This window comes from Sebastes umbrosus, chromosome 17 (genome assembly GCF_015220745.1).
Source record: "Sebastes umbrosus isolate fSebUmb1 chromosome 17, fSebUmb1.pri, whole genome shotgun sequence".
Classification (NCBI taxonomy): Eukaryota; Metazoa; Chordata; class Actinopteri; order Perciformes; family Sebastidae; genus Sebastes; species Sebastes umbrosus.
This window is the reverse complement of record NC_051285.1, coordinates 9,260,578-9,394,347: the sequence shown is the minus strand read 5'-3', so window position 1 is coordinate 9,394,347 and position 133,770 is coordinate 9,260,578. Positions and strand designations below refer to the sequence as shown.

Below are 133,770 nucleotides of genomic sequence, written 5' to 3'. Positions count from 1 at the left end.
ACTGGCTGGCTAAATGGTCCATTGATATAATGGTGTGCTGAGTAGCTATAGATGCATCTCCTGAAAGGCTGGAGGACTGACTGACTGACTTATAGACAGCTATTAAAATGTAGTGCCTGTCTTCCTGACTGGATCACTGTCTTCCTGGATACCAAGTCTTGAAGCAAGTGTGCTCCGTCAGGCAGCCAGCCAAACATAAGTGCTTCAGAGAGAAGAGAAGCAGATGGTCAGACCGGATAAATTTGGGAGCTGTGTAAATGCAGATCATTATATAAAACAGATATTAATCCTACTAACTGAAAGTCAATGGAGAATAATAGTCAGCTCAGGTGTATCCTTTTTTACCAGTCTTATTGATTATCCTGCCATAGCCAACTCATTCTCTATTCCATCTGGCCCAGTTCACACCTCACTGTAATTGGTCATTAGTGTTTCGAAGCCCGTGTCAATGAGACAATGTTAAATAATAGGAGGTCATTATATCTAATAGACAATATTTCCACAAAACATAATCACTGAACCGTTCATTAGATTTAAGTCTGAATTGAGATGAAAAAAGGCGCCGTGATTATGATGGATTGCAATTAGGTGTCGCTTCATTCCTTGAGAACAATACACCTCACATGCCAGGGTGGGAAGCAATTCAATTATGTCAGTTTAGGAAGTACAATTACTCCGGGAAGATAAGGGGACATATTTCGAAATCCAACGTGTTTAGAAGAAGGAGAAAAAAAGCCTTCAGTGGGAGTTTGTTAATTAGTTCATTATTCGACAAAATAGGATTTAATTAAACATGTCATGATATGTACTCTGGGTTTGATTCCCCATTACACGCGGCTCGACGCAGAGCCAGCAGATTATTGCAGGAAACTTTTCCAAAACTCGCTGACCTTTTGAAGGAAGAGGAGCTCTCAGATGGCAAAACTAGAAAGGGAGGGGGGTTGTTAAGCTGTTTGCTCAGTATTCATTAAATTTTTTTTTTCTGTGGACAGACTGACGTACAGAAAAGCTTGCCGCGAGGAAGATTTAAAAAAGCTGCAGATGACAAAGAAAGAAAGAAATAGAAGAAAGGAAGACCTCTTTTGCTCGAGATCTGAATATTCCAAATGCCTCGCTGCACTTTCAGCACCACTTCCAACATCCAACTTATTATCATTGCGCTGAAGTACTACACGCAATGACATTTCAAAGTCACTTCTAACATACTGGTACACCGGGGCTCACTCTTTCAGCTCTTCATTGCTTGTTATTACCCAAAAAAAAAGTGCATTGTCTAAACTCATTTCTGGCCACACCACAGTGCTTCTATAAATACATGATAGCTCCCACGTGAGATGGACCCACTGTACTTCATGAGCCTCACCATGCGGTATCTATGGTAACCACTTACAGTAGGAGAAGCTCAGCATGTGTGGTGGAAAGTGTGGGTGTGTGTGTGTGTGAGTATTTCTAGACTATTAAGAACTCAATGTGTTCACGAGAATAGAAAGGTGAGGGATTTCTGCTCATTGCTTCTGAAAGTGACTTGAATGATGTGTAGGGTAAAGTTAGAAGAAACTTAGTGTATGAGTTGAGGTTCAGTCAGTATGTAGTGGTTTAGGGTTGACTTGAATTTAGGGATGTTTTAGGGTTGGTAGTCGTAGAAATTTTGGCGATAGAGCTTAGAAAATAAACGTTAGTGATGACGAGTCACACAAACCTCTTCCACTCCTTGAAGGCACCGGCACCCTCCACCAACTTTAGTTTTTTTTTAGTCTGGAAAACCTACGGAATCTATTGGTACCAACCATGTCATGCTAGCACGTCTAGAAGAATAATGCTATGAAGTTATGCTACATTTGTGGTATATTGACAATAAGGGGGTTTCTGAGCATTTACCAGAACATAAGTGGTCGCCACCCAAACACCTAGAAGTGCAATTCTTGCGTAAATATCCAAATGTCAAAAGTTTTTGATACAAAATCACAGCATGGCTTTTTCTATGGTGTTCCTCAAGGTATTGGTGTTTTAATGTGGTATTTTGGAGGAATTATTGATTATTTTATAACAATTCTCGAGTAGTATAAAAATGGTTAAATTTAGCGCTAAATCTGTGTAACAAATGGTATCAACCTAATACCTGCAAAAATGTATGAGACATAATAAAGCATGGTAATGGACATCATATACTTATATAATAATGTTCTTAGCCCTTATACACTTTTAATTTTTGTATTTATTTTAATTAATTAATCAATTATTCCAGTATGTAGGATTTATGACTAGAACAATTTGACACACAGTGCTGAGCTGATCTTATCTTCAGGTTCCCAGCTTTCAGTGTGACATATACTGTTTGCCCGCTATATACCCAAAAAAGACCCCCTGTACCCCCCTAAAAAGACCAAAATGGGTCTATAAAAGAGAGGGGGAGTGGAAAAGGTTAAAGGTATAAGTCATGTATTGTGCACGGTATTGTATGCATGGGTTAGCGGTTGGCTAAAACAGGCAGTATGTGTTTGTAAGTGCTTCTATGTCAGTAACCTCATTCCTTAAGTAGTACATTAAACTCAGTGGTTGGAGAACTTTGGGACTCAGCCTGGTACAGCCTTCTTCTCTCCCCCATAGCCACACATCTACAACAGCGTACACAAAGAGGAGTTCTTTAACATCTCTGCTCCTCAGACATGATGTGCTGCACCACCTCCAGTGGATTCAATACTGGGAAGATTTTTTTTTTCCACTGCAGTTTCCATGGAGACCAAACCATATCATAGTAAGATAAAGTAAATGTTGATTTTAAGAAAACAGTTGTCCTGACTACCTCGGTTGACCTTTCGCCTGACTGCAGCCAAGAACTTCACGATGAACTACGCTGGACAGCTGCCAACAGCCTGCGGTAAAGAGAGAGCGGTATAAAGGCAGTAAAAAAAAAGAAAGTCAATTCAATAAACTTTATTGCCTCAAGGTTTGTAATTGTTATTGAAATGTAAATGTTGTGCTTATCATAATTGATATTTTCTCCGAATGGCACAGACCTGTCAACACAACACTTGGGGCACATATTTCTGTAAATATATATATATATATATATATACTTAGACATCACACACACACTATATATGAACACACAGAAGCATACGTTACACCTATATATTTCACACATACCAGGAGAAGATGAAATACAAATATGTTATCATTTCTATGGTAACCGATCTATTTCTGCAACTGCAAGACAATTTGTTAAGAAAACTTTATTTTCTTACTGCCTCAGCTGACCTGTCAACTATACAAAAAAAAAAAAACGAGAAAAAGAAAAGGAAGAAAACTTCAGCAGCATAAAACTCAGCCAACAGCCCCCAGTGAAATACACAAAGAAGTTGAGATGAACAATGACAATGTACTTAAGGATTAGGACTTTCATTTTTACAGCTCATATTATATAAATAAATAAAAATTGGGTTTAAACTAAGGTTGTAGATAGAAGTGTTACGCTGTTAGTTGTGCAAACATTTAATATATGTTTGTACTCGTTGTGAAAGCATTGGTGTGTATGTGTAAAATTGTGTGTATGTGTTAGGAACTAGAACGTTTTTGTGTATAACCATTACATTTCTATTTCAGTTGGGGATGGAAAGCTTATTTATGCTTTTTCTCATTTTCTAAAACACAGTTCTTAAAGTGCAATCATCACATGAATTCATACTTTGCAGCACACTCTCACAAACAACTCATTCTTGTGTCAAAATAAAGAAATTCATAACTGCCACCAAAATGACACCTCCCTTCATCATTGCTTAAGTCAAGACAGTCACATGTCTAGGAAATTGTGTCAATATGAAAACCTCTGCAACTGTATTTCATTTCTCATTATAGTTAATGATAATTACTAAATAAATTCCCCTTGGAATGGTCACAATGACCACTGGACAAACATCCTGACTCTAAAGTCTAAAACTCAACCTCAAAGCTAATGAGAGTAACAAAAGGTGCACTCATACACACATAAACATACGCACCAAACCATAAACTACCACGACGTGCAGGAGACAAGCCATGCATCCTTTGAGTTGAACATTTTGTTCTTGTTTCATTATGAAAAACACAAATTCTTTCAGCTGATGCTAAATTTATGCCGTGCATATTATATTCATCCTTCAGCAGATGTAAAAATAGAGAGTTAGTATTCAGTCTCTATGGTTACCACTTGTAGTTATGAAAAAAAAAAAAATCAATGTCAAGTTAAAGTCAGCGAGCCTGCAGAGGTGGTGCTTGGCCAACTCTCTGTCTTCAAACTGAATTGATCTGATTTAGCTCGACCTGGTCGGAACAGCTGGTTGTCTGTCAAGGTTGCAGTTTATTCACCTGAATACATGCAGGGATTGGTTGACTTTATGTACACAAATCTTAATGAAAACTTTTTTTATTCCATAATTATAATCACTTGACAATGCACCACTGGACTGTTTGTTATGTTTCTACCGAAAGAGAGATAAAATAACCAGGGCTGTCAAAGTTAACACGATAATAACGCATTAACGCAAAATTGTTTTAACGCCACTAATTTCTTTAACGCATTAATAATGTGACTTGTGATTTTTAGGTTGTAGTGGAGATTTAAAGCTAGTATAGTACTAGAATATAGAATATACTGACATTATATGAAACTAAAAAACCTAAAGAATCCATGGTTCCAACCATGTCATACTAGCTTGTCGCCAAGGAGGTTAAATAACGTTCCAAACTTACGCTAAATTTGGTGAGGAAAAACTGGCATGGCCATTTTCAAAGGGGTATCTTGACCTCTGACCTCAAGATATGTGAATGACAATGGGTTCTATGGGTACCCACGAGTCTCCCCTTTACAGACATGCCCACTTTATGATAATCACATGCAGTTTTAGGGCAAGTCATAGTCAAGTCAGCACACTGACACACTGACAGCTGTTGTTGCCTGTTGAGTTTGCTATGTTATTATTTTGAACATATTTTTTTATGCTTAATGCAGTACCTTTGAGGGTTTCTGGACAATATTTGTCATTGTTTTGTATTGTTACTAGATTTCCAATAATAAAAATATACATACATTTGCATAAAGAAGCATATTTTCCCACTTCCATGTTGATAAGAGTATTAAATACTTGACAAATCTCCCTTTAAGGTACACTTTAGACAGATACAAAATGTGTGATTCATTTGCAATTAATCGCAATTAACTATGGACAATCATGCGATTGGTTGACAGCCCTCTTTGAAAAGAGTTTTTAACTCTAAATGTCCAGTAAATAGTTTGAGAATAGGTCTGAGTTTTGTACTATCTACATAATATCTATTCTCCTTTATCTACATAGCTGATATGCCATGATGAATCTAAAGTGCCACTTTGAATGGCATCAAGTGTCGGCCTCACTGTGTCACAGTAGCTCTTGATCTTTGTAATCTGCAGGTGGCGCGGTGAAACGGCGACACCAATGGCCGACTGCTGCGTTATCATCCTGTGTCATCGTCTAAATCATCACTTCTGACGCCAAGACACCAAACGAGGGGCTTCTGGCAGACGCCCTCAAATAATCCTGCTATCGTTCCTTCCTTCCACTCCACCACTCCCTCCATCTTTCCACCCGCTCCAACTGTGGCTAAAGCTGACACTCACCCTGGACTCCTGTCAGCAGTTCTGGCAGTGATAACCAACGTCTGTCAGGGGCAGAGTGGAAAACCGAGAGAGAGATGAAGGGAGAGGGAGAGAGAGTGTGAAGGTAGGCAAGGAATCAGCCAACTATCTGCTGTTTTTGGTGGTAGATAGGTGGGGGAAGGACACCGCAACCTTGAGGAGGTAGCAGGTGGCGCCTCTTCTGGCGGAGAGAAGGTAATGAGGCATAAAGGTTGGCTGATGGACCTGGTTTGTCCTGCTTATCTACACTTCAGAGGTCGAAACCACCACCGTGACATCTTGCCAGGGACAGGTGGAGATCCTGGCCAACAGCGGCCCTCTGGTGGTGCCAGGGCCTGCGTGTAAACCCTGCAGTGCAGGACACATCATGGGGCATTTTGAGGCTATATGTTTACGCGCTATGTTGCCTCCAGTTAAGGTGAATAGTGATGGATGGAGTGCAACCACTGCAGGTAGGATGGCGGCCTATGGATCCCCGAGGTGTGGTGACAAGTTCATGATCATAATTGCAAGTGAAAGTGTAAGATACTCACAGAAAAAAGGGCCTCTTTTTGGTGTCCTGATTATTCAGTGGAAGATTTATGGATGTCATTTGAACGAGCTGGGAATCGTGAATATAACTGTCAATAAAACCTGATCTGAACGCAACAAAAAATAGATCCAATGGGGCAACAATCAGACAGGTTGTAAACAAGCTGACAGGATAGTCAAACCTGATTGAGAGACACTCACTGTTTTCCTGTGCGATGACACACTCGCCTTACATCATTGTTGTCTTCCTTCCAAATAAAGTGGTTTAAATGTCAGTTTGTTTACAGCCTCTCTGACTGTCTGACCACCGTAGTTTGTTGCCCCATTAAACCCATTTTTAGCGATGTCTCCACATTCTGAGATCTCAGTATATCAATTACTTTAAGTGAGTGTAATGTTATGGTGAAAAAAAGGTTGCCTTTCTTCCTTTTCACTAGGCCCCTAAATGAACAGTGTTTTTGTGTCTGCTTTATTATTACTTTCAGTCCAATGTTTCACTATATCTGACACACTATCAGTTACAGTGCATAAATGACACAAGCTTGTTTAGTTTTGTTTGTATGGGTTCACAGGATTTTTGTTGCTGTTCTGCCTGAGATGTCGGAGTAGAGCAGCTGCTCGGCAGCTCAATCACGGGAAGTATAAACAGGTTTGCCTCATTATGTCCTCTTAGCAGGGAGGGGCTGGGCTCTGGTAAGATGGAGGAAGATAGGTAAGAGTGTTCTGCAGTAAATTAAATTAATTTTGTTAATAAATTTCACTTTTTTATTGCACTACTCCTGCTTATCAACTTGGGTCTTCAACATCCCTTTTTAAAGTTTTACCCCTTTATATGGGGTGGCGGCACTCCAGTTATCATAAACAATAGAACTTATTAAAGCCTCTGTACACTCCCACAGGTTCAGTTAATCTGGTTGATTAAACCTCTTTATCAGGACTGTGTAGGTGTATACATCAGACCGGCAATACATCATCCAGAGTAGGCTCTCGTGACCACGAAAACAATCCCTTGTTCCTCATAGAAGGTAACAGAGTAAAGAAAGAAGTTGAAACATGTCTCCAAACAATTAATCCAAAAACGTTAATCTCCAATTTGTTCCTCTGCCATGTCCTAAAAATATATAATTGAGGAGCTTTATGGCTCCAAGATATAGACCAGACCAGCATCACGTCATCGAACGAGGCTGCGTTCCCTTTTGGGGAGAAAGAAACTCACTGTCACAGGAGAGAAAATGCTGAAAAGCTGTTGTATAGCAGGTTAACTGAGGCTTTCACACTGAGATTTGAGGCACATATGATACGTGAATATTCACCGTCAGTGTGGTAAATGGCTAAATGATGCTGGTGACAGTGACTAGTATGGCAGATGGCAGTAATACAGTCATACATTAACAGTATAGCAGCATCAGACTTTGGTCTCCAACTAAATCTCAGCCTATAGATCAAAAAGTTGGCTATTAACACATCGGTTATTTACAGACAATACTTAGCCTAGCGTGACTCAATTAAATATGTATAGATGTCTGGTTAAGTAATATCCGGCCACTGTGTTGGACGGAGGAAGACTGAAGGGACATGGCGAATGTGTTTAAAACAAATGTTTGTATAACAAGAGATGAATGCATATGAAAATTACAATGCAAACACTCATCAAATTGCATTGAAGTCTATGGGATCTTCATTTTGTTTCCCAAAAGGGGGTTGAGGTCATCACTTTTTGCGAAGTACCCACATGCCAGTCTGATATATAGACTAATTGCGTGACATCTTTCTCCTGTTAGCTGTGTTGAACCTGTTAGGGCGGGACAAATTACACTTTTATCATTCGTATTGGTAGATGAAGATTTGTGGTGTAAATAACAAAATTAATGAGGCTGAATTCCCATTTACCTGCTTTGAATCAGGGTCCTTGTATCGTGCATGCTGGCTCACTGCCACCCTCACTGGAACACAGAGCCATCGGTAGTGTTATTAGTAACACCTGTGCTTTTCCTACTACTATGACAAGTCAAAACGTGTGCTGTGAGAACGGCCTGAATCAGCCAGAATACCTGAAAACACCTGTGTGGGTGTACAGAGGCTTTAATACCAAACCTGTATTAAACTAGTTGTCCTTTAAGTACCATTTTCAGGTATTCTAGTTGAGCACTGTACTTGCATATGCTCCTTTATGCTTTTATTTAATTTCATAGGCTAATATCCTTTAGGGGGAGATAGCAGGTCAACAATAGATGTCACATAGAAGTGGTAAACATCATCTTCTTCATCTCTTGTTCAAGTTATAAATCAGAAATAAGCATGAATTATTGAATTAATTAATTAAAATTAATTTTTAAAGTGTATAAGGGCTTAGAACATTATGATGGAAGTATATGATGGCCATTCCCATGCTCTATTGTGTCTCATAAGTTGCTGCTGCTGAAACAAAGGATGTGTATTATTTCCTCCACCACTGGATGACTGTAAGCCTGTGGTTCCTGTCCACGAAAAAGTAAATTAATAAATAAAATCAATCATTTCCCAGACAGCTATAATTACACCACACTTTGCTGGTCGTCAGTTTTTTACTTTTGTGTCTCAGAGACCTAAATCCTCACCTTGTCAATAATTAGAAGGCCATCATTTAAATGTGCCTTCCACAGGCCTCTAATAGAGCTCTCCTGCCGAGTTAAGGAGCTCTAATCAGCAGTGTCAATGCTGTAATTGCAGCACACCTAAAAGAGAAATACAGGGAGATGTTTTAATTAGAGAGAAAGGCAGAGTGCAATGTTCATCTCTGGCTGGCACATTGTGTTTGATTATACTATAAATATTATGCAAGTTAACCGTTGATGTTGTTTGGTCATTTAATCCATGCACCTTTTTGAGTTCTTTAAACTACAGTATATGTATGTATATATTATATTGTATCTCCACACTGTTGATGGTCATTTCAAAGACACAGCCATGAGAGTAAGTGTGTGAAATGATGCTTCTGTATTTTGGCCATGTGCTTTGGCACACTACCGCTCCGTCTCTGTGGGGCTGGATGGATATCAGACAGTCGATCCAAGGGAGGCGTTACCTGCTGAGACCGGACCAGGTGCAAACTCCACAGTAAGACCACAAGCTGTAGAGGTTTATTAAGCACTGCATAGTAATCCACCCTTTTCCCTTACCACCTTCCCTCTGGATACGCCTGAAATGTGTAAATAAATAAAAGCTGATTGCTTTGGGTTTATTAGTTTGCCAATATTTGGCGAGGTTTTACAGTAGCTTTAGCGAGATTTAATTGAGGAAACACTGATGAGACATGTGGTGGGTGGAGATAGAATTATAGACACACCACTTAACATGGATAAAACGTCACATCATAATAAATATGAACCTGTTCTTGTAATTAAATATTTTTTTTAGAAATATATAAGATGAACAATGTTGCAAAAATCCCCAAATATTTGAGCACCAAAAGAATAAAAGAGTGAATCTCTGCTTGATAGGAATCCTTATTGAAGCATTTGTTTTTACTTTGAAGGTTTTATAGTATGTGTGTCTGTTTACTTCCATTACTCACAATGTGGAGACTCTGGAAAGTCTGGTCTGCCAAAAGTAAACCACGACAAAGTGTGTGCATGTGTGTGTAAAGAACTAAAGGTTTTGACTGTTGTGCCAAACTAAACACAACATTTTGGGCCAATATTTGAGTTTTTTCATCATGTTGGTTATTTATTGCAAAAAAGTCAATGTCATGGCAGACAGTGCACTGAGATGTGTTATCTGTGTACTCAGGCACATATTCCTCACTCTCTTTCATACAAACACACTCACACACACACACAGAGAGAGATAGAGCGAGAGAGAGATCACAAGCTTCTTCTCCACACATGCACATTTTCCATCATCTTGTCAAGATGCCAGCAAACAAACCCATTTACTGACATGAAACAACACAAATGTCCCTTTTTTCAGACATCGTGGTCGTCCTTTTTTGATTCATCAGAGCACGACAACCTGAATATCGCACTGGCGGGAATGCACGGTGTTTCACCGAGGGGCTCAGAAAAGCAGTCATTATATTCCCTCTTAGTGCAAAGATGCAGAACGACATAGAGGGAGAGAGAAAAGAGGAGAGCTAGAGCCCTTTTGGGAATGTTAAACAATACAGTAAATCAGGCATTAAGAACAGCGTAGCAGGTCAAAATATTTCCTTGCTTTCCTCAGTGCCAGTTTTAAATGGATGTGAACATCCGCCCACTGACATTGAAGGGTTATAATACAACTTTTTTATACTCACAATATTGTGGTTGGCGAAGCGCTCTATGGTTCCACCATCTGTTCGACCTCTAATGAATATTAGTGAGGTATGCGATGCATGCTAAAGAGGTCATGATATGGAAAGCCTTGATGGATGGTGATCATGTCCTTCATGTGCCACACAACCAAAATGGTACATTATTTGAATTGACTTCTGTGCATGGATGAAAAGGAACAACTTGGTAGTTTGATTCTGACAGCAGCCCATTTGTAGTTCATTATATAACTGATATAAGACATGGCGCTAGGCCCATTAGTAAAATATGTGCCAAATGTCATGAGTGCTGTCCATGGTGCTGATCTTACTGCATGCCCCGGAGCAGACAAAGGCACTTCTTCAGGAACACTAGAGTTCTCGCTGTTCCCGCCAGCGGGTAACCAGGTAGCACCACAGACAGCCACCACATTAACTGTGGTTAAAGGGGAACTATGCCCATTTTTTAAAATTCATACATGTTATTCCTTATTATGGTTTAAGACAGTCGAAAAAGTATTAGCAAACATGAACAACTCTCTCCCAAATCCCAAAAAAAACAGAGTGCTAAAACTCAAACTTGTGATGTCACAGGGTATAAAGTGTGGATTTTAACTTGTCTATGACATTCATTCAAATTAAACCCATTCCCACTTTTCCAACTATTCCTACTGCTTCACCTTCCTCTTTCTAATTAAAGCCAGCAATGCAGTGTATAGCATCAGCTTTTCAGCAAACCATGAAATATTCCACATCTTTCCTCCATTATTGGTATTATTCAACTTTTAAAACCAGGGTAGCTTCAGCCTGTCAACATTTGGCATTCACACTGCAATTTCTTCAGAAATTGCATTCTCTATAGTTGGTAAGTGTTGTTTAGACATGTGCTCTGAACAAAATGCTATACAAAGTTCCAATACTTTATAACAAGACGTTTATTTACCAATAACATTTCTTTATTCTTTATTTATCCATCCATGGGATGCAAATTAAATAACAATAAATTGAGACATAAACAGTCCACAATGTCCTTTGATACACACAAAACACAGCCCACGATGTCCTTAGAGCACAGTCAAAAACTGGTTGCTTCTTCTAATCACCAGCACCTGCGGTCAGTGGCATGTGGCCTACAGTATATTAGCTACCTGAGGCCAGCCTCTGCCTTCAACATACACCCCCCTGGTGCATGGAGGCACATTACACCTTACAAAACAAAATACCACAAATGAAATACACGACTCCTACAGCTCTCTCTAGACTGTCTGTCTGTTCTGGGCTACTCTAGAAACATGGCGGAGCAATATTGTGGACTCTGTGAAGAGGACCCGCTCCCTATGTAGATATAAAGGGCTCATTCTAAGCTAATACACTAAGATTATACACCAATGAAAACATAGATATCAATACTATATTCCACATCTGTTAATGGTTCCCCCCAAAATGTTACACACTGTTCCTTTAAGCTCTCAAATAATTCAGTCCTAATTATTAATAACAAACACTGCTGGGCTGTGCGAGGTTTAAGGCTAATTGTCAGCTACAAAAGAAGTCTGACATTAAGCACTTTGATATGTGAGCTTTGTAGTTGCCAAATCATCTGTGAAGGAGCATCAATTTGGAAGTGCAAAATGACTTCATGTCAAGGAAAGCATAGTGGATGACAACATACTCTACATACCAGAGACGTTGCCAAGAGAGTAAATGCTTGCATGCATGCGTCCTTGAGTTAAGCATTGCTATATGGCTATTGGAAGAAACGTATTATGATCCATTTTGAATCCCTAAACAATGCACTGCCACATATTTCCATTTTTCTACCTCTCAGATAGATATAGGTAATATGATGCAAGATTCTGTAATTATATTTAGCATACATTTTAATTGGATTTTCTTTTACATGTGTGGGAGCTTATCAAGTGAATTTAAACCCACAGAAATGCAGCTGACAAAATAATCTTTGTCTCTCAGCAATTGCATATCAACCCCCTGTAGATATATTACCAATATGTGCAAGGAGGCTAGAAATAAAATATTGATTAACCCATACAACTGTGTATTATTTGGCATTTAAATGCTTCACATTTTTCTTCACAGCACCCCCTTCAGGTCAAATAGGGTGCAGAATTTGATTATTTATGTGAACAAATCAATAACATGATTAGAATCATATTAAGGACAGTCATCATAATCTACTTGTGCTTTTTACAGTAGAGCATCTTCCATGGTAGCATCACTCCTGCTCCCCTCCTCTCTAGTGCAGCAGAGTCGTTGTATATAGGACTCTCACGCATGGGGCTCACTTGCTCAAGCATCCGCCTCTGATCCCACCATATCCATGACGATTCGTGTCCGAGTTTCCACAGTGGAGCACACCACTGCTTTACCAGTGCTTGGGAGCCACGAGCGTGCATGGCTGCGAGAGATGTGTCTGAGAGCATGCAGGCTTCAGTGAACGCTGCTGCTGCTCTGCTCGGCTTCATGCAGCCCGGAGGCAGTGCGTTTGACACCGCGCCGCTCACAGTATTAAGCCACGCTTTCTCATTTTACTCGTCAGAGGCCTATGAACGCTCGGAGATCGATGCGCAAAGCAACTGTTGGTGCATGGATGCATTTATAAGCAACGGAAAACCCCCCTTTTTGTTTGCATGGAGAGAAACTGACAATGAGAGAGTGGAGCACTTTCAGCACCATGGACAGAGTCAGAGAGAGAGGGGTGACTGGATTCAAACGTTTCAGCACCATGGACAGAGCCACCAACTGATAGTGATAGTGAGGGGGTTTCTCTCTCTTCTTAAAGGAAGGAGTGAATCTATTCTGTTCCCTCCTAGCTTTCCTAGTGAGACCCGCCTGACATAAAACAACTACAAGAACAGTTTTATCTCCCTTGTTCAGTATCTGCCTCATTTTTTTATCTGTTCAAAATGTACCTTAAAAAGGGAGATTTATCAAGTATTTAATACTCTTATCAACGTGGGAGTGGGAAAATGTCTTTATGGAAATGTATGTTATTAGAAAATAATTAACAACACAAAACAATGACAAATATTGTCCAGAAACCCTCCTGCATTTAATAATAATAATAATATATTAGATTTATATAGCGCTTTATAGTATTCTCAAAGACGCTTTAACATAGTCGGGGGGAAAACGGTGTGAGACAGACAGACAGGAGACGAACGACAAAAAGCGACATACACAGGCACAATCACATACATACACATGGACTGATGGGTAGGGGGAAGGAGGGCTACGGGTAAGCAGATGAGAAAAGATGTGTTTTGAGGCGGGACTGGAATGTGGTGAGGGAATCGGAGTCTCTGATGAGATTGGGGAGTGAGTTCCAGAGCTTGGGAGCTGCCCTGGAGAATGCTCTGTCCCCAAAGCTGCGGAGTTTGGACGTGGGGGTGGAGAGTAAACCAGCCGAGGTGGATCTGAGGGACCGTTGAGGTTGGTAGGGGGAGAGGAGTTCAGAGAGATAGGGGGGTGCAAGTTGATGGAGGGCTTTGTAGGTGAGGGTCAGGATTTTGTAGGCGATCCGGTGGGAGACGGAGAGCCAGTGAAGGTCTTTCAGGACTGGGGTGATATGATGCCATGATTTGGTGTGGGTGAGGAGTCGGGCAGCTGCATTCTGGACCAGTTGTAATTTATTTATGGAGGTGTTGCTGATGCCATAGAGGAGTGAGTTGCAATAGTCAAGGCGGGAGGAGATGAAGGCGTGGATGAGTTTCTCTGCTGTAGGGGTTAGTATTTAGTATAAGCTCAAATCATAACATGACAAACTGCAGCCCAACAGGCAACAACAGCTGTCAGTGTGTCAGTGTGCTGACTTGACTATTACTTGCCCCCAAACTGCATGTGATTATCATAAAGTGGGCATGTCTGTAAAGGGGAGAGACTCGTGGGCACCCAGAGAACCCATTTTCATTCAGATATCTAGAGGTCAGAGGTCAAGGGACCCCTTTGAAAAAATGGCCATGACAGTTTTATCCTCGCCAAACTTTAACGAAAGTTTGGAGCGTTATTTATAACCACCTTCACAACAAGCTAGTATGACACGGTTGATACCAATGGATTCTTTACTTTTCTAGTTTCATAAGATGTCAGTATCTTCACTATTACTTTAAAACTGAGTCTACTACAACCTCCCTAAGGATCAATTGCGTTAAAACGAATTTGCGTAAACGCGTTATTATCGCGTAAACTTTGGACAGCCCTAATAATATGACATATAGACTAATTATAGACGATCTTTATTGGTCTCATTACTGTCTCACATGTGCGTTACACTTCACGAAGTGAAAGTTTGGGTTGGTGGTCAGCTTGAAAACGTATTGATCCATAAAGCGAAGTTGGATACTCTCTCTAGTGCTGCTGTGCGTCACGCTTGAGAAGTGTAATGGAAATTCTGTCAGTATTCCAAGATGAGTCCAAATGAACGTTGAAATAAGGATCTCAAACAGATGAAATGTCTTTGTTGTATTTTATTCTTGCAAGAAGAGGCACTGGTTATACAGAGTCACACAAAGTCTGCAGAAGAGTGCACTGCAGGAGATTATTACAATGTGATTATATAGAAATGTACAACAGGGACTGTGAGAAAAAGGAGTTGTTTTACTCAGGCAGTGTCCCAGTAAAAGTCAACACTCAGTACTTTCCCACTACATGAGACGAAGAGCACACAGACAGTAACTTCCCACTGTTGCATAAAGAGACATCATTACATACAATGTAATTTTCCATTACAGAAGTTCCATACATTTACACTAAGAGCTGTCCAGACTTGATGTGGGAGCCCCCAGGAGCAGCTCTGCCGGAGCACCGAGGTTAAGTGCCTTGGTCAGGGGCATCTATAGAGACTGATGGAGAGGGACAACCACACCCACATTTTTCACCACCCTGGATTCGGACCAACAACTTCCCACGCTTCTAAAACACCACACTGTAAACAATTGCTGTTAATTTTCAACAGTATTAACCTGTTATTTCTAAAAACAGTGCTTTACTGTTAATACAAAAGAAAACCTGTTAAATTACGCTCATAGGACGTTTTTTAACTGAACTATAATGCATTCTTAAAAAAACATCACTTTACTGCTGATCAACTGTCTAAAGTATCATCAGTAACAGTTTCATGCAGTATTTTTTTTAATTCTGGGACCGGATCTGTTCATGTGAGGCTTGTACATTGTACATGATTGGAACATCAGTGAATTAGCTTTACTGTTCTTCACTCACATGTTGTTCTGGTTTGCATTCTGTGCTTGTAGCCAGCTATAGACAGACATTTTGGGAAAAGTGTCAACAAGTCTACTATAAGTGCCTTTAATTGTATTCAGTGTGACTATTCCTATGTCTGTAACCTGCTAAGTCTAGTCATCTAGGCAAACAATAATGTTTATTAAAATGTATGTAAAAAATAATACAACCTAAATAGTGCATTAAAACAAATCAGTAAGATAAAAGAAAGGTGAAAAACAGCTATATAATGTATCTTTAAACAGTAAATTAACTGTAAAATACTGTGAAATTAATAAAGTTCAAACTGTATTTTTCATTAACAGTACAAAGCTGTAAATTTCAGCGACAGTTTAATAATGTTAATTTGACAGTAACATAAAGGCAACCCTACTCCCAGTTCTTTACTGTTATTTTACTGGGACATTCTCCACAGTGTACACATCTGGGTGTAAAGAAAGAAAGCAGGGAGACCCCCAGTTTGCCTCCCCTCCTTGAGTAACTTGTATAGTCTTAGTTCTCCTTTAAATTTTCCTCCGTGGCTTGCTGGGTACTACATCTGCCACTATACCATCAGCAGGCAGCTCGGCGCTGCTTTTTCTTCATGTTGTGGTCGGGAATACGCATGCGCCAGGCATTGGAATTACTGCACTGGCAAGAATAAGTTGGACCTCGTCTGGCTTTCACTAATAGAAAAAAAAAATACACACACACAACACAAGAAGCATGGCAGTGTTCAGAATAAGGAGGATGAGATGTTTTTGCGTCTGGTTGTTTCCTCTCGTAGTGACCGCGGTGTGCGCCCAAAGGTAAGGATGCTCCACTCGCTTTTTTTTCTTCTTCTAAGTGTGATACAGACGGAAAATACTTGGACACTTTATGGTCCAAAGAATGTCTCGTATTTAAAATCTGCTGTGCATCTTTTTTCTTTGTTTTTTTCTCTCCCATATAGTGTCCGTGCCAATGACCCTAGCAATATGTCTCTGGTTAAAGAAACGGTGGATAGACTGTTGAAAGGTTATGATATACGATTGAGGCCAGATTTCGGAGGTAAATGAACTCATTATTATCACCAAAAACTCTGTTTGAGTTTGCGCCTTTGTCAGCCTTATAATAATAATAATAGTACAGTGTTTTAATGCCCGATTTAACTCAATGGATCTTTGCAATTTCCGAAAGTAAAAAAAAAAAGGCATGTCTTATCTTCTTCTTTCTGCCACACAATCTATGAGATACAGTCGAGCTAAAATGTGTCAAAACACCCCCCAGAGAAGCGACATGATGGTGGGGGGAAACACATGAGTGATGTGGATGATAAAATACACCCAGCAGCTCATTTTTATGTGAATGAAAAAATCACTACAGTGGAATTTGGAATTTGGAATTTGAAACAAATAGATGGCCATTCTTGTTTTTATCCATGATCCTATATCCAGGTGTTTTACGCGCAGGAAACATGTTTAGGTGCTGATTCAATGTCAACAACTTTTAGGGGGGATTACCATCACTTTCAGCGCAGCCCATCCAGCAGCGCGTCTAATGCCACCCGAAATGAACACTGTAAAACTATTATCCGGCTGACAACAGCTATGTTTCCATTAGAATATGTCAGTAGATCACACAGGCTGCACCTGATGTACAGATGTTGCTCACTGTTGTTTTTGATCTGCCCTTATAGGTCCTCCGGTTGGAGTGGGAATGAATATAGACATAGCCAGCATAGACATGGTATCAGAAGTCAATATGGTAAGTAGGCCATTATCACCTCTACTCTGACAATGTGTGAGCAATCCTGGACTAATGATCCCCCTGCTAAGCATGAAGCCACCAGGGGAATACCCTCACCAATCCCAAACCACCGGGGAAACCCCCCTCTTTACGCAGCTCTGATGTGTGAATGTGTCTTTTTTTTTTTTTACCCTCCGATCACTTGCATCGACTTGTTGGTGTGAGAGCTCAAAGGCAATGGTTTGATGAATGCAACCTCTCCTTTGGGGATCTGAAATTGATTGATTGTCGCTTTGTTTTCTGTCTCATATAAACTGATTGCTGCTTAATTTGCTGAGCAGGCACAAAGCCAAACCATTAACTTCCCCAAATCAACAATTTGGGGGAAATAAAAGTTCAATCCAATCACCACTTTCTTATAGGGGATGTTATAGTATCAGCTATAAAGGCTTTATAATATTTTCACACTGATATGTATGTTGCTTCATGACTGTCTGTTATGGCTGGTTTTATAATGGTTAACTAGAAATAGTGGCAGTGGAAAGAACTTGAGAGCTGTGGATGTGAGAGGTGGGAGATTAAGTTTTGCTTCATACAAGTGCACCTCCTAGTGATGAGATGTGAGAACTGCACCTCAGTTTAAAAAAAGAAACTCAAGGCTGCATTTTATCATCATGGAAGGTCATTCTTTGACACTTATACAGTTGACAAAGGTGAGCAAAATTGATATTTATGGTATTATGCATGAGATTTTGATGGGTAAAATGTTGTAAATTGTCTCTTTCTGGGGGTTGACCTCTACTGTTTTTAATACTTCCTTATATTTTGCACATTTGCGTCCTGCTGCTGCAGTTGTTTTGGTGTTACTAGCTTGTGCTGTGAGTCATGTTGTGATCTCGGGGAATGGTTACACGCTGCTGGAATATTTTTGGCAGCAGCACCCAAAGGCTGTTGCTCGTGTTGTTATCTTTGTGCTCCCGTGGACTATGTTGATGGGAAGAGATGAGAGAACAGATGATGCCATGTCTATTTGCATGCGTTTACCCAGAAGACCTGCACAACCATGCATGCACACACGCACACAAGCGCACACATACACAATGTAGGTCTATAGAGCCCTCCACAGCGGCCTTGAATCTTTAATTAAAGGCATGTTTTCCCTGTGTAACCGATGCAAGAGCTTGTGTGCTTGTGAAAGAGTGCCTACAAGTACAGTATGTGTATTGTAAGTGTGGACATGGGATGCATTTCCAGGAATAAAATACTAAAGTATTATGTAAGATGCTATTTGTATCTACATCCTAATCGTCTAAGAGAGACATTTCATCCAATATATATATTGTTTTTCTCACACACTTTAATCTATCAAAAAGTAAGTACAACTACAAGACAAATATACCTTTCTGTAGGCCTATAAGGCAAGTATACTTTGACTGTTTTGTATACTTGTCAGTATGAGCCAAGTATACTTATTTAAGTTTAAAAGAAGTATACTAATAGCACACTTGAATAAACTTCTTTCTGGTAAGGCCAGGAAGAAAGGTAGTGATCTTGTTATGTCAAATGACTATACACTTGTGTGTAGGCAACAAGTACATGTTGATATTTGTTCTGTTTAGACAGCGAGGAAAGGGGGCACAAGCAAGATTTGTAGCTATGGTGTTGCAAGTATACAATATACAGTAGTATATGTCCTCCAACTGAGCCAACAGGACACTCCAAAGTTTGTTGTGCTTTGTTTACTATTTGCCCTCCTATTATCTCCTCTGGGCTACAACTTTCAGAAAAAAAAGAGTGTAGCAAGAGAGAGTAGATCCCAGCTTCATTACTCCTACCCAGAAGTGCGTCAGGGCCGGGGCTTATATCCACCCACACCCACACACATGGCCAAACAAAAAGAAATCCCACTCTCCATCCGAACACACAAAGCCAACGCCGCGCAGCTTCTTTGATCATCCCGTTCCTTTTGTCAGCTTTGGCCCACTAAACACCCTCTAATGTGAAAGGGGAGTCATTACCACCTGACCCATTGGAGCCTCATGAAAAGAAGAGGCCACATGTGTGTGTAATGGTTTCGGCATCTTTGATCTGCTCCCCGTCCTATAAATGTAACCACTTTTGAGGATAGCAGCTGGTGTAGAAGCACTTTCCTTTCTTCCATTTCCTCTCCCCCATCTGGCTCTCTGTCTGCCACTTATTTTGGTGCGGGTATAGAGCCACCCTGTGTACTTTCTTTAGAGAGCAGATGAGAAACAGGGTTGAGGATAATGGAGAGATGTCACTGAGGGATGTATCCAACGGTGTCCTATTAGCCATTATGGCAGTGCGGGACACCCATGCTTTGGTGTGTATTAACAATATATCCTTCTATCACCTACCACTGCTCTCTGTTGAAGGCCTCGCATTAGAGGCAGAGACATGGACGGGTGATAACATAGTGTATGTATTAGATTTTTCCAGAGGGGCCATTAAAAGAAGGAACTGCTAAGAGGTTCGTCTTAAACCATCTGTTTTAGCACTTTGGTACCAATGTCACAGAGCAGAGGCCCATTTAGGAACAACACAGGCCTTTAGCTCACTTTAGATGAGTCACCAAACTAAGTATGCAACCCTTCAAGCGTGAGTGGCCCAGAGGACATGGAGTCCTCTCCAGGATTTGTCACGTAAGCAGTTCTGAGGTCCAAATGTACAACCTGGAGGGCGTTACCCCAAACCCCCTGTTCTTAGTTAAAGACAAGCCTCTAGAAACAGGTAGCAACCAATGTCTGTTTAGATGTTCTAAAGTTAAAACAGTGGACAACTCCAGGGTCTGAAAAGTGAAGCCAATGCCAAAGTGCCTTAAACTGGCATTCATTCTAATAGCCAGCAGGGGGTGAATCCTCTGGTTGCGAAAATAAGTCAGATTGTATAGAAGTCTATGAGAAAATGAGCCTACTTCTCACTTGATTTATTACCTCAGTAAACATTGTAAACATGAGTTTATGGTCTCAACTGCTAGTTTCAAGTCTTCTTCAATACAGCATGATGTTCATTTAGTAAATTATGGTCCCATTTAGAGTGAAATAGACCATAAAGCAGGGGATGCTTTAGGGCGTGGCTACCTGGTGATTGACAGGTTGATACCACGGCGTTGTCCGGTCTGGATGTTGTCCAATATTTTCGTTCTATAACTTTAACCCTTTCGCAGTGTTCATGAAAGTTAATTATAACCTTTTTGGTGGCCTAAAAATGTCTTACTTAGTGTAAGTACTTACCGTAAGCTCCACCCTCTTGTGTCACTTGCCGTTGCAAAAAAACAAGATGGCAATGGCCAAAAACCAAGATGGTGAAAACAGCACTTCACAAACCAATGGCTGATTTCACGTCAACTACATGCACTTCTTGTACAAAATCTTGGTGAAAACTGTGCACCATTAGCTGGCTTGCTACTGAGTCATATATGTAGAAAACTACATTGCATGTCACTTAGGCCCGGAGCCAGACGTGGAATGAGGAGGTTGTGGCTCCGTGTTCATTACATATCCATGAAAGGTCACTTGTTCCTGGGTGTCAGGGCCAAAGTCCCAAGCCTTCGAGGGGGAGAAATAGGATAGGATATGATTGTGTAAGACCTAGGAGTCAAATTTTTCCCCTCTGTATGTATGTGACAGAGAGAGAGAGAGAGAGAGAGAGACAGAGAGAGAGAGAGAGAGACATAGACATAGGAGATAACTCTGACATTAACAAGTTGCCATGTGGAGAGCCAGAAGCGTTGCTGGTGTTGGAGAGAAGGTCATGTACCAAGTGCTGCTGAGGGTTCATTCTGCGTGACTCAGAGGTGGACATACAGAGAGGGACACACACACACACGCTGAATACCAATGTCATGTTAGACATTCAACCCAAGGCAAGTAGCTTGACGAGCCTTAATTCATGCACCGGTCATAGGGAGAATAGGTAAAGTAGGCATATAGATGGATTGGTTGATTTCTTTCTTTGTCCTTCCTCATAGCAATTCTCTTTTGTGCCCTTTCTTCCACTGCCACTTACGTTTCAATATTTGCTTTTGGTTGAGCTCCTGAGCACTTGAATGCTAAGCCAACAGTTTTCACAGGGGGAAGAAATACTCATGTCTGAGGATGAACTAAAGTTCTCATCCTCCTCCAAAAGGCAGAAATACCATTATTGATGCACACAAAGGTCAAGAGGAGCTTATTGATTGTCAGAGAAGGACTGTGAAATTCAGAGCTCCCCCCATTTTTGGTACCCAGTTATTTCCACCTCTGCAGCAGAGGATGTCTCTGATGGGATGTCTGCTATAAATGCATCAAGATCGCACGGAAAACCTATACCATATATCATACAAATGGTTAATGGATGTTGGCTGAAAGGCAAGATATCATTGCTCGCTATTTGATAATAAAAAGGAAAGGAAGATTGTGGAAGCACTTATGTGGTATTGCGTAATATCTCATCCGTACCTGAGAGCTTTAAAATGATATTAAGTCTGCGTCTTGTGTCTAGATCTATTTCACAGCGGCCTTCAATATGCTATTGCTGATGTGGGCAGAATTATAAATTGATGAGCAGCCAAAATAGTGAGTCAATATGATTGAAATATATTTTCATGGTACAGATTTAAACATTTAACGCCCTGTTTATAACAGCAATGTTGAGGAAAACCTCACCTTAATCAGCTCATTGTAATGTTAATGATACTAACCAATAGATGGATGATATAATTAATCTTTGAGAGGGACACTATTGTCTCTTTTGTCAGTGCACACACACACTTTTGTCTAGCCGGGTTTCACCAAAATTATGCACAAGGGTTGATCACTGCAGTCTTTGTCAGTACTCAAATTATCTCTAAACTCCTGCTCCATGATGGTTGCATAGTAACTAATGAGAGTGCCGAGGCAATGTGTGAAGATTCACAGACTGAAACGCATTCTAATTGTGGGGAGGAATAAAAACACTCCAACTTTTTTTGTCCTATTGTAAAATGAACTGTCAAACTATTCAAATTATCTCCACAACCAGTGGTGGAAGAAGCACTCAGATCCTTTACTTCAGTAAAAGTAACAATTCCACACTGTAAAAATACTCTGTTACAAGTAAAAGTCTTGAATTCAAAATTCTACTTGAACAACATGTGAGGCGAGAAATAGGCATTACAGTAACAGAATATTGATTCATATTTGATCAGCGCTGCCTAGTTTGACCGTTTGATTGGAGTTCGTGAGTGATTGACAGCTGCTCAGAGACGGCAGGCTCTAGCTCGGCTCTGATTGGTTGTTTTTCTCCGGTCTGTGAAATCTTGTAAATGCCATTAGAAGCACCGGAGGACACCGGAAGACACAGAGGCACATGATTTTTTTTTTCCAGATTACTTGTCTCATGCGGTACTGTCAGGATATATATAGTGACCGTTTTATAAAAGTAACTTTTTAATCATATTTGCTCCAATTCTACCCACTGCTGCTTTAAATACAAGTACCTAAAAATTGTACTTAAGTAGAATACTTGAGTACATGTACGTAGTTTCTTTCCACCACTGCTCAACACTATATTTAAAACACATAAGTTTATGAGCTAGTAGGGACTGACCTTATAGTCCTCAGGTGTAATCCTGGGCGATAAAGCATTTAGTAGATAAATAAAGTTTAGGATGTTATTGTGGATGGTTGGTTTGGGTATAATGAAGCACAAATAGAAGTTGAAAACAAAAAAATTAGCACAAGAATAGAGTTTACTTTGGTAGAGAAACGGTTAATCATACCAATCAAATTCTTGAGCTGGCTGTAAACGGTAATTACAGTACTCATAACGTCACATTAAAAGTTTTAGTTAGTGAAGTCCTTTGGAGTGACTCTTGCAGCCTTTCTCATCCTCAGTCTATATTAAGCCTGCTACCATATAGGGCAGACATGGACATACTTGTACACTTAGGGATGTCTCTCGTGAGCATGCACACTCGCTCTCTGTCTCTCATGTACGTACACGCGTTCCCAAATCCTAATCCCCTCGCTATTCTCCAGGCATGCTTCCTCATAAACTGGTGTGTTAACGTAGCCTCCAGGAAAAGGAGCTGTTCGAAATTACGTAACAGACAGAGCAGAGGCAAACTCAACCAGGGTTCAGCGAGGATTTGACTCGGTGTTGTAATAGAGAGAGCTGGAGCGAACATAATGTATGAAGAAAGCCAGGCTCTAATGATAACAGTATTGATTTATTTTCACTGCTTAGGATAAGATGATACATCGGCCTGACTTAAAAGACTCATCTCCGAGCTCCTGTTCCAAGGCAATCTCATTAAAAATGGGCTTGGATAGGATTTGAAAAATACCAGTTGACTTGTGGTGCAGTGCACTAGAAGAAGGGACCCTGTGCGTATGCAATAACTGCATAATAATTTAGACATTAAGAACACAATCATCATTTAAAAATGCCTATTATATTAATGCTGCTGCCACTGGAATGTAAAACAGTAGGAATTAATCAAGAGTTACACAATGCACTGGATGCATGAATAACTTTCACCATGTGTTAAACATAAAGAAGTATATAATATATATATTTTTTCTTTTTTCGACCACTTGTGGGCAGCAGAACAACCTAAAAAACACAACTTATTATCGTGTATCTATGTTAAAATGGCAAATGTGTTAGCAAACAGTTGCCTAATTAACATTCAACAGACACAAAGCAACATTAGCATTCATTTGGAGCCTTTTTTCTGGCCACCCAATTAATGTAAATCCAATATTTACTCTTCTCTTAGCCCTGTTGTGTCCTGAGGGAAATATCTGCCTGTTTAGCTGCTAAATGCTCCACTATGGTCACCAGTGAGTCACTAAATGTGTCTGTTTGCAGTTTGGTGCTGGGCAGATTGGTATCCAGTGGGTTTATGAGAGCTTTTTTTTGTTGAAAGTATCTGCCTGCTGGTGCTGGAAACAGGGCAGTTGGTAGCGGTGAGACTGATTAAAAACAGTAAAGGGGGCCATAAAAAAATAAAAAAAATGAGCTGAAAGATGCTAAAAGTCTCTGTTTACCTAAAGGACAGTGTGGAGTTCGGTGATAATTCTTTGTGTTTATCATTGTGAGCAACACTTCTCACATCACATGTAGTCATTTGACTTATTATTGAGATAAAAAAAAAGATCAGATTAAGGTAGTAACCTGACTTTTTTCTTTATTGTAAATTAAAAGGTAACCTACATTGTGTAGGACTTGGCGGCATCTAGTGGTGTAATTGCAGAATGCAAACAACTGAGTGTCCCTCCACTCACTCCTCCCTTTCCAGGACTGCGGTAATGTGAGCCGTCGGATCCAAAATCATGCTTGGTTAGAGGCCATCGATACCATAATAACATTACCTTAGGAGCAACGGAAGTCAGACAGCGGCTTGCGGTACCACGGTTTTACACTCTGCAGCTCACGTTACCGCAGTTTCACAAACGTGTCGGAGAACTACGGTAGCGCAAAAATGTGAAAGCTCTCGCTAGAGCCAGTGGGTCATGTCTCATAGGTAACCCTCAAGTCAAGGAGGGTGAAAAGAGATGTCACGCGTCATATTATTGGCACATATTATATATATTACAATATTATTATTAATATTATTATACGACACATGCACAGTCTGCACTCGCCAAAATTGAGCCAATAGCCCGACCGTAGCTCCAGTTACACTGCGCATGGGTCATACCCCGAAGCTCAAGACCCGTTTCTATAGGCCTCGCCCCAAGTCGGGAAACCCTTGCGAGGTGATTAAGGTCAAGCATTGACCTTGAATGGTTAAATTTAGGTCGCTCACATAGGTCATTGGGCAGCGAGTCTTGCAAGACTTTTTGCATGTTTTCACAATTTGGAGGTTACTTTCTAGACACGACCAAGCCAGTGTTTGGCTGTGCTACTGTAGAAACATGGCAGAGCAACATGGCAGACTACGTGAAGAGGACCCACTCCCTATGTAGATATGAAGGGGCTCACTCTAAGCTAACAAAAACACAACGACTTTTAGTTTCAGGTGATTATACACTAATGAAAACATAGTTATGAATATTTTATTTCATTCCTGCTAATTGCTACACACTGGTCCTTTAATCCAATGCTGCCCAATGCAGAGATATGAACAATGCAGTATCTCTAACTCCAGCTGCCCTGGAGGTCAGCAGAACAAATATCCGGTCCACAGATGGTGTATTATGTTCACTCATACCATTATCGTTTGTTGATTATTGTTGACTGTCTATTTGAGTCCTTTTTGTATCAGGCATTGATGTGCGGCGCCCCTTAGGTGGCAAAATATTTTCAGCCCACTTACTGTGTAAATTTTCACTTTCATTTTTACAACCCGCTCATTAATCCACGTCTTTTCCACCTGGCTTGCTCTTTCCCCAAATGAAGAGATTGGCAACCAGCTGCTACACCTATCAACAGATTCAGTAAATAAAAAGAGACGAACATGAATCATGCACAGAAGCTGTATACATAACATATGAATGCAGAGACTACAGCAAGCCTGTGCTGAGGAAAGTCACAAGGGATGTTGGAGGGAGCGATGGAGGAATGGCTTTATTGTGTGAGTGGAGTGCTGAAACAAGCCATGCCCCAACTTGCATTATTCATGCTGGTAGGTTTAGGTACATGTGCCTCCCTACAGAGTTTTAGTAATCCATTTAGATTACGCTGTGTGCCACTTGAATGCAGTAAAAGGACAGGCATTAAGTGGGTTGTTTGTATACTGAAAAGAGGATTTTTATGTCACCAGTGACAATACATAACATATGGGCAGTTGTTTAGTCAGTTTAGGCAGTTGTTTAGTCATTAGCAGAACCATTAACTCAATGTGAATGATGATGAAGGTGGTGGCTGGGTTTCTGTGATGATGATGATGGTGATCATGATGATAAAATAAGGAAGGAAAGAATAAATTATATGGAGGATGAGGAACAAGCAAAAGAAAACTAGTATAAATATATAAAAAGCAGCAACAAAGTGGCATTTTATAGCCCCCCCGTCATATGAGAAGAACTGTACATTAGATCAGTTTGAGCACCTGTCTCCGCCACGGGAATGCTGATAAGTTCAGGTAACATTTATTGCTGTTAGCGTGGGCACAGCCAGAACACTTGGCATTTTGTTGTGTGTACTTCAAATCAATTTATCCCAGTGACTTGGATGTGAGTTCAACATTTTAAAACGTGAATGTACAAGAATGAGGTACAATAATATAATGATGTTTGAGCTCATTTTGTAAATTGTTATTATCAAAGCAACGAGTGAACTGGCTGAAAGCCGCCTGTTGGTGATGTTGTCTATAATATCCCGGAGCCATAACATGGGATCATTTATCAATTTTAGCTTATTCCTCTGAGTTTATTAAAACATGTCAATTAGCTAATCTGGGTGACATGTTTCTTCATTACAATGAACATGAATACTGCAGTTTCAGTAGATCCCACATACACTGTCTTGCTATCGCAAATAATCTCAATAGGGCAACACATTTGTATTAATCCACAACTGAAAATAGTCCCCAACAAATGCGCTATTTACTCCGGTTTAAGTAGCATTTGCTAAAAACTACAGTTCCTGGCTGTATTAGGAAATTACTTTGTATTTTTTTTTTAAAACTAAACAATATATCTGGACTCCTTTTCAAAGATTTATTTCTTCAGCACAGGAATGAATGAGCTTGGGTTGATTTTCAAAGACAAAGTATAAGGAGATCAGAAAATATCGAAAACAGAACAACGTTGTTGAGTTTGGTCTTTTCCTAGAAAACAAGAAAAACATAGCCTCAGCCTAACCTTATCCTTTAAGGTAAACAGCAATAAACATTGGCATATTTCTCTGAAATAATGATGATCAGCCTAGATTTATCATTATTTACTTGGCCAATAGACAGGCTTACAGTTGTAAACAAAGTCAATCAGATATGGCTAACAAATTCAAAATACTGATGGTGATAGGCAGTCAATCAAAAGGCAGGCAGATGGCCATATATAAACAGGTGGAATGAGCAGGTGACTGAGTTAAGTGTTGAGCAGGACCGGGATAATGGTGCATCTGAAAGAGGTTAGAAGAATTGAGAAAACAGGGAATAGCGAGGAGGATCTAGAGGCAGAGGAGGGAGGAGAGGTAGACGAAGCAGCTGTCGCCATGACAAGATTACCTCAGGTTTTTGTGCAGTCAAAATCTCATAAGCTGTGTGTACAGAGATGTCTGGGAAAATGGTGACTGAAGCGTTAGGCAGCCGTTATTTCTGTTCTCACTGCCGATATATCTTTAAATCTCATCAGTGGTCGGTGCAACAGGTTTCTGCAGATGCCCAAACTATGCTTTTAATTTGGAGAATACTCTTTCCTCTATTTTCCAGCATAGCATGCAGCCTTGCCAGACTGTCTTGTATTTTTACTTCCCTAGATTGTTTGCTTTGTTTCTACAACTCTCTATCTGCATATATTTATTTATGATCCTCTTTTTTCTTTTATTTCGTGCCACCAGCTGGGCTATTATGGATCCAGCGACTTTCGTTATGAGTGAAATGTCCCCACAGCTTTTGGCTAGATTACTAGGAAATATGATATAGATGTTCATGTTCCCCACAGGATGAATTGTAATAACTTTATAGGTCCTCTCACTTTTTATCTAGCACCATCATCAGGTTACGATCTCTGGTTTACGATCAAATCCCTGCAAAACTAATGACATTCCCATCAGTGTCAGCTGAACGTTGTCTTTAGTAATTAGCAAGAGTTAGCATGCTAACACACTCAAAGCACCACTTTGCCTAAATATAGCCTCGCAGAGCCAACAGCGTGGCTTAATTTAGCACCCATGTGGGTTCTTTCCTGTGAAAGGAATTGTATAGACACAATGTAGAATGACAATGTGGGAAAAAACAATTATATAACTGACAATTCAGCTTTGATTGGGGTGTATGATCTCTCAAAAGGCTTTTTGAAGTTCTCTTTTGCAAAACAAGCTTTTAACTTTTAAAGATGACTCAATTAAGCCACACTAAGAGCCCTGCAGCAAGACTTTGTTGTATGTTAAGTAATTCCTCATGATTAAAAGCATCTGAACATACTACTGCTATTTTAAATTTTGTTATACAACTCAAATTTGAATATCTTTTGAGAATAATATGCAACATCTAACATCTGAAATACCAGCCCAGTCGCACATCAATTTGTGAACTAGTCATGAAATTCAGTGTATTGATTTGTGTATATAGACACAAATGGCAAATGATTTTTGCGATGGTCAGCACAAAATCAATTTGTATGTAATCCAGATAATTGTGAACTGGGAAGTATAGGCGTGTAGGGAGGAAGTCGGGGTGGATAGATGCGTCAAACAACACCGGACTTACACCCAAAAGACCATTGTTTGTTTCCCATCGTCCATACTAAAATTACGGCACTTCCAGAGTTATTTTAAACCAAACTGCGATCTTTTCCAAAACCTAACTATCTAGTTTTTGTCAGGTAACTTCCTTATTAAGTTTTGCCACTTCTGGTGTTATTTTAACCAAAACCATCATCTTTTCTGAAAGCTTATCAAGTAGTTTTGTTGCCTAATCCTAACCAAGTAGATCTTTTCATACACCTAACTGAGTAGTTTTGTTGCCTAAGTCTAACCAAGTCAATATTTTCCTAAACCTAATTAAGTAGTTGTGTTGACTAAGCCTACCCAAGTCGATCTTTTCCTAAACCTATTTAAGTGGTTTTATTTTGAAAAGATTGGTGCATCACGTGTTGCTGGACATTCGTTGGTGAAAGTCGTGCTGAGCGTTACAAAAACAAAAAGTGAAATTTGTGTCTATGTATACACGAATCAAATAGATTACATTTCTTAACTGTTTCACTAACTGCCATGAGACTGTGTTGGAAATATACCAATCTCAGTACACTCACACTGTCATAAAGTAACAGAGATGCACTGCTTAAGTCATTATTAATGTTACAGACACTGCTTATTGTACAATTAATAACACAGCTCGAAATGTCAGAGGAAGGAAGGCGTGTAATCAATTCCCCCAGGTTAAACAAGCTCACTAGTTAGGCATCTGATTCACTGTTGCCTGTGACAGTGAATGATGGGGTGGATGTTTAGCCATCAGCTGCAGCTGCAGGTCTAACTGCTAAACAGCAGCATCTTGTTTTCTTGTCGGTGGGCAGAGCGTGGGGAATTGACAGCATATTGCCATTGCACCATTTGCAGGGCAATAATTTCCACACCTGTCCTGTGTCAAGCGGATACATTCACTCATCCCTCTGTTTCTCTCTCACTGTCTGGTCTCTCTCTCACCTATGTGTTCTCTTTGCCTGTTTGGTAATGACACAATGCTGGGGCCCTGCTGCAGGGGGATTAGACAGAGTTACAAATCGAAGTGGGTTAATCGGCAGGGCCTACCATTTCAGGAGGCATCTCTCAGTTTACTATCCCCACCGCTCTATTTGTTTGTGTTCTATTGCTCAAACTCACTAGTTCAAAGTTTGGGTTTAATTGCCAGTCACACTTGCTGAACTTGTACATGATGAACATCAGTGTGAACCAGCCAATTACCATGTCTAGATAACTCATAACTTCATATGGATGAATTTTCGTATATGCTGCATTAGGCTGGTCTCATACACCATTCGTAGATATACCTACGGAAAGTAATGCACTGTAATTTGTGTATATATCTCACAAAATCAATTTGTGTGTAAATAACTTAATCGTAGGGAGGAGGTCGGGGTGGATGGGTGGGTCAAAAAATAACAGCCTTTCGCCCAGGAGACCGGTGTTTGTGTCCTGTGTGAAACCAATAGTCAACATTGATTTGTCACGTAAGTTACATACTCAAGTAACGACACTTTCAGAGTTATTTTAAGCCAAACCACAATATTTTCCTTAACCTACCTAAGTATTTTGTTGCTTAATCCCAACCAAGTTGTTTCTTGTGAAAACGGAAGTTTATTTTGAAAATTGACACATGTTGCTGGACATTTTTCGTAAGATATCATATGAACCGTTGTATGAGAATATGTTGCCTGCACATATATATATATATATATATATATATATATATATATATACACACACATGTATATACTGTACATAGACTTACAACATCTTCACAAACATATCAAGAATGACAAAACAATCTACTGTAAGCCAACATTTTTCAAAATCTAAGATTAAAATCCAATTTTATTCACACATGAAAGGCCTAGCATAACAAAATGAAATAGGGGCAAAGTATAAGGAGTGCCACAGTAAATTGATGCAAAGATGTGTCCGTGCCAGCTGAAAATGTTTCAACTTCAGTGAAAAAATATGCATGTATCCCAGGGCTTTATGAATCTGCTTCATAAATGTACAGAGACAAGAGGAGCTGAACAAAAACACAACCCAAGAGTATTTTTCAATCATATAGCTGATATGGCTCTGGGCCAGGTGCTCATTTATGTATTAATATTGGTATATTATCTCTGTGACTCACAGTTTGCTGGGCACAGATATCACCAAGGATGGGAACTAGGAAGTGTCTTTGTGTCATTGGAGAAACAAAACAAAGGATGCATATATTGATTGTAGTCGATCCTATAGTTCACAAAGTGCACTTATGAATGTACTAATTAGTTTAATAGAAAGGACATGTTGTACAGAGATCAGTGAGGGTCAGGGACAGAGGAATGAAGATGAAGAGTAAAAGAAGTGAATAAGGGGTCAACATTGTTTCTTTTCAACCTTAGCAATAATTGAGACACTATTGAGGAGTTTAATTACAATAATCTGTTTTACATAAACTCCAAAGCTAATCTTGTTTAAATGTGCTTGGGAGTTTATGAAAAACCCCTCCTGCCTCGAATGTGTAAGCAACTGCTCTGTGTTGTGTTGAGAGGATAACACTCATCATCGCGTGGGACCTATTTTTAGATTGTTAATCAAGGTAACATGTTCAGACTGACACACTCAGTATGATATCCCATAAAGTGTGAGTAGAGTGAGATTGCTTCATTTCGGCTCATCCACCCGCAGTGACCTAACAGAGGTCGAAATCATGGGCGTGTGCTTTAAGTGTGCGAGCGTGCGTGCAGGATGAAGGCTGGTCCACAGAGGTAGAGGAGGTGCTCCTTTATTTTTGAGAGGCAAGAAGGAGATCAAAATATAAAAAAACAGTAATTGGTTGAAATAAACCATCACAAAATAAGTTGCCTAATTTGCATCAATGATTTTTAAGTAATTGTGTTACTCAAAGGAATTTTGTCAGTCCAAATTTGGTTTAGCGTTTGTTGTCAAATAATGAAATAATGTCTCAACTCCAGGATCTAACATAGGGTGTAATGTAGTGTATCTGCATGTGTTTATATTGTTTACAAAAATAATTCTATTCCAATTCTGTATTGGGATTTACACCACAAAGAGAAAAAAAATGAGAACAATGATTTCATGAAATTTCATGAATATCAAAGGAACTTTTTTGCAACTCTGGCTTGTGTTTTGGGGCACTATGGAGCCCGCTTGGCACGCCCAAGTTTAATCACTGCAGAACTTTGCAATTTTCGCCAGTTCTGAAGCGTGTGCCAATTTCTGTGAGTTTTGTGCATCTCAAGCCCCTCAAAAAATGTGACTCCCAGCAGAATAATAATAATAACCTTTCCGAAAACAACAAGTTTTCTCGCACTTTGTGCCAGGGACACCATTGGGCCCCTGGCACTTTCGTGCTCGTGCTCAATATTCTTTCATTGTGATGGAAGGAGGCCCAGATGAAATTAAAGTTGGAATGAACCCATTATTATTATACATGAGAAAGCTATTGACAAAGAAATGTGCCGTGATAGCTCACGGGGCCATATTGCATAATCAAAAATAAAAGTTGGAGGTTGTTCATGTATTGGGATGACACACCAAGATGATATGAAGTGTTGTTGAGAAAAAAATAAAAAAAATAAATGTCAAATCTGATAAGCTTTTTGTCATTTTGCATGTACTTTTAAGAGGGTCCCTAACTTCAGGTTGTCTTCTTCTGTCTGCTTTCAAGTCATCCAAAGTGCCAGGCTTCAATACAGTGTTACGCAGGATTAACTGACTGAACCCAAATGCCGAAGGGAGCTGCATGGTGCAAATGAAGAATTTAATATCACAATACTTAATATGAGAGAAAGGGCAGAGAGTGTCTTGGTCAGGGGAGGGCAGGGACTGAGCTGTGAGCCGGAGGATTGAGCAGAGCAAGGCAGAGGGGATCCAGGCAGAGGGAGTCCAAAACTCCCAGGAGAGTCTTTGGCACACTCAGGAACACAAAACAAGAATTAGCTAAATGTGGCTTTAACAAAAAAGAGAGAGTCAAAAGGCTGGAGCGAGACTTGGTAGCCGAGTCTACGATCTGACGGTGTGGTGGAGCTGTGAAGCCCAGTATTTAAAGCAGAGTTGGTTGAGGATGATTAGCAGCTTGCCACCCGACACCCACACAACTGATCCCACTCCTGTAATCTAGCACACACACATCAAACAGAGAAGCTCCTGGCTAGGGTGAAGCAGAGGACATGACATGTTAGGGTCATGAGGCTTCACAAGCATCCGATTTGACTGTTATCAGGCCATTAAATCGGCGTTATCAGTCGCTCTAAGCACCATAGATGTGGGTCATTAGAGGCCTACTACACCTACTACGATGTAAAAGTGAAAGTGAAACTTAAAAGCAACACGTTCTAAAACTGAATGAAATGTTTTGAACACAAACAAAAAGGCTTCTTTAGGTTTGGGCAACAAAAAAACAGTTCATTATAGAGAAAAATATAGTTTTGGGCTAAAATAACTACAAAGACAACTACACATTGTGTCCCATCCATCATCCCTGACCTCTATTTGTTAGTAGGTCCCTATTGTCCCACATCTGTGGGTCTTATAGTGATGCCTGTTCAATAGCCTGATAACAGTCTAATCAGCTGGCACAACAAAGGAAGAAATCTTCAAGTGTTAAACTTAAAAATATCTAAACCTCCATGTTTTTATGTTTGTTCATTTATTTGTTTGTTCTTTCTGCAGTATGTTTGTTTCTGCACTATGAAAAGTCATGCAGGTTTAGCTATACTAGCAGTTCCTGTTTTCACTTTACAGACAATCACCTGGATTATGGAATCTAATGATTATGAGACAAGATCTGAGGTTATGAGAAGCGCCTTTTTACATGATTTCTAAGTGGATTTATGGACGTTTATCCCCGATCTGTTCATGTCTAAATCTTGAAATTGGTTGTATTTCTAGTCTTGTAAGAACTAGTGAATTATAGCAAGGACAAGATGGTTATTTGCTCCATTTGGTCTCAGCTGGGAGAACTCTCTGTGATGACATTTTGTGTTTCAATATAGCTTATTTCCTTTGTCAGACAACTGTGCGAGTATCAAACAGTGATTTGATCAATGCTACCTGGTCACACAGGCTAAAAATAATATCTGATCTTTATCAAATCACTGTTTGATAAACATGCAGTCACCAACAGCATAAACAGCTGTCAATGACAACACCTAAGGTTCAACTGCATAGAAGTACATACCATGTGTTAAGATTATGTAATGCTTTTGAATTCTGAGTTTCCCCATTTACATGCGGCCAGCAGTTTTAAAAGGTATCCACAGTGGGAGAGCATTTTCAAAAAGCTGCATTTTGGCGGGTTTGATAATGCCAGTGTGGATTAAAGGCCAAAAACAAAGAGAAAATGGTGCATTTTGAAAGGTCTTTGTATTTGCTTTGTGTAAGATAAGTGTTTTTGAATGACATTTAATTATATGTGTGTTTCTTACAAGCTGAGAAGATTTACTCACATGGTTCTGTTGTTTTGCCTTGTCATCAAAGCCTTATAATTGGTCTTTTGGGTCACTGTGGTTTGGCTCATGTCTGGCACTATCACAGAGATTTCACAGGGCGTGGAAACCGACAGTTGTCAATGGAGCACAAGACTAGATTCTGCTTTATCACAGCATGTCGAAATACGAGAAGTTGATAATGGCCAAACGGGAGAGACGGCGGGGTGTGGATTGGTTTTCACACTGCAGCTGAACATGACACTGAAAGCTGAAAATGGGATAGCGTTGAGAGGGATGATGCAGAAGTTGCTCTTGGTTTGCGTGATACGTTTTGCAAATCACGTCACTTTCTTCAGTTGTCTTATTTATTTAACAGTGCAATTTGAGCTCAATGTGAATGTACATTTATTACAGTATAATCAGAAAAAAATAAATCATTGTCTTCATAGCGTTGTAGCTCAGGATCTTAGCTTAGAGCTTCCTTTGTGGTTCTCTCTGTCTTTTGATTCCAGGAAAGTGGTACAGTTGGGAAAAATGAAGCCAAGAGCAAGTGATGCTGTTGTCTGTTGTGCTATTAGAGGGAGTTTTATATCAGCATCTATGCTAAAGATGAAGCCTGGAGCTTTTTTTTATTATCCATCCTTATGTTGTCAACTGTGGGAGTGAATTCAAACGAAAACATTAAGAGAAGAGAACACCTGGATGAGAGGTTAGCCAGGCATGTTAAGTGTTTCAAACTTCTACTGTAATTTCTCCCACGTGTGCATCTCCCACTCATGGAGATTGCATGCAATAAATGTATGTCCATCCCTTCGTATTGGTGTATGGGTTGTTATTCTGTGCACTGATGCTCTTAGGATTTCATAAGTGTGTTCTACATGTCTGTGGCATTGCAGTGCTAAGTGTTTTATTGCTTGGTAAGTAGTGGGAGAGCTCGCCAGGAAGAGGCAGGAGGAAGCAGTCGACTCTTGTGTTTTATCACCCTCTGTTCCTCTGTGGGGTAGCAGATTTTATATTTATATATGGAACGATGCAGTGTACGTTTTCTGTTGTAGCCAGTCTGCCCTCTGTTTGATCGATATCAAACTTTAAACAGCAATTACAAAAAGGAGTTCTGGTGGACACACTCTAAGTAAAATTGGGATTGCAGGTTTTTTTTACTTTTTTTTTTGCCAATGGCAATGAAATGAAAAAACAAGTCTATAATCTTGATCTCTCCCACCAGTTAAAGAGGTCAGTTAGGGTGAGATGGGGAGAGAAACAACTCCCTGGAAAAACAGATAACATCGTGAGGATTAGTGTTGACCACTAGTCGGGTTTGTGTGAGACGCACTTTCATTCCAGAGTACTATGAGTATTAAGGCTTTTGGATGCTCATATCAAGTTATTAACTATTACTATTCACTGTTGTATGTTTGAAACCACATTTCAGATTCAAGGTGTTTAACATGCAAAGTCTTTGAAGTAGGACAAAAATATGAAAATATTCTCATCACGCAAATGAAAGGGCTGATTGTATTGAAATAAGCATCTTTTATACTCTATATGTTGTATGTACCTGTACACATTCATCAGGTTATAGTGCAATCTGCTGATGAGACTTCTGCCACAACTCCAATAGAGTGGAGGTGAATACAATTTCATTAAAAAGCTGAAAAGTGACATTTGGAAAAACTCAGTAAATGTCAAATGTTCCTGGTAGTCTGGTTATTCCCCAGACCTCTGTATTAAACTTTTTTTCATTAGGAATATTTCTTCCACAAGAAATAGTCAAACTTTCCAAAGTAGGTTTTCCATGGTAAGTTTTACCCATTTCCAGCACTGACTTTATCACACTCGACCCTCTCAGCACCTTTACCTCAGTTCTTAAAAGCTATATCTGGCGATTAGGATATTCATTCAAGACAGTTTGAATGAAAGCCATTAAATTAAATACTTTTAAGACCAGACTTTCACCTAGGAGACCGGCGTTTGTGTCCCGTGTGAAACCAGAAGTAAACGTTGATTAATTTGTCACGTAACTTCTGTACTTAAGTAACGCCACTTCTGGAGTCTTTTTAAGCCAAATTAAGATTTTTTCCTCAACCTAACTAAGTAGTTTTGTTGCCTAATCCTAACCAAGTTGATCTTTTCCTCAACCTAACTAAGTAGTTTTGTTGCCTAAACCTAAAGTTACTTCCTGTGAAGACGAAATTTAATTTTGAAAAGACTGTACTCATGTAACAAGCGGAAAATGACGACGCGTGTTGCTGGACATTCGTAGGAAAATGAACGAAAAAGGTGGAATACTTTTTTCGTAAAATATCATACGAACCGTTGCATGAGAATACGTTCCTCACATAATTTATTTGTGGTTTTGGTAGGTAGTACTGTGAAGATGGATTGAATTACTTTCCACAATACCACTCTTTCGTTATCCTTGTATGAAATTGCCACACACACACACACACACATTTTCATTCCTACATTTCCAGCAGTGGACTATCATCCTACAGTGACCAAGTGAGGACCATTATTTCCATTATACCCCACCTTGCAAGCCTTCGTACTATAGAGGAGTGTGATAAAACAACGTGTGTTTGTAAGTTGTTCAAACTCCTGTATGAACTGTCACGCTCACACACCTGCAGGTCCACTTTTGGCTAAAGTTACAATAAATGAACAAAAGGTTTTAGAGATGATTTTAGCATGATTTAAAGCACGACCATTAGTGGACCTCAAAAATGTCCCCTGTTGGCTGCTCGGTCCACTGTTGGATAGGTATGCGAGCACACACACACACACACACACACTGAAGCTGACACCCTCCTAAAGCACCCCTGCGTCTCTTGTAGGTCAATCCGACTGTGAGGAGATATTGCTTCTTCAAGGGTGTCCTTGCTCAAGGAGATGCTGTATGCAGGCCATCAAATCTGGACCCACAACTTTGTACATAGACAAAGAAAAAAGACATACACAAGACACACACACACACACACACACACACACACACACACACATAAACTGGATTTGTTCAGATATAGGTTGATAACCATTGTTCTGTACTCACTCAAGCTCTATACGCGCCATCGACCCACAGATGTCTATATATTGCATTATCCCGCTGTTGACAATGTGTATATGTGGTGTGTGCTTCTTGGTACTCTGTTTGAATAGCAATCAGCTTCTTCCTCTGTTCCCCAGACCTCCATAATGCATGAGATGTGGGGCTCCTCCAGTGGATCAGTGTATTTGTGTGTGAATTGTGATTGTGTAGTAGTCAAAGGACAGCTGTCTAAAGATTTAGCAGCACCAGAAAGGCATCAATTTGGCATGTTTGTGGTAAAACAGACATACAACTACTAGGGCTGTCAATCAATTAAAATATTTAATCGCGATTAACCGCAAATTAATCACACTTTTTTTATCTGTCCAAAATGTACCTTAAAGGGAGATTTGTCAAGTATTTATTACTCTTATCAACATGGGAGGGGCAAATATACTTGTTTTATGCAAATGTATGTATATATTTATTATTGGAAATCAATTAACAACACCAAACTATGACAAATATTGTCCAGAAACCCTCACAGGTACTGCATTTAGCATACAAAATATGCTCAAATCATAACATGGCAAACTCAAACCCAACAGGCAACAACAGCTGTCAGTGTGTCAGTGTGCTGACTTGACTAATACTTGCCCCCAAACTGTATGTGATTATCAAAAGTGTGCATGTCTGTAAAGGGGAGACTCGTGGGCACCCATAGAACCCATTTTCATTCACACATCATGAGGTCGGAGGTCAATGGACCCCTTTGAAAATGGCCAAACCAGTTTTTCCTCACCAAAATTTAGCGCAACTTTAGAGCGTTATTCAGCCTACTTCGTGACGAGCTAGTATGACATGGTTGGTACCAATGGATTCTTTAGTTTCATAGGATGCCAGTATATTCTAGCTGCTAGCTGTAAAACCAGCTACAACCTCCGAAAGATCGATTAATGCATTGAATAATTAGTGGCATTAAAACAAATTTGTGTTATTATCTCGTTAACTTTGACCGCCCTCACAGCTACATACTGTATATTTAGCTGCACAATAACTCAAACACACACATACACAATGTATGTGCATCAATGCCCCCCACATGCACAACCACACAACCACATCTCTTCAAGCAGGAGAAGCAGTAAGCAGGACAAATGATATGCACAGACATAAACTAATTTTTCCCCCATCTCTTTGGCCAGCTATAACCTTCCATCTAGTTTGAATGACAGCTGAGAGTGAAACCTCCATCAACTTCCTCCCTGTCTTCCAGTGGGATTCAAAAGCCACCCTAATAATTTGCGTCCTGCTCTGCCCTCTCTTCTCTTCCCCATCAACCCCCCCACCACCACCACCACCAACCGTTCCCCTCTCTCGAATTGCCACTCCACTCTACTCCTCTCCGGGGACACAAAAGGGCCTGCAGATGCTCCAATCGACTCTAATAAATTGTATGTAGTCAGTTAAGCTGCACGACTGCCAACTGGCAAAGCTGTGAACCTCTGCTTTGGGATAGCTCTGAGGAAGAAATAAAAAAAAGGTGCCTCTAAATTTGATTCACCTTCAGCAGCAAGCCCTCTTGAAAGCAATGTCCAGGCCAGACTAAATGATGGAAGCGTACTGAAGGAAATGGGGATATATAGAGAGAGAGGGATGAGAGAAACAGAGAAAGAGAGAGAGAGGGAGAGAGAGAGAGAGAGAGAGAGAGAGAGAGGAGCAGTGTGATGGAAGGGGAGCTTAGACAAAGTACAAGAAAACAAGTCTGTCTGGGCATTATTGAAATCTGTTATCTAGTTTCTGACATGCTATAAACTAAGGAAATGGTCTTTAGGGAAGAAAAATACAAAAAGTATACAGAGTCTAATAGAACCTATTTTCATTCACATATCTTGAGGTCAGAGGTCAAGAGACCCCTTTGAAATTAGCCATGCCCGTTTTTCCCCACCAAAAATTAGCAACATTTTTGAACGTTATTTAGCCTCTTTCGCGACGAGCCAGTATGACACGGTTGGTACCAATGGATTCCTTCTTTTAGTTTCATATAATGTCAGTATCTTAACTTCATTAGCTTTATAACTGAGCCCACTACAACCTCTGAAAGATCAATTGCGTTAATGCAAATTTGCATTAACGCATTATTATTGTGTTAACTTTAACAGTCCTACTATTTTGATATATTTTTAGATTTTGTTTAAGCTGTCACAGTCTGACTGTTGGGTTGAAATATATTTACATTATTTATTCTGGGGCAAACGGGCCAAATGAAACCCCTGCAGCAGCCCCTGTATGCGTTCCTGTTGCAGATTTACAACACGCAGTGCACAAGCTGTTCCAGATACAGGGCTGAATCGTAAGGACTCCATACACAGATCTCCAGAGACTGGGGGAATATATGTCACTCAGCTCTGCGGGGATAGGCATGTTTATTATTAGGGCCTCTTTGGAAATGTTGTGCCCTATGCCAGGTTCTTCATACCCTGTCGCTGACGGCATGAGGACGGCGTGAGACAGGAAATTGAAAGCCACTTGTTGTTGGAGGGCTTTTTCGGAGGAACTGAAGTAGGGGGGATGATAGAGTGGGGTATGGACATATGACTGAGCGGTGGAGAGATCACATTTCCTCCCCGTGAAAGGTATTTCAAAGAGAGGAGAGGAGAGAGGATGCCAGACACAGAGAGGATAGAGGTAGAGGAGGATTCAGAGGCAGGCTGCTTTCGGATTCAGTGCCACACTTCAAGGTCAGTGCACTATAGAAATCATTTAAAGCAACATATACCTAGTTTTCAGTATTTGTAAACCATCCGTCCATGCTTTTTTTTGCCAATCAATCGAATGGGTGCCCTTTTACCTGAATGCAAAATATGCCAATTTTGGAGATGAACACCCAATCTTTATTGAGGAGATATTCAAATGTGAATGGGCCCTTCGGAACCCATAAAACACCTCAGAAGCTGATCCAACACCTGTCTTGTTCTCTAGACGGCTCCCTCGGCTGTGCCTGTTTAGTGGTAATGATCTAAGCCATTCATACTCACCGCCAATGTGTTCCCGCTTCCCTTTTTTTTTTTACCACATGCAAATATATGCAACAGGAGGTCCTCTGAGATTGAGATGGATGGAGAGAGAGAGGGAATATAGGAGAGAGGGGAAGCTATAGGGAGAAGTAGATGGAAGGAGATTCGTGTAAAGGAATGAGGGGAAAATGGGAGATGAAATAGAAAAAAAAAATCAGATGAAAGAGAGGGAAAAGGGAATGGATGGGGCAGATGAGGAAAGGGATAAAAGAGGGGAGGGAGAGAGGAGCAGAGGGAGGTCAGTGCTGGTGCTGAAATCAGAGACTGGAAGTGAAGAGCTGTGAGAATAAAAGCAATTTGCATCACTGCTCCACTGAGCTTTCCAGTGCCTTTCATTTACCCCCTCCTCTCTAAAACCCTCCCACAGCCCCCATCTCTTCCAGCAAACCCACCACACCATTCCACAGCTCTCAAATGGAAAACTGGCTTCAAGGGTAATGGGAAGAAAAATTAGATATATAACCAGTTCTCGCTATATAGTCATCCTCAATGTGAACCCTCTCTCTTTTCACTCTCCCTTTCAGACTTAACCCTCCCTATCCCCATTTTCCTCCCATCGTACCCCGTCTCTCCCCGACATTTTTCTCAATCTTCATTATCCAGCTTTTCTCAGGCTGTCCCTCACTCTTTCTACATCTCCTCCACCTCTTCATCCACCTCATACTCTTCATTTTTGTCAGTTTCCTTTCAAAGCACTACCTGACAAGAAAAATAACAGATTTAGTTATTTGTTCAAGACCTATGTTTAATTGAGAATGACCTCCTGTGGCCACATAAATTGTGACCCCTGTCTACCTCTCTCCTATCCCTGTGTCAATTCCCGCTTGTTACATGCATACAGTCTTCCGTCTTCGGGGGAAACAACTTTCTTAGGTTTAAGCAAGAAAGCTAATTAGTTAGGGTTAGGAAAACATCAGCTTGGTTAGGATTAGCCAACAAAACTAAGTTAAGATTAGGAAAAGAACTTGGTTTGGCTTAAGTACATGATTTACGTGACAAATAAATCAACGTCGACTTCTGGTTGGACACAAACGCTGGGCTCTTGGGCGAAAGTCCGGTATTTTTTGATCCACCCATCCACCCCGACCTCCTCCCAATGCGGCTTTTGTCACTCTTCCTGGTTCGCAATTACGTTAATTACACACAAATTGATTTTGCCGGTTGTATATGAATTACAAGTCCTCCGATAGTCTGGTGACCTGTCCAGGGTGTACCCCGCCTTCGAATTGCAAAACAAAGTGGTTGGGGTATGTTTTTTTTTTAATGTTTCCTAACCTTAATCTTTTTTTTGTACCCACACTACAATCTTTCCCTAACTTTAAGCCTGCAATATGTTATTTTTTTGGCCATTTGGGGGCAGCGGAAACAAGCTGTGAACACAATAGACATACTATCACGTCTTAGGTTTATACTTGAACTGTTGCTTATTTACACATCCAGCACACATCAAAATCAATGTGTTTCTGGCCACCTGGTGAATGTTAGTCCACCCTGTTTTTGGTATCCACTATCCACAGAGGGCAATATCTGGTTCTTCAGCAACTACTTGCTCCGCTGTGTTCACCAGGTAGTTGCTAACTTTGCTTGTCTGCCGTCTGTGTTGGGCAGGTAGCCTACTTTGGGCATTTAGAGCTTTTTGGGGGAAAACAGCTGCCTACTATGGCTGAAAACGCTACGAGAACAGTAAGAGTGAACTGAAAGGATTACAAGTCTCAAAACCGAAGCAATGAGCTGAAAGATGCTATAAAGCTCTGTGTAGAGCTGTTAATAATTCCCATCTACAGAGACAACACAAATGATCAATTACAAGACCAAAACAAAGTTGGAACAATTCATACACAAAGTATGGTTGTAGGAGGGCTTCGAACAGTCCAACTAAATAAGTCTAATATTAGTTCGTCATGCTGTTCGCGGCCCAAGAGAAGCCATGTGGTGCGGGGGGTGGAGGTGAGATGTGAGGGGTTGGTGGACAGGGCAGCTTGGAGGATGAGCGGGGTTGACGAGGTCAGAGTGGGCAGCTGGAGCATCTTTTTTTTTGGTTTTGATTTCCAATTGTTTGTTTTTCTCCACAAGTTTTTTTTTCTATAATTCTGGGAAAATAATGCTAAACAATAGAGGCTGAGACAGGTATAGATTTCAATCCAATTCAAACTTCATTGCAGACCCAAGGTCCAGGTAAAAAAAATAAATAAGACATTACGTATAATGCATTACAATACAAGAAACACTATAAAAAGTAATGATTAAAAGAGATTAAAAATATAAATATGTTAATGCCTTATATACAAAGAACTATACCAACGCCTTCACAGCTGTGATTATTCATATTCAAGGCCAATTTAGGGCACAGGCGAGTCTTGACAAGTGCAAAGCATGTGACTTGTTATTCATTTGTGCAATGTGGGATGGTTACTTACTAACACTTTTGGCATTCATGAGTCTCCCTGGCAGTCAAATCATATCAGACTCAAACTGTAATATCCATGGCATGAAATGCCAATATGAGATTTTGCACAATTTGGCTGCCTGAAGGGCTGACTGACCGAGCATATACTATATATAGCATTGTCTGGAAACTTTGCCTCTGTCTGACAAATCTGCCCACACACAGTGACTCTGGCAGTAAAATGTGCCCTTTCAGTAATGAAACACAAACTTGAAGTTTGCAGGAGTAGCCTACTTTTGGGAACACATCATCTGGATGGGAGTATAGAGCGTGTGGGCCGGGCTTTGTCACAGATTGTGTGTTCAATTAAGAAACAGAGCTCCAGGGAGGAACATGAGGTCATCTGTGCACACACAGATCTGGTGATCACCAGTTGAATCCTTAAAGGTGCAGTGTGTAGGATCTGGCAGCATCTAGTGGTTGCAGGTTGCAGATTGTAACCAACTAAAACTTATCCTGTGTGCCAAGCATGCTGGAGAACTATGGTGGCCGACTTGAAAACATGAAAACGCGAATGGCCGTATCTAGAGGCAGTGTTTGGTTTGTCTGTTTTGAGCTACCATAGAAACATAGCGGCCGGTTCCGTGAAGGGACCCGCTGCGCATGTAGATATAAACAACTCATTTTAAGGTAACGAAAACACACACACAAAAAAAAAATCATATTTTCAGGTGATTATACTCTAAAGAATTATTAATTTTATATTCCATTTCTGCTAATAGATCCCCCTAAATGTTACACACTGTTCCTTTAACAGCCAGTTCCCACCCATTCACATGATAGAGCAGTCACTTTAAACTTCATACATCCCATTATACCTACATCTAACTGTTATTTACTGGCCATTGCTGCATTGCAAGCAGATATTCACCACTCAGCTTTTGACTGTTATTTAAGCTGTTTTCCTGACTAATTATTAATCAAGTTAAAGAGAAACACTATGGTGATTCTTACAGCTATTATGTTTCCTCATCAAATGTGTATTTTTCAGTAAAATGGCTGTACTTCAGACTCTAATTTCAGAGTTTCCAACTGAGCTTGAACAGCACTAGACTGCCTAAAGGGGCTTTTACTAAGCAAGGTTTTTCATTTATGTTCCACAATCTGCATATTAACTTTATTCCAATCAGTGTAAATATCAGTAACAGGCTTACATTTGGCCCAAACTGCTTTCATATCAGAAGAGACCCTGGTCATTATGACTAATTGAGGCTTTTCACCCGTTTGTGGCTTGGGGCAAGATGACTCGAGATGATGAGGTCAGAATTTCAATACTTGTTGGCGAATAATTGTAGGTTGTTCAATTTTCCTCACAGATAGCTAGGAGCTACTGCAGAGTGGTGATGACGCTGCCTCTCTCAGTGTACAGTAGGTCAGGTGAGCGGAGTCAGCACACAAAATTGAGATGATCTCACAGTGTCAGTGTTTTAGCCGGCACCATCTTGTTTTTTTGCAACCAGAAGTGACATCTAAGCTAAGTACAACCAAATGCTGAAGACATTTTCAGGCAACCAGGAATGTTATAATTAACTTTCATGAACTGAAAACACACTGTGAAAGTGTTCAAGTTCTAAGACAAAAACAGCCAGACCGGACAACGCCATGGTAGCGACCTGTCAATCACAAGGTAGACACGCCCTAAAGCACCCCCTGCTTTATGGTCTATTTGACTCTAAATGGGACCATAATTAACTAAATGAACATCATGCTGTATTGAAGAAGACTTGAAACTAGCGTTTGAGACCATAAATTCATGTTTTCAATGTTTACTGAGGTAATAAATCAAGTTTCTAATAGACTTCTATACAATCAGACTTCTTTTTGCAACCAGAGGAGTCGCCCCCTGCTGGCTGTTAGAAATAATGCAAGTTTAAGGCACTTCTGCATTGGCTTCACTTTTCAGAACAGGAGGTAGCTGACTGATTTACAATGATAAGAAATGTATTTAATAAAAAAAAAAAAGAATCTTCAAAATGAGGAAACATTAACACAGCGGGAGGCGTGCTGTGGAACTGAATATTAGTTATTAGTTATAATGGATTCTCACATTCTGTCGTGGCGTTGTGTGCGAGAATATAATCATCACTTTGTATTGTCCTTTCCCTGGCAGCTTGGCGGCACAGCATATTCTGCACTCATAAATCCAACATCATTCTTCCTGCATCACTCTCTGTCTCCTTTCCTTTCTCTTCCCATTTCTCCCCCTCTCTCTCTCTCTCTCTCCGACATAGTTTATGTACTGATGCTCATTATGACTGTTGTTATGACAGCCTCCCTTGCACTTACATGCACACAGCCGCTGCAGTTATTCTGGTGATTTACAACCTCCTCCTCCCACAGAGAGAGAGAAAGAGAGGGGCACACTATAGCTGTCTTTGACGAGAGCTTTATGTTCACGGTCAACTAGCCACAGTGGCACCGTCCCACAATGCAAACCACGGCTTCTTCAAGTAGATAGGCCAGCAATAATAGGCTCTCTGGGATGACAATGGAAATATTCACTCTTTAATAATCACGCCCCTCATCGCATACCTTCTTACTCCATCATGGCTGTCAGCTTTTTTTTCGAACTTCTCACGGCTACTTAAGAGTACTTCAGATTCAGAAAGTGGACTCCATGGTGATGAGGAGAGTTGTGCATATGCCAGAATAGCTGATAGCTTTTACAAATGATGCCTATTATGAGTGCTGGGGCTGGCAAGTGATGTAATACACAAGATCATGACTCTTGTTATCTAATCCCTGTTGTTAACATATTGCAATATTACACAGTTCATCCAGAGTGCCAGGTAAAAATAACAGCTGCATTGTTTTCATCCATCCTAGTTCAACCCTGGCTGTGATCCCTGAGGCGCAACAAAAACACACACATATACAGTATAGCACATGTGTCTATTTGGAACCACATGCATTTTTTGCAATGTTTTCTCATTCAACGGTTCATTTTACAAAAAAGTTATTCCTCCTTTTTCATTCATTTTCCTACGAATGTCCAGCAACAAGTGTCAATTTCTGCTTGTTACATGCATACACTCTTTTCAAAATAGACTTCCAGGAAACAACTTCCTTAGGTTTAGGCAAGAAAACTACTTAGTTAGGTTTAGGAAAATATGGACTTGGTTAGGATTAGGCAACAAAACTACTTAGTTAGGTTTAGGAAAATATTGACTTAGTTAGGTTTGGCTTAAAATAAATACAGAGGTGGCGTTCAGTTACATTTCAAATACATCAACATTGACTTCTGGTTTCACACGGGACACAAACGCCAGTCTCCTGGGCAAAATGTGGTATTTTTTGACCCACCCATTCACCCTGACCTTCCTACGCTGCATTCTCTTTATAGTTCCTGGTTCACTATTACTTCAATTACACACAAATTATTTTGTGGGATATACACAAATTACAGTGCAAGTCTTTTCATAGGTATAGCTACAAACAGTGTATGAGACCGGCCTGATTACTTGATGTAGTATCATCTGCAGATGTAAATTTCCAATGTCCACACTTCTAACAAGACAGGAAGAGACACTGTTTGTACAGTATGTGTGTGTCAACAAGAAAGCCTCTCTGATGTTTCAAACATCACAGTAAACCCTCCTGTTTGATGGTGTGTATTGATGAATGCAGCGACGGTAGTTTAGGAGGACTACATGGCAACAAGCATCTCTTCAGCCACATGTGCAGCGCTGCACAGCATGCCAGAAAGAGTGGAGTGTGAGCTGTTACATAACCACCGAAACAGGGCGGGCAGCACATGCAGCCAAGAACCCGTTGGTGCAAGTGGAAAGCCACAAAGATATTAGACCTCTACAGTTCTATAAGTGAGAAAAAAGATTATTGACAAAGATTATTCTGCTATTTCCATGTTTTTATGCAGGAACTGCCTCATTTTTGTGGCAATCATCCAACATGTCGCTAAGCCTCTACATACCCCTTCAATTGTTTTTCATCAAACTAACTTAAATGAGGCATTTCAGCATTTCTTTCATATATGAAAAAAATGGAAATCCCATCAATCCGATACAGCTTTTGGCCTAGATTTTGTGAAATCGGTCTATTCCCATTCCAAGTCCAATTATAGTGTTGAACGCTGGAATTGCCACTATACTATTTATGTCTTTTGAGAAACTCAATTCTTAAACTCGTAGTTGTCAGCACCCCCAGCCAAATAAGGCACAAACAACAACAACATGACAAAAGCTATTTCAGTCAAACAAGGGCTTCGCCGAGAAAAGCTGTTCCTGTTTTCCTGACTCCATCCAGTCAATATCCAAGCCTCCAGTTCCCAAGGTGCTGTGTGGATGTCAGATCTGTAGCCGACGGGCATATTCAAAAATGCATGTTCAGCCTCTTTGCCAGGAAGTGGATGTGCCAGTCATGACAAAAAAGTTCCCTGATACAGCAAGTTTATTTCACTTAGTTTTTCATGGATGATTGGTAGGCTATGTACTTCAGTGAGCTACATGAGCATCTGACTGCTGGCTTGACTGTTTTATCATGTCCTAGATTTAGCATCAGGGAATTTCACTGCAAGTCATCAAACGTCCTCTGTTTGTTTATACATTATTAACCTATTGTATCAGGTTTCAGGTTTTGTGTGTGTGTCATCATAATAGGGGTGTCCATGACTAAGAACTTACATAGTCGAATCTGATTGGTCGAGTCTTGCCAATCATCGACTGATCGTTGAATCATGTATTTATTTTTTTTTTTTTTTCGCTCATTGATCCCCTTCATGTTTAAGCTTTAATTAGCCACATCTATAGAAAAATAGTTGTCCGAGAAACATGTGACTATCTCCTGTTGTTTCAGAATAATGGACAACGCTGTTTGTTGTGTATGAGTGTACGATAGGTGCGTTGCTTTAGTACTGAAACGAAGCATTACATATGCCAAGCTGATTTATTTTTTAGTATATATAAACTTAACTAAACTTTATAAGACTTTTTGTGTATGTAGGGCTGGCTTTCTGCGGTCCAGCCAAAAATTATACAGAAAAACACTAAAACCATTGCTCTATAGCACAACTAGTAGTCAAAAACCCTACAGGGTACCTCCAAGTGTATGAATAAAATAAAATCACACAAGCTTGCCTCAGTAACACCGTTGCACAGACAAGATTCGTATTCATCCCATCCATGCATATGATGATGACACATATGCATATTATGTCCAACACTCTTTGATGTCTCACTTCGCTATGTAAAGCAGACATATACAGTCCCTCAAAGGCTATATGTGCTGTCAGTGCGCGACTTGATGTGATGCGAGAGGATGGTCTGTTATTCTGGTTGTGGGAGGACAGACAGAAGAAAATGGGTGAATATGTTATGCAAGAACTACATAGTGAGCTCATTTCACAAGCAATACTTAATCCCAGGAAGACAGCTACTGTCAAAGCAAATAGAGCATATAGGAGATATTTTGTCAAACAGATTTTGGAGGTTTGCTTGGAGGTTATTTTCATTTGTCTGGAACATGTGGTCTCTCTCTCTCTCTCTCTCTCTCTCTGCATCTATGTGTCACATACACACAAACAATAAACCAAATGAGCAAGCCATGCACATATTTTTATCATATATTAACAGACACGCACTCTCTCTCTCTCCCACATGAACCCAAACCATCTGTTTCTCTGACTCTCTTCCCCTCTCTGACACATACACACTCTTTCACACTGTCTGTCTAACCCTCATGTTTCTATGAAAAGGAGGAATTCCCCATTGCTTTGTACTGAGAGTTTTTTGGCCTGTACTCCTACTGTTCCATTTGCTTTTAAGTGAACTTCATCCAATATTGAAGGCTAGTTTGGTCTAATCTGAGAGCTTGCAGTGGAGCAGAGCAGCTGTGTGAAATGGTTGATTTTTGGAATAACCGTGTCTTCCCTCTCTTTTCTCTCCATCTCTCTCCTGTTTCATCCATCTCTCTTCCTTCCTCTCCCGGCCACTTTCCTCCCCACTTCATCCGTCTCCTTCCTCTCTGATTTTCTGGCTCTTTGCCTCCCTCCCTTCCCCCCTCTCTGTCCTCCTTTGCCCCCTCTCTGTGCGCTTCCAGGACTACACATTGACGATGTACTTCCAGCAGGCCTGGCGAGACAAAAGGCTGTCCTACTCTGAGATCCCCCTCAACCTGACCTTAGATAACCGGGTGGCTGACCAGCTCTGGGTCCCCGACACCTACTTCCTCAACGACAAGAAGTCGTTTGTCCACGGTGTCACAGTGAAAAATAGAATGATCCGACTGCACCCGGACGGAACCGTACTGTACGGTCTAAGGTGAGATTTAATCTCTTCAAATAACATTTTTGACTGCACAGCAAAACCAAGGTGTTAGACGTGTGAAACTGAAAATAATGTCTCTCAAATGCTGGATGGCACCAGATAATGATAGACAACGCTGCACAAATTGTAGTAATTTCCACTTCATGTTGTCAAACACTTCAGGTTTAATCTTTTGTGTGTGTACTTCCTATTTTAAAAAATCAAATAACCTCGGTGAAAAGAAATCAAACTTCTACCAACTTTATACACAACAATAAGTCCATTATTGCTGCATCAGACTCAGTCAGTAATTAGCTCATTAGAGCCAGATGAAGAAAACTACTGATGTGAGGTGCAATATTGCCCCTGGGCGAAAATTAGAATGTAGTGACCTACTTGTATCCTCATTTACAGGACATGTGCACATCACCAACTAACACCAACACTGTAACACTAAAGTCAACTCTTTTACAAAGTATCTGCATAATTTACATCCCCACCAAAAGTGTAAAAAAAAGTAAATGTAAAGTTCAACTTTCAGTGTTACAGCATACATACAGTATTTGCTCTGTAAACTGCATTCCATGTGTTCTCCTCAGAGAAATAATCAGAACCTGAAAGAGAGAAATTTAGAGGCTGACGTGATCCACACTCTTCAATACCGCTGATAACAAAACACCGTCTGACCTTGGCTTGTGAGCTACGGCTTCCAGCACAAGTTTGTTTCTTTTGTTCTCTCCGTTCCCCTGTCATTGCTCAATCATATGCCCCTTCAGAGGCTGAGAGAAAAAAAGGAACATTTTAGATATTCCCTCATAGACCTCTTTTCTTCCTTTCAATCATAAAAAGCTATTAATAATGTATTGAGCAGTGACGTTATTTTTGACTGCAAAATGGGATCCCTAATTGTGATTTCATTTAGACTTTGAATTGAATCTTGTCAGATGATTGAAACATCCATTCATCTTAGTCATGTCTCCCACCAGAGAACAACTGAAGAGCATATGGTTGTAATTTTTACAATCCTTTCAAAAACTCAGTGTGATGGATGAGTTTCTCAGACAATGTTGACAGCTTCAAAGCTACAAAGACTAGAATACTGATTTTACAAAAACATCACATTTGATCTTTTCTTTGTAAGCATTACTTTAGATACTATTCTGAATATAGACTTGAAACTAGACTGAGGCTTTTTCTTGCGTGATATGTTAATATGACATGTCCCATCTGTTTTCCAGTTGCCAGAAACAAACCCCCTATTGTACAATATAAATTGATTGACCCATTCCACCGAGTTTCAACCTCTCAAAGTTAACATGATTACAGTGCACTTCTCACACCTCACTGATGTCTCATCAGTTCATTTTGCTAATAGGCCTCTGATGCCCAAACTATAAAAAGTTATTGAAAACCATAACATCTTAATGACCATCATGGCAGCTCATTGGCACTGCTGCGGGAGAGTAAAATTAAATATATATATAGAGAGACAATGAGACAAAGAAGGAGAGAGGGGTGTTAAGGAGAGGATTAGTCAGTATATTGCTCTCTTTGGTCCTCGTCATCAACGTTGTCTGTCTTCATTACTCACCCAATGCCCTGTTAGTGTTCAGCATTGTTGTAATTTGCACAGGTTTCTTACACAAGGTTGCAGTATGTCTCTTTTACTGCCTTCATGTCAACCAAAGAAACATGCCCAGGTTTAATGGAAGCAATGTGTTGAAGTACAAGTGGTTCTGAACACTTGAATGGCAACAAAAGGGTAAATAGTTACTGGATATGGCGAGTATTGTAGTTACAGCAAGAGTAGAGGGGGAAGGAGGAGAAGGAAGAGCAATCAGATTGTTTAAAGATGAAGAAAAGCAGGAGATAAAGAAAGAAACAAATATTAAGGAGAGAAAAGTGCAGCACAAAATCCGATGGCAGCTACTTGCCCTCTGAACATTACATTTTCTTGGACTAAAATCTGGATCTTTATCTCGCAACAACAATCAGTCACATTTTACTTTTCATGGAACAAGTGCTAAGGCCTTGAGTTAAAGAAAGAAAGAAAGACAAAGAAAAAAAATCTGTTAGAATGATACTGAATATATTGCTCATATTACCCACTTGAGGACTTTTCTGCCAAACAAAGGCACAGTAATTAGCTCCTTAAATGTATTATTGCAAGGGGCAAGGGACCTTCACTTGAACGCATTGTCCAATTATGCCAGAGCATTCACGAGCGCAAAGTGAATTAGAATCAGATTTTTTTAAATTATTTTTTACGCTCTGATACATTTTGTTGCCTTCAGATTACATCAGAAATCCCCAGGTAAAAACCTAATACTCCTGTCAAACTTACAGTTGGTTTACTGACATAACCATTCTTCCCAGATCATAGTTGGGATTAAAGTAATTTGCAGACACTTGACTTGATGAAAAAGCAAAGCATTATGCATCCAATTCCTACACACAGTGAACACAGCATCAAGCAAAGTGCTTGGCAGGTTTTGAAGTCGTTTGATGAAGTCGTTTTTTTGCATCTTTTAAGGTTTATTGCAATGTGGGAATAAAGGAATTTTCAAAACAAAATTGTGACATCCTCGACATACTGTACCCTACATAATGTCAGTTCCCTAGGAAATCGGTGACATTTAACACTACAGCAACTCCTGCTATTCATTTAATAAGAATAGTGCTTGATCATTGCGCTAAAGTGCTTCCCTCTTACATCCGAGCCAATGTGCTCATTGCCTCGAACATCAAATGTAGACAAAGGCATACAGAAGAAAGCTAGAGAGGCACTAGCAGATTGTGAGGGTCAGATTATGCTGATATACAACTCAAATAGTACAAATCATCCCTGTGTCAGGGCATCTGAGCTAAAACGGATAACCTCAGTATCAACTCAACCGTTGGATCCAATATGCAAATGAAAAATCCATAATCGCTTGGAATATGGGTTTGCACATTTCCCAAGCAGAAGTTATGACACAAAGTCAGTGCAAATATTACTTTGGATGATGTGGGATTAGATTGAAACAGGAAGAAGAAATCCATCACCTTTGACACTCAATATCATGTAAGTAGGATGACCAGATTTTTTACAAAATCCTAAATTGGGTCATGGGATCTTGCGCATGTCAGTGAGTGCACACAAATCCATGCAACACATGCAGAAACAGCATATTACTGCCCCCTGAAATCCTAATACAAATTATCTAGTTATTTAATTTATAATGCCAATAAATTAGATAAGCCTACATGAAACTTTAATGGTCCATGAGATGAAAATTGGGTTATTGCAGAAGCCAGTAGTAAAACCATGCACCAAAGAAGATCAAATATGAATAATAATAGGGGTTATGCATATTATAATATCTATACTGTGACATAATAAGGACACAAATGTGAATAACAATATGCAAAAATATTAATAGATGTATTCATTATCTTAACTCAGGGAAAAAGTTTGTATTTTGTTCTCAACATTAATGGGATAGTTTGGGAAACACTAGTATTTGCTTCCTTGCTGAGAATTAGATGAGAAGATCAATGCCACTCATGTCTGTGCAATGAGAATGGAGTTAAATCCAGGATTAGTTTAGCTTTACATAAAGAAGCAAGGGGAAACAGCTAGCTATCTAAAGTTAAACAATACACCTAACACCATCTCTAAAGCTCACAAACAAATACGGTGTGTCTAGTTTGTTTAGTCCGTACACAAACAGAAATGTAATCATTTCATGTTGCGGTTCTACTTGGAATTACGTGCTGGAACTATTTCTAGGCAAACAACAGCCAGGCATCGTGACTTCCCAGAGTCACAGTCATCACTGTGAGGTTGCCAGGCAACCAGCGGAGACGCCACACAGAAGTGGTGGGCGGATGGATAAACTGTTATTCATCAAGAAATAGTTATACCATGTAACTTCCCAAAAAAAGTGCTGTCTGAGTGCTCTGAGTTATCAACGTGAAAAACCAATGTCCAATGTGATGACAAGCATTAAATTACCTTTAAGAAAAGCTCTTATAATACGGCTATGTGAAACATAGTAGTTCTACTTTCTGTAAAAGTTTAACAAAATCTAAAGGATGTTATTATTTTTTGCCCGTCATGACCACATTTTTAAGTTACAAGGTGAGTATCGTAAGAAAAAAGGTGCGTCCCTATAACCACTTCTTCTGAGCCATGGTTTATAGTGGTTCTATTAATCTGTGCATCGTGGCTAATAGTTAATTTGCCACAGAAATACAATATACATACTTTAATAAGGAAATATTGGCCCCATTATCTGCAAAAACAAACGGCGTGATGCATTGTTGATGAGGAGAATCTTCTCATTGGGGCACTTTATTGGAAATGTAATTGGATGCAGTGAGTCCATAGATGCTGATAATAGAGACAGCCACACACAGAGAGTGTGCAAACAGCTGATGAATATTCACACACACAAAGACACACACATACTCATTTTCCTCCTTTGTGGGGTACACATTTTTTGCCCAGTTGTGGGGCCCACATACTGTATTTGCCATTGAACTGCCAATTCATTGGCAGGGATTCATTATGATGGCTAAAAGGCAAACAGCACCAACCCCTTATGTGGGCTGACATACCTTTATTTGTACACATCTGTTGACATGCAAACCATTGTTCATTTCCCACACAACTTCTAACACCCCCACGTTGATCTTCAAAACTAAATCCACCATTTCAAGGGCATTCTTTAACCTAAATAAACAACTGCAAATAGTTGACTTCAGGAAGTATAATAACAGTGCAAAAGCAAATCATAACAAGCATAAAAAGTCCCTCAGTATTTTTCATGAAGGGTACGTCTGAGATGGTACATCTAAAGGAGGGTCTGGTCTTTGTTCTTTATCAGGGTTATTTGCTGCAGGATAGGCCTGAATATTCTTTGATGAATTGACTGGTGTGTTTGTCACTAAGGACCAGGCGGCACATGGAGACTGCAGTGAGACTGCAGGAACAAAGAGCTTCTCTGACAATTATGGAGAGAAATTAGCATACACAAGTGCTATCTGATTTTAATAATCAATATCAGAATGACTAAACATTTCTAGCAAACGCCAAACAGAACATTATGCCTTCCAATATTAAATAGCAGTGACTTTTTGTTGAATATGTAATTAATGTTACAGCATTCAAATGATTTGGTTCTGTGGGCAACCTACTCCCTATGTTTTCTCAGTAGGCTGTAGGTGTGAAGCAGCTGGCTACGGGGGATGAATACTCTCTGAATGCTATCATTATCTTCAATATCAAATAATGCAGCTCTGGCACGTGGCACATTTTGTGTCTGAATGAAATTTGTAGAAATCTGCCAGCAGTGGAAGAGAGGTATTCAAATCCTTTATGAAAGTAGACATAACTGTGCCACAATGTAAAATAATGCATTGAAAGTACAAGTCATAGGGAACTAATGGGGAATCCGAACTTACACTGTCATGAGAGAGGCTAGTTATAAAGTCATCCTATGATTTGTAGGCCTATGTAATATCGGAATCTGCAAGTAACTAAAAAGAATAGAAATTATTGCTGTCAAATAACTGTTTAAGAGTAAAATATAGAAATAGACATATAAAGTAGCATAACATGCTACTCAAGTAAAGCACCAGTATGTCAAAAATGTACAGATATTCAAAGACAGACATCTACGGGCAGCATTATTTGATTTTTCTGAAAAAGGCAGATAACTGTTGCAATGAACACTACAGACTGGGACATGGATCATGGATACTACAATAAGTGACTAAACATATACTGTAATTATCTTTAAGTACAGTCCTTTAGTAAATATGCTTAGTTACTTTCCACCAAGCATGTCTGTTTCGAGTATGTGATTAACAGTCAACACATTTGCTTGGGTTGAATCCCAATGACTGCTGGAAACCCTTAAGGCTACTTGGCCCTAATTTGACCCCACAAGTTTGATCCATCCAGGAACAGAGTCTTCGAGCACAATCTGGTAAATATGGAGGGTCACTGCAGGTGATGCAACATATGGGGCTCAGTTGGTTGCGGCTGGCAGTGTCCTCACTCCTCAGGCAGTAACCAAGCAACCAAGGACTATACTAAGACCCAGTGAGAAATGTGGCTGTGCATCATTTAATGGATGGGACAAGCAGGGAAGTATGTGAGGGCAAATGGAGAGCGAGACAGCAGCAAACACAATCAGGCACTTACAAACGCGCAAACACATCCACGGAGTGACAGCAACATAACAAACACGCACAGGGGCACACAAATGCACACAAACATGCATAACCTTTACCTTTCCCACACTGTCTTCTTAAAGACTCTGCCAGAGGCTCTTGCTCTCAGTTCTACACCGCTGACTCCATCTTGACACAGAGATCAGAAAGTTGCCAGAAAGTAACCGGCAATTTACTCCTTGGTTAAACACTTGGAAGCCACAGAGCCCCGTCACCAGCAGCAAATCCATCAGAGAGAAATAAACGCTGACAAAGACAGGGGACAAGAGAGAGAGAAAAGGAGAATCCATCTAAACCTCTTAGGCTCAAACAACCTCCCTGTATCACTCCGGGGGGTTAAAACCCCGGAGGTGTGTAATATGAAACAGCATGTTAATGCTAAAATTTGTCCCTTTGAACTTCTTTATTGCTGTTAAAAGGCACTGTTATGATAGTCCCCTCACTGTCTCACCTGACATTCCTTGTCCTCAAATTTTCTCTCATCTCCTCTCTTTTCATCATTTCACTCCTGTGGTCTCTTTTGCCTTGCTGCCCTCCCTTCATGTGGATATTTAGAGCCACAAGGCATCATACCAAAACAACAAAATAGGCTGTTTGTCAGTAAACATTTAAAATCTACTTAGGATTGTAAAAGAAACCATTGTAACTGTTGGTCGGAGAAGGGACATGAAGTTTCTGAAGTTATACACTTTATACTTACACAAGCCCTTTGAACAAACAGCCAGTGGACATTCATTATTTGACTGCAAGAGGTTGCTTGCCAGGAAAGCATAAACATGTTTTTTTTTGTTTTTTTTAAAGCCTTTTAATGACCAATTTAATCATGTTTTCCTCTTTAGGAGCCTTAATGGCCACCCAATTTGCAGTGCACTGTATGTTCCCAACATTTAATTCGAGACCTACGGTAGCTTTTGCACTCTTCTAAAGTAACACCGGCAAAAGCAATGATGTGAAACCATCTTTCAAACCCAGGATAATTTGAGATCTCAAGATGCAATAGGCTAAGACAGACAAACAGGCGAAAGAAACTATAAGTAAAGTCAACTTTATTTATGTAGCACATTTCATCTAATTATAAAGCAAGGCATCTCCATCTGTCTGTCTGTGTGTGTGTCCTTCGCATATCTCAGGAACCATTCATCCCATCTACTTGACACTTGGCGGGTGTTTTGCTAGGGATCCAAGGACGTGCAGTGAGAAATGCTCTGAACAGCCACATGCTCCAAACAGGCACCATGGCCGGTGAATACACTAGTGTAGTGTGCTTGTTATAAATGTATGGATTCATTGCTCAGATTTTGATTTTTTTAGACGATAGAAGGCTGATCTTGTGCGATCTAACCTAATATATAATATACAGAGAATGATTTGAACCCTCAGAAGAAGTGATGTCAGGGTTTCTACTGATCTACTGTCTTCCATCTTCAATTTACAATCTCCACCCTCCAACTTGCATCTCCAAAATGTTAATTTAGTTATCTATAAATTGGTTCTGAATTAATTTGTTCTTCACACCCATCACAATGGAAACAACTGATTTTCATGTTAAGTTAAAACAGTGATGGAATGATCATGTCATGACTGGAGTTATGAGGCACAATATCCAATCGTTTTTTGCCATTCTTGCCAAGTCTTTATTTGTGGAGGAGGCTGATAAGGACCATCCTTAAGGGCGAGAAGATCAATATTTCACTAAATATTATCCTTAGTGGGCTACACCATATTTGGGTAAATTCCTGTACTCCTTTAAACAAAAATTCAAGAACTGTGAAATAAACATTCCTCTTTGATTTTTGCTCGGTTTTGGTTTGACCTCAACGGAGTATATCACAAGGACTGTTTTGAAATGGGTAGGCGTGGTCCCACCTGTTTGCCATATGGTGCCTGTGGTGAGCTTGGTTGCTTAAACACAGATACACATGATTTACAGACTCATCGGAATGCTTCTATAGAGAGAGATTGCTGCCAATTGTCCAGTATGCAATTGCGTGAATCTCTGATAGCTTGGATTTTAGAAAAAATATAGGTTATTAAATGCAAAAAGATTGGCATTGAAGTGGCTGTTGGTCTGAGAGAGAGAGCAAAGAGAGTAAGAGAGAGAGAGGCACAGAGACACACAAGGGTGATTATCTCTGCTGTGTAACACAGAGGATTGGACTCAAGATGAGCCTCTCCTCTGGCACAAATTTATCTATGTTGTCAGGTGTGCCTAGACGATTACCCACCATGCTGTGCTGCTCTGTGGCAACTCCCTCAGTGGGAGTCAAGTTCTCACACAAGACCAGAGCCAGGGAAAGAATGGCAGCCTATTACTCACAGCCTCGTCCTTATGTTCCCTTCACAAAGTCTGATGGACAACATAACCTTATCTATTGACTCATGGCTGGCTGCTGCTGTTATCCCTTATTATCCATCCCTGTCTATTTGTTTTGATAGACTTTGGAAGGCTAAATGTTATTATGCTGACATAAATACTCAAAATATGATAGGGACAGAAAAGCAGAAGGCTAGTTCCTTTGCCACTACTGTTTGCAGCTATAATAAAAGCACTTACCATGATAAAACTAGGGCTGTCAAAGTTAACGGGATAATAACGTGTTTACGCAAATTAGTTTTAATGCCGCTAATTTCTTTAACGCATTAACGCAATCGATCTTCTGGAGGTTGTAGTGGGCTCAGTTTAAAGCTAGGAGGAGGTTAAATAACAATCCAAACATGGCCATTTTCAAAGGGGTCCCTTGACCTCTGACCTCAAGATATGTGAATTAAAATGGGTTCTATGGGTACCTGCGAGTCTCCCCTTTACAGACATGCCCACTTTATGATAATCACATGCAGTTTTTGGCAAGTCATAGTCAAGTAAGCACACTGACACACTGACAGCTGTTGTTGCCTGTTGGGCTTCAGTTTGCCATGTTATGATTTGAGCATATTATTTTATGCTAAATGCAGTACCTGTGAGGGTTTCTGGACAATATATGTCATTTTTTTGTGTTGTTAATTGTTTTCCAATAATAAATATATACAATATTTCCATAAAGCAGCATATGTGCCCACTCCCATGTTGATAAGAGTATTAAATACTTGACAAATCTCCCTTTAAGGTACATTTTGAACAGATAAAAAAAAAATTGAGATTAATTTGCGATTAATGGTAATTAAATATTTCAATTAATTGACAGCCCTAGCTAAAACGTTTCTTTTTGAAGAGTAGATTAGATTTATCAGCAATGATTCCATAAAAAAATCCAGAATTAAACTGCTTTTTTTCATTTGCAGTTCATTTCTTACAGTCCATATATCTGGTTTAAAAATGCAACATAAGTTTTAGTAGGATTTCAAGTGGAATTATAAAGAAGGTTATATTGACTCCAGTTCTCTTTGTCAAGCAATTTGCAGTTATATGTTCGAAGCAGCTCTTTAAATAAATCAAAAGAATGCTGAAATCATTTCTATCAATGTGTCTGACATGTTGATGAGCTGGCTCATGTGGCTGCTGCTCATGAAGACAGAAACTCAAAAATAGAAATAAATACTCAATAGAGAAAAAGAAAATAAGTCAACACTGCCATGCTAAAGAAACATTAATCACTGCCTGAGCTGAAAAGTAGTTTACCATAGCCGGGTTGATGACACGTTTTTTATGTCAAAATTGAATTCTGCAAACACCTATTATGCTCTTCCCTCTCAAGTGACAATTCAAGGGTTAAGAAGTTAAAACATGAAAAGGGCTTTGATTCTAAGCAGAGACATACATAAAAGAACCTCCCACGATCTCTTTTATTCTTGTTTATTCATACGACTTTTCACGCTCAACAAAAAAAATGTTCACAAAGCAAAGCGGTGTCAGTCAAATCAACAGAGGGAGGGATGGACAACTGCACCAAAACTTTACACTTGCAAAATGCCTTGTAAATCATATCTTTAAACAAAGCTTTTTCACATGTTTGTATTCATATAGTGTCCTATAGATTTGTTGTAACAGCCATGTTTAGGAATAATTCATATTGAAAAGATGGAAACAATCTTAATTCTTCTTCTTGTAGTCATATTAGTAAGCAATGATCTTGACTTGTAAAGTATTTGGGATGTCATCAGTTTGTAAAACACTCCCTTTCACCCCACATTTTCCATGATAACATGCACTAGTCAGAGTGTGAACACTACTGCTGTTATATCCGGCCCTTTTGCTGCCACCGCTGTCCCACAGAGTTTGATCCCTGCAGTGATTCGCGTCTCAGGTGGGGCCTGACAGAGGACCCACAGGATTATCCAAACAATGCTAAAACTGGGACACAAGGATTAGCTCTGGCCCTGTAATCCCCAGTGGAGTTCCCACCACTGCTGCCGCCGCCCCCAAACCCTCGAAGGCTCCTGCATAGACGGGTGGAGGTTTTGAAGATTTTAAGTCTTTAGTTACTCATGGTTAAGTGGATGACTAATGCTCGACAGAATTCTGATGTAATTATAAGTGCTTTGGTAAATGAACTGAAGTAACGCTTTTCAATAAACATATGAAAAACTTTATTTCATGATCCATTAAGACAATAACCTAAATTCTACTTGTCCTACTGAAAACATCTAGTTTGTCGTCTATCATATTTTACCAAAATGCCATGACTAAACATATTGCACCATGTGTTTTCAGGATCACGACCACCGCTGCTTGTATGATGGACCTCAGGAGGTATCCACTGGATGAACAAAACTGCACACTTGAGATAGAGAGTTGTGAGTATTCCCTCCCTTTATTCATTAATTATTTTCTTCTGTCATTGATTATTTTGTTTCTCTTATACACTGGCATGGCCTCAGCTTTTTTTCAATCACTGGTCAGGAGCTATGTGTGACTGGGCCCACACTGGGTCCCAACTATTTGTGTTCTACTGTAGTACAAGGATTTACTCAGAATTTTAATATTTTCAACATAATCCTTCCCATCCAATTTACTGTATTTCCCTTGGTAAAAGTAGAGGCATAACTTCCTTCCTATATATATCCTCAGCCGAGTTCGCTCTCCAGAAAAAAACAAACATATTGTATCAGTTCAGATAAATCCTACTGAGCTGTTTTTACCGCACAGAAATTGGTTCCAAGAAGAAAGGTCTTTTTCAACTAAACTGATGTTGCACACAGACTTTGAAACAAAAAAAAAAAAGTGGGAACATAATTTTAATCAGCCATCTTTTACAGCAGATACAGTAGCTCTCATTAAATGAGCTAATGGTCATAGCTCAAGGAGTGACTCTACCCTCACTGGAGCAGCAGACTGCTTTGTGTAATATGCGCTATCCATGGTGCTGAAGTGATAAAGTGGAGCTATTGCTAATGCTGTCCAAGGCTCAAAGCTGCAACCCAGTTTCATATGACATATGGGTTGTCCTGGGAGTGCTGTGGCACCTCAATCCCCTACCATTTAAGCACAGCATACTAGGTTTTAAGGTTTGAACGCATCCCAGGACCTTTGCTGTGTAGAGAAGCGAAGTCCCTCACTATTCATCAACCATCAGGGGGGGAAGTTAAATTTGCTTCCAAACCAAGATAAACTTGCTCACTCTAAGTCATGGCGGATAACCGCAAATGCATCTGAATGTAGTTTCAATGTAGAGATGGTTAAAGGGTGTTACACTCAACTGTGCAAGTGAGCTGGAAGGCCTACAGCTGGTGCTGGTGTACAAAAGGAAATAGAGCATAAGGAGCACAGGAGGTGATTTAAGTTTTTTTTAACTCAGGATTGCACAATACAGTCAAATGTTGAAGTTTAGCATAGGCCTCAGAGCAGCAACGTGCTCGTAGGCACATTGTTGCACCCAATTTGACTGTTATCAGGCCATTAAATAGGCGTAATCTGTCACTATAAGCACCATAGATGTGGGTCAATAGGGGCCTACTACACCTACTTTGTTGTAAAAGTGAAACTTAACAAGACTACAACTTCTTTAGGTTTTGGCCAACAAAAAAAACAAAACGGTTTGGGCAAATAGAGTACAACTTCTTTAGGTTTAGGCAACAAAACTACGACTTCTTCAGGTTTAGGCAAAAAAAATACGACTTCTTTAGGTTTAGGCAAAAAAACAAACAGTTAAGTTCAAGGAAAAACACTGTTTTGGGTTAAAATAACTACAAACGCAAAGACAACTACACATTGTTGGGTTCGCATGGGATGCAAACCCCGGTCTCCTGGGTAAAAACATTATGTTTTGTGTCCCATCCATGCTGTTGTCATGATTACTACGGTCGCTAGAGGTCACCGTTGTGTTCTTTTTTGCCTTCTTTTGGTGAGCTACCATGTTAATAGATAATAAAACCTACTGTTGGGTGTAGTAGGCCCCTATTTGCCCAGATCTATGGGGTTTATAGCGACTGATAACGCCTATTTAATAGCCTGACAGCAGTCTAATCGGATGTAGTAACAGTACCTGTTTTGAGATTTTACACATGCTATTGCTGTTATAAAGATATTACTGTCTACTAAATGTGAGAATAAGACCTGGCACTTTCTGTATGCAAGGTTAAGGATGCATACAGGTCCATTAGAAAATGTGCTGTAACCAGATACAGGCCATTTGTCCAGCAGCAGCCTACTCTGTGAGAATGTGGTTACAGCAATGCATGACGGCTCTACTGTACGGTAGTCAGCTAATGGACTAGAACGTGTTGGTTTTGCTTTGTGCATGATGTCCACCGAATGTGATATTAAATGTTGAATTAAAACACACATTATATCCATCTTCAATTTAAACATTTGGGGGCATCAGGGCTCGAGATAGGTGTACAGTTGGGTTGGCAATAGAAATGTCCAAACAAACTGAAGAGGAAAACTCAGGAAGGAGAGAACGCCAACAGAGAGGGAATTGAAATCAAGTTGTGGCAGATAAGGTGATGTGGAATAGGATGAGAATTATTCTTGTGTAAGCTGTTAGGCCAAATGGTTGAAGGGAACCAGGAGGGGGCAAACCAATTAAAGCTGTATTTCACAGATTTGACAAGGTGACCTCAGAGAAGCTACATACTGTACCGCTCCCCTCTCCAACAGTAGTTGGCATCACAGCTCATTATCAAATCTAAACTGTCTAAAGATACAGCATCACTGAGCCTCTGCCAGTGACCTCACTCGCTTGTCTTTAACCCTCCAGTGAACCTTAAATATTAAGGACCACCGTCTCTAATGCCCTTTTCACATCACGGGCCTGAAGATGTCCCTCACGTCTCTGGAATAAGACTGTCAACACAGATACACAAATAGCAGTCATATTCTACTTCTACAAGTTTTTGTTTTCCAATACATTTGTCAAGTATTTAATACTCTCATCAACAAAGGAGTGGGCAAATATGCTTGCTTTATGCAAAGGTATGCATATATTTATTACTGGAAATCAATAAACAACACAAAACAATGACAAATATTGTCCAGAAACCTTCACAGGTACTGCATTTAGCATAACAAAATCAGAACATGGTAAATTCAAGCCCAACAGGCAACAACAGTTGTCAGTGTGTCAGTGTGCTGACTTGACTATGACTTGCCCCAAACTGCATGTGATTATCATAAAGTGGGCATGTCTGTAAAGGGGAGACTTTTGGGTACCCATAGAACCCATTTTCATCCACATATCTTGAGGTCAGAGGTCAAGGGACCCCTTCGAAAATGGCCATGCCAGTTTTTCCTTGACAAAATTTAGAATACGTTTGGAGCGTTATTTAGCCTCCTTCATGACAAGCTAGTATGACATGGTTGGTACCAATGGATTCCTTTGGTTTTCTAGCTTCATATGATGTTACTCTAGCTTTAAAACTGAGCCCTTTACAACCTAAAAATCGCAAATTGCGTTAATGCATTAAAGAAATTAGTGGCGTTAAAGAGAATTTGTGTTACCGCGTTGTGTTACCCTATTTAATATATAAAAAAAAATTGTTATTTTCTATATATGGAAGAACACCATTTTTGCCAACTAATCTAGAGAAATATAGGAACGTATTGAAGCAGTAGTGTGCTCACGCTACTGTTGAGAGGATGACCTTCACGCCGACACATACACAAGACCGCTCGCTTATCATCTGTAGTTTCACTTGCCAAGGGGCGCAATGAGCAAAAAGGCCTTAATCAAACTTAATTGGGAGCCTGGTATGCTTCTGGTAAGACGGTGTAGACCTTGTAACTGCAAATGTTACCTCATACCGTGTGGCGTCCATTTAAACTACTTGTTTGACCATGGTTCAGGGAATGATGGTAGGCAAGTGAGGGGGGGGGGAGACAGAGAGGGACATCGGCTGTTTACAAATGAGTGTGCCTCAAAACACAGCGACTCATCAGCACCCTGAGCACACATCCTTCTCCTCTAATTTGGTGACAGGCTTAAAGTTTAAAACACACTGGCTGGGGAGTTGTAACTGCAGCTGTGTGTGTGTGTGTGTGTGTGTGCTTGAATAGATGTGGGTGTTTATGTGTGTGTGCAGTATATACCCAGCAGATGAAAATGTGAGCACACACACACTCTCCCTCCTTCGTGAGCCCCAGGAATTGAGGGGGCTCATGGAGCAGTATGAGGGGGGATCTCTGCTGGTTCGGACTGTCTTAGATCTAGTGTTGTCTTCGATGACTTTTCTAATTTATCCTGGTATCTCTCCATCTCCCCCTCCCTTCTCTTCTTTCACACACTTTCCAGTGTCATAATTGTGGCTCTCTTTCTGTCTATTGGCTTGTTTCCATTGAGTGTGATCGCTCCAATGTCTCCTAATATCCCCGTTATTGAGCCACCGAGTGATGCCTGTGATTTAATAAGCGTTGACAGGTTGAATATAACGTCCAAGAACTTTTATGGATTAGGCTTTCATCCCTTCGTGCTGACCTTTTCTAATTATTTTAGGCAAAAGTTAAATTATTGACCCTGGTTTAATTACAAACTTTTAATCATGCAATAACAAGCTGTTTCAGCACGGCGGCTGCTGTATCAGCACGGTTATGTTGTGCAAAGAGGGATGGAGCCGCCATATAGTTTTCAATTCTACAAGACAATTCATTCATCTGTTATCATTATGAAGTTACCACACACACACAAAAAAAATCTCCATAGAGAATGAATCATTTTGAAATTCCTCTTGGTTCCCAACTTACATCTGTCACTTGAATAAAGGATAATTCAAGAAATATTACAAACACTTCTGAGGCCGCAAAGGATATTACAGTTGCTCTGAGTCTGGAGAAAACTGCATCAAATGTATTTATTTACTGGAAGAGTTTCCATTGTAAACGGTACAGTTCAATATACAGTTTGCACACGTCTTTGCAATTCCTCCTAGTAACTGTGCCATTTTATTCTCATTTATGATTGTCCGTCACATCAGGACTTGATGCATGGACAAGGATCGTGTCCCATATACCTTCATCACTCATAGCATGTTTGACATGAATTAGAGGTTCACACAGAAGCAGGCAAGGGAGAAATAGAAAACCTTGTGCTTGTAGTGGTGGGGATGGAGAGATGTAAATGATTCATTCTGGATAGCCCAGGGACTTTTCCTACCCTGCCTGTGACTAATGGTTTGGTGGATTCACAAATTGCTCACCCATGTTTTGGGTTGCGAGTTTTGCAAGAATAAATAAATAAAGAATAAGAACGATTAACGAATAAATACATAAACATTTCACAACAGTGAGAAAGAGAGAGTCTGACTGCCACTGGATGGAAAGAGTCGGCCTGCTAGAATATAAAGTACTGTTACTTTAGAGACATTTTACAGTACAATTATAGTAAAAGTCAAATTAATTGTGTAAACAATGTACATATTTTAAAGTAAAAAGTAGAAAAAAATGCACATAATGCACTGCATAAATGTTACCGGGAGGTGTTAAAAGAAATTTACAACATAAAGTGCATTGACTGGTCAACGTGTACACATCACACCACAGAGACCTAATGTCCAAATAAATTATAAATTCCTGTCCTATGGGCAATTTTCAGCCTGTGCATACAACTGATTATCAATTATACAGCTGCCTTGCTCAGCCAAGCAGAAAAGAGGACAAAACTCAAGACAATTAAACCAAAATGGCCGACAATAAAGAAGAGCAATGGACACCGTGGCAGTCGCAACAAGCATCATTAAACTACAGAAATTGAATAATCTGACACTTTAACATCTGAATAAAACAGCCAACACAGAGATGTAAAGACAATATAAACTCCACAATGGCCACAAACACACACTTTAAAGCAAAAACAGAGCCTGCATAGGTTTGCACATGCAGTGCACATACACGCACACAACGCTACATTGCCTACAAATATCGACGTTCATCCGGAGAGAGAGCTTATAGAGAGTAATTTACTACAGAGCTATGTTACCTCTCCTCCCCTGAACATAAAGATGCCCTTTGGAGCTTGTTTTGTACACAAAAGTTATGTTAACATTCAGTGTATGTATCCTTGAGCCCTAACACTGCGCTGCATGTTCTCATAGAAAAAAAAAGCTCTTTAGTGGAAGGTTTCAAGATATGGACAAATCTTTAACACAGTGAAGATAATGTTATAAAATACACGGTGTGGTCAATTCCGAACGTTGTACATCTACAGAAGTTTTTTCATATCCAGTAAACATTACATTCCAGACTTATGCCAACCCCCAACAATCATGGGGCACCCTGTTGAAAAGGTTAGCCGTTTTAAATACTTAAAGATATAAGATAGCCACCTTATTTTTATAGATAACACCAAATATGTTTTTTAGGTTACACCTACTCAGTAAGCTTAATGACTTTGGGATGAGGCAGAATATTCTTGAAATGGTGTACAAGAATCGCGTGGAAAGCATCTTATCCTTTAACATGGTCGCTCTGTTACGGACACATGAATGTCAGATGTAAAGGGAAACTGTCAGTAAACAGTACAATTATAGGGAAACCACAGATGCACATTGTTCATTTGTAATAGGCCTACGGAACTGTATTTGATTGCATATGATTGAACTTCCAGTGTTTTTATTGCTTCTTACTGTTGTCTTATTTGTAACTCATGTTGATTGTGGCGAAGCCAAAGACAATTTCCCCAATTGTCGACAATAAAGTTTCTAACTAACTAACAAAGAAAACCTCACCGTGTTCGCATACCTTCATTCCAAGTTTATCACCCAGAAAGACCTTTGAGACAGTACATTAACTCTTTGCCCATAACTTGTGCAGGTCTATAAACATAGGCCATAACTAAGATGGATATAAGTCGTAAGAATTACTACACCCTGGATATGAATACATATGATAGAAGGGGTACAGAGAATATCACCTTGTTCCTCAGACTCTGCTGTTATCTGTAATGTTGTTACTGCTCCAAGGACTTCATAACGAAAATACAGTGCCGTTGCTGTCTCGTTTTTGATATGAGGCTGTAAACTTGGCTTTAATACCACACTACCTCAACCTCACGTTCAGCAGTATTGGATAAGGGTTGGGTTTATAAACTCGCAAGCTGAGGCCTGTCACCCTGTATTTGTTTTGTTGCTACTTGCTCAGCATCTTTATAATGCATGCGTAATCCACGACTTAGACTAGCGTAGTAGGCCACACACACAAGGTTTTACCTCAGAGCAAGGAAATACCATTACGTGCATTATTTAAAAGGGTTAAACCTCCTGATGTTCTGGGTCACTATTACAGTAATGTTTACAATGTGCAGTATATACGCCGCTGTGCAGTAGCCCCACATTCACAGGAAGCTGATTCTACTTAAAGATGTAACATTGACTTCACAAGTAGACCATGCTGTGCACCTTTTTAATAAATCATAACCAGAGTATGGTCACTGAGTCGTTAAACACTGAATACCACACACAGAAGCATTTTTGCCCTGTTTAGCTGCTTTAGCTTTAGCATATGTGTGACTCCCTCTTCAGGAGAGGGATTTGCAAAAGCATTGAGAGAGAAGACAAATTAAGACAAACTTGCAGTCACCGATACAATCACATGCATGCACAAACAGACAAAGACATCCCTGTTTGTGTCTGTACACTCTGAGACGGGAGTGAGAGGCACATTACGACTGTTATTTCACACAGTTGCTGTGCACTCACAATGAAACTATCATTTCATTACAGCATCTCTACCAGGTAATAGTTATATTTTCCGCACCAGCGATCCACATCATATGGACAGAACCGCTTCCACAGTCTATCTGTCTCTCGCTATCGGAGCCCATTTTTAGAAAACCGCACACATCCTCCGGGGTGTGAATGGTTTTCCTCACTCAGGCTTGCACGGCTTATTTATTTATCTTATCTTTTTAGATGTTCTGTCCCTGTCCAGGCGTGCAGTCGGCTGCAGCTTGCTGTGTAAAAGTTTCCAAGGCATCTTTTAATTGGACACCAGGAATAACATTAAAGTCGCTTTGAACTGCGCGGAATCAAAAATTCATCTGAGACATATTTAAGAGTGGAGTAGCCATCTCGGCTCACAGGGGAGAGCGAGAGTTGTTCGGGGGGGTTGATTTGACGTGCCCGTGTGTGAGGACGTCTTTGTGTGTCCATGCAAGCATGTTTCTTTATGTGTTTATGAGTGTTTGCCTGTGGACATGCACCACAAATTGTTGTCTGTTGATATGCATTAAATTGACATGCATTCCCTCCAGAGTGACCAGATCCAAACAAACCACATGTGGGACAAATAGTATGTTTGTGTGTGACAATGTAGGACACATTACCAAAGCTGAGAGTTAGTCTATAATTTTGATGTAATGTCAATCTAACTTAAATAATAAACATTTCTATTCTGCCCCTTATCTTGTTACATCTCTATGCTTTGCCCGAATGCATCCATACATCGGCACCTCTCTTTTTGATATGTACGTTTCTTGTGAGACTCAACATGTCGCTTCATGTTGTATTCCCACTGTGTGAAAAATAACTGGCAAATTTCACAAAAAAACTCAGAATCGCCTTCCACCAGCTTATAAATACGTATTTCACAGTCTTTGTTGTAGCTGTTCTTCCTTTTTGTTATGATAGTTACCATCATATTCTGCCTAAATCTGCATAGCTTGCGACTTTGCAGTGACTCGCAATTTTCTCTGTTGGGCGTAGCGTAGCAAAGATGGTGAAATGTTAACCTGCACTTGACCCACGTGTGCGCAGTTTGACAGCAAACACCGCCCAATGATGACAGCCTTCCCTGCTTAATTCACAGCCATTGGATGAAAGACAGATTTTCAAAAAAAGCATCTATCTTGCAGTTGTTTGACTTTTGAAAACTAGAGCCAATGAAAATGTTGGACATTGTCTCAATATGTGAGATGTGGGACAAGGAATGAAAATGTGGGACACCTGGTCACCCTAATTCCCTCCTGTAAACTGTTGAAACATTCAGATTTCCCAAACCATACATTGTAAACGCTTCAGGTCTGGTTAGGTTGAACTGTGTTAGTTCGATTTTCAATGGGCACTATGCATCGTAGGTTTCATCATCTACACACATTCTCACAGACTCCTTGTGCATTTCCAGGACTAACCTAAAGGCTTGTACTATTCATGGTGAATAAATTAAGTTGTTTGTGACATCTTTTGATTTTAAGGGGCTGTTCTCCAGCGAGGTTTGAAAACACTTTAATTGTGAAAGAAAATCAGATGAAAAGGGATTTTTATGTTTGTTGTTTGTGCTTCTGTGTAGCGTTTAATATGTAAATCACATACATGTGTCATTACATATTAGAAACGGCGCGCTACTTTCTAAGTTTTATCACAGGTGTACGATGATTCATAGCACCATTTAGAAGTGAAATAAAAACTTTGTTGTCTCTGATTATATTTGGCCCAGGGCAATATCAAAGCCTGTGTTTTTATCTCCCTCCAAAATCCGTCTTTGCCCATTAAAACAAATCAACTGAGACATTATTTCATAAGCTTGATAAAAAGGCCTGGAGTCAGATTTGGTCAGGGAGATATGCCAGAGTCCCAGTTAAATAGCTTTAGTATTGTATTGCTATCTCCTCTGATGCTATCGTGAACAATTTCATTTATTTTTGGCCTGCCAACGCTCCCGGACTTTGGAATCCATGAGAGAAGCCTTTGTGCTGGTGTAAAATACATATTGTCACACCCTTAGTTTCTTTTTTTTGTACTGAAGGGATGAGTTTGCCTCTCATGCCACTGAGGAATCAAGGAGCTAATTTCCTCTTTTCTCATTACATTGTTTCATAGCTATACAGTAGACTTACTCTCTCTTGTCTGTCATGTATTGTAGATGTCTTTTCTCTCTCTCTCTCTCACTCATTTGAGTTAATCATGCAATGGGAATCAGGACGATCCATCTGTGCCAAATACTGTGATATAATAACTTTAGTATGAAAGCGAAGTGACGTAAAATTACAAAGTCAGCTTCAATGACGTAGAAACAATGGAGTTAAGTGAATTGGGTAGCTGGACACTCAAAAATATGAGGGCCGTTGTCAACGTATTCTCATAAAACGGTTCGTATGATATCTTACGAAAAAGTTATTCTTCCATTTTTTTTTTTTTATCCTGCGGATGTCCAGCAACACGTCTACATTTCCGTTTGTTACATATAATAAACATCCGTCTTCACAGGAAACAACTTGGTTAGGTTTAGGCAATACAACTACGTAGGGTTAGGAAAAGATTGACTTGGTTAGGATTAGGCAACAAAATTACTTAGTTAGTTTTAGGAAAAGATCGCGGTTTGGCTTAAAATAACTCCAGATGTGGCGTTACGTAGACAATACATCAACATTGACTGCTTGTATCACACAGGACAAGAACGCAGGCCTCATGGGCAAAAGTCCAGTATTTTTTGACCCACCCATCCACCCTGACCTCCTTATGCAGCATTTGCTCTTTATATTTCCTGGTTCACGATTACACATTGATTTTGTGGGATATACACAAATTACAGTGCATTACTTTTCGTAGGTATAGCTACTAACAGTGTATGAGATCTGCCTATAGTAGTAAATGTAATGGCAATCTCCCTTACATGTTGATACATCCCGTGTTTGGCCTCGGTGGTGACACAAGAGGAAGGATCAGGGGGTCACCAACAAAATGAGCTTTCATCCTCTGGGACAGAACACATTGACTCAAATTTAAATTTTGAATCTCAGGCGGTGGTTCAGTCGCGGCTTTATCACTTAAGAAATGTATCCAAAATTAAGTTATTTCTGTCTGCCCCTGACCTGACCTGCCTTTATTTCATCCCATCTCGACTAATATAATTTCCTTATACTCTGCACTTAGTAGAGAAGCACTTAATCGTCTGCAAGTTGTTTCAAAATGCAGCTGCCAGACGTTTTACTGAAACTGAGAGAAGAAGAACACATTAATCTCATTTTCCCATCCCTTCGTCCTTTGGCTACTTATTTCCTTTGGAAAACATTCTGAGAAATTATTGATTACCCCTTTGTGAGGCGATGACCATGATGATGATGCCATATGACTACCCAAACTGTACATGACTGTGTTGGAAATCCATTGTTTTATATCTTAACGCACCAAACTCCACTTCCGTCAAGAGGACCAGGAGATGTCAGAGTGTGAGGGTGTTGAAAGCAGCCACTGAGGAGTCTGTGTTAATAATTCAGAGCAACTAAATAGGTCACACAAGTATTAATTAAGCAGAGCAGGCTATGGAAGAGGGAAGGTAGAGTGAAAGATAGACGGACACATAACAGTAGTTGTGAGAGAAATAACAGAGAGGAGTGTAATCAAATGGAAAAAGTGGTGGGAGAAAGGGAGATAAAAACAGAACAAGTTAGAAAGGAAGAGTGGGGGAGAAAAGCAGAGACCAGAGGAGGAATAGGAGAGGTGTGGCGTAACGACCTATATTAAATGCAATGAAACAACGTGGGAGTTCCCTCTAAATTGTTCTGTCAAATGTGCTTTCATTCGTCATCCAGCACGTCACCACCACCATCCCACACACACACACATACTGCACATACTCATGCAAATCAAACATTTTAATTCACTTTCTAGCTGCTAAATCTCCCCATCAACATTTGACAGAGCATTTGACAAAACTTGCACGCATGCAACAATAATCGCTCTGGCAAATTCTACTAACATGCATGCAAATCCCCTTTGCAGCAACCATCACAAAGGGTTATTATGGTACTGAAAACTGCCGATTTGTTGTTTAGTCCATCTCCTGCTGTTACCTAAAAATGCAAAACTACTATTCCATATTGGGAGCGACTGAACAGTTTGATCAGTTTTATGATTCTGTTGTTTGTCTCGAGGCAGCAGAGTGTATTGCAAGTCTAGACCTCCTGCCTCTTAGTTGAGCGAGTTCACACTTGGATACACTCATGGTGAGCTGTCAGAGCTCTGAGACAATCTATAGCGCTGCCAGCTTGCTATGTACAAAATATAACAATCTAACTGTGTTGCGCTATAGAAATGAGCTCTGTGTCGCCTCTCAACCCTTTTGTTGCCCTAAAGAATGCCAATATGGAAAAGCAATATTGCCGTCTGTGTTTTTAAACAAGCTTGTCTGCTGTACATACAGCATGGTTTATTATTATGGTGACTACTGCTGTTGCATAGGGAGGTCTCAAACAACTTTATTATTATTGAAAGAGGCATACAAACATGCACGCAAAGGTTCACATGCTGACAGTTTAACCCCTTTTTATATATTATTTTGCAAATTGCTGTTTTACTCACCCGATTCAACTGTTATCAGGCCGTTAAATAGGCGTTATCAGTCGCTATAAGCACCATAGATGTGGGTCAATAGGGCCCTAATACGCTATACGATGTAAAAGTGAAAGTGAAACTTAAAAGCAACATGTTCTAACACTTTGTAAAACTAAATGAAACATCATGTTTTGAAGACAAACAAAAAGGCTTCTTTAGGTTTAGGCAACAAAACTACAACTTATTTAGGTTAGGCAAAAATAACACTTTGTAAAATTAAATGAAACGTCATGTTTTGAACACAAACAAAAAGACTTCTTTAGGTTTAGGCAACAAAACTACAACTTATTTAGGTTAGGCAAAAAAAACACTTGGTTAAGTTAAGGGAAACATTGTGTATTAGCTTAAAATAACTAAGAACACAAAGACAACTACAAGTTGTTAGTTTCACACGGAATGCAAACTCTGTGTTTGTGTCCCATCCTGTCATAATTACTACGGTCGCTAGAGGTCGCTGTCGTGCTCTTTTATACCTTCTTTCGGTGATCTACCATGTGAATAGATGATAAAACCTACTAGTGGTTGTAGTAGGCACCTATGACTCACATTTATAGGGCTTATAGCGACTGACAGCGCCTATTTAATAGCCTGCCAACAGTCTAATCGGCTGTTTTAATTGAGCATCACATAGTTTTAGCATGGCTTTATTGGTGAACACACCTTCTAAAGAAGTGCGCCAACCTCAGCTGTTTCCCGTCTCTCCTCATCTCCTTTCTCTCCTCTCTGTGACCAACACTCTTCTGCCCTGAAGTCATCAGACATGTCAACTGCACCAGAGCAGACAGTAGGCAGTGGATTATGCAAGAGCCAAGTTTCATGGTCTAATGAAAATTTTCTACTTTTCTTCTTGCCTTCTTTTTTGTAAGAGCACTTGTCTTCAGCTATACAGTAACTACAGAGTAGCGTGTTACTCAATCATTTATTGTTCCTGCCCACTAGCCGCCTTGCTGTCCATGTCTCCACTGATTGGGCCAAAATGAGAGCAAAAGAGCGAGTAGCTCTGGTTCAGATTAATATTAATGGACTTGCTTTTATTCCCTTTGCAGATTTTACTGTGTTTTAAAGATGAAAATGGATTCCAAGCCTGGTTATTTAATCATTATGGCTCTTGGTATTTAATTATTTAGTTGCTCATGGGACAAAACATAATAAAGTTGACTCATACATATTTAGTCACATATATAAGGGTTTCCATCAGCTCCAATGTGGCATGTCGTATGTTTAACTTCATTTCATAATTCATAGTTTTAACAGGTTTTTCCATAATTCAGTTATTGTCAAGAATACAGCACCAAGGCATCAGCATGTGATTTGCGCTTGGGTACCTCAGAAGTGCACTTGAAACAAGGCATAGAATTGTTGTAGAGCTGCTCAGTGGCCCACTAGTTGTACTGGGCAGCTGCATGTGTGTAACTGTGTGAGTACTTCAGTTAACAAAATTTACTACCCTGAGTTGTTTCCCATGTTATGTTAAGATCAACAATCCAGCCTGGTCTCATTCACAGAAACGTAGGTACATAACTGAAGTTATCTCACTATACTTAGTTTAACCCAAACCACAATATTTTACTAAACCTAACCAAGTAATTTTCCTAACCTAAGTAAAAAACTAAAAAAGCTTGCCAATGGGTACTGACCGAGCGTCCGTATGAGACGACTTGGTAAAAAGAATGGGTTGAACTATCCCAAGTGAGGGGTCAAGTAGATTCAAGAGCACACAAGTGGATCATTTTGAATATAAAATAATACTAATAATTGTACTGAATAATTACAGTAACGCAGTCAAGTCACGTTCATTTCTAGAGCAAGTTGACTTGGCTTGGGAACCGGAGGGTTGCCGGTTCAAGTCCCAGCAAGTCAAGTACGGACTGTGGACCAGAGTGAAAACCAGAGTGTGGTCAGGCATGTCTTCATGATGATAATTATTAGCTAAACAAAAAAAGAGATGTATTTTTAGACAGATTTTAAAGGTATCAGTGGAGGAGGAAGATCTAATCGTTAACAGCAAACTATTCCACAATTTAGGGCCAACAACTGAAAATGCTTGATCACCTTTAGCTTTTAAGTGGTTGGATGGAGTGGAGAGAAGTAGGGTGTAACCGGGTGCCGGAGTTGCTACTTGACAGTGTCATGGCATTGAGACGCCAGGTTCACTGACTTCCATTCATTCTCCCCAGTCTAATCCAATTTAGCAAGCCCCCTTTTTTTTCTTTTTATATACAATTATGCAAGTATGTGTGGGATAAATGGATCTGGCACCACTTAAATCAGTAAGTAGTTGTAGGAAACAAGCACATACAGTATATTCATACTGTAAATGCATATACACAAATTAAGATAAAAGAAACATCCTTTCTTTGCGGATAACCTCATATTTCAAGTCAGTGAACCAAAGACCAATTACTGTGTCTGCTGTCAGCACAATGTAAAATGGTGACAAATGCAAACCTAATCAGACAAAGTGATTCATTAACTGGACGGTACGGGATCCAGATGGGACACAATTATGAACATATATATATACTGTACAGACCATTAACAATCCTCAGTAATTCCTGTGCTTTTTTCTCAGATGGCTACACTACAGATGACATTGAGTTCTACTGGCGAGGAGGACACAATGCTGTGACGGGGGTGGACAGGATCGAACTGCCCCAGTTCTCCATTGTGGATCATAATCTCATCTCAAAGAATGTTGTCTTCTCCACAGGTAATGGAAAACGAACATTTGAAATGCATGACTCATAGTTGATTGGTTGAGCACAATAACAGCAACACCAATACAACATACATACATAAATACAATGCAATCCAATATTATTATCCCTGAAGTAAATATTAAGTTGAAGCATATATGGTAAATTTCCACTTAATACTTTGCTATTATTTTCATTAAAAGAGACCTTTAATTATTTTCTGTCTCTTAGGGTTATTTCATTTCATTATCATTGCGCTGCTGCAAAGAGGGCAATATGGCGAGTCATAAATATTGACTCTTTTGACAGTTTGCACTTATTGATATGAAAAATAGCATCCACTAATTTCCAGAGATGCAAAATGTTATGCAAATGCACGAAGAAGACACATACAAACCTTCAAATGAAGTGCCATCCTGCGAGACGGAAGACACCATGACTTATTTAACAGCAATAAACAAAAAGAATGCTGTCTGATACAATGAAATATTCATCTCCTCTGCATTTTCATATTCATGAATTTGTCATGCAAGCAAGCAATTGTAAGCGGGACAGCGGTTCTGCTGAATACAGTTTCTGGATACTGCACTGAATGAGAGCAGAACACTAATGCAATAAGAACATGGAGAGTCCACCAATGAGAGGTCTTGTTTTGTCTGCAGGGGTCACACGTTCCACGTAACCTTATTAATAACATAATGCTTTCTGATGAATGCACAATGTTTTGTGTATGCATGTGTGTATGTGTTTGTTTATCTACCCAACTGTGTCCCTGCAGTTTGCCCTGAATGTATTGCATTATACAGAGATATGGTAGACGGGGATTCCCCTTTTATGTGCTGTCTACTGCGATATGGAGTGAATGACCTCGGGGCCACCCAGAGATGCAAACATCAGCACAAGTGCCTGGGCATTCACCCAATACGAGTGTCATGTTTCACTCCAAGGATGGCCAATGTCATTGGCGCCCTTATGAATAATAAATCTGCACAGTTGTACCTCCGTCCTGTCATTTACTACCCAAGCTGTTTCCTCACTTCATAAAGAACTAATTTAGGGATTCTCTCGGTGGCTCGTGCTAACATTAGCTAAATGAAATAGCAGATCTAAGTGGCGACATTCCAAGAGGAGCTGAGGCTGGTGGGTTGTTGGTGCTTTCATTAAAAAGACTTTATCTTCCTCCCTCGCCCCTCTTCTGTTTTCTGCATGACTCTCCAATACACTGTATAATGCAGTGTATTCTCGTGGTGCCTTTCCCCATTCAGTTGTAATGCAACTCAAACCAAAATACAGCCAATTCCCTAAGGAGAGGAATATGTGTGCTGATAAAATTTGCCATTACCAAAACCCCTGCTGTGGGCTTATTTCCAATAGAGCAAGATAAGCGAAAAAAAGGAGGACCCTCAACAGACAAATCATCAAACCTCTTGCAATATTGTGTATAAACACAGGCGGTGGAGAACAGGTAATTCTGGAGAGCGCTGATGCTTCAATTTAGTGGACACAACAAATATGGCTTTTTACTGAGTTGCTTCTGCAATGGACAACCCAGGGATGAAATATTATTGTTGATAAAAGAGCTTGGAAGAAGAACTGTTGAAGGAGTGCAGTCTACGTTTTTAGTATACCCTCACAACAACGTTAATAATAAATCAGTTTATCAAGCCAAAGTGCTAAACATTCACTGCTTCCCTCTTCTGAAATGTAATGACTGTTTGGACAAAATTTGACCTTAGGCCCAGTGAAATTGTGATGAAGATTTTTCACTCTTTACTAAAAGGTTAATTGATTTACCCCAAAAAATAATTTAAGTATTTTATATGATTTTTGATAGACTTTTCTCACTAGAACACCTTTTGATTCCCATTGAAAAAAAAAAGGTTGCGTGGTTGTTTTTGGTTCGCAACCTCTACTTCTTCTTCTACTCGGTTTACTTGCTGATTATAGCCTTGTATAGCCTATAGTGCCAACTTCTGACCAACCTACGCTGTACCCGAGTTTATTTGCTCCAAACCAGTTGATGGAAATGCGCCTAATTTGAATTTATTTTCAAAAGGTCGCTAATGTCTGACCACAGAAGAGGTTTGAATGATGGTATCCCTTTTTGTACATGGCTTGTAAACCTAGGATTAATGATAGGTGTACAAAATAGCTTACTACAACACCCAAAACTAGCATTCTTACTCCGTCTTCAACCAATAGTCATCTTTGATAGCCAATACCCATCAAAACTAACATTCCCAAACCTTAAATGAGTACGATTTAGCGCCTATACCTTGAGTAGATAAGAAACACTGTTTTCTGACAAATTACCTGTTCTTTTGTCTGAACTAATGCTGAGGTCTTGGGACACAATCACAATCAGAAAACATAAAGCTCTTGAGACCTGGCAGCTCTGGCAAATATTGTGGGAATCCGTCATCTTACACTGCTTCTGCTTTTTTTTCCTTCCCCGTCCCCTCTCTGCAGGTGCTTACCCTCGTCTGTCCCTGAGTTTTAAGCTGAAGAGAAACATCGGGTACTTCATCCTGCAGACATACATGCCTTCTATACTTATCACTATCCTCTCCTGGGTCTCCTTCTGGATCAACTATGACGCCTCTGCTGCCAGAGTGGCTCTGGGTGAGGCCTGCAATACAAATATAGACAGATTGACAGTACATTGGGGTGGACACTTTAAAAGGAGATTACTCTGGCGCTGAAATAGACTGACCAGGGAAAGCTATACATAGATTTATTTTTTTCCCACTAATTTCACCTCAGAACATTCACATCATTCACTCGAAGGGCGAATAGAGACAAGAAACCTTGGTGGTGACAGGTTGAGGAAAGAAAGATTTACAACATATCTAACATTAAGCCAGGCAAGAAAATCTGTAGAAAACCAAACATTGAATATACTGATAAAGAAAAAAGCAATAGTTTGTAGAAGACCTGTTTGACCTATAAGTATAAATGGATGGATGGATGGATGGATGGACAAATGAACTTTGTAGTGCTGAGAAGGCCATGACTTTTCATTGGAAAGAATCCTATTTCTACAACCCTCACTTCCAACTCATCAAACACCACCGATTGGATAGGGCCCCGGCATCGGAAACCGACGAGCGGAAGGTACCCTTAAGCAACAGTTTGTGATGAACCGGGCTTTCAACTAACCTCAATGTAAACCACTTGAGGCATTAATCGACGGTTTCAGGATGGAGGGGTGGTGGATGGTCAAACAAACACAAGACTTTCAACCAGGAGACCGGTGTTCGTCTGCCGTAACGTTAAAAGTAACGTTGACTCATTTTGTCACGTCAGTCGTTAGTCACGTGACTCGTTGGTATCGTCAGTCCAGTGAGTCACGTGAGTCGTTAGTCACGTAAGTTGAGTCAGTGAATTTAACGTCAACCACTACAATTTCCTATCCAAGTGGTTGTGTTGCCTAAACCTAACTTCCTGTGAAAAAAGACATTTATTTTGAAAGGACATGTAGCGAATGTATCTTGACACGCCGTCTCTGGTCCGTCCAAAAGTTACGCAAGAGGGGTACCCTTTTCAATGTTCTCAGATGCCGAGAGGCACTGACCAAGCAGCGGTATTTGACGAGTTGGGAGTAAGATTGTGTTGCGTTCTACAGGTCTTCAAATTTGATCTGAAATTTTCCCCTTTATAAATGTATTAATTGATTTCTGTGCTGTATGTATTTATTCATTTTAGACCTCATAAGGTCCTTATACAGTCATTAGAGAATAGCACTGCAGTGATCCACAGCTACACGTTTAGTTTAGTTTATTATTAGTTTATTTGACAGGGACAGTGAATATTAATAATATTCTGAAAATAGGCCAGAGTTAGCCAGAAAGGCTAATTTTCATTGGTATCTGTTTCACTTCTTTTACAATCTCTGTGGGTATTAACAGGGTCAAATATCCATCCCAGTACAACAAATGTTGCTGAATCCTACAGACGTATTATGATGGATGACCAGTTTGATTTGTTTCCACTCTGATTCCAGAGCCTTTGTGCTTTTCTGGAAGTCCCAATTTCCCCCCGTCATCCTTGATTATGTAAACCCCGTGTAGCCTGTGAGGTTTGTATCAAGCTTCTAGCTTACTCTGTGTTTATCGGAAGCTCCCTGTCTTCTTTTCACCCAACTCCATCCACCCAGCTTCATCCATCCTTCAACCCATCCCTCGCTTTAGTCGACAAGGCAATTTTGCTGATTGACGACTGAGCTGCATTTAGTGATCCGGGGGGAAGGCATGCATGGGATTTAATGAAAAAAAAAAAGGTAATGCTCCATAATGGAGGTGGGTCAGCAGAGTTGGGAAATGTTCGGTCACCCCCCAATCTACACTAGACTCAGGAACCACTTTACTCTGACCTGGTTTCGGGCATTAAAATGGACCTGTAATGGCTGAATCACATGGCCACGGTGCTGCAGGAATCCTTTGTTGTTATTGTTAAGCTCTTGCAGCAACAGCTTGGGAAAATTGCCTGAATCCTATTTTGAGCGGTAGTCACCTGACAGCTTTGTGACAGCTGTAAAATAATTTAGTAATTGTTTACTGAGACTCTCAATAGTGCTCAATGGTGCAATAATGCTTTCACAGTAGAATATACAGGTATGCGTGGGAGGCTTTGTGAGCGCTATAGGAGCTGAGAACACAATTATTTCATCATGCGAGGAAAATCATATTTAAGCTTTAGAATCGGGCCTCTCATGCCATTTATAATTCCTGCATATGGATAATACCATAGACACACACTATTGTAAGCACACTACATCCAAGAGCCAGTGCTTTGCTTAAAACGGCAGGAATATGAAATGAAATCACTACCAACAAGACTTAGCATGTCACTCATAATAAGCAGAAACTCAACACATTGATATGCACAGTCAATCTGACAGTAACTATCCCCACAGCTTGCTGGGCGAGGTTTTTCAAAACTGTCTACAACTTTTCTCGGTAGGAGTTCTCGCTAATGAACAAGACCAAGGTTGACATTTGAATTTCAAATCGCTGCAGCACTTCAGGTGCACGTCTTTTAGCTCGTCTCCCGATGCATTGTTTGAAGTCATGGGGGTAAGCCCCTTGGGTTCATTGATCCTGGCAGGCTTAATCAAGCACAGACATGGCATCAAGTAGATCACAAAGATGTCTTGCAGTCGGAAGGATTAAAACTGTCACACATTCAGTCAGGACCATACAGTAAGTAGGGGTTCCAGTTGATTGTTGCTATTGATTTAATAGAAAGGATAATGCAAGGAGTAAATTTGTGAGTGCCTTACATAAAAACGGCATACTTTGTACTGCCAACATTCTTGATTCATATTGTTTCTGTTATAATGTAATGGTCTTTCTTCTGCAGGTATTACCACGGTGCTCACCATGACTACCATTAACACCCATCTAAGAGAAACCCTCCCGAAAATCCCATACGTCAAGGCCATAGACATGTACCTCATGGGCTGCTTCGTCTTTGTCTTCCTGGCCCTGCTGGAGTATGCGCTGGTAAACTACATCTTCTTTGGACGGGGCCCTCAACGTCAGAAAAGGGCAGCTGAGAAACTAATTATAGCCAACAACGAAAAGATGAGGATGGATCCAAACAAGGTAGGAATACCTTAGCTCAGTGGTTCCCAACCTTTTTCCTGAAGGGACCCTTTTTCTATCATTGAGTAAACTGATGACACCTGACTAAGTGACAATATTATCAATGCATAACACTTATTGTACAGAACAACTGATAAACTGATACAATTAACCCAATTAAGTAATAGTCAGCACAATACCTGCAGGAAGTTTGTGTAAAACAAGCCATTTAGATACATTTAGAGCAGACTATTTTCTGTGAATATTGCATCAGAGATGAGTTTTCCTGTTATTTTTTAAGGATTTTAACACAATATTTTGTCTGCATTATGTATTTTATTGATTTTTTAACAATCATTCAAACTTAATAATCTTCTTTTATGACAGAATCAATGTTTTTTCTTCTCCCTGATGCTTGGTCATTATTTTGTTATCTCTTTGGTTGTTTTAACTGCGTTCTTTTCAAATGCAGGATGAGGCTGTTTAGCAGAGGGAAAGCTCTGTGAATATAGCTTGTTTTCAGGTCTTCACTGTGCTCCTATCCTGATTATAGCTTAAATATTAATCAAAACTTTAAGAAAATAATAATAATTTAATTTTCTTCTCAGAGATGAATGAAATCCTGAAATATAGGCCAACCGTATAGTTTTAAAAAAAGTTGTCTTACACTCCTTAAAATCAAGAAGGCTTCGTGACCCCCTGTGAAGCTTTGGCGACCCCTAATTGGGGGTCAGGACCCCCAGGTTGGGAACCAGTGCCCTACCTTGCCTCTGTAGTTTGTCGACTTGCATTTCCCCAAATTCAGAATATTTCACTGAAAAATGCCTCCATGTAAAGCAAACTCTAGATTAGCTTCCATGTTGTCACATTTTCAAGTGAAAGCAGTTTTCTTTGCTCTAGATTCACATAATCACATATTTTCTTTACTTTGCAGCAGAATTGTAATTTAATTATTCATAAAGCTGTCTAAGGAGCTCAGAATAATTACTAGCAAAGAAAAGAAATGTCACTACTTCAAATGGAGGGGTTGACCTAATGTTTCCTGCCATCACTGTGCCAAGGAAAGCCTGCCTAATAAGCTTGTACTAGCCCTGTTTGAAATCCAAATGAGACATGTTGCCAGCTGAAACAGAGGGAAAGAAGGTCTCAGAGCCACTTGGCTCTTTGTCTTGAAAGAGTTGCGTTCACATTCCCAGTTTATGCTCCAAGCAGACGTGAACCAAATACTTACTAGCAGGGATGCAAAATGGCCACCATAACATGGCTGCACATGGACGTGGTGATATTAGTTGAATACAAAATGCTGTCTATACTGAGTGGAAACATTTATATCCTGTAATATGGAGTGCAGGCTAAAGAGGAAAGTTAAACTGAACTTGAATCCTCTGATAACACTGCTGTACTGCAGTTCATGTCCACATGTATTTGCATTTAAAGTTGCTCAAGTAACCATGGTGATTCTGCTTGCTTGCAGTGGCTGGTGGGGAATGTAGTTGGCAGAGATGATACTCTGTATGCAAGAATGAAACAAAGGGATCTTGATGGTCATGACTCGATGTGGGAACCAATCTTTGTGGATGACGCAGCAATTGGACTTGGCGATCAAAAGAATAAGGTACTGCAAAAATCTATTTCCAAAATGTCAAACTGTGTTAACATTTAGATTGTTTTTGGCCACATGGAGGCAGCAGAACAAAATGTAAACACAACATTGACATATTATAGAGTTGATAATGGGTTACCATTGTAACATGCATGAACATTTATTTGGAGTTGTGTTTTTGGCCACCTGGATAATATAAGTCCAATATTCTTAAGAGTTGATTTTCACCAACTTCTGGAGAAAACATATGGCTCTTTGGCTTCCAAATGTTCCATTATGTTCATCAGCTAGTCACTAACTTTGTCTGTCTGCTGTTTGGTGCTGGGCAGATAAAACCAAAACTTCAATCAAAGACGCTAAAACACTCCATAGATAATAATTATTCTCTATGGATTTGTCAATAGGAGCTACCCATTTCACATTACACATAATTATATACCCTGTTGTTAATTATTATGGTCTCTACCTTTTTTGAAATATAATCTTGGCACTTCCTTTTTTATTAATTTTAGTAAAATGTATTTATCAGAGACAAATTGCTGTTTCATGATAGTCATACACTAGACAAACTTGACTCTTTTTCTTGGGCAGATGGACCCACATGAAAACATCCTAATGGGCACCCTGGACATCAAGAATGACATGGGCATATCAGAGCTGGCTCTGGGTCTCAATGACCCACGAAATACCATGCTGACCTACGACAGCTCAACTCTACAGTACCGCAAAGCCGGGCTGGCCAGGCACAACTTTGGCCGAAACACGCTGGAGTGCCACATGACTCAAAAGAAGAGCCGACTACGAAGGCGCGCTTCACAGCTAAAGATCAACATCCCAGACTTGACTGATGTAAACTCTATTGACAAATGGTCGAGGGTGATCTTCCCAACTGTCTTCTCCTTCTTCAACATTGTTTACTGGCTTTACTATGTCAATTAAAAGAAACAAGGGACATCAGTGAGGGCAAGAACAAACAGCAAAATATGTTTCTCATTTGTTGTTTGTATTTGGTTTGTTTCATTTTTATGTGATCTTGTAAAACTGGACTGAATCACTATTCAGGACTGGATCCATCATATCTTGGAATACCGCATTTGCTGGCTAACACGTGAAAACCTTATAGAAGAGAGATTACAAACATATAAGGTGCCTGTTCCTGAGTAATTGTTTAAATTGTACATATTTTGTGAATTGTGTATCTTGCCATTTTTTAAAATGTTTGTTTGCATATATTTTTATGTTTTTATTATGTTAGAATTACAGCATACATAATTCATTGCCAAAATATCATATCAGTTAGATACCAATTGACGAGTTGATTACCATTTACTTTCAGTGACACTATTTAAAAAGTACTGAAGCATGTTTCAGGTCAGCAGGGTTTTCTAAGATGTTACTATAATTAATTTCATACTGATAATATAAGGGCCTGAAGTTCACAATTTACAATATCATGTAATGTGAAAGAAATTTCAGATCAACATTTTTCTACTTTAATATACTGGGAGCATTATATGATTTATTTCTAAGCATCTTCTCAGTTCATAAACCATTTTAATAGGGCAGTATTAAGTAACATCAACTAAGAGCATTCCAAAAAATTCCAGGTTTTAACTCCGATTGCACTCAAGGCGCCTATAGAAGGTCAAAAATGGTATAATGTAAAGAAGCATAAAGCTAATACAGCCATTTGGATTGTCATTAGTGTGTACTGTGTCAAACTGTTGAAATAGTGTACAGAACCCAAAGAGAGAAATATGTAAGAAAGAAAATAAATAATATTTTGTCTTTAGCCAAATTTGCTTTACTTATATATTGTTATAATTATTAATACTTATTGGATTCTACCCCAAAGCACAAAATACACAGTATGGATGTCTTTGGGGACGACTGTATCTGAAAAAGTAGTTAAGTCTTTAACTGTATATTTACATAAATATCACATGAATAGCATTTATTGTAGGGATAATATGACCTACAAAATGTCCCTTTCAAATCTCTATTATCACGTTATTGGATACATATTTACCACATGGTTAAAGAAAATTACTCACAACTGCTGAAAAGGCACTTTATTAGCTATGATTATTTTTTCATGGTTCAATAAGAACACAGATGGTAAAGCTAAAAGGACAGAATGCATAAAAAGCACAAAAAACCTTCAAATATCAGCTTTTGACACCATTATTTTAATCAAATTTTTTCTATGCAGATGATGTTTCCTTTTGTTGCCAATGAGTTTACAGTATGTATTGCATCTGCCTCCCAAGCCAGATTATTATAATCATCATTAGTTGAAAACCTCTTAGTCATGAATTGTTTCCAGATTGAAAAATGGGTTGATGACAAGGCCGTAAATCCAAAATGAACGTATAACAGATAATTACTGCTTATTTACTAATGATGATGTGCTTCTGACTGTATGTACACAAGGTAGATTTTATAAAAAGATTTTGCACACAAGTTCTTAAAAGCCATAGAGGCTGTACCGAAGTTCTTCTAATACCTGGTGCTTATGGGGGCTGTTTTAAGAGGACATTTATTAAGATGACATAATGATCACACTATGTTTCAGTTACAACAAGGCTAAAATGTAGAAATACAACTAGGGCTGCAATACACAAAAGTGTCATATCCCTCTCCCCATAGATTTTCCACAGTGTTCGTATGAATGAACTCTGGCATTATGGCCTCTTTTTCGCATACACAAAGTACCAAATCATTCATCAAAGGAGTCCCTGTGAGTGGCAAATGAAAGATAAAGTGACAAGGAGAAGGTGACTCCAAATATCTTTCAAAAATCACACTAAAATGATAACTGGAGCACTTGTCTCAAATGGTTCTTTTGAGTTCACCTAATATAACAAGACCTAACTCAAAGGGTTCATTTCTCCTGGTATGCCATTCATCTTGATTGTGAAAGTGTGAGTGAACACTTGAACATTAATATTATAATTGTTTACTTAAAATGTAGCCACAGACCGTTATGTCTCACTGCATGCTTTGTACAGTAGTAACTCCTTGATATTCAGTTTTTGATCACTTTCTCCTTTCTCACTGAATTGTTTCATTTCATTTGTGCTTTTTTTGTGTTTAATTCACCTCACAAATGAGCATACATAAGTCTGTAATTACAATTTCTGATAAGTATGTCTGACTGGTATTTCAAATATTGATGATGTTATTAAGAATATTTACGTTTTTCTAAAAAAAAGCATTTACGTAACAGTTACAACTATTTTAAGAATGACACAATGATGCATTTTCACAAGCACTGCCCAACAAATGAAATGTAATCTTTGAACTTTGTGCATAGTTCTAACTTACAATAACCTCACTGGTGTTTACATGTCACTCATCAAAATGAACCATTTTCACATTGTGTTGATCTAGGTATTGAAAACTGCGCATAGTAAGTAAATTGTTACGTTTTGTTTTGGGAGTTTTTTAATAGTTCTGGTGATTATGTCAAACACAATTCTTCTCATCTTTCTTGTTTTTAATGTTTGTTTATTTTGTAAGTACATTTTTAAAAAAAGCATACGCAAAGGGATCCAGATAGATTCTGAGATCTACTCAAACAGATCATTGACATTGTAAATTTTTCTATAGATGAGTTGAATTCAAATTTGGGAACATGTCCCAAAAAAAACATATTTAAATAAATATGTATATATCGGATAGTATATTAATAATCGTCAATTGGAACATATTATTCTTGTAAATAAATACCTATGAGCTTTCAACCGAAAAGACAAAACGGACATTTTCAATATAATTTGTGATGTTAAGAGAATGCAAAGGCTGATGTTAAACTACAGTATGTAAATAGTCTATTTTACAGTGTCACTTGATCACTTTTTGTTCCTTTTTGCTCTATTTGTCAAAAGACATTTCTTTGGTTTTGCCAAAATGTAACATATACTGTATTCATGAATGTAGTTGATATTCTTTTGCAGCATGTATTTGCTGTAATGTGTCAGCAAAAGTATTACAATTTCTTGTACCAATGATCAGCTAAACAGCTTAATGTACACCACCTTTTCAAACATACAGACATATGTACACACACACACACACACGCACACACACAAAGGGGCCAAGTGATAAAGAGGTTAGCGATGCCTTTGTATCCGCCCAAAAGTCAACCATCTCAGGTCAGCACAATTCACACTACTAACAACACTACAACCACCAACTACAACTTCAAACCCAAGAATTGTACTTAAGGAAAAGTACCTTAGTGAGCTTGTTTCAGATGTTTTCTCTGTAATGTGTTTGCTTTCTCTGTTTAACACAAGTCCCATAATACTATACACAGTACACATTTACAGTACTAACAGCATGGCACACTTTTTCAGCATTGGCAGAATCTAAACACCTAAAATATTTTAAAAGTCATTAAGGTACTAAATCCACTTCAGCCATAGGACATGTCTCAACCTACCCAATATAAATATATTTCTTAATCTTCAGAATAATACTGTATGTGGTATGACATGGTATATTTGAGTGTGAGAGTGTGTAGTGGGTGTATGTTGGCCAGACAGTAATGTGTTTCCAAAGCACAGCGACAACTGGCAAGAAAGGTCTGCTTCATAAGTTCTACACTTTGAATATGTGTTTGTACTTCACAGCGCTTTTTTGTTTCATATATTTTTATACTTCTATACTCCTATGTAAAAAAAAAAAACTAAATAACTGCAAACACTGTTGTTTGGCAAAACCTTGTAAATCCAATTTTGGCAATTTTCACATTTATACTATACAGAATGATTACATTGTCCTCTGGGGATTATGAAAACTCAATGACAGGTATGCTTACAAAATCCTGTCATGATCCCTTGTATAAAGATGGAAAAAAATACATGGTTGTACATGGTGGAGAAATGGCTTTTTTTTCTCTTCATTCCTGAAAAGTGAAGGTTTTTGGAAATGCAAGGTTTTCATCAGACAGCAGAGAGTCTTCTCTGGAGAGCAAGGACAGACTGACATCCTAAAAGCCTAAATGACACATCTTGGTGACAGTGTATGTTTGCACACACTCACAGAAGAAGCCTTAGCCTCCTGCTACCCTGGACTTCACTCCAAGGAGCATCAATCCCTCTTACCCTCTCAACACCCTCCACCTTGAAAAATCCTTGTATGTGCCACTCACGAGAACATTCCCAGAAACCCAGAGCTGTACCCTTCTCAAAGATAAGCCCTGTAAAAGTCAGTCTCTGTCTTTATTATGAAAAACCTATGGAAATGAATACATTGTCAATAAATATTGTATACAGTTCTAAATCTGAGTATTTATTTTTGCACAGAATTGAGGAAGAGAAAACTGAAACCAAAGGAAAAACTTTTTGATGGATAGAACAAACATGTTTATCGAAGTTCCCTGCTTAAATTTGGTTCATGTGGGCATGAGAGAACATTTATATTCAACATTTGTTCCTCACCAAAATATCCCAGTGAGACCAGACCCATGCTAACAACCAATATTTCATCATGCTTTAAAAACCTCAAATAACACAATTAATTGGGGTCAATTCAAAGTCTTAGCTGACACTTACTCGTTTTTAATTTGTACAACTGCTACTAACACCATGAAACTTTCATAACCGCTAAAAATACTGAGAAATGTGTCCTCCACCATAAATATAAAACAGTAGATGTGACATTACGTCATAACTAATTGGATAACAGTCCGCCATTAGCTAAACAGATGTTGTTTTAATGTTAGCTATGCTAACTTCGCTCAAAGGTAACATTTAGTAACGTTATAATAAAGTTATTAATATTACACTAACATTTGACCGCTAAGCAGCTGATTCCATGCCAATTGAGTGTAAAGTAAACAACATGTTAACGACAAGGAGAAAGCGCTTGTCCTAAATCCTATTTCATAATATTTAAGTTAATTGTGGTGATGATTATCTTCATGAATAAAAGCATGATTTGTTCTCTTGGAGCTATAATAATCAAAATTCTACCAAAATATTAGTTTTTTTGGTTAATTTTAGTCGGACACAGTTGTCTTACAATGTAATTTATTAACTTATTATGCACTAGAAAATAAATTTTCCATGGGCACCTCCATTTCTGCCAACATCAACAAACACGTCACAACTTATGAACTCGGAATTTTACTAACTTACGAGGTCGTGAATAAGACATGAGGGGAGCGCTGATATGGACTCGACCCCATTTGAAGGCACCATATATCTATGTCCTCTACCATGTTGGGAGGAAGGGTACCAAAATTCTCTCCAGAAAATATGTTTTATATTTAAACACATATACGTTATGTGTACACACTGTTGTGCACTTGTAATTTTGCTGTATGTCAGTGAATTAGCCACACTTGAAAATAAATGGGGAAACCATTTATAATATAATAGAAGCAATATCTTGGTAGGCCGTTTAGTTGTTTTTTTTTTTTAAAGGTGTTTATGTGATTTGTGGACTTGAATGCTGATGACCAAAGTTTGTTTGATTTTTCAAATAACTTTATTCCAAAGCTCAGTAGCTTCAAGGTCACTTCTACACTTGCTGGCAGTGAGTGGCCAAATTTTCCAAACCACTGCTCATGCATTTGCATTTCAATTTCAAGGCTTCACATCACACAGATCAGTAATACACATTAAAATGTCAAGGGAAATAATGCTTATCTGGTGCTGAGAGATGCTACTACCGCTTGTGTAGTGTGATGTCAGCAAATTCCTAACAGTCTGCTTGGGAACAGTTCAAACAAATACAAACTAGTTCTGCTCTTAATTTAAGGGCAGCGGATCAACTCTCTCACAAGTTGATCTTTATTTAGAGGAACTTTTCGAGCAAAGTTCACAAATTCCTCTCCTCTGGCAGAAGGTGAATCGGAAGAAGATTAGGACTCCCTACCACACATTCATTTCGGTACCGAGGCTTTTTGGATCAGGAGCTTTGTCCTCCAGGAGATAAATTAATAGTACATAACATATTTTCATTCAGTATTTCTATTATCACACAGTTTACAAAGACTTATTTTATTTCTAAGACATTATAAAATGTCTGCTCTACACAAGGAAGAAAAAATGAAAATAAAAGTATATTTATCACTGCATATTTCATCGCTCTGGAGTTCACACATTCAATGCATCAAGGCTGCTGATGAATTACAAGCTGCAGTATTTCTTCTATAATTGGTAAAAATGACAGCAGTTGCTGCCTTTGTATAGTACAACAAAGATGACTACAATCAAAGGCGAAATAGTCTGTGTGCAGAAATGTGCTGTTAAAGGAGAAGTTTAGCTTTGAACAAAACGTGATTTCGGTTGTGAACAAGGAATTCCAGGTCCACTTTTATTTATTACATACACTTGTATCCAGAGATGGGAACTTGAGTTGGCGACCCCAGAACATTGACATACCGGAGCTTCACTTTAATACTTTTATGCTGTTATGTTGGATATTGGAACCAAATGAGAAACTGGTCCAAGCATAACTGCAGCTTTCTGAACAAAATACTGTTTAATCAAGTCACTACATATGAACATGCACATTTATTACAGCAATTTAGAGAGTGTATCCTGGGCCATATGAGGTCTTTTCAATTTTACTAAGAGTTTTCATAGAATACCACAAAATGTTATTCAATTACAGTTCTTGTGACAGTTACGGGTGTCTTAATATTAAAACAGACAAAAACTGGATATCTGAAACATATTGTCAAGAAACCATTGAGCTATGGAACAGTATACCACAGCCAAATGGGCTGACCATACAGATTTCCAAGAAGTGTTACTCATGCCAAGGCATCTTCCCTCCTAGTCATGATCAAAGATTTCCAGTATGACAAAGGGGAATGCTGCATCACCATAAATGGACTGTTTTGGCATGAAAATGTTCCATGTGCGACTTGTACCCCGGTGGTCTTGGTGTGATCAAATCTTGCTTCTGATATGAAGCTGTTAATGAGAGAATGTGGTTTACGGAAGACAGCTGTCACTACGAACTGCTGATATGAAGCATCGCCACCTGACGGCACCCTTTAAAATATCTGACAGAATTCTGCATCTAAAGAAATGGTTGATGAATGAGTTGCCACAATACAGAAAAAAAAACTGCAGTGCCTTTGGGCAAAGCACTGAACAGTCCTTAAAAGTTCCAGTTGAAGCTGTTTGTTGGCAGATATTGTATCATCTCCAGCTTATAATGTGCATGTTCAAAATGCACACGTAGCACAGCGTAAGCCAGCTTAATCAAAAGAATCTGCATCCCAAGGCAACAAAGATCTTTTCAAATTTGCATTGCCTTTTCATATGAGCGCAGCGTGATGCTGAATTTGAAACCGAGCCACGGTGGTGTAGAAATAGATCTCTGGTGGCTCTGGATGGGACATGAGTCATGACACAGAACTGTAGGCAGGCCTGGCATTACAACAAAGACATTAGATCTACTGCAAAATGCTCCTTTTCATCTTTCACCCACAACACCCGATTTGGTCATCACCCACAGCCTGTGCGTGTCTGTGCATAACCCACGTCGTTATTTCTCTAAATCATCCGGTGTTTCAGATTAAACTAACAAAGGGAAGCAGTGTTTGTTCAACCAAGATATCATACCAGCTTTATTGTGGAGGGTGACTCACCTGTGAGGGATACTTGTAATACGAAAGCATGACCTTGTGAGAAATTGCATCCGAAGCAATTGAAAAAGCTCCTTTTCAAAGTTTAAAATGTTGATGACAGGGCAATACTTTTGTTTACACTGCATCATGAACTGTGCCTTTAATAAATACATTCCCACATTACAGTACATATGAGAAGCACCACTGTATAATTAGCCACATTACCATACATAATTGAGCCCACAACAAACTAGATTGACAGGTCCAATACATCTCTACACTGTATTTATCTTAATTAATTCTGTAACATTATGTATGGTTCCATGGATGTATTATTCTATCATTTAGGTAACAGACACAAGCATAACAATACTGATAATTGTATATTGCTTTAAACCCAAACAATGCTTTTCTTCAACCACAAATAGAGCTTAAGCACAAGTGTCTAATGATTTCACATTGAATAAATAAAAGGGAAAAAAAACACTGGAAAGACATTATGACAGAAAGCAACAAGTATAATATTAGACACATTCAGGCCACAGGACACAGAACTGTAATAGTGATGGTACCAATGGGATGAAACAGGTGTCTAGTTTAGCTTGAATGATCATTGTACACGTTGAAACGGGTGGTCATGTATGTATAAAGTCTCTACCATCAGATGTGAATGGCCTCCTTGATCTTTCTCCTCCTGTCCACTTATTCCTGGCCAAAGGCCTTTCAGTTGGTTTTGGTCTCGTGTTCACAGATAGTCTGTTTCTGTTTTCATTCAGTCTTTTGTCCAGTGAAAATATGCAGACACAAATTAGGTGACAAACCCAGAAACATTACTTAGAATGGAGTGCTTTAATGATAAAACTTAATTTCTGTCGACTTTGGTTGGCAAGGTCTTTGCCAACCAAAAGCTATTGAGCTGAGTTGAGCTGTTTTTTTTCTGTCAGCAAGGCAGAACGAGGTTGACAGATTAAAGCTTTACTTTTGTTATTCTGCTTTGTTAATGTATTTCCTCATCTTACGAGACTTCAAGAAACATCTTTAATTTCTCTGTCTCAGCCTCTCTCCCTCTGCATGCGTGTGTCCCTAGTTAATTAGGAGGAATATATGTTAATGGGACGCTGCTAGCAGACTAATTAAGATTCTGATTAGAGCGAAGATACTGTCAGTCGGTCCCAGTGTGTGTGCGCCTGTGTGAGCGTCTCGCTGCTGGCTCGCTTGTCGAGGAAATCACCCCAGCTCTTACATGCACTGGATGAACAGATTACACAATGTACTGTATCTGTTTGTTCTCTGGTTAGAAAATGAAACAGATTCTTAGCTACGATGGTGAATTACCATTTTATAAAAAAAAAAAAAGATGGAGCTTGATTAACTTATTCAGCCAGAGAATGTGGATTTGTTAGAGGTATAGTTGTAGAGTGCAAACCCCTGATTTGGGCTCGCAGAAGACCACACACTGGATTTAAGTCAGAAATACAGTGATCTGTCTAATAATAGGTTTATTTGTGTGTGTGGGGGATGGAGGGGGGGAAATGTTCCCCTCACATTGCTGTACATCCACCATAGCAACAGTGTATTGACAAGAGCCAAAAAAAGCGTCATATTAACAATTCCCTTTGTATGCCTCTGTCTTGCCTTCTCCCTCTCAGTTTCTCTTCATGTGAGTCACCCTCTCTTTATGTCTCTTTCTTCCCCTCTATTTATTTCTCTTTAACACTTCCAGCTTCCTCTTCCAGCTTTCTTGTTACATCACGTTTTATTCCCCCTATTTTCTAGTGGATTTTCTCCAGTTCGCTTTTCTACAGAAATACCCACATGCTGTGCCATGTGCGTCGCAAAGATGAAGCGAGAATCCGGGCGTATGTAGGTTGTAAGAGAGAGTGACGCTCCTCTGGTGCAGGGAGCTCCTCTGCATAGAAAAAAGGAGTCACTATGTGGCCATCACAAATGACTCGCTCATGAAGTATGCACAGCATGATTGATGTGAGCATTGATGTATGCACTGAAGAATGAACTGCAAAGATTAATTCATGACAGGGAGAGATATTTTGCTTGAAGTCGCTCCGAATGCACATACCGAGGAGTGAGACATTCACGTAGGATATTGCAGGGTGAGATTACACTATGATGTGCTGTGTGAACACAAATCATTGTTTGAAGTGAGATATATGTTTGTCAAAGAGTGAAATGTGCTAAACTTATTGATTAAGTCATTCTTTATTTTTTGCTTTGACATTTTGGATGGTTATGGTGTGCAAATTGCAGCGTTTTAGGGTTGTTTGAAAAGGTTAGGGGCACATTATAAGAAATTACAGTATAACTTTATACACTCACAACCTCAGTATTAATAAAAACTCACGGTGCAAAGTAGGCACCAGGGCCATGAAACATTTAGCACGGATTAATGTCTTGAATTAAACCACAATTTAGTGATGAAGTCATACTGTCGAGCCCAGCAGGCATGAAGCGTGAAATGTTTGTTAAATCAGTCATTCGTACCCTACAATTGTTCCAGTGACAAATGATGCTGCTCCTTTTTGTAAATGCTTAGCCTTTCACAGCTGCAAAGCTTCATATGTGAATGTACAATTTGACACACACATTTTCTTATCTGTTCAAAATGTACCTTAAAGGGAGATTTATCAAGTATATTTAATCCTCTAATCAACTTGTGAGTGGGAAAATATTCTTGTTTTATGCAAATGTATGTATATATTTACTACTGGAAATCAATTAACAACACAAAACAATGACAAATATTGTCCAGAAACCCTCACATGTACTGCATTTAGCATAACAAATATGCTCAATTTTGTATAGCTTCATATGATGCCAGTATCTTCACTCCAGCTTTAAAACTGAGCCAACTACAACCTCTGAAAGATCGATTGCGTTTATGTGTTAAAGAAATGAATGGCGTTAAAATGATTTCGCGCGTTATCATCACGTTAATGTTGACAGCCTTAACATACATACATTTGACACTTCAAAGAATTGACAAGAGAACACTTGCTCTGAAATGTATGTTTGACATAAAAGTGATCTATTTAAAAGAGACTGATATTTGCCTATATTAACACAACACATGCATGCAGATGCAGTATGCACAGGCATGCAGCACAGGTTGAAAAACAAGCTAGATTAAAAGACATACATTATTAGAGACTGAAGTGGGGGGGGGATGCCATTAGTCATGAACCATCAGAGCATACCGTTTCCCTTTACCCTTTAAAAAGTGCACCATAGCGCTCTGACAGTTTGGTGGATGAAAGACAACAATTTAGTGCAGACCTGCCATAATCGCGGATGCCCTTGTGTGGGAGGTGCAGAATTACAATGAGTGAAGATAAAACACCTCACATTGTTTAGCCTGGGAGGAGAAAACACATTTGCTAAATGCATCGCTATGGTCCCAGAATAAGCACAGCCCATTGTAAGGAACTGTAATTCTAGGCCAAAAGCCAAATAAACATTGGTAGTAGTAGTATATAGGTTTTCCTGTGAATTTAAAAGTATTACTTCTTTGGAACATACAGTATCACTGCCTGGACTCCACAGTAAATAAATTCTGATTTTAAAAACAGAGCTGCAGAAAATGGATTTTAAAGTTTCATAATATCATTTAGATTCATTGCAAATAAAACCTATGGACAATATACATTTGCCATTAGCAGATATAAAGCTTCCTTGCAGTGGTCTAAAAGCCTCTTAGGAATTGAAATTGTGCACGTGATGTTGAGAGCATTGGGTGCTGACAAGTGTTGAGGTTATATCTTACAAACAGTTTAGGACTGTGACATTATCAGCCTAATGGATTCTGCGGAATAATCTGCTGGCACACCTTGCATTTACTCGCTGTTCTGTCCTTACAACCCCACCTGCTCCTGATGAGAGTTTTGAAGTAAAACCAAAAGCTTGAAAGTGCAACAATGCCTTCGGGGTTTTTTCCAACTCTTCTCGTACATTTTCATTTTTTGCGCCACATGTAAACACATATACGTGACAAATTAAAGAATAACCCTGAATAAATGAGTGAAGAAATATAACAAATGCAGATGTTTAAAGCAACAGGTTCTCATCCAATCTTTGTCAGACCCATGGATGTATAAAGAGAACTGGACAAAGTGTTGGCAGGCTCCAGTTCATTCCTATGAGAGTTGATCAGTGGCGCATGAAGCCTAAAATGGCTCGACTACCGAGTGATAAAGTACCCGGATTTTCCAGTGATCTTCCGTATCCACTGGGCCCATAGAGCAGACGCTGTAGCACTTCCTTTAACCTTTAGCCCTCGGTCTGGTTCTCCTTCACATGAACGTAGGAAGGGAAATAACTCTGGATTTGGCTATTAGTGCATTTTACAACTTTTAGGACTTAATGATTTAAATAAGGTTTATTCAAGTGTACATACTGGGAAGTTGATTTACCTGCCGCTCTTCCAGGGGGCTTGGTCAGACCCCTCACCGTCACTTTTTGGTCGCAGTAAACACGTGTTTGTACAGTGAAAATTTCCCTTGACGTTGTGTACAAGGGGACACAAACGATCAACTGATTGTAAATTGAAAGTGAATTATTGATTGATTTTTTCATCTCAGCTATATTTTCTATCGTTGAAATGACAGTGAATGTGAAACTTGAAATTGAAGGCGATGTGTTCCTGCCACAGAAACAACACAGAGCACAAATGCACCTCACACAAGGCATCATTGACCCGAGTACACGGACAGATCAAACAGCAAATCCCAGTAATCCTTGCCATCAGAATATCAATGCACTGCTTGATGGTTACTGACACAATCCCTACTCCACCTCACAGCAAGTGGCCAAAATACAAAAGGGGTATTGGTGAGAAAAAAAACAAGCCTTCACACAAACAGAACCATCTCACACACACTGAGTCAAGCCTTCATGGAAACATGTTCTATACAGAAGCTAGAAACCTCCCACTGTCTATTCTCTCATCATTATACGCCCTCTTCCGAATTCCACTCAGGAAACAAGGTTTTGAAGCCACGCTGTCTGTCACCAGGTGGCCATCGCATCCATTCGAAATTTTCCGCTCATAGCCATGCCACTCATCTCCTCCACTCGCCGCTTCTCACTTCAAACTTGCAGAAGAATCCTCAATAGATGATGAAAAAACGGGCTTCATATGGACCTTAATACATATATGAATTTCAATAGGAGTAAGCTGGTATATTCTAGTGATTCAGACTTCCGTAAAAGCCAGGCAACAGGCCATTTTCTACATGATAGATGTACCCATTTGGTATATTCTCTAGTGGATACCAGTTATCCAAGCCAAACGCCTATTTATCAACCAAGAGCCAGAAGGACCAGAGGGCAAAGCACACACACACACAGACTTATGCACCTGCATACAAACGCACGAGATGGTCTTTCCAGTTCACTGTTTCCACTGTTTCCAGGAAGCATGTGACCCCCTTCGCTGACTTTATCATGCATATTAATCACATGCCCTTTGATGTTAAACATTTATAGTGCAAGCATAAATGTAACAGCATGATTAGTTTATGTATGTGCTGCCAACCATTGAGGATTGTTGCCCAGAGTTTGTAAATAGGTCACTCCTGATGAAGCAATGAGACAGTGAGAGGTGCATATAGATAAAAAGAGTTAAATGTTCCCTCATGAATATATTCATGGAAGCGATGGAAAAGACCCGATGAAATGTGCAGTACAGACACACACATTAGTCAGATTCGTTATGTCCAGATTTTAGCTTTTGTTCAGTTTTGGGGAATTGCAGAACTGTACATTTTTTATGTTCAAAGATGTCAAAGAGTGACCTCAAAATGTGGATTTATCATCTTTGTTTTTATATGGCCTGGACAAATTACTCGTCAGGCTAAACCTCCATTTTCAATGAACCCAGTAAGGCTTAGAGGAAGGTACAGGTAGTTACAGGACTGAGTCCTAAAACCTGGAAATGAGTTAGCATTTTAGCACTTCCAGTTCCCTCGTCTGGAAGTCAATTTCAAATATGAAAAACGTAACATTTGGGGTGCCTTACGATCCAACATAGGACATTTCCAAGAGACCTTATGGTCTATAATTATACCTACAATCTCTAATTATCTGTATTACTCAAGATTGTTAACTGAAAATTTAAACATGAACATTAACCACATACACAAAATATCCATGTGCACACACAGAGTACATACGGAGGACCAGATTGTTTCTCACATCATCTCACCATCTGCTAAATTCACCCACACAAACACACACCTTCAGGATCAGTGCATCCATATTTTCTCTGGCATATGCCGCCATTGGCAAGTTGAAGGTCTATGAGGCATGATTAAGGCACGTTGGTGTGTTTTATACACCAAGAATAGCATGCCAAACGGCATATACTCAAACAAACCATTGTGTGCATGAATACTGAAGATATTGATACTGTAAGGTACTAATTTCTTAAAATATAAGTTTGACATCTAGTTACAGTATGGGAATATTGTGTTTACAATATAAGGTGGGTGTTGAAATAAGGTTTACATTATTAGTAATCATATCTGAATCATGGAATCACAAAGTAAAAAAAAATACACATACATTTTAGATGATTTTCCAAATCACTGACAGAAGTGCCGATTTCAATGCTTTGGTACGCCAAAATCATGGCAACAAGAAGTGTGTCCCAGCCGTGTCTGCATCACTTTTTAGTGTCCCCTGGAAACAGTTTCTGTTTTGGCGTGAGCTTCTTGCAGCACTTTTTCAAAATGCTGCGCATATGTTGTCAAATTGATTTTTCATTGATGTTTTTGTGTGTTGTGAAGTTGATGTTTTCGTTCGCGTCGAGTTGATGTTTTCGTGTATCGTGAAGTTTATGTTTTTGTGTGCCGTCAAATTGGTGTTGTTGTGTGTCATGAAGTTAATGTTTTCGTGTGCCATCAAGTTGGTGTTTTCGTGTGTTATGAGGTTGATGTTTTTGTTTGTCGTCAAATTAATGTTTTCGTGTGCCGTCAAGTTGGTGTTTTCGTGTACCGTCAAGTTGATATTTTTGTATGTTGTGAGGTTGATGTTTTTGTTTGTCGTCAAATTGATGTTATCAAGTGTCGTCAAGTCAATGTTTTTTTGTGTTGTGAGGATGATGTTTTCATGTGTCATCATGTTTTTTTTCATGTGATGTGAAGTACTTGTTTTCTTATATCATAAAGCTGATGTTTTTATATTGTGAAGGTGATGTTTTCATGGGTCATCAAGTTGATGTTTTCATGTGATGTGAAGGTGATGTTTTAATGTCATGCGAAGTTGATGTTTTCCTGTGTCGTCAAATTAATATTTTTGTCCTTTGGTGAATGTTTTCTAAATGCTGTGCATGTGTCGAGGTGAATGTCTCTTCATTTGCTTGTGTTGTGTCTTTGCAGTGCATTAAGCGCTCAGGCCCACCGTATATAGTAGACAATTTTTTAGTTCTTCTATAGAGTTTCTGACAAAGTATCACCAATTTAAAAACAGACATTTTTATTTGTTTTATTGTTTTGCAGCACTAAAATATTTATATAAAAATTACAGAAATATTTGTATTTCAGTTATAACGGATGTTAAAGCAGGGAAAAAAAGAGGAAAAAAACAGATGTATATCAAAGGTCGGGTTAGAAAACAAAGATGTTCTGTATTGTAGCTTCATTATTGAAATGGAAACATAAAATGTGCATTCTGTACACATCCAGGCTGCCACAAACTCTAAGGACTTCTCTTGCAACTCCTAATTTGTGAGAAACAATTTATTTTTTTAGGTTATGCAGAATAAGTACATGTCATAAAAAGCAATATAAGCCAATACATGATACACCAATCAAAACTGGAGACACTGTTAACAACTCTCTGACACTTGTTGAAAAATAATGCATTTGATATCTCTGCAGTGGTCCTGCAACAACAGAAGTTAACCTGTCTGTCACAATACAGATGTGAAGGAATAAGATTTTGATTAGTCGACAGTCTTCATAATGAAATGTCAAGCTTGTCGGCAGTGATGATGGAGAGGTTGCGGAATGTATTCAGAAATAAGTTGCTATCATATTGGCTTTCACTGCACATGCAGTGTGTTTACTCAGCTCACTGTGGACAAATGATGGGTTGGGGTAACTACAACAAAAATGTAAAAAATATTTGATGATTATCATCACTGTATCTATACTGTGGTTATTCATGTCCAGGTTTATGTTGCAGTTTATAACAGACGGTAATTCAGTGGACACCAATGCTCTGTACCGCACCAATATCTGCCCACAATCACAGACTTGTGACGAGCTGGCTAAAAATAAAAAAATACCAAAAAATAGCACACACAATGGAAAACTGCATATAGCCTTCCAAAACCCCCTCTCTGGCTATGCTTTCTAAAAACAGACGTCAGTGATGTTGTCATCACTTGTGTACAGTATACAGTATAAAAGCCCATGGAGTACCGGGAGGATGAGGTCATCATTCTACATGACCTTCACTTCCTGTGAGTAGCATGTGTAGAGGAAGAGAGGCGCTGTGAAACTCACACAGTGGGCTGCGTATGCCAGGTGGATCCCACAGGGTGCCCTAGCTGTGCACAAATGTTGTATAATTATGTGTTAATCTGCCAGTGTGGATAGGAAAGACAAGTACAGGAAGAAGCCGACCCTAACCTATCTGTCTGTCAAAGCCAAGAAAAACTGCACAGTAGCCACATTAGCACTAAATTATACGGCAAGATGTCCGAAATAGCTCCACTTCCACTTAACAGCACATGTGCGCCAGGAAGCCTCATTTACACAACATTAAAAGCAATGGACAAACACACTAATCCTGTGGCTTTTGGAACGGTTTAACTGTTGATGAACATCTTAACCATAGCATCCCTTTGTTAAACTGCACTTATAAATACATCTTTATAATAGAGTGATAGTGTATACGTCATTCTATGCCAGCTCGGAATAAAAATGTTTTTGTTTCTCAGTGTAGTGAGTTTAAGTTTTGTGAACAAATTGGCTTGAGCAGGATCGTCAACAAATATAGACATCACACACACGCATGCATTCTTGTTTGTCCGTAATCTTCCGAAGCGTTTGATGCCAAGTATTGAACACAGCAGCAAGTCTATAATTATAAAATCCTTTAACTCTGCTAGAAATATATTTCAATAAGTAAGGCATTCTGTGCCTCTGATTGATTCCATTTTGGAGGGATCCAGGAGGACAAAAAAACTGTAGAAAATAGGAACAGTTGTGTGGGAGAACAGATTCACAATCTCTTTGCATTAGCAGGGATTTTAGAATCTGAAGGCATTGTACAAAAAGCACTGTGCACAAATATGATTATTTCCAGTTATATTGTATGGTAAAGAAATATGAGATATTTCTGAGCTTCATTGACTTTCTTCTACAGACAAAAGAAGCTCTCCGTACCTTATCGAAGTAGTCTTTTTAGGCCAAACAACAATGTTTCTTTAAACCTAAGTCCAGCAGCGTAACATAGTTGTGATTGGCCCCAGGGCATTATCACATCATAAAACGCAATTTTTTTTCAACAGTGATTTGAATCAGCTCTGTAAGGCACAGATAAATGATATCCTACCGATAGGGGCCACCGTCCCGTTATGTTTTGGGTGTAAGGGGTCTAAAGGGATTTACGATGCCCGTTTTCTGACTCTGAAAGTGTACAAGTCATTGATGATAGGCAAGTTGACACCAGTGATCTTCTCTGCAGTCTGTTTTTGTCCCATTTGAATCCAAACCAGAATGAGATGGATGTGCATAGACTAAACTCTGATTGTTGTGTAAAGCTGGACCTGGGGCAGCTCCTGTGGCAGGTTGAACATCCTGAGCTGGTACACGATGTACATCCTCTGCTGGGCCTTTTTCATGATGGAGTCAATGTTGGTCTTCAGGTTCTGGGAGATTGTTATTCCCACAAAGCTGAAGGTTTCCACGGCAGACACAATGCTGTTGAGGGGGGCAGTGTTTTGGGGGTTCCACCTCTCTGCGAAGGAGCAAGCTACAAACTTTAAAGATCGATCTGTCAAACCTACAGGGGGTGAGTATTTGATCCACAAATGATTGATTTTCAGTTAGAAATTCCTTTAAACATTTTTTTTTTCCTTTAATGAACAAGGTGGTTGTGGGGTGCTCATTTGCATATAGATACAGTAAAATGGGGAACACAGTGAGTATGTGGCACAGCATGTCGCCTCATTTTAAAGTCAACAAGGTTCGATCTATATGCAGTGAGGCATAAAAGAAATACATAAAGGGACACAAAGTGCTTGGACATGTTGTAATGCATGAGGATTATTTTGAACAATGTACTGTATGTGTAACGTTTGAAAACCCTTCACCTCATACCCCTACAGTAAACAGATATTTGATGATAGTAAAGGATGTTTCTTTTGCAGTTTTGTGAGACATACTTTGGTAGTGAAATGGATCTATAAAGCGAATATCTCCGTGCTTGAAAAATAGGCCAGCGACAGTGGTATATGTTCCTTTAAAACTGCCGCACAGCCACTCCATTATTAAAACCATTCATACATGGATTCATTAAAGTGAACAATGCCTGGCAGACTAGGAGAACTTGATTGAAATACAATTCAAATTAAAGCATATAGACTACACAAGACTATACAGTAGATTGGAGATTCATTATGTGCATGGGGAACAGTTGATATGGCAGTTCCTATCAATCTCTAACGTGTGTTATGAACGTTGGTAATTCTCGCCTTATATAATATTATTTTTCATCATTACTTTCCAAACACATTCACGTACTAGCAATTTCTAAACGCAGGCAGTATAACTTTGACAATATGTCATTGGTTTGGACAAGAAACTAAGGGTAAGGACGAGCACAATGAAACTGATTTTGTTTTCTCCGTTGAGATTTCTTTCATCATTTTTGCTTTGATGCTTTGTCGCCCTCTGGCTGTATAGGAGGGCCTCTGGCTGTAGTTTGATATCCACGATGATATAGGAGGGCTCGTGTTTTCCTTCTCCTACAGCGAGGTTCTGATTATTCCAACAAACATGACAGATAACAGATGTAACATGCCAAAGTTTCATCAAACAGACACAGACACATTTCCCAGCACTTCCATCTCCAAGATGAATAACCGATGCAGTGGGGTAACAAATAAGGTGATGAACATATTGAAATGCTGACACCTCATCAGAAGTACAGATACATGCACTGAATGGAAAGCAAAAAAATAAAACACTAATCACTGTACCTATTAGAGTGTTTGAAAGCATACCAATCATTTTCATGTGAAGAAAGGGATAGCTGAGTAAAAAACAATCATACATGTTTTTTTTCTTCTTCTCCTTCCTTTTCTTTGTTGAGTACAGTGCTCCAGTTCAAGGAGTCATCCAATATCACAAATAAACATCCTTATTTGCGTGTAAATGATTAAAAGTCAGTCAGTGACCTTTCATGCACCACATGTTGTAAATAACTCTGATGATATTAATCCTGCTGCTGACATTTTCCTTTAAAGATTCTTTAACTGCGGGTTGTCGATATTGCATGCACTCACAGAAGACAATAATGAGATATCTATCTTGTGACAGTGATAATGCCAGGGAGAAGAAAAAAAAACATAAAAGCACAAGAGACTACATTGTCAGTTATTCTTATACAACATAGGAATCTGATGAAATGAAAAAATGTCCAACAAAATGATAAATGACCAGCCTTCTATTGTGTGTGCAAAATATAGTTATGTAAAAAAAAAGCATTTTTTTATAATAATATTGAAACTACTGTCAAAATATGTTTGATGACTTATTCTGCATTCAGTACATTGTGATCGATCATAGCTTCTGAGGTTATCAAGCCAAGTCCTCGCATCATACAACAAGACTAGGGCTGCGGTCGAATATTAGTCAAATAAATTACTTTTCTTAACCACTTTTCCTTTTTTTAATCAACTATATTAAAACAGAAAATGAGTATAGTGACAAACAAAATGTTTAAAATACATAATGATAATATATAATAATAAAAGTCAAGCAAGCATTTAGCATCTCCTCAGAAGAAAGTTTTTAATTCATCCATAGTGTACAATTAAACAGCAAAAGTGGATGTTATCGACGGCCGAATGGTGCGTCGCTTTAAATGTTGTTGCCACAGGAAACTGTTGGACGCATTATCTCCTTTTCTTTCGTAAAGGATGGTCCAGTGTAGGCCTGCCTTATGCTAATGGAGATAAGAAAGGAAGCATTGAGGTCATGGCTTGAAGGTAAGACGCAAATTGCAAAACTCTCGCAGGATGGTTGAAGTTAGGCATTGACCTCGAATAGTTAAAGTTAGGCATTGACCTTGAATGGTTAAGGTTAGGCATTGATCTTGAATGGTTAAGGTTAGGCATTGACCTTGAATGGTTAAGGTTAGGCATTGATCTTGAATAGTTAAGTTTAGGCATTGACCTTGAATGGTTAAGGTTAGGCATTGATCTCGAATAGTTAACGTTAGGATGGGCCATCGGGCAGCGAGTCTCACGAGAGATTTTGCAAGTTTTTCGCAATTTGTAGGTTACCTTCTAGACACAACCAAGCATTGAAGCACCTTTCTTTAGCATTTGGAGAATTCGACCAGCTCTTATCATGGCTGCCACTTACACTTCCAGGTCATTTCACTGAGTTAGGAACCTTCCGAAGCCAAAAAGACTAGTCTAAGTCTTCATCATCTCAGCAGCTTTGTGAGGCTGTATACTTTGACACAGTGTTTTTTTTTTTTTAGGTATACACTAGCAGTGCTAACATAATGCTACTAAGCAGGTTTACTGTTTACCATGATCACCATCTCAGTTGAGCGTGTTAGCATGCTAACATTTTTAGATTGGCACTAAACTAAACACACAGCTTAGCCTCATGGGAATGTCTTTAGTTTTGCTGGTATTTGGTCATAAACCAAAGTATTAGTCAATAATTAGCCTAGACATAGTCAGAATCCATCCTCTGGGGATCATAAATGTCTGGCCAAAATTGCATAGCAATCCATCAGATATGAGATGTTTCACACCGAGTATTAAAACACTATCCACAGCTCCTCCTCATCCCCCATCAGCTCCATTTATGGATGGGATGGGACCATGTTGTTATTTTTGTCTAGCCTACTTTTAGTGTCAGAATATTTCCCAATTCTAAAATAGTCCAAAACTGTGTTTTTGTCGGTTTGTTAACGTTGATGCAAAATTATGATTTTAGGTAAAGCTCTGTGAAGACCTGCATGTTTTTTTTACAGTGACCTTTGCTAATTAGAAAAGGGTGAGGAGAGATAAAAAGATTCAATAACAGATTTGTTTGTGGTGAAGCTTGCCAACCCTGTTGTCAGAACTCAGAGTCACTTGCACCAGTGTGCCCAAATGATTTGTAAAACTATGTTGGCAATGCTTGCATTGTGGAGTCCTGATACAGTTGCCAAATTGCTTTTATTTCACAATGTCTAGAGTGTGAATGTTTCCCCCTACTCACAGAAATTTCCGTAACTGTCCACTGCCACCCAGTGCATGCTGATTGTCTTGCTGAATGTAATGAGGTGAATGTGGTCTTATAGGCTATGCATGCATGGGTTATGTGACAAATGATGTGAATGTTAATGTGCTTCGCATCCTCCCCCCCTTCAGCATCTAGCCTCATGTTTGTGTGCTCTCTGATTAAACCATGTGGCTGTGCAAGATGAGTCATTCACTCGGTCAGTTAGCCAGCCCCTCTTGGCTCTTCCTGAAGGCCATTTGGTTACTGGATGCCCGGCCATTTAACTGTCCGATGCTGCAATGGCGCCACAGCACAGACGGTTCCCGCTGAGTGCCTCCTCTTAGCTCATCAGTGGCAGCAGGCTCACGTCAGCCATCGCTTCTGTACTCGCTCTCAGCACGCCTGCCTCCAGCAGGCAGTGAATGCATTATGCTGGGTTTCGATTATTGGTTATTGCCTCTTTATATGGCATTTCGGGCCTCAGCCAGATGGAGTTAATGCTGCAGTGAATAAGTCTGTCTGGAGAACGCAGACATCATCATCTGGCAGGGACATTAGAATCATCTTCATCGCAGTTGCTGTTTATTCGCATGGACTAAAATTGTCTCCATTGCGGTTTATTTCTTCTCATTCAAATTATTGGTATTATATTGGAAGAGCTACTTATGTCGCCAAAGGATAAAGATTATTGAATGATATTTTTGTACAGAGAGACTAAAATACATATCATGAACACAGTATTTGACTATAATGGGTCTAAAAAAACTGAGAATTGTATGGCATAATCTAAAATAAGTGAAGATAAATAAACAATACCTTAACAAAATGTCATCATGATCCCCTCAAGAAGCAAATGACACACAACCAAATGTTGTTTGTAGTTTACATGCTAAGTATTAGTGAAATGATTAACTGCTTCTAGATTTTCTAGCTGTACTGGAGCACCAGCAGAGTATCAGCCTCCTATCAGTGTCCGACACATGGTGATGGTGGCTGGTGATCTAGACGTTGGACCTGTATATGGATCTGTGTGCTGGAAAATGGCAAAGCACTAGGGTTGATCTGATAAAGCTCTTTGACTCTGCAACCCAATAGATTAGAGGGGAAATAATTAGGACCACAGACGGACAAGGAGACAAGTAGTGCATGATATGGCTTAGTGTAAGAAAGATTAACAATATGATGGATTTTTTTCTGACTGTGGCTACAGTCTGAAGAGACAGTGAAGTTAGATTTTCTTTGCACATTTGAGACCATTAATTTTGTCAAAAAAAAAAAAAATCTAAATATCTCCTAAGCTGATTTTGCTATTTATTTTAGGCTGTCTTACATACAATTGATCTCTCCAATTTACTCTCAAAGCATTTTGTTGGGGGATTAAGCTATAGGGACACACTGTAATATAAATGTGCATTTTTCACAAGTGTAAATAATAACATTGTTTTGATTGATGAACTCTATTTAGCTCCCTCAGTTTTAGGCCCTGTCTTCACGTATACAGATATTTTTTAAAAACAGATATTTTCCCCTTAGTTTAAAAAAAAAAAAAAATGTCCTTCGTTTTACAAAATATCTCTGTCCACACTTGAAAAAGACTCCAAACGCTTGCCGGAATTTTTATGTCACCACAAGTTAAGAATCAAGGAATTTTGTTCCCACCCTTCTCACTCCCTTTCCTTCGGCTTCATTACAATCAGTTTGAAAACAGTTATTGTTGGTGGGGGGCTGGGATTCCCAGTCAAACTCCATGACTGTCATCACTCTGTTGTCATCAACTGTCTCTTTACACGCATAATGAGGAAAGGGAGGTCAATCAGGTTTATGTCCATAGCCCTTCTGAGTGCTCCAAACCTTGCCTTCAATTGCCCAAAAGCACATTCAATCACCATTCGGCCTCGACATGTTTAATGTGTTCTCTGCTTTGGCTTCTGTAACTGGAACATTTTTCAAATGTAAAGTAGTAATTAGTCCGAGCAGTGCTAACAAAACGTAAAAAAAAGACGGTAGTCTGAGGAGAGGACGTCATCATTTCCCAAACGTTCCATTTTACGTGTTCACAACAATACAAAGTAACCAGAGTGTGAAAATCTGCACCTTAGAAGGTGTTTTCAAAATATCCTTTTTTTGTGACCCAAAACTCTGTTTGCATGTGGACGAGAGGCCAGAACGTAGAGGAAAATATATATATTTTTTAAATATCTGTATATCTGTATGCGTGTAGACACTGTCATGACTTACTGGGACATTGTTAGTATTATTAGGAACACCTGGGCTTCTCCTGCTATGACAACTAAAACTGTCTGCTGTGAAAAAGGCCTTTATTGTAAATTCTGTCAGGACAGAGAAGCAGAGTGCAGAGGCAAAAGAAGGTAGGATGAAAAAACAGTTTATTTGGTCTTTGTTCAGAAACGAGGTCAACAACAAATAGGTAGTCGGTGAAAAGAAACAGAGCAGGCAGGCACAACAAGGGCTGGTATTAAAAGTGCAGTCAGACAAAACGTGTACGGTGTGGCAAAAGGCAGGTGGTATAGCATAGGGCAAGATTGTATGGCTAGCAGGCCATCAGCAGCAGCCCACAAAGCTGTAAATTAGACTCAAGGCCGTAGCCAGCTATGAGTTCACCGAGGTCCGGACCTTTGTAAAGTTTTCCTAAAAAGGCCTCTGTCTCTCTGCATCTGAATGACGCAAGATCGCTTGAAACTGACTGCTATCAATAAGACTGCTATCTGTGGTGGTGAAGATGTGGTCACCAGTGAGCTGCCTGACAGCACAGTCGTGTACACTGCAGCAATTTTACACACAAAAACTATATGAAAAGTAAAATTGCACTCAGTGATATACGCACAATATTGAGATATTCAAAACTATTGATGCTCTGTTCTGCCATTCTTTAATGCTATTTGAGATTATCTTGGATTTCTACAATCAGTGATAATATTAACATCATGCCCCCTTGGCGTCACTTTTTTTTTTTTGCATCAAAACCACTATAGTTACCCTTGGTGTCACTTTAGGATTAGGCAACAAAACGACTATAGTTAGGTTCATGAAAGAACTACATGGTTGGGCTTTAAACTACTATGTTTGTACAGTGAAAATGACACTGAATGTTGTGAACACGGGACACTAACGAATTGTAACAGGACAACAAACAGCGGTCTCCTGGATGAAAGCCCTGTGTTTGTTGGACCCATCCACCTCCCCTCCTGCCCCGTGTGTCTCTTTAGCTCTTTAAACCACGTCACCACAGCACTTTCTCTGAGAGTTTACTGTTACCGTGGATAGGTTTATATTGTAGTTAATGGAATGCCACGCTTCGTTTCATACCGGCGCTAAAGGGTGCCATGAGCGGCGGTACCAAACGCTGAGGGCTGTGACAAAGCCTTGGGATTTGACGCCCTGAGAATGAGAACGGCTGACCACGATTGTCAGTAGCATACATTCAGGCCCTCTCATCTCTGCTTTGGGGTGGGACATGTGATGATGAGACAACGCTGATGAAATATTGAGCGGAATTTGATTTGACATTTGAGTTGACTTATATTTTATGTTTTCCTTCACATAAATAAAGACATTTCCACAATGAAATGGTGCTTCAAAATTCACCAGAATGCAGGAAATGCTACATTTCCAGGGAAAAAAATTGTGGACCTCATTAATTTCCAAACCCTGGCTATGGCCCTGATTATACTGTGCAGCTTCTTATTAAAAACACTTCATTGTCATTATAGTCTGGCACTGTCCTTGCACTAACTGCCACCAAGCAGAAGTCTTTTTTCTCAGCTGTTTTATTTCATTAATGACAGTTCTCAAACTAACTGCACATTAGAGAGCCTCTTAATTTCACATGTCACAATTCAATCAGACTGAACTCAGATTGAACGCAAGAGACGAGGTCAATTTGCAACTGAGGGCAAATACACCTAACGCTGTTCTTCACAGAAATGAATAGGGTGCAAAACCCAGTCTCCACCTTTAGGCTATAAGGCAAGATACTGTAGATGGTCTGCTTTTACTAATATGCAAGTATATTGGATATCAGCATAAAATAGTTCAGTCTAAAACTACTGGTCTTGCCTTTCCAAATCCATGTCAACTGAACCTTTCCAAAGGTAATGGTTTCTTACTCTAGCAATTGATATGTCTCCTATATATAAAAAAAGAAGAAACAAACATGTGTTTCCCATTAAATAACAGGTGTTAGTAATCACAGGCCAAGTGCTCTCTCATTTGACAGGAGAGATCCACGGACTGATTCAGATGAACACATTTCATGATGTATAACAACAATATTTTAAAAAGTCTGCATCACCAGCAAATAACTAAACTGACCCGATTTCCTCATGCACTTCTGCAGCAGGTTATCAAAAATGAACAGATAATATTGAATAAGAAATCGCTCTGCTCGAAGAAGGAAGAAGGCGGGGTCATGCATCATCAACGCATCATCAGTTACACTGGACATGTGTTATACCCTGTGGTCTTAATGCACAGGCTCATGATCCGGATCGCCACCAAAATCGAATGGATTGTTCATTGTGGTACACCCCACCCCTCCAAAAGATTTCATTCAAATCCATTGCGAACTTTTGGAGTAATCCTGCTTACAGACAGACAAACCAACGGCAGTGAGAACATAACATCCTTGGCGGAGGTAATAAACGGTGACATGCGAGCATGCTAGAATCAAAGATCTTTTCATCCTCACACACACACACACACACACGCACACGCGCACACACACACACACACACACACACAACCTCTACAAACACAAGCTTGCATAATCAAAAACGAACACACATTACTCAAGGCCAACACTCACCAGGACGCATCATCCCAAAAAAACCCTCAATCACTACCCCACTTAAATTCCCTAACTGGAACACATGTGGGATTGGCTCCCATTCCCATTAGCTTTTATGTGTCATTATAACATCTCTGAGAAGTCAGCTTTATAGTACAGTAACTACCCTACTCAAGGTAACCAATGACCTCCTTTTTAAAATGCAGCAGCTAGGCTTCTCACTGGTTTTAACAGACAACATAACATCACCCCAATCCTGGCTTCTCTCCATTGGCCATTACAACTACACTGAATGCCCCAAAGTTTAATCATACAAGCATACCTTATACATCATCATCAGAGGTAATGTTACAGGCACCTTACATGTATATTTATCTTCTTTCTTTACTCTTGTTCAGCTTTGTTGACCTTGCTATTAGCTGCATTTCCATATGTACAATGAGAGCAAAATAACCGGGGTCAAATTCCTGGTTGCCTCTATGTGTAGGCTTACTCATACCTGGCCAATCAAGCTGATTATGATCCAACAAGACAAACATTACAACATAAAACATAGCCTGGCACGGTGGCCACGTACTCACACACACAGCTGGCAGACGCAATGGCATTATTAATGAAGCATATGGATCATAGAGCACCTGCATTAATCTTACAAAATACACTTTAACATAGCCTGGCACGGCGGCCACATATTCACACACACAGCTGGCAGCAACATCAGCATAAAATCCAAGTACACTGCTTTGTACACCAAGCAAAAACTATACCCAATAAACAATAATAATGAAACAGGCCATTAGTCCAAAATGGTAAATGAGCTTACTTTTGATGATGACAGCATGAGACGACGGGGCTGTTACACTCCGTCTAGGGGGGTAGTCGCAGGACTAAATTTTAAGTTTAGTAAAAAAGATTTATTACTAAAACTCAAGTTAACAAACAATTAAAATGAAACAATATATCTCCGGGTGAACAAGGGCAAAACAACAAACAAAATAATTTATCTGACTAACCTTAAACAAAATAAACAAGCAAACAAAATGACATTTACTAAATCTGGCCCCCTAGGATACAATCTTCTTAAGCATCTTAAGCAATAAAGTAAACCTACCACAAGTTACACAATTACGAAGCCAGCTAGGGCACTAAATCTACAAATTCAACTCTAGATCACAGATTTAACACAAAGGTTTGGAGGGTCAAACTGCTGTCACCAGACTGCTGGGCACATGAGCATTTTTAAACTGCAGAGATGATGGTTGGACCAATCAGCAGCCAACACACCCCAGACCAAACCCACACCTGCAGCCAATCAGAGAGAAAGCACCTGATAGGAAACAAAGATCCTCAACAGACAAAGACACTCACTCTCTCACAAAACACAGCCACACATAGATCCTCACAGGCCGGACAGACACTCACTCTCACACAAAACACAATGTTCCTCAGTGCACAGGTGTTATCAGGTGACTTTCAGCCACATGTATCCATATACTCAAAGTAACTTTTATGTAACTGGTTAGCATAGATAATAAACACAGAAGAGTATTTATTTAAAATGGATAAAGCTAAAAAGAAAAGGGGCTGCTCGCAGTCTGGCATTTGTGAAATGCACTATACCCTCAAATCTCATCATGTAGACTAAAAAATAAAAATAAAATTGTTTTATGGTCGTAGTCAGATAATTGAAACAACGCTGACTGCTATTCACTGGATGATCCGGCAAAAAAAAGGAAACCTTCTGAGTGCCAAGTGGGTTGACTTAGGCCCACCAACAGCTACGCAGCTGCTGTCCGCGTCATTATTAGACGGTCAGAGGAACTGACGTAGTATAAAGAGCGAGAAAGTGTGAAACAAATGATGAGCAAAAAGCGGCGTACAACACGCAAAAATGCTAAAATACATATTCATGACACATGAATGTCCATGTAATGTCGTGGTATTTATACGCCTTCCAGTGAGACCAGGTTTGCCACTCTGTTATGTTTTGTCTCATTCTTATATTTTTGTCATTTTACACTAATAAAGGAAGAAATATATTCTCAATCAAGGCTCAGAACTGGAATATCCATCACAGAAATGCTGTTATCAGCCTTATTCACAGTGACAGCATAACAATTCCTATTGAAGCAAGCTCAGGCAGCATTGGAACAGATGCAGATGGATACAATACAAATAAAATTAGGCACTGCAGTAAAGTCTGTGCCCCAAAACACGAGGAATAAGAGAAAGCAGTCTCTCGCCTTGAATCATCTTCCATTTTTTTATCTGGTTTGAATTGTAAAACTATGTTGGCAATATTGTGTTTGTTCTTTGGGGTGTCATGGGAGACTGAAATGAGAAGTCGGGAGAAAAGCTTTCAACAAGACGTCTTACACAGAGTAAATCCCTCATGTGGATTGTCAGACAATTGAATCAGCCCACATTTATGGGTTAGCACTATTGAAATATTTCTAAAGCATTCCGCATTTCTAGCAGCATTTAAAATGCAAAGGGGCCGTAGTTGCAGTTCTCTCAGGGCTGAGGTGGAGAACTACTTAAGGGATCTACGGGTTTTAATGGGATCCGTCACATCCATCCCTGGTTGTTTATGTAAGCAGTAACAGAACGGCCTTTTTCACAATGACAGCATAACATTTCCCGTAAGCATGTAACAGCAGATGTCTACAGTATCTCCTCCCTTATACACAAGAGAACCAAAAGAGAAAAAAATGTTTTATTATTCAAATAGAAAAAAATCCTCAAATGTTATCTTAAAGCTGCCGTGGATAGAATTGGAGCAAATTTGATTAGAAAAAGTTAATTTTATAAAACTGTCACTATATATATCCTGACAGTAGCGCATGAAACAGGTAATCTGACCGGAGACCGGATGAAAACAATCACTCGCGAACTCCGATCAAACGGTCAAGCTAGGCAGCGCTGATCAAATATGAATCAATATTCTGTTACTGTAATGACTATTTGTCGCCTCAAATGTTTTCAGAAATATCTTGTAGTGTACTGTTTAGCTGCAAAAATGAGAAAGTTTGTGAAGTTTGTGTTGAGATATGTTGAGGATATACCAAGCACCGACCACCAGCAAACTTTCTCATTTTACAGCTAAACAGTACACTGCAAGATGTTTCAGAAAACATTTGAGGCGAGAAATAGGCATCACAGTAACAGAATATTGAGTCATATTTGATCAGCGCTGCCTAGTTTGACCGTTGGATCAGAGTTCTCGAGTGATTGACAGCTGCCTCCGTTGAATGAAGAGCCAATAGGAACGCTCTCTCTCTGAAATGACCTGTGATTTAAAGCCTGAAAACAGAGCCATGAGGAGGTTCAGTAGTCCAGTTTTCTCTCAGAACACTTGAATTACAATGTGCTGAAAGGTTATTATGGATTTTTTGCCAAAGATGCCAAAACTATTCTGCCTACTGCAGGTTTAACTGAAGCAGAGAGTAAACTTCTACCAACAAGCAGCAATCAGCCCATATGTCATCCAAATATATTAGGCGAAACAATATAGTATTCAACATAATTTCTAGCAGACGCTCCAACAACGCATTGGACAAACTCCAAAACTATCTGTCACTAGTCAACAAATTAATTAAAGTTATTTTCAAAGTAAACCAAGCTGTTTCATTGATTTTCTTGGCTGATGTTTCTAAACACTATTACGCATTCTACATTATCTTTGTTGTTTGTGCGTGTGTTTTTCCCTGGCAAGTTCATTTAATGCTTGATCTCATAATTTGAGTGACAGTTATAGCCTGTCATTCTTTTTCCTTGCGGACCTTGAAAGAAAGACACACAATGTCAGTAGTCTTGTGAAATCAAAGAATAATTTGTTCTTCTGGGCCTTTGTAAACTTTTGACTGAGCAGAACCTCTTGAAGCAAACATAAAATAAATAAATTAAATAAAATCCCTTTGTGCAAAATAAACCCATTTTAGTGCTTAAAATTTCAGTTACAAATGAGTCATTTGTGTTGTTTTACTGTTTCAAGAAGAAATGAAGCTGACGAATGACTGCAGTGGTACAAGCAAAATGTCGAAATGAATGATTGATACTGTGAACAAACCATTTAATTTAGTGAATTTGCATCTCGTTGTATGAAGTGGCACATTTTGTGATTTTTTCTGACTAGCCCTAATGGAAAGAAAATAGCTTCAGAACAGATCAGGCCTAGTCTAATTTCCCATTGTCAAAAGGCTTTATGAAACGAAAGGTGACCTTCAGCTTCCTGCACTCTCATCTCTCGCTGTGTTCCTAATTTCTCCCACCATAGATAACCAGTCATTTGATGACCGCTGAACACAGACTCCTGCGACCAGGCTCACTCCTGTGGGCCGCATAAAAGACAAGATTGGTAGTCCGGGCAATAAAACACAGACCTACCTTCCGTCTTTGCACAGTCACAGAGGTCATCAGCACAAATTTTGCTCTGCTTGAAACAAATTAAAAAGTAATTGCTAGTGTGCCCCTCACACCTCAAAAGAAACAGAGTTTAAATATTCTAACCTTAATTAGACTTGCCCCGCGGTGCTATTTCTCTGAGTTCATTGGCATATTTTGCTATCTTACAGTTGGAATATTCAATTATGTTTTCCCACGATAGACTTTCACTTCATCACTGATGCTTTTTTAGAAACAATTAAATGCAAAGTGTAGAAGTGTAGAAACACCAGACAAAAAGTTCTATTTGTTTTTTAACTCTTACCAGTGGTTGTGGTGTAGGAACACAAACCATCACAATAATTATTGTTTTCTAAGAATACATGTATTTCAACCAAAGGATAGCACAAAAACATGGATCGGTAAGGCTTGAATTTATCCTCAGGGGGCAATTTAGCCAATATAGAAGCTAATTATAACATGTAACCCACTCCTGGATGCCGAGCGGTGGGGGACAATTCAAGAGACAATGCAACCTTGAAGAAAAAAAAGAAACATGTCCTAGAGACAGTTTAATTAAGGCACATGTGATGGGAAATTCATCAATCTCTTAAAGAAAAACATCTTTAACTGTGATTAATTAGTGAGCGCCTACCTTTTGCAGTAATTGGACTCTTATAGCCAATGGGGAAATGCTTGATACACTACTTCGACAGAGTTAAACGCACAGTAACAAACTGCTGCGGTGCATTGGGATGTGTTTTTATATTTATTATTTTTATATTCAGCATCATAGATCATGCTACAGCACCTTCACCAATCTAAAAATCATGAAATTGGACCAGTGGGCTAGGCAGTCCCTTTCTGTTGCATTTATTTATGAATGCCAATTAAATACCAGCATCATGATAATCAGCTAAGATGGAACACAGCCAAAGATGCAGTAGTCTATTCCCCACCATCCAGCAGCACGTTGACATCTCATCAACATGCATATGCACATCTGCACAAACATGTGGAATGTGTTATTCTGGTGAAAGATGCATGCCGTGTTACAGAATCTTTAAACATATGCAACTGTGATAGATTGTTGATGTGCTTTATTATGAAAACCCAAACCAGACATTATCCATACTCATAGCTGCTACGGTACTTTGATTGTAATAAAATAGAACTTGGCTATCTCTCGGTGCAGTTTGCAAAGTTAATATGAAGCTAATTGCAGTGGAGCTTCACAATACATTTTCTTTATGAGCCAGAATCCCCTTTAAGACATGATATAATCTGTATACCTCAAAATAAAAGTAATTGTAAAAGGGGGTTGAGTTTGCCAATATAGCTAAAATGGTGTCAGAAAACTCTACTCAAAATACATTGATATTGGCTTTAAAATTAGATCAGTTTAGGTCATTTTCACAGTATGACATGGAATTAATCGTGCCAAATTCATCCTGTTAACTTGATCGCACATGGACACTGTTGTAAAAATCGGAACATTCTGCTACACCTCTCCTTGGCTTATGGACCCCAAGTCCCTCAAGCAATTTGCAGATAGGAATACTGACAGTGCTCTGGGCAGGAGGGTGGTGTAGCAAGTTGAAACTGGTTGTGTCTATAAGGTAACCCACAAATTGCAAAACTCTTGCAAGATGGTTGCGGTTAAGCATTGACCTGGCAACCCAATATCACATATCATTATATATAGGATTAGGCAACAAAACCACTTAGTTATGTTAAAGGAAAAGGTCATGTTTGGGCTTAACTTAGGTATGTAAACTAAGTAAAACACATACAGAATCGACGTAATGTCAGTACGGAAAACACGTGACAAACGTCACTAACAACAACTTGCAAAAGGATCTTGAACACCGGCCTCCCGCTTGAAAGTCCTGTGTTTATTGGACCCATCCACTTCTCCACCGGCCCACTATAAGTGGTCTTTTTCATAATATACAGTATACTACGTAACTAGCTCTGAAGTTAGACTTTTGTCACTATACAACACTTCACCTCATGCAGCACCTTCAAGCAGGCGTGTAATATTCACGTCTCGGCGAAACAAAACGTGACACTGACACGCTTTCTTCCAGTGGACAGGCAGGTCTATTACTTGCCATGAGACTGGGCTGGGCCTTGAATTGTTAAGGTTAGGATAGGTTGTCGGCCAGCGAGTTTTCACATGTTTTTGCAACTTGTGGGTTACCTTCTAGACACAACCGCTGAAACCCTTCAGCTAGAGGCCGGTACAGTGGCCCTGAAGGGCAAACCACATTGCATGCCAGCAGTTCAGAAAACACAATGGCATTTGGTGAGACTCAAACCGGAATAGGTTGGTAAGTATTGGATAATGATTCCTTGCTTCTAATTGGATGCAGAGTCTGTCAACCCTCGACAAATGGAAATAGTTCTTCTTCTTTTGGAATTCTGCCAGACGGCCTCGCGGCACATTGCTGCCGTTGTGTTTTGTGATTTACCATAGTGTTTTGCTGTTGTGTTTTGTGAATTGCCGTTGTGCTTTGCCCACCATAGATTGTGGCTTCCTCATCCCCAAGTTAGTGAACATATACCCTGTTGATGTGTCCTTGAGCAAGACTCTGAATGTCTACCAGCCGCAAGAATGTTTTTCTGTAGTTGCCCTCCATTCTGACCTCCTTGTTCAAGGGAGCAACATTGAAATCTTTAATATTTCTCAGGACACAGAGCCCTGCTGGTTTTTACTCTACCCATCCAATTAAGAGCAATATTACACCTGACACAGCAGATAAATGCAATTAACAGCGAACATTATTCTCATGGGTAGTTCCTTGTTAATGTCATGTCAGGTCTACTGTAAAAAGAGGTCGCCACTTGAGAAAAATCCCTCACAAACAACCACCTCAGAAATGGAATCAACAGCTATAATAAGAGCAGGAGGGTTTGACAGGGTGTAAATATAACCAGAGCTCAGAGGTCTGTTTGTGCTCAGTTATAGTCTGCCTTTGTCTGTGGAAACTTCCATTTATTCTCAGAGGATCCCTGTCTGTTTGATATGACGAATAAATGTAGATCACAGTACATGTTTACATACAAGACATTTGACATAGCTCAAGTTTTGTTGAATGCTTACCACCAGCATACAGGAACATTGTATGTTTAATTAGTTAGATAAGATCTTGCAAAGAAATTTAAATTCACACTGGGTTTTCTGTACAGGCTAATGTCTTGTTTTTACATGGCTTCAAGATAACGCTTAGTTGCTGGCCTTTTCCTGACTATGATTGATTTTGGTGATACTATTTAAAGGATTGCCTCACCGTCACTAGTCACTAATTCTACCTTCAGGGCCCATCATTGTACCTTATATAGCATAGTAGGATGGTCATCCCTCACTTTGCGTATGTTACAACATTGGTCCATTTTAGTCTATAAGATCATCTATGGCAAATTTCCTACTTACTTGAGTTAGATGTTTGTATTTCTGCAAAACAGTTATAATCTTCACATTAATAGCTTCAGTTTAAAGTTCCTTCTATCAGTACAGACGGTGGCAAAACAAGCCTGTTCCACTATGGTCCTTGGTCCTGGAACGATCTGGAGGCCAAAGTTAAACTTGAGACCCTTATCTCTTTAAATTATTTTAAACTTAGTCATCACTGCTAGCTGCAATTGCTTCAATTAAATAACAAAAACATGACCAACATGCTGCCCCTATTAATGTACTGTATGATGTTATGTATTTTGTCATATTTATTATTGCTGCCGTGATTCAATGTTGTTGTGTTGCTGTGTTTTGGATGCTGCTATTTGACCCTGTCTTGGCTAGGTCTCACTTGTAAAAGAGGTTTTAATCTCAATGTGACTTCCTAGTTAAATAAAGACAATTCGGTTGGGCACATTTAGGTATATGACACTTGAATAAAACTGTTATAGTACCTTGTATAGCACTATCCTGAGCCAGGATATGCCACAGCCACCTGTTTGTGTATGAATGACTGCATGTGGACCAGTACAACGTGTTACAGATTAAAGGCTTCTACAGTGTCTTCCCATTGCCTACCCTCATTTGAACTGACATTACTGAACGCAGCACTATACAACTAATTTAAACCAGGTATGAAAAAGTAGGCCAGTTAAATGTGCAGTACATTAAGCATTTTATTATTAGTATGTGTAGCAATTAATTCTTCTTGGTTATGAGCTATAATGACACAACACAGTTATGCATAAACTTTGGGCAAAGCTTTCCACAGACAAGCCATTTTAGACACAGCTTTCATTACTTGCCATTATTTCTTTTGCCGACAACAAGCAAATCCCTACACATGAGGGTCCCGGGGGCAAGATATATATTACACATGTATTATTTTACTGTTATTATATTAAGACTAATGGATTAAAAGGATTTAGGAGGTGTAATGTCTTTCAAACATTAACAATTTAACTTGCATATGTAATGTAGTGTGCTATTAAAAAGCAGCCTGGTCTCCTAAAAATTATATTCCCATACAATGAAACTGTATTGTCAGTAACATTTTGAGGGAAACACATTTTCTACCAGAGTTTATTTGTTTTTGACCTATCACAAATAAGTATCTAGTAATACTATAGTTCGCGGAAGTCTAAGGTCGGGGTGGATGGATGGGTCAAACAAAGACAAGGCATTCACCCAGGAAACCGCTGTTTATGTCCCGCGTGAAACCAAAAGTCAACCTTGACTTGTTTTAATTTATGTCCGTAACTTAAATAACGTAACAAACATACTTATTTTAAGCCAAACAATGATGTTTTACTAAACCTAACCAAGTGGTTTTGTTGCCTAAACATAACCAAGTTAATTTAGTTGTGTTTTTATTTGGTTTCAATTTACTAACTGTGACCATAATCCGGGAGAAAATATGTTTCCCTCAAAACATAATTGGGAATGCAGTTTAGTTGTATGGGAACATAATTTTGTAGGAGACAGGGTTGTAAAAAGGCAACAGCTGTCCCTGAAACCCAATTATCCAACAAACTGCTGTTACCTGATTTCCAGTTCAAAGGAACATTCTTGTGCTGTTGCCAGATGAATGTGCAGAAGCTTGGCCCAACTCCCTACCCAGTCTGAATAATGCTGATGCACAATTAAAAGAAGTGAATGTTTATTTTTTTCCAACAACAGCTTGCCTTTCCGCTGAGCATTCTTTGAAGAATCTGGTAGAAGTGTGAATTCATTTTTTCCATTAGAAATGGTTAGTGTTTTGATGTGGAGCGAGAGTCAGTATTTCATTTAAGACAAATTCTGCAGGTGTTGTTTTGCGGGGAGGGGAGGTGGATGGGCCCAACAAACACAAGACTTCCATCCAGAAGACCACTGTTTATGTCTGGTGCGTCATGTTACAATCAGCTGTTCTCTGTTCACAACGTTCAGTGTCATTTTCACTGTACAAATGTAGTAGTTTTAAGCCCAACCATGTAGTTTTCTCCTAAACCTAACTATAGTGGTTTTATTGCCTGAAACTAAGTGTTTTTGTTTAATTCACAACATCAAGCACATTGATTACTGCGACCGAGAAGTGATCCCGGGGGCTTGTTAAGCATGTGTTTGCTGCGAACGAAAAATGACGCCGTAGGGTCTGACAAAGCGTGAGATGAGAACGAATTGGTAAATCAAATAAAACAACATGATCAAATGAGTCAATTTCCAGACATTTTCGAAGGATATTAGTTTTTGTGACTATTGTTTGTATTATTTAGTTAAGAATACAAATGGTTTTCTAGAGTGCATGTGGCTTTGCTTTTCATTCAATTCCCAAGTCTCACGGTGCCAGCCATTGAAAGTAGAGCTGGATCAATAAACACTGCACTGTGTCCAGTTACACATCAGCAGGGGTGCATATCATTCCCACAGTCACACACTTCTGTTAAACTTCTTTTAAATTCTTAAAGTGAATCAATGGCCCTGCTCATTATTTCAGTCTTAGATTTGTTAGAAACTATAGCCCATTTGCTTTATGCTTTTTTCTTTTAAATCTGTGCCAACATCTCTTGCTTCAGATACAAGTCTAAAAATCCTAAATCATTCATGAATACAAACTATTTCTATACAATTCATGCAACAATATCTTGTTAAGACCACTAAAGTAAGCAAAATGGGGGGTTAACTCTACATACTCTTGTTACCGTTTTACAAACTGTTTACACCTGCGTGTGTGTGTATATATATACATAGTGTATATATATATACAAAATATATATAATACTTGTTTCTATTTAAGCTCTATATTTTTACTCGCACTATTTTATGCCTTAGATTTTCATTTTGCTTTTACTTGTGTGATTTTCCTTTTTCATATACATATTTAATGAGAATTGCTGGAGGGAATCTGAGATTTTTACTGCCAACGACTGCTTTGTGCATCTGATAAATAAAGAAACGTGATTGTCTCAACAGGGATTCATCACTTCATCATGATGCTTTGGGGGAGGCCTCCCTGCAGGAATTAATAAAATATGTAATATCTATTGTTGAGACCAGCAAACATGAAATACTAACCAGGTCTGTGTTGTGTCCAGTCACTTTGTTGTGATTACGTCTCTATTGAACAAAGCCATTTGTCATTTTCTCGTGATGATTGAAATGTTCAAAGTTTGAGGTTTGGTGTGTGACTGTTGCACAGGCAACATTTTGTTTAATGTAATTAGATCCTCCTTTCACTCACTGTCAAGGAAGAAAGAAAAATAAACCTGAACTGCTCAGTAGGAGACAACCTGAAGATGTCACAGCACAGTGGTTGTAGGCTATATTTGCCATACATGTGCTCGCTTCTACACACAACCATGTGCAGGTGCACAGGGTCATGTATCCCCACATACATGCAGTAACACACAGATACCAACACATGTGCATTACAGAAAAAAAAGAGTTCTGGTTGAGCAGTTCTTATTTCACACCTGACCTGTGTTTGGACGGACGGCCAGCAGGCTGTCAGCAGAGGAACTGCTTCACTTGTTTGAATTCCAGTCTTTCCTCGTCTCCTTTGGCTGCAAGTGTCAGTTAGAGGGATGGCTAGGACATTGGGGAAAAGGAAGGTGAAGAAGCAGCGAGGGAAGCAGGAAGATAAGAGAGATGACACAACGTGATTTGGTGTCCCTATAGGCAACCACTCATGGGGCCTCTCTTGTGCCTGATTCTTACCCTTTGAGAATTATGGTAATAAAGAAGTGGTGGAAAAAGTCAAGAATCTGATCTTTTATTTAAGTAAAAGTATAAAATAAATAAAGTGAAATGTAATAGTACTCTGTCACAGGTAAAGGTCCATCATTTACTTTGTTTTTTCCTCTATTTTACTGGAAAAGAACTGCTCCAGGAAACAGGTGGACTGTACTCAAGTAAGCTACTGCATGAAAGCTGGCATAGGCTGTATGCATTTTGTAATTCAATTGATACCCCAGGTTATGCAGTTTTCTGGAAAAAATCCTGTGACGTTAAAGCGGCAATTCTATGAGACTTATCACCCTGTTTTCTTTACAAACTTACTGGGCCTGTAAAGCTCTTTGAGATACTGTGATTCGAGGCTCTAGCAAGCTACAATATGGGCAAAGTGCTAATAGTTTTGCCTTCTGCTATAACCGTAGCCGTCACGGCTGCTATTATAGAGATGGAGAGAAAATGTTGCTAATAGTTTGGCCATCTGCTAGGCATTAGCAGAAGCTAAACTATTAGCAACATTTTCTCTCAATCTCTGAAACGCTTCGATGATATCGTTAGACTCTCTTTTTGCCGTCCTCCTTTTTTGGATTGCTTTTCAGTGTAGACAGATGTTGCCAATGCTGGAATAGTAACTTTTTCTGCTGGATGTTTCACCGTTGAATTAGGCTTTCACCATCTGAAGGGAGGTGCACGCACATCTGCATTTCTAGAACAGCCAATAGGAACGCCCTCTCTCTGAAATGACCTGTGATTGGCTTAAGTATTCCATCATGGGCTAGATGTCCCAAAGCCTGAAAACAGAGTAATGTGAAGATAATGACTCAGTGGGTAAAAGGAAGTAATAGAACCACTAGAACAGTCTGCTAAGTTCAGAAAATTACATCACTTTACTGTAGAAGTCTTAACAACCAGGAAAAGGCTACACTCATGCCATATTATGATATCCAAAATCTAAGACGGTATCTAGTCTCATATTGGGTTACCACTTGAATTACAATATGCTGAAAGGATTATGGAATTTTTGCCCAATGATGGCAAAAATATACAGCCTACCCCAGTTTTAAGGACATTTCTGAGGTTTTGTACTTTACTATTCTACCTTTGGGAGTTTTACAATAACTGTTTTACTTGCTTTACTTTACCTTTTTTTTTCCTTCTGCAATGCCCACTGGATAAAGGCGTGGTCACACCAGCATTTCAAACTGCTAAAGTTTGATGTGAAATCAATTTGTTTCAATAGAATCACAGTGATTAATAGATTCACTCGTGGGGGAGAAGTAAATCTGTGGAAGTGAATTGTTTCTTTTGTGTTCAGCTTTGATTATGTTATCTTTATTGTCCCACTAAGGGAAATTGTTTTGCAGCCAGTGTTCACATAAAAATAGGGTACAAAAGACTTCATCAACGACACATCAACACAATAAAACACAGAGCTAGAGCAGGGAAATGGAAATGTGTACCAATGGATAGGAAAGGGAAGGATCCGGGGATTTTTGAAGAGGTTAGAGTTGAGAGAAAAGGTTTTTAGGGAACGCGTCAGGAAGAGGGAAGTGATGAAGATGCAAGCTGTTTGGGGCATGGGTGGGTGTGTTTGGAGCACCAGCTGGAGGTAGAGAGGGGACTCAGTTCTCTCCAGCAGTGCCAGCTGGTGCACCTGTTCCAACTCAGAACTGGTTGAAGCTCGCCCACTTACTGACACATTTATTTACGTCGAGTGAACTTGTGTTTTGGCAGGCAAATGCAAATACTCTTACAGAATAGTAAGCTTCAAGTCAAGATAGTCATAACCACTGTGTGCCTGAATAAATGTCACCAAGAAAGAAAATCACCGAAACATCAAGACAACTCAACAAAGCCGGGCAATTTGTTGAAAATGAATCATTAGCCTGGGCTCCAAGGCAATCACAACAGAATGTTGTTTTTCCTTTACTCTTTCACAAAAACAGAACCGTGGGGAAAGTGATTTTAATGATTTGACAGTTGTAATTGTATGCTTGTCTCCTGTAATGACATGTTGTCTCAAATGTTTTGTTGCCATATTGGCTTTCATTGTGTATAATGTTGAATATGAAAGATTACAGAGTTATTGACAACAAAGATGCCAATCAATGTTAACTCGCATTGTTTTAGTTTTTTACTTTTTTACTGTGCCTATCTATTTGTCTGCCTCTCCTCGTCATAAGCCTGAATTAGTTAACCCTTGTAGGAGTGTGTTCCTGTGTAGGAGTGCGCTTATATGTGTGCGTGCACATTTGTTTATAGATTTCATATGCATGCGTTGGTGTGTGTGTAGGGGTTTTACATATGTGTGTGCCAATGTAGGAGACAATTGCGATGGCTGATTAACATGCATAGCATCTGCAGGAGGTCCCCTGTGCATTCCACTATTTCCCAGTCCGACTGTGCTGAACGAGCTGAACACACATCAACACTACTAATACATATATTTATAGCCCTGTATTGTTTTGAACATATCCAGAGTATCACTCAGAGGTCAAGCCTCTTGCATACTGTGGGTGTACCTCTAAGCTAGAAGAATGAAATTCACCTACATTGGAGGCATAAGTTTGTCCTACAGGTCTGTGATTCTATTGTTAAGTTACAGCACAGCCTATTTTGGTCAGGACTACTTTTACCGTGGTGACCTTGTGTGATTTTTTTTTCTGTGAGGTTTGTGTTCTCTGCCAACCTGCCATGTCGGTAATCTGTAAAGAATGAATCAGCACCTTGCTAAAATTCCTTGTTTTCTCCGACCTGTATTTTCTACTCTTCAAGAGCTGTTGAGGCTGCAGCGGAAATAATGAATGAGAGATTTGATGGCCTTTTGGGTGCAAATTCAGGGGACTTGTCGAGTCACTCAGCATGGAGAAGGAGCAAGCTTACATTTCTAAGCACAATTTTGGAAGATGGTGATGGATGAGATGGATGAGGCAACCTTTGAGAAGGAACATTTTATCTTCAAACATACTAACTTCTTCAGGCTACTACTGTGTTATATTTCATTTTAGCAAAAAATTATCCTTGAGACACATTCCGTGTCCCATACATGGGCCTCAGGATACAAAGGCAAGGAGGGGGTGAATCCCTAAGAAAAATTTCTAGGTGACAGGAATCCTCCCAAACAACCTTAGAATGAAAACAACCATAGATACTATGTTATGTCAGCCTATCAAGTTCAAATGGCTAACATCCATCCATCCATTATCTGTAACCACCTATCTTATTCATCGGGGGGGCTGGAGCCAATCCCAGCTGACATTGGGCGAAGGGTACAGGGTACACCCAACAGATCACCACCTGCTGAATGTAAGCCCCCAATATTCACTAGTCACCATTTCATTTCTGGAATAAATATCCTTGTTTCTTCCCATTTCTAGATCTTCAGCTTTCTTTACCAGCAACTTATTTGGCGAATAAAGAAAGTAGCTGCACGCTACACAGAGCTGCAGGCTGAAGTGTTGTTTTTCACTGAGACAAATCCTTAAAGCCCCAAGATGTAATTTAATTTGATCATATAAATTGCATGAATATACACCTATGTCTTCAAAGAGTTGGACTTGTACATTAACAAATCTGCAATGTGTTTTTTCTCCAATATTTACAAAGACTCAAAAAGAAAACATCAATAACTTGTTTTAATTTTGAATTGATAACTGGTTCCAATCCCGCATTTTGAATTTTGGTGGTGTCGCTGCTTTTTGTTTTTAACATTTGGACTGCATATAGCCTAGTGTGATTTAAGAAAACGGTTTACAAAGCATCATTGCGCATGTGGAATTAACATAGTGCGTATGTGTTGGGAATTGAGAACAGTCTACAAGGTTTGACAGAGGCATGACTATCCTTGAAAACACATTAATGCAGGCCAAGGTGGTCAAATAAACTCAATCTATACCACCAGCACAACAGGGACGTCCCCCTAGCTTTCACACTAATAAGAGGCTAAGGAAGTAATTTTGGGGTGGATCCCATGAGAAAGTCATTTTGACCTGTTTACAGCTTCAGCGATCACGTTAAGCATCAGAGCCGCAGAGTGTTCTCGGGGAGTAATTATTCTTCAAACTGCCTCTAAGACGAGGAACATGACAAGCCAAAAGGTGTTTTGTGAGCCATGCAGGGGAGGATTCTCTGAGAAAAAAGTGTTTTGTACCTAATTTTGTTGTCGAAATTCTGAGTTCAGGGAGAAGTCAACACGCTTCAGTGACTAAGCTTCATCCTTATGTTTTTTTTACTTTAAGGTTTCTTGTTCTTCCCCACAAGAATACTATATATTCATAGTGTTTCTCCTATCTGTTTTTTTCTATTTCATTCCTGACTTCCTTTTCTCCCTTTGTCATCATTCTCTTATTTTCCTGCTCTCCACCCCCCTCTAACCATGTGAGAGTACAGTGCAGTGCCAGTATTTAATATTCATAGTCTTTTGTTGCTCTGCATGGCACAAACAAAATAGTTTTGTCATCTTTCACACTGTATTTACTATTCCATAATCAATCGCCTTGTGCCAGGGAGGAAAGCCAAAGCCTTAGCTTAGAGATGAATTTTATTCAGCAGGTTGAGTACGCCTGGCACTCATGAGCATTTGGATCACATAGCACTTCAGGGCAAAGTTGCAAATTGCACATTTCAGGTTGGGTTATATGCTGTGCATAGCTAATGTTTTGCTACTGTAGCATAGCTGCTTTGGCATTTATTTATTTTTGGTGCCCAAGGCAATGCATAAGCCGAGGGGAGTTGACACTAATTCAGAAGTGTTGTCTATGTAAATTAAAGACCATGGACGTAGCTTTCATGTTAAAACTGTGGTGTGCAGCATAACAAGTGGTTAGTGTTTTGGTGTAACGTGCAGCTAAATCAGGTGCTTCTCAGATCAAGGACTTGAGCACACTGACTGATTTGCAGCCTTTACTAGTGCAAACAAACCAATATAATATACCAGACAATGTTGATGACTCTGATGAATTGTGTCAAATGTTCAGTTTTTTTTTTTTAGCTATTTTACTCATATTCACGCTGATAGAATGGTATTTTGCCTTTATGTCTCACTCAAATAATCTTTGCTTAACTGACCCTTCACTAAGCCCCACCCCCCGTTGCTACTCCGTCAAGCTGTCGGAGCTACCGTGGAGCCCACACTAACTGCACTTCATGAATAAATATTAAGGTTTCGGAGGACTGGCTTTTTATGGATGGATCTTTCTGTCCTGGTTAGAATTGATTATATGAAGCAAGATAGCTCAGATCCTTGTTTGTTTGCTGTAAATGTCAGCTGTCGCAAATTCTCCATTGTGCTCTGTTAAAAAACACAAAACAGAGTGGTGAGAGAGTGAATCATGGAGCCAAATGAAAAATAGTCGTTTTGTATTAATTTCATTGATATTTTGATATTCTGCAGGTGAACCATATAGTGTATGTATACTGTATATTGTCTAAAATATACTCAGACACGACAACCTGTTATAGTACACCATAAAAAGCCATCTTTATGTAAAGTGAGATAAACTGACAAAGCTTTAGTCAAATAACAATGTGGTCATTGTTGCAGTTTCTGTACCTGCTACTACTAGGCTACTTTGAAAGATGAAGATACAGTAGGAGCAGGCAAGGCATGGGTACAAAGAGATAAATGGAGGGTAGTGCTGGCACTTTAATTTAATGATCACGGGTATGCTAGCATATATTTCACAGGAAGCTGCTGCCTTGACCCTGACTCTAACAATAAACCATCTACAAATACAGTGTGGTCTGTTTCTCTATGAATTTACTGCATATACTTACCTTACCACTCCACTTTAATAACATTTTTACACAGCACAGTTCTCATTGATCATGTACGTACCAGAAACCCATTGGCAGCATTTATAAATTTGGTTCTGATCCTGATGAACCCTAATTACAATAATTGAGTCTATACAGTAAGTATGTACATATAGAAGCTAAGAGGCAAGTTGTGGGGATGGAACCACAAATTTAACATTTTATCAAAGACCAAAATACCATAAGTGATGATTGGATGATGAACTATATACTGTAAGTTAGCAGACAGATGCAATTTCTTTTTAAGGCAAACGCAACATGTTGTTTTGTTTTATTCTCTTTTCCTTTTTTAAGGCACCACATACTGGCAGCTCAGTGGGTTCACATATGTGACGTGGGATTTACTTTGATCGCTGTATGTTCAATGCTGTGCACCAACATTTGCATGCTGTGCAACCACAGGACACAACTGGGCTTAGTGGACCGGAAGAGCATCTTGGTCGTCCCATCAATGGGGGGGTTGGGAAAGACTTGCTTGCATGCTGCTAGCTTAAAAGGGAGCAGGATCACAGTTCATCAAGGGTAAGTGTGGGAGAGTTTAAGAATAAATCCTGTGAGAAGAGCAGGAACGATTTGATGCATCCATTGATGGTCTTGAGGTCCCTGTACGAGCTGCCCATTGAAAAACGGACAGCTTATCTCCATTTGAGGCTGGTACGTGGGGTAGTATGCAGGAGTCATATGCATGTGCTGGTACATTTCCTATCCAAGTTGGCCATTTGGACAACCAAACTCATTGGCAGATGACCCAGTGCAGGTGATGGCAGCAGCAATCCTAAATTGAAAACCATTAAGCAGTCGATAGTGGAGCTATTCAGCTTTAAATGGGCTTTGGGAGGAGTATTTCATACAGTTGGATCGGTTCTGATCGGTAATGGATTCTGTCCTTTGCATTTTAGTTTTTCGGTGCATTTCGTTTTTCGTTTTTAACCTTTGTGAATGATGGATGTGTACGTGCATAATGGTTGTGTGCTTCGCCACTGCCTTGCTTCGGGACTTATTCACTTTCCTGACACTGATACTGTAAGTAGCTTGTATATCCAGAAATCATCACCATCATGTTTTTTCTATGTTTGGGACTTTCATCTACATTTTAGAACATTTAATAAAAGGTGATAATAGCAATATTCACACATAAAACCCACTCTACAGGAAGGTACACCACACCAGGAAGGATTGATTGCCTTGTGTAAAAACACTGTGACATCCGGTAGACCTTGTTGCAGTTCATTTAAAGTGTCAAAATGACTTCACTTATGTATTTACATATGACATTGAATTAGTTTAACCAGTTACACACACACAGTCATGTTTTCATGACATTCAAGGACATTAACATTGACTTAAATTCATTTCTGGAGACTTACCCTAACCCTAACTGTAACTGCTACTTGCCTAATCCTAACCCTTATCTTAACCTTAAACCAAGTCCCCGGCCTAAAATATAATGATTTATGTCATGGGGACATGCATTTGTCCCCATTTAGAAGGCGAGTCCCCACAATGTGACTGTGTAAACAGGTTTATGTCCCCACAACGGGGTAATACACACCCACACATACTCACACACACACCTAGATAGCCAAGATAACTTAACCTGATCAAACACTATCAGACTTTTTATCCAATAAAGATCTATATACAACAGCAACTTTATCTCAGTCTGCTGTGTTTTTTTTTTACTTGACAGCTGTAATGAGATTAGAAGGAACCCGGAACCAGGGGAGACATGTAACGCCTTTAAATGAGATGGAATGAAACTCTGCTAAACTATTCATCAGCTGAGACCGTATTGAGTGCAAGCATGTGAACAGGCACGCACACACACATGCACAAAGGCAGAGGAAATCTAAGTGCTCTGTTCTTCCCTACCTCCCTTGACTCAGCACGACAGCCTTCCAAATTACGGAAGTCGTGTCTGAGTGTTGTACGAGTTACCGGAAAACACTAGATTGAGCGCTACTTTGACTTTCCGAGATGATTGATTGCCCTGAGGAGGTTTATCCTACTGGCTAGATGGGAGACAGACTGTAATCTATGCACATATATCTGCCTCTATCTCTTCTTCTCTGCATCACATTATAGTATGTATTGTGTAATTTCCATCAACTAATGATGGGTGATTGTTATTGTCTTACATGTACAGTATAAAATGGATTTTATAATTCATTACTTAATCTATAATGCTTTTTATGTTTTTTGTGGACATGCTGGACAAATGCTAATGGTTTTGTTTTGTGCTTTCCAGAAGGGCGAGCATCTGCATGAGCTGATGCTGCCAAGATTATGTATGATTTTTATAAGGTCATACTCAACTGTGGTAGCAAGAGTAGCATGTACTGACACTTTTCATGGCAGGGACAAAAAAACTAAATAGGGAACTTCCATTGTTTTGGATAGGCAGGGCACTGGGGACAGAGAAGGCCAGACAGGGATCATAGTAGATAAGGTTTGTGATCTAATAGCTCACTGTGGCATTTCCGGCTTGCACTATTCCTCCCTGCACACTAGGCACTGACTCTAAAGCAGCATTTGAAATGTTTTATCCCTTCTTTGTTTTTTTTCCCCCAGCTGAGGAACATTGCTAAACGTAGGCCTATGGTATCGTAAGATGACATGGAGTTTTCATCCTGTCATCTTTCCCTAACATAACCAAGTTAAAAATCATCAAATCAAAAAACTGAAATGTTTTTCAAGTGAGTGAAGTGATTTGTAATCAATTTGTAAGGTGAAAAATGATGTCGTCCTACCGATTGGGGCGTTGGATCAGAAAACGCTTTGATATGTCGTTCTAGAGGGCATGGACAAACAACATATTTTGTTGTTTACTTTGAGGAATTGTTTGACTGTGAAACTTCCGTTTCCTGTGAACAAAGTTCTGAGCTTTGCACTCCCATCATCCTCCCCAAGACACCCTCCCTTTGACTTCCGTGCGATACAAGAATATAGAAAATCTTTTACTCAAAGGAGGCAATGTGATCCCCTCAAAAACGCGTTGTCTGGCTAAAACAAATGGGAAGTATAAACATACTCTATAAGATCGGGTTGCTTTCAGAGCTCTGCTTGGTCAGGCATCTGTCTACGTTAGAAAACGATTACAGCCCTACATCACAATTTATGGACACTATTTTCAATGTTACAATTTGTACATTTAACTGAAATGTACAAGTAGTAGCAGCAAGCACTGGCATTCTCTGCTTTTGGGCAACTGTGAGTAAGAAGCTAATGACTGAAAGGGTCAATGAGACTGAGAAAGGGACAGATGGAGTGACTGAGTGAGAGAATGGCTGATGGCAGATGGAATGACTGAGAATGATGGCGATCAAGGCGGGGATTTGTTAGAGGAATAGAACGATTGCTGTGGAGCCCTCTGTGTGAGTGTGTGTGTGTGTGTGTGTGTGCGTGCGTGCGTGCGTGCGTACGTGCGTGCATGCGTGCGTGCGTGCCTGCATGTGTGTGTCAGGGGTTGGGTAGGGTTGTTCTATCAATGTCTAATTGTCTTTGTGTTAAATTGCAATTATGTTGGTCTGCCATTGGCCCCATTAGGATGACCTTCAGTTGCTAATGGAAGGGGAATAGGAAAAATGTTGCCCATGATGGGGCCACGCAGGAGCTTAAGGGTGTGTTTGTGTGTGTGCGTGTGTGAGAGAAAGAGAGAGAGGAATAAGGAAAAATGCACATGGTGAGAAGAAGATTAAGAAAGAAGGGATAAAGAGAAAGGTTGATGGAGTGAGATGGAAAACCAAGAAAAAGGAGAAACTAGGATTACCGCCTCGCGGTTGTATGCTTCCACCGACCAGTCACGTTGCAGTTTACATCCATCTCTGTCGAAAATGTCATCACTTCATCGTTTTATCCTATTAGACATTTGTGTGAAATTGTCATAATTAGGATATGAATTCTTGAGTTTTGGCCAAAAACCTGTTTTGTGGGGTCACAGTGCCCTTGACCTTTGACCTTTGACAACAAAAATTGAATCAAGTTGTCTTTGAATCCAAGTGGACGTTTCTGCCAAATTTTAAGAAATTCACTAAAGCCGTTCATGAGATATCACAAGGATGGGACGGACGTGATGACACAGTTACCTTTGACCACGAAAACCTCATCAGTTCATCCTTGAGTCCAAGTGGAAATGTGTGCCAAATTTGAAGAAATTCCCTCAAAGTGTTCCTGAGATATCACGTTCATGAGAATGGACCGGACGGACGGATGCACAAACGGACATCGTGAAAACATAATACTTCCGGCGACGGCTTTTACCGGTGCACAGGAATAAAAACTGCAACTGTTAATAGTTTGACACTTAGAGTGGTGGGTATAAGAGCAAAGGGAAATGGCTTTTCAATGATGGGAGCGATGGAGAAAGAGGAGAAGGAGTATGAAGGATCACAAACACATTTGTACTACTTAATACTTGTCAGGATCCTCATTGATATAATACACTTCCTACAGTAGCTCCTAACCTTATTATTGACTCATACCTACAGTATATACAGTATCTAACCTCCTTAAGGAGTTTGCACTCCAAGACTGGATTTTTTTGCATGTGTTTTTTTTTTTTTTAAATGTGTAATCTAAAAAAAAAATATTACCCCAAGAAACACTGCACACTATGTCTGTTGTAATTTATTTTGTATTTTAAAGTTGCACTACAAAATAAAATGCAACACTGTTCTGCTATCGTGAATGCTCATTTCCCTCCTTCACCAAATCCAAAATAATCCCCAACAAATTAACTACAGTACCCAGCTGTTTAAGTGAGGATCTCACTTTACAAAAATATCCTCACTTAACATGGTGTAAAACTCTAATTGGCCTCACAAAGATACACACACTCAAACAACCTATCCATTCAAGTAAAGACATATTGCTCCCCCCCTACCAAATGTACTCACACATAGGACACAAGCACTCTTATAGATTTGCACAAACACATTAATATATGCATTATACATAATGTAGATAACCTACACACACACACCTACTATGTCTACATCCCTTTAATGGAAGTGCATTTCAGTCACCTGACGGCCTGTCCGCCACTGTAAGGTTACCTGTTTCTGAAGGGCATTCAAAGTCAACTCATTTTTTGCCCCCAATCTGAGAAGATGTGTTGCTCTCATCAGCCTTGATGGGTATGGGAGGTATAGCGACACTGAGCACCTGAGCAAACCAGGACAAAATTAAATCTAGGTAACTGCCACATAGGCATAAGCATGCATACACACACACACAAACACACGCACACACACACACACACACACACACACACGCACGCACGCGCGCGCACACACACACACACACACGTCTTCTCAGAGATACAAACAATGCATTATTTTTGGAGTCAGTGGGATGGCGTTGTCCTTGACAAAGAGTTACATTTGTTAAACAGAAATCAATCACGTTAAGAGACAATTAGGGGCCGAGGAAAACACCCACTTTTCTTTTTCTGACGCTCTGCCTCCTTCTCCCCGTGCTCCTCTGTCACTGCCTTTCCATCCATGGAATATTTTAGAGGAAAAAAACACACTGAAAGTCATACCACAAAGTCAAAGATCTTTACAGAGAACAGTGTCACCTACTGGCTTTCCCTGAATTTATTTAAAACAGTGGACAGAATTCAGGGAGGGAAACGTCGACCTGTTGGTTCTCACGGACTGTTAAAAACAGCTTGAAGCATTTTTGTCTCTTTGATTTGTCCTGTGATCCACAACCAATCTTTGCAAAATGAGATTAGATAAAACCTAAAGGTCTATCAATGTTAGTCTTTTTAGGTGAATGTATTTTCATTAGCTGTGATTTTTAGTCATCACAGCAGGTGATTCCACTGATTAGTCTGCAATCCCTTCATGAAGGTGCAGTGCGTCGTAATAAATAAAGACCTAATTAGTCTTTATCAGTTTGGATGTGTGCATTCTGAGCTGGATAAAGGGAAAATGAAACTCATGACTACATCTGAATGTAAACTTCACCACTGCTGCGACAGGGGAACACATTCATCCCGACATTCAAGTTCTGGCTAAAGAAGCCTTGGACCTCTCTTTCTTACAACGGAGTATTAGCACCACATTCAGGAGAAAAAATAAAATCTGAGATTTCGAGAATAAAGTCATAATATGACGAGAATAAAGTCATAGGTTGACGAGAAAAAAGGTTGGAATATTATGAGAATAAAGTCATAATATGACGAGAATAAAGTCATAGGTTGACGAGAAAAAAGGTTGGAATATTATGAGAATAAAGTCATAGGTTGACAAGAAAAAAAGTCCTAATATTATGAGAATAAAGTCATAAGTTTAAGAGAAAAAAGTCGTAGTATTATGAAAATAAATTCATAATATTATAAGGTAGTAATTGTACGTGTTTTTTTAGAGGGGAAATACAGCAGCGTGCCGGCTGCCGAAATGAGGAACTTGGAGCATCTTGTGAAGTTATACTTTAGTATAAGTTTCACAAAAAACAAAATACTTAATCTTTTGGCACATCAGCGCCACATTATCAAGTATCAGAACCGTGAAATGATTGAGTAAGAAATTGCGTTTATTCCAAAGAAAGAACCACACGGACCTAAGGGAAATGTTTTGTGGAGGAGGAAATTACTTTTTTTCTCGTAAAGTTGTGAATTTATTCTCGTAAAATTACAACTTTTTTTCTCATAAAGTTCTGACTGTATTTTCGTAATGTTAAGACTTTTTTTCTTGAAATAGTATGACTTTATTCTCATTAAAGTACAACTTTTTTCTCGTAATATTATGAATTTATTTTCTCGAAATTTCAGATTTTTTTCCCCTCAATGTGGTCCTAATACTCCGTCATACTTTCTCCTTCCATCTGTGAATTGGGAAATTAAATCCCCTTTTTTCCCAGTCTCATCTCCTTTTTGCTATGGTCTTTGTTTTGTGGAGAAACCCACCGTATAGGTTTTAGTATCTCTGTCACGTTCCTGTTTTTTTTTAGCTACCCACCTTCCTTTCCTTATCACGCACTTCTTTAGGAGCACATGCAGTCTGAACACCCACAGCTGCCTGCATGACGAGGCCGATAAGGGAAGATACTGTTCAGAGTTACAGTGCATGATATTAAATTGCCCATTTCAGTGGTTTGCTTTTTTTATTTTTTTGCCAAGAACTCGGTAGTTTGGTGTGTGTCTAAATGTGTGTGGGTGTGAGAGTGAAAGAAGATCTCCTAATGATTTTTGGATTTGTGTCCACCATGTACCCAATAAATAAACACACGATTTTGTCTGAGACAGTTTTTACACTTTTTTCTCAGCACACGCACACACACACACACACACATACATGTATGCATGTGGTTTAAAGGTTTTATCAAGCACCAAGTGCCTTGCATCACCGAGCGCCGGGGGCAGGCAGCTTGTCCCCTGTGCAGCAGACTGGAAGGCCGAGATCCCAAAGGTCAGCTGCGCTCCGCATAAACAGACATGAACCACTGGCCTGGATGTTTTCAGCAGCACGAGAGGCAGCTCACGGCCAGATAAGCACAAATCAGAAACAGTGCCAGTCAGAACCTTTAAGCCTTTGAGCACCATCTGGTTCCGGGCCTATCCAAGAGGAGCAAATCCCACCAGGTTAGGAGGGACAGGAGAGTAGACAAGAGAAGGGGAGATGGAGGAGCACAAAGAGTAGCTGCATGGAGAGAAAAAAAGAGGGCTACAGAAATATACCAAAATGGACATTTTGCTATGAACGTTCTCAGTGGTTTA

The 133,770-nt window shown here is 39.5% G+C and overlaps 1 protein-coding gene and 2 long non-coding RNA genes across 4 annotated transcripts; 1 reads left to right on the top strand and 2 right to left on the bottom strand.

The window, feature by feature from the left end:
- Nucleotides 1-16,412: 16,412 nt before the first annotated feature.
- On the top strand, nt 16,413-87,096 carry LOC119475769 (gamma-aminobutyric acid receptor subunit beta-2). Of its 2 annotated transcripts, XM_037748778.1 has the most exons (10): nt 16,413-16,495; nt 16,639-16,736; nt 17,365-17,432; nt 48,801-49,021; nt 59,877-59,959; nt 74,496-74,633; nt 77,089-77,241; nt 79,981-80,225; nt 81,679-81,819; nt 82,399-87,096. In XM_037748778.1, the coding sequence occupies exons 1-10, from the start codon at nt 16,413-16,415 to the stop codon at nt 82,744-82,746; spliced, it is 1,578 nt and encodes a 525-aa protein (XP_037604706.1). In that variant the 3' UTR covers nt 82,747-87,096. The 2 variants fall into 2 exon arrangements, with proteins under 2 accessions (XP_037604706.1, XP_037604708.1); XM_037748780.1 differs by lacking the exons at nt 16,413-16,495; nt 16,639-16,736 and adding an exon at nt 17,076-17,246.
- LOC119475770 lies at nt 22,239-32,261 on the bottom strand. Its single transcript, XR_005203863.1, has 3 exons — nt 32,185-32,261; nt 27,759-27,764; nt 22,239-22,250 (listed from the first exon to the last, which is right to left on the bottom strand). It is a non-coding gene; the product is annotated as an uncharacterized LOC119475770 (long non-coding RNA).
- On the bottom strand, nt 76,911-87,701 carry LOC119475771. Its single transcript, XR_005203864.1, has 3 exons — nt 87,565-87,701; nt 78,507-78,509; nt 76,911-76,920 (listed from the first exon to the last, which is right to left on the bottom strand). It is a non-coding gene; the product is annotated as an uncharacterized LOC119475771 (long non-coding RNA).
- Between the last annotated feature and the right edge of the window lie 46,069 nt (nt 87,702-133,770).

Excerpts from the sequence above, each read along its gene's own strand:
- LOC119475769 (XM_037748778.1), top strand. The coding sequence starts at position 16,413 with ATGGCAGTGTTCAGAATAAGGAGGATGAGATGTTTTTGCGTCTGGTTG. Across the intron at positions 16,496-16,638 it reads ACCGCGGTGTGCGCCCAAAG|TGTCCGTGCCAATGACCCTA; the intron begins GTAAGGATGCTC and ends TCTCCCATATAG. Across the intron at positions 59,960-74,495 it reads CACACTTGAGATAGAGAGTT|ATGGCTACACTACAGATGAC; the intron begins GTGAGTATTCCC and ends CTTTTTTCTCAG.